Here is a 140,305-nt window from a genome sequence, read left to right on the forward strand (position 1 = left end):
TTCTTACACCTATAGAGAAACAATTTCATGTGATTACAGTTCATTATGAGACTCATTATAAGTGTTTGCTAGCGAGTCGCTGCTCTAATGGGCCTGGAGTTAGAATTCTTCTGCTTCTCCCAGCTGCAGAAATCTGTCCCCTAGGAACTAGACTGAGGCACCAACTCCCACCTCCCCAGCTCATTCCACACAGGTCTCCAAACGGTCCTCAGGCGGGAGAGACTCTTGACCTCTGCTGGCCTGGGCTGAATGGTAACCAGGGCCCCAGCAGTAACAGGCAGTAACAGGCCCATTTTCCATCTCCACTATCCTGAGGAGGCCAGTCCCCCAGGGAGGTGACATCTCTGGGAAATACTTGAGGTCAGTCCTTCCCACTGACTGGAGAATCTGCAAGGGTGAGAACCTCCGGATGAAGTTGATCAGAGAGATTTGTATCTAGAATGTGACCTTCCCCACACATTTTGCTGTACAGCCCTGGGGAGATGCAGTGCTAACATCACCATTAAGTCCTTTCCCAGTATTTTGAAGTGCGAGAGGGAGTGAGAGTGAGCCACGTACCTGCTCAAGGTGCTTCTGACATACTAGAGGGAAGGGAGAGAGAGAAGAAAGATCGTCAGTTTCATTTGATTCACACAGGGGATCCCAGGGAAGGGATTTTGCAAATATGGGGAAGAGAGGCCCTGCCCTGACCCCAGGGCCATGGATTCCCTGAGCTAATGGGGCTTTTCCATCTCTAAGATCTCTGTCTGTAACTCTGCAAAGAACAATAGTCACTCACATGTCAGCAATGCACACGCCGAGTTACACTCAGATCTCTGACCGCTGGCTCCAGTGCTTATGATTCAGAAGCCCTCCCTTCCCTGTGTGGGGATCTGGGATGTTTCTAACCACAGGTGCTGGCTTCTAATTGTCCCTGGAGGTGCTCAACCCCAGGCCCTGCCCCAACTCCTCCCCTTCCCCAATGCCACACCTCCACCCTCCCTCTTACCACTGAGGCAGGTGGGAAGTGCTGGGAGGGAGGGGGAGGAGTTGATCGGTGGGCATGAGGTGCTGTGGGTAGAGGGGGGAGCTTTCTGCCATAGGGTGCTAAGCACCTACTAATTTTTTTCCATGGGTGCTCTGTCTCACCTGCAGGAATTCACTCGCTGGCTTCTGACACTTCCCCTCCAGCTCACTGATCAGCTCACTGAGATGGGAAATCTGCTCGGAGAGTTTACTGACATTTTCATTCTGGAAACTCACAATCGCCTCATCCAGCTTCTTCAGCTGGGCCAGCAGGAGTCGCTCTTGTTCCTTCAGGAACTGCTGCAGTTGCTGAAATTCAGACATAATCTTCTGCCTCTCGGTTTGTGTTTGTTTCTATACGAAAATAGGGCAAGGGCTGGTCAGGGACATGGATGGAGCCTGGGGTCCTTTCACGGAGAGCTGAGTGCGCAGGAGGGAGAACTTAGTTGAAAATCCTAAGATTTCGGACATTTGACTTTACCCTAGGGAGAGGAATCTCTCACAGCTTCCCCTTCAGCCCCTGTTTCTCTGAAAGGGAGGTTTCCATGTCTGTCATGTTAGTATATTATGTCATTCATGGTCTCTGGGAATTCAGACCCAGAGCAGCAGGAGGCAGGACTCAGCACTACACTGACAGAGACACCAGGGGAGAAAAAAGAAACAAACATGTTAATGCACAAAATGACCAGACCCAGTGGACAGCACTTCACGGGGACATTCAGTTCACTTGGGGGGGATTTCCGGGCAAGTCACAAGATCTAGACATTAACTGACCAGCTGAAATGGAAGCTTAGGGCTTGTCTATGCACCAATCTAACCCAGTAATCCATGGTCATGGAGAAACACACACAAGCCCACATTCACCAAGGCCACACACAGGAATCTGCCTCCAAACAGACGTCCCACTGCCAGTCCCTGCTGGTTCATAACAATAGGCACCTACCAGATACTCCTGGCTTTTCCCCTCTCCAGTCACTTTCAATCCCAGCAGCTTTTCTTGCTCTGCCCTCAGAGTCTTCAATTGGGTCTGGATTTTTTGCTGCAGAAACAGAAATGATTTGGGAACTTGAATTTGAATGGTTGAGAGGGGTGTGGAGCTTTTCGTGTTTTCATCCAAGATGACTGTTGGTCCTAATCACTTTGTGACATTAGGGCCACGAAGGAGATGAAACCTTATCAGTGCAGACTGGGAGTGTGTCATTATCAGACTCGTTACCAATTCAGATTCAGTCTTTTTTAGTAATTAGGGAGAGATCTCAATTATAACCAAGCTTTACTGGTATTTGTGAATTGATGAGTGGTACAGAGCATAACAGGACATTGGAGTCACATGGGGGTGAATCAATAAATCTGTTTTTGAGGTTTTATGAACAAAGTGATACAAATCCCAGAAGCCACCAGGGTTTCAATATGGGCTGGGATTTCAGCTCTGAAGCCCTGGGGACTGCACTGGTTGGGCTGAGCTGGTCTAGGCAACAGGGCAAACCCAATGAGACGTCAGGAGGCCATTCGTCTGGTTGGAAGCTCCACAGTCCCAGTTTTGTGGAGCACTATTCGTGTCTGGTAGGGTCCCAGCACTGGGTGTGGCTTTGTCCGGTGAAAAAGGGGGAAAAGGAGACCGAGGATGCAGGAGGACACCAGTGAGGGTGGGGGCAGGGGTGTGAGTGGCACTTCCATGCAGAATGATGTAGGTGGGGTCGAGCTGACAAAGGCGGGGGAGGGCCCAAGCAGGCTGATCGATTCAGGTGTGGGAGGGCCCCATGCAGGCAGGCGTGGGCATGTCCTATATTCTGGGGATGCTTCAGGGCCCCTCCTAATGAGGCAGATTTGTATAAGGAACTGTTGGGATTTGCCCCAGTGCTGCCCTAAACCCTTTCCGTGGCAATGCCCTCTGGGTAGGTCCCCACTGTCCCATTCCCTGGTAAAGATCCCGGAAGCAGTGCATTCTGGGAGATTTCTAAAGGCTGCCTGGTGGGACTAACAGAACAGCTCTGGCTGGTCCCTGCCCACGTACACAACAGAGCAGGTCAGACTGGCACCGGTCAGCTCCAGCCTGGGGTTGGTTTTGCTACAACCCAGTGTAATCCCAGTGGTACTTGGCATGGACCTGAGCTGTCTAGAGCCCTTTTGTGTGCGGACTGAAGGTGCTCGGGGTCACACACATCGTTTAGCCCAGTGATCTCCTCTAGTCCAGACCAGTAGCATCTGAGTTTAACTCTTCATGGAGTAACACAGGAGTTCAGATTCCCCGCGGGAAACCTGGTCTCCCTGGTGAGCCTGGGGCTTTTCTCAAGGAGTCTTTTCCTCCTACTGTCCACATGTCATCATTGCTCCATGCTCCTGAGGGGACAGTATAGCCTAGTGGTTAGGGCACTGGGCTTGGCCTTGGAAAAATGGGGGTTTATATCCAGCTCTGACACTGACCTACTGAGTCACCTTGGACAAGTCACTTCCCCTCTTTGTGCCTCAGTTTCCCCTTCCATCTTTTGCCTCTCTTGTCCAGTTAGACCAGGGGTGGGACAATATGGGAGCGGGGAGGGGCCAGCCTCCTCAGACAGGAGATCAGAGGACGAGCAGGATGGTCCTGTGGCTGGATGGGTCCCACGGGCCGTAGTTTCCCCACCTCTGAGTTAGACTATGAATGGCTCAGGGCAGGGATTGTCCCTCACTGGGTTTTCTACAGGGCTCCCCCACAATCGAGGTCAGATCTCATCTGGGGGTTGTAGGGGCTGCTGGGATGCCAATAACAATAATAAACACTGTGATACAATCAGAAATAACAGCCACAGCTTGTAACTCCCCCTTCTCCAGCCTGAAGGCAGCGCTCCCACATAGACTGGCCTGCAGCTCTTGTGAATCAAACCTCACTGGGCATTTAATAAATTCTGGTCTGCAGAGAGTTCCTTTAGTTCACTGGTGGGAGCTGGGTTTGAAAAGGTTTCAGCTGCTCAGAGAAAACTTTCCCACATCAGACAATTTTTAAATCGTTCTCTTGCCTTTCTTGCCAGGCTGGAGTATTATTAATTTGTACAGCCTCTTTCATGCAATGAAGGCTAAACACAACTGAGTGACACAGGTACACCAGTCTCAGGAAACTTGTGATGCTATTAAGTTTGCATATCAATTACAGGTTATTATCCATTAGACGGGACAGCAGTTCCCTACCTTGTACTCCTGGGCAGCCTCCTGGATGGGAACCACCGTGTGAGCGCGGTGAGCCCGGGATCTGTCGCACACCACACAGATGGGGGTTTGATCCTCTTCACAGAACAGTTTCAGAGCCTCCTGGTGTTCCTCACACACCCCGTCCCCTCCGCTTCCCTTTGCTGCCTGTAAACTCAGTCGCTTGGCGATTTCTACCATGTTTGCCAGCTGCCTGTTGGGACGGAGGTTTCTCTGTTGCACAGTTTGTCTGCACTGGGGGCAGGAGGCAGCTGTAGCGGATCCCTCCCAGCACTGGCTGATGCAGGCTCGGCAGAAATTGTGCCCACACTCCAGGATGACAGGTTCTGTGAAATACTCCAGACAGACGGGACATGTCGCTTCCTTCTGGAGACTTTCCACGGGGTTCTCTGCAGCCATGGCTCCCTCTGGGCAGTTTGTAACAGGCTTTGTTTCAAATTCCTGAGTTCACACTATGCCCCGCCTGCAGCAGCAAGGGGGTGTTTCCCTTCCTGGAGCTGACTCCTGCTCTTTGTTCAGTTGGAAGGGGCCTACCTGTAAGATCAGAGCCCTGGAGGTTGTGGTGAAAAATTTACCACTAGGGCTGTGGTCTGGCAATCAGCCCCTGTGCTGGTGGGGAGGGTCACTGGGGCTTCACATGGACGTCAGCTCTCCCTGTGAGGTTGAGCCTGCAGGAGCAGGGTCTGTGTGTCTAAGGAGCGATAGTCAGAATTGGGGGGATTCTTTCTTGTTTTATACTATATAATATTGATACATAATGCTCATATTAAACAATTTTTATATTTATTGTAAACTTTCACAGTTGCACAAAAATCCCGGTTTCAGCATTTCATTCCAATTGTTACCAATTTAAATGTTCACAGCTCTAGGAAATTATGGGGGGGATCAGAGAATATTTCTGTCAGACCAGAACTATTGAATGACACTGGACACTGAGATGCAAAAAGTTGAAGCTTTAGAACTATTAAAATAGTCTGTGAGCAGGTAAATCTCCTCCCTCCCCCAGCAGCTCCCCCAAGGCAATATCCCAATTCCTCCCACCCACCACATGGACTGAGGCTGAAAGCAGGGCCGGTGCAACCATTTAGGCCAACTAGGCGGCCACCTAGGGTGCCTAGTGGTTGGGGGTGCGTAAAAGCCTGCTCAGGCGAGGAGGTGGAGTGGAGGTGAGCTGGGGGAGGGGCGCAGGGAGGGCTGCCCGCAGTAATGGGGGAGGGGGGAGGCGTACAGGGGAACCACTCCCCGCCCCAGATCACCTCCACTCTGCCTCCTCCTGAGCACATAACCCAGCTCTAAGTCTCCTCCAATCGGTGCCGCAAGCCTGGGATGGGAGGAGAATTAGAGCGACGCGGCGTGCTCAGCGGAGGAGGCTGAGATGGGGAAGGGCTGTTTCCCCCTTTTTAGAAGAGGGGAAATTCAGGCCCAGACAGAATCAGTGACTTCACACGGAGCAGAGAACAGAACCTGGGTAACTTAGCGCATTCGCTACTGGGCAAACCTTTCTCTCTGCAGCCAGATCCTGGGAGAAGAGGATAAGGAGATGGATGGACACGCTCAGACACAGTTTGTCTGATAATCATCTCACGGACGCTCCCCACCGACCCTAGGCCAGTCTGTGCAGAGCCAGGTGATAATGGTGATGTCACCAGTCCTTGATGTGGCCTTTGTCCTTGGCCCAATACTGACCCCATAATCACTGGGTGGGAACTCCCTTCTCTTCATGATTAATAATGCCTGAATCTGTAATTTTCACTCCATACATCTGAGGAAGTGGGTTTTTTACCCACAAAAGCTTATGACCAAATACATCAAACTCAGGGTTGTGAGTTCAATCCTTGAGGGGGCCATTTAGAGATTTGGGGATTTAGCAGGGAACTGGCCCTGCTTTGAGCAGGGGGTTGGACTAGATGACCTCCTGAGGTCCCTTCCAACCCTGTGATTCTATGATTTCTATGAAATCTGTTAGTCTTTAAGGTGCCACTGGACTCCCCATTGTTTTTGTGGATACAGACTAACACAGCTACCCCCTGTTACTGTCTGGGCTGGTTCTCCTGGGCAGAAATACAAGCCAGGGATCTTCGTTTGGGTTTTGTCTGACTGTGGGCAGAGGCGTGAGTGAGGCCTGAGAGAAGGGACAATGGGGACTGCTCGGCACACAAAGCTGGACACGCTGAAGTCCACAATTAGCAGCAATTGTTCATCTGCACAGGCTCTTTGCTGCTGCAGCTTCCCGCAGCTGTTTCCCATGAATAGATTTGCCTCCACAGGTCTAGATTCTGACTCGGGTTGTACCATTGCTCCTTTGACCTCAGCAGTTAGCCAGGGTTTGGGGCCTTGCAAGGTTCTTCCATTGGCAGGAGAAATGGATTATGGGAGTCAGGTATTTCTGTGATGCAATCTGTATTAGTTACAAACAATGTCCACACATTCCTGTGCCCTGAACACGGTACAAACAAACAGCAGCCGGCAGTTTTCTTACTTAGGACTCCAAGTCTGCCTTTCCAGGGAACCCTGGGCCTGAAGCAAACTCTGTTACTCAGTTTCCTGTTGAGATCACACTTAGGACTGGTTCTCTTGGCTTTCTGCCTCATGCACACCAAGCTGCCAGCCAGTCCCTCAGCCCCTGTGTTTCCAGGCAGCTCCAGGAAACCCCCTCTTAGGCCTGCTCTACACTTAGATCAACCTGGCGACATTATTCAGGGCTGGGAAACTTTGTGTGCTCTGAGTGCCACAGCTAGATCGACCTAACCCCCGGTGCAGACAATGGAATTCTGCCGGTGACCTGGCTACGGCCTCACAGAAAGAGCAATTAACTAGAGCGATAGAAAAACCACTTCTGTCAATGTAGGAAGCATCTACACTAGGGCACTTCAGGGACACAGCTGTAACGTTGTAGCTCTGCCACTCTAGCCCCTGGCCCACCCCTAAACCTTAGGTTAATCTAGCTACATTGCTGTCAAGGTTCCTCCCCCACTCTGAACTTTAGAGTACAGATGTGGAGACCTGCATAAACACTTCTAAGCTTAACTACCAGCTTAGGTCTGGTTTCGCTGCCACCATCCAGATTCCTCAGTCTGGAACACCCCCTTTCCTCCCAAAGCCTTCCCTCCCTGGGTAGCTTTGAGAGACTTTTTCACCAAGTTCCTGGTGAACACCGATCCGACCCCTTGGATCTTAACACAAGGAGAATTTAACCATCCCCCCTCCTTTCCCCCACCAATTCCTGGTGAGTCCAGATTCAATTCCCTTGGATCTTAAAACAAGGAAAAATCAATCAGGTTCTTACAAAGAAAGATTTTAATTAAAAACAAAAAAGTAAAAATAATCTCTGTAAAAACAGGGTGGAAAATACTTTACAGGGTAATCAGATTCATAGAGCCCAGAGGAACCCCCTCTAGCCTTAGGTTCAAAGTTACAGCAAACAGAGGTAAAATCATCTCAGCAAAAAGGAACATTTACAAGTTGAGAAAATAAAAATAAAACTAACACGCCTTGCCTGGCTGTTACTTACAAGTTTGAAAGATGAGAGACTGGTTCAGAAAGATTTGGAGAGCCTGGATTGATGTCTGGTCCCTCTTAGTCCCAAGAGCGAACAACCCCAAAACAAAGAGCACAAACAAAAGACTTCCTCCCACCAAGATTTGAAAGTATCTTGTCCCCTTATTGGTCCTTTAGGTCAGGTGTCAGCCAGGTTACCTGAGCTTCTTAACCCTTTAAAGGTAAAAAAGGATTTTGGTGTCTCTGGCCATGAGGGATTTTATAGTATTGTACACAGGAGGGCTGTTCTCTTCCCTTTATAGTTATGACAATTGCTCAGATCTGTGAAAACTTACATACCCTGTGTGATGTAGTTAGGTCAATCTAATCCCTGATGTAGATGCAGATAGGTCATGGGAAAAATTTTTGTTGCTCTAACTACTGCCTCTCCTGGAGGTGGATTTATTGCATTGATGGTAAAACCTCTTTTCTGCTCCTGCACCCCAAGAAGTTCTTCACCCCTTCCCTTCCCATACCTGGTGCTGCAGGGAGGGAGGGGGAGGAGCTTCCAGGGATCATAGAGCTAAGAGGCCAGAGGTTGGGTGGACAGGAGTCCTCCAGGCCATAGGGGCTAGGATTACTTGGCTAGAGAAACCCATTTTTCCATTCCCAGTGGGCTCTTCCCCCCCATGTCTCAGTGGCACTGTCTGACCCAGCATCCCCAGAGTCCTCCTGGATCATGGAGGACAGCGGCAAAGAGGCTGCACAGTCCCTGGGGCAGTGATGGGATTGGCTTCTGTACCACGCAGAAGCCTCCAGGGTCACAGAGACAAGGGTGTGTGATAGAAAGTCCACAAGGAGAGGTCACAGAGACAAGGGTGTGTGAAGCTAGAGAGGCTGATTTCAGGGCTCCCAGTGATATATTTCCCCTCCCCTGCATGTCTCAGGGACACAGTCTGAGCCAGTATCCCCGCCCCACCCAGAACCAGGGTTGGATTCTCTCCCCAGGGATGGAGCCCGGCGGGAAAGTGAAGATCGGGGCCTCGTTAATTAATAAAAGTTGTTTATGTTGCATCCCACAGACCAGATAACAGAAAATATCACACCCTGAAGACTCAGTATACAGTGAAGAAATCCCCAAGCATCAAGAAAAGAAAAATGAAGTGTTTCATAAATAAGAGACTGGTCAAATACACCTCTACTTAGCATATATGGACAATTAAGTTAACAATCAGCTAAAAACCACTAGCTGGACCAGGATAAGCTGTCATTTAATTTCAACTTGGTTACTGTGTAAAAACAACCGTATTATTGCTGTATGACCATATTATCATTGTACTGCTGTATTATTGCTGTATTGTATGATTGCTGTACAACATGTACAATGTGCATAACCTTGCTAAACTGTTTAACCAACACACAGGTAAAAATCAACAAACAAATGGCAGCAAACAACATGAAGGCAAGGAAAAAACAAATTGGTAAAGAAATTAAGTTACATAGTAGCTATAAATTGGGTAAACAAATTGCCTGTTAGTACCAGTCATAATTTGGGTCAGTGACACTGCATCCTAACTGAGGCACATGTTATTCAAAACAATCTTGTTCAGTATCTGGGTAGTGATATTAAATCCTGACACAACGATATTTGATAAATTGGTTACTGTCCATTCAGTAGGTTATCTGGAAGAAAGCATCCATAACAACTGGATCTACAGCAACCAATGGAACAGAAAAGTTACCCACTTCTGTTTCCTGCCCAGTAAAGCTTACCCAAGGGTGACAACCAGAAGTAAGGGTAACCTACAACATGAATGGACAGTACATGTAGTAACTAATTACAATATAGTTATATATAAAGGCCTCAGTGGTAGGGTCACTACTCCAAATTTCTGTTTTATTTCTCATATACATAGCACTGTGGAAAACGCTTTCATAATCCCTATCCCAGTATTTCAAAACACTCAGCCTACTTCTAAGGATGAGACAGATAACTGGAATTGCCCTAATAGGCGTGTGTTTCTATCTGTGTCACCAAAGTAAAAGGGCCAGAGTACACCAGCAGACTGGAAAAACATGGTTACGCTTGGATATAAGGTGGTGTCATAGGTACACATACATACTATACATACATGCCCATACACACTACAAATATATAGGCCATATCCATAGAATTCATATATATTAATTATTTGGGAGTGCCTCTAAGGCTCAATCATAATACTACATTCCTCAGTCATGGTCCCAGGCCTAACATTCCCAGGCCCACCATAAAGGACTAAAAAATAATTGGATAATAAAATCTGTCTGCCAGTCGTACGAGGGAATGTGCAGACTAAACAGACAGATGGGGTCTGCTGTGTCAGCTATCTGCGCAGAGCCGGGGCAGCACACAAAGGGAACACACACATGCAGCTGACAACATTGAACAGAGCAGAGCACTACACCGGTAGCATCTGACAACACCACGCAGCAGCCTCCAGGGTCACAGAAACAGCATGATAGAAAGTCCACAAGGAGAGGTCACAGAGACAAGGGTGTGTGTGAGGCTAGAGAGGCTGATCTCCGGGCTCCCAGAGAGCTATTTCCCCTGCCCCTCCCCTGTGTGTCTCAGGGACACAGTCTGAGCCGGGATCCTACCCCCACTCGAAGCCAGGGTCGGATTCTCTCCCCAGGGACGGAGCCCAGCGGGAAAGTGAAGATCAGGGCCTCGTCACCAGCATCGATAAATGTCACCTGCCCCCGGTCACAGTCCAGACAAACCTGGATCCTGCTGGGGGCCCGGCTCAGGGGCAGGGGGGTCACAGGGGAGGTGAGAGCCCGGAACAGACCCCCCCACTGCTCCACAGCCCAGATCCCCCCCTCAGGGCTATGGCTGATCCCTCCCTTCCTCCCCACAGACTCTCTGGCCACCCCCACGGCCCAGCCTCCCTCACCCCCCACCTCCACCTCCCAGCAATGTCTCCCCGAGGTGAATCCCTCACAGCCCAGCACACAGGGCCAAGTGTCAAATCTCTCAGGGTTCTTGGGCAGATGCTGCCATGTGTCTCCCCATCTCACATGTTTCCGATGCTCAGACAGGACGAGGCTGGGATGAGCCGTGTCTGGATCCAGAGTCACATTCGCTGGGGAGAGAGAATCAGAGCGTTAGGGGCAGAGCTCGGCCCTGGGGGAGGCTGGGACCATTTCTCACATTCCCCAGCAGCCCCGTCCTGGCTGGGACAGGCCTGGATCCCAGGGAGCTGCCTCTGTCCTGGGCACCTGAGACTGAGCAGGGACGTCACCGCAGCTCATCAGGGTAGTGATCGATCTATCGGGGATAAATTTATAGAGTCTAGTCTAGACATGATGAATCGATCCCCGAGCTCTCTCCCCCACCGCGAGAGGCGGAAGCGGAGTCGATGGGGGAGGGGCAGCATCTTAGCATAGACCAGGGCCTAGTGAGTTTCTCATTTGCTTCCAGAAGCTTCAGCTCCCTGCTCCCTCTGCTGGGGCTGCTCCATTCCCAGGGGCACAGACACAGCCAGGAAGGCGTCAGAAGCTTTTATTGAGCAGGGAGCAGAGGAGGCCGGTACCAGCTTTATACCCCAGAGGGAAACTCCCTCCCCTAATGCAGCCTCCACTCCCAGGCTGGGGACCAGAGAGGAAGGTGCAGCATTGGGGAAGAGCCGTTTAACATCAGAGAGTAGGAGGTGGCATTGGGTGGGGGAGCCCCATCCCCAGCCCAGAGAGAAGGGAGGAGCTGGCAGCATCACAGGGAGAGCATCTCCCCAATCCAGGAAGCAGTGAGCTGCTCCAATGGGAGATCCCAGCCCTGGCCAAAGGAAAGGCAGGATGTTGGAGAAGAGCGATGGGGAGACCTCTCCACTAGGGTAAACCAGAGGGATGTGTCAGCCCTCAGGGCAGAGAGCTCTGTTCAGGTGCTGCTCAGTGAATGTTTCTGTTCAGCAGCCTGGGCATGAACTCAGCACTAAGGTTGGTGTCAGTCTGGGATCTCCCCACGAGTTCTGCAACCTTGGTACAAGTTGCTGTGGGGGGCACGAGGTCTCACCACCTGTGGCCACACCCCCTCCATGCCCTGCCCCACTCCCCCTCATCCTGCTGAGGCCCCGCCCCCTGGCCAGGCTGAGAACTTGGCTGCTGTGGAGAGCTTCTAATCCTCCACCTCTGCTGGGTGGGTTTCTGGGGGGCCGAAGAGCAGCCCCCAGCCCAGGTCCCCGCTCCCTGGAATGCGTGATGTTGGCTTGGGATCTCCCCAGGAGTTCCAGACCCTTGGTAGAAGTTGGGGGTGGGGCACGAGATCCCACCACTGGTGGCCCCGCCGACTCCGTGGCCCTGCCCCATTACTCCTCTTCCCACCAAGCCCTGACCCCTGGCCAGGCTGGGAGTGTTGCCTGCTGGGGAGAGCCCTTGACCTTCCACCTGTCCTGGCTGGGTCTTTGGGGGGCTTGAGAGCAGCCCCCGTCCCATATCCCTGCTCCCCGGGGTGCTCCACCCAGGGCAGGTGGAGGGTGCAGGGCTCCACAGTGCCACTTGGGCTCCCTCGGTGGGAGCCCGGCTCTGGTTTCTGGTCTGGCCAGGGGCAGGGTCTCGGGGGAAGAGGAGCAGGGGTGGGGTCGCTGAGAGGGGCCAGTGCTGGGAAGAGGCTGCAATCTCACCCTGTCTGTGCGCTCCGAGTGGTTCCGCCCTTTTTCTCTCCAGTGCAGACGGCAGAGTGTCTGGAGGGGAAAAGATAAGAGAGGTGAGATTTCAGGCTTCATATTTTTAACAGTATCATCACTCTGATCTCCTAGAACTGTGTTTTCATCATGACACAGAAAGAGACGGAGACACACTCAGGTATTTAATGTGAAAAGGTCTGAAACCTCTTTCCTCTCTCATTCACGCATCTCCCAGCAATGGACCCAACATCCTTGTGAACTCCCAACTTGTCAAAAGACATGAAATTGTAGAAAAGACCCTTGGGTCCTGATTCTGTCATCCCAGATCTGCTTAGGTTTCATCAGGGGAAGTTTGAGTCGCAAGACTGAGTTCCCAGTTATGCTGGGACGCCCTCAAGGTGATATTGGACACTGGACTATGAACTATTTCTGAAAGAACTCTTTACAGCTAGAAAGCTCGCCATCTCCGCTATGAATCTGAACCTCGATGAATCAAACTCATGTCTGTGTGTATACTGATCTTTTAACCATACTCTCTCTCTTTTGTTTTTTAATAAAGTTTAATTTCGTTAACAAGAAATGGCTGTAGCCTGTATTTGGGTAAGATCTGAAACATTTGTTAACCTGAGGCGTAATGTGTCCGATCCTTTGGGATTGGTAGAACCTTTTCTGTTATATAATAAAGTAAGATTTTCAGAAATCATTGTATTTAACATAAGGGAAATGTTTCCTTAAGTGACCTTGTTATTAAGTGATGTGTTCATAAGTTCCCCTGTGGTATAAAGAGATGTTTCGACCACACAATGTGCTTAAAGACACCAGAAACCCACAATGTGCTGCCCAGGAGCAGTTAACAAAGTCCAAAGATCCCATGTGGAGAACAGGGTCAAAGTGACCCATGCATGTCAGTGTGTAATGACCGGTAATGAACAAATCACAAACAAGAATAACTTGAAAATAGCTTGGACAGCAAAAGCCCTGCCAGTTAGAAGATACTTACAATGCATAACACACATGCATGTGTAGTGTATGAGTTATACAAGATATTTCCTATTCATAAAATTCAAAGGTGATTGGAAAAGAACTAATAAATATATACTCTGGATGTGTATAATACGTCAGACATTGTACGGAGCATCATAGGAGAAATGCATCATGACCTGCCTATGCCCCAGGAGAAGATAACTGGGCAGTATTTCTTTCAGTATGTCTGTCATTTCTTACTTTAACAGTAATTGAATGGCAAGACATGCATTTGGAACAAATAACGGGTTGAATTAATCAGTCTGAGTGTCTTGGATCCTAAGTGTGTGGCATTCTCATCCAAACATTAAATGGTAGCATAATGTAATTATGAACCAATTGACCAGCGCCATTCTCTTTGCACAGCCTCAGACACTTATCCCAGTTTCCCCTCCTAGATCCGTTCTAGGTACCTTTGAACTTCCTCAGAGCCTCCAGTAGCGCAATAGTTTTCTGGGAGAAACCACTGACTTGCTCTCCCAGTTCAGGAGAAATCTCCTCTGGCTGCTGCAACTTCCTCTTCTCACACCTGGAGAGAAACAATGTCATGTGATGACAGTTCATTGTGAGACTCATTCTAAGTGGTTGCTAGGGAGTCGCTGCTCCAATGGGCCTGGAGTTAGAATTCTTCTGCTTCTCCCAGCTGCAGAAATCTGTCCCCTAGGAACTAGACTGAGGCACGAACTCCCACCTCCCCAGATCATTCCACACAGGTCTCCAAACGGTCCTCAGGTGGGAAAGACTCTTGACCACTGCTGGCCTGGACTGAATGGTAACCAGTGCCCCAGCAGTGACAGGCATATATTCCATCTCCACTATCCTGAGGAGGCCAGTCCCCCAGGGAGGTGACATCTCTAGGAAATACTTGAGGTCAGTCCTTCACACTGACTGGAGAATCCCAGAGTTTTCTGTGCAAAGGTGAGAACCTCGGGATGAAGTTGATCAGAGAGATTTGTATCTAGAATGTGACCTTCCCCACACATTTTGCTGTACAGCCCGGGGGAGATGCAGTGCTAACATCACCATTAAGCCCTTTCCCAGTATTGTGAAGTGCAAGGGGGAGTGAGAGGGAGCTACGTACCTGCTCAAGGTGCTTCTGACATACTAGAGGAAAAGGAGAGGGAGAGAGAGAGAGAGGAAAGACTGTCAGTTCCATTTGACTCACACAGGGGATCCCAGGGAAAGGATTTTGCAAATATGGGAAAGAGAGGCCCTGCCCTGATCCCAGGGCCATGGATTCACTGACCTAATGGGGCTTTTCCATCTCTAAGATCTCTGTCTGTAACTCTGCAAAGAACAATAGTCACTCACATGTCAGCAACGCACACGCCGACTTACACTCAGATCTCTGACCGCTGGCTCCAGTGCTTATGATTCAGGAGCCCTCCCTTCCCTGTGTGGGGATCTGGGATGTTTCTAACCACAGGTGCTGGCTTCTAATTGTCCCTGGAGGTGCTCAACCCCAGGCCCTGCCCCGACTTCGCCCCTTCCCCAGTGCCACACCTCCACCCTCCCTCTTACCACTGAGGCAGGTGGGAAGTGCTGCGAGGGAGGGGGAGGAGTTGATCGGTGGGCATGAGGCACTGGGGGTAGAGGGCGGAGCTTTCTGCCAATGGGTGCTAAGCACCTACTAATTTTTTTCCATGGGTGCTTTGGCATTTAAGCACCCATGGAACCGGCACCTCTGTTTCTCCCTGTCTCACCTGCAGGAATTCACTCGCTGGCTTCTGACACTTCCCCTCCAGCTCACTGATCAGCTCACTGAGATGGGATATCTGCTTGGAGAGTTTACTGATATTTTCAGTCTGGATCCTCACAATCTCCTTGTCCAGCTTCTTCAGCTGGGCCAGCAGGAGTCGCTCTTGTTCCTCCAGGAACTGCCGCAGTGGCTGAAATTCAGACACAATCCTCTGCTTTTCGGTTTGTGTTTGTTTCTGTATGAAAATAGGGCAAGGGCTGGTCAGGGACATGGATGGAGCCTGGGGTCCTTTCACGGAGAGCTGAGTGTGCAGGAGGGAGAACTTAGTTGAAAATCCTAAGATTTCGGACATTTGACTTTACCCTAGGGAGAGGATTCTCTCACAGCTTCCCCTTCAGCCCCTGTCTCTCTGAAAGGGAGGTTTCCATGTCTGTCATGTTAGTATATTATGTCATTCATGGCCTCTGGGAATTCAGACCCAGAGCAGCAGGAGGCAGGACTCAGCACTACACTGACAGAGACACCAGCGGAGAAAAAAGAAACAAACATGTTAATGCACAAAATGACCAGACCCAGTGGACAGCACTTCACAGGGACATTCAGTTCACTTGGCGGGGATTTCCGGGCAAGTCACAAGAGCTAGACATTAACTGATCAGCTGAAATGGAAACTTAGGGCTTGTCTATGCATCAATCTAACCCAGGAATCCATAGTCAAGGAGAAAGACGCACAAGCCCACGTTCACCAAGGCCACACAGGAATCTGCCTCCAAACAGACCTCCCACTGCCAGGTCAGGCTGGTTCATAACAACAGGCACCTACCAGATACTCCTGGCTTTTCCCCTCTCCAGTCACTTTCAATCCCAGCAGCTTTTCTCGCTCTGCCCTCAGAGTCTTCAATTGGGTCTGGATTTTTGGCTGAAGAAACAGAAAGGATTTGGGAACTTGAATTTGAATGGTTGAGAGGGGTGTGGAGCTTTTCGTTTTTTCATCCAAGATGACCGTTGGTCCTAATCACTTTGTGACATTAGGGCCACCAAGGAGATGAAACCTTATCAGTGCAGACTGGGAGTGTGTCATTATCAGATTCGTTACCAATTCAGAGTCAGTCTTTTTTAGTAATTAGACAGAGATCTCAATTATAACCAAGCTTTATTGGTATTTGTGAATTGATGAGTGGTACAGAGCATAACAGGACATTGGAGTCACATGGGGGTGAATCAATAAATCTGTTTTTGAGGTTTAATGAACAAAGTGATACAAATCCCAGAAGCCACCAGGGTTTCAATATGGGCTGGGATTTCCGCCCTGAAGCCCTGGGGACTTCACTGGTTGGGCAGAGCTGGTCTAAGCACCGGGGCAAACTCCATGAGACGTCGGGAGGCCATTCGTTTGGTTGGAAGCTGCGCAATCCCAGTTTTGTAGACCACTATTCATGTCTGGTGTGTGCACTGGGTGTGGCTTCGTCCGGTGAAACAGAGGGAAGGGGAGACCGAGGATGCAGGGTGGGGGCAGGGGTGTGAGTGGCACTTCAATGCAGAATGATGCAGGTGGGGTCGAGCTGACAAAGGCGGGGGAGGGCCCAAGCAGGCTGATCGATTCAGGTGCGGGAGGGCCCCATGCAGGCAGGCATGGGCATGTCCTATATTCTGGGGATGCCTCAGGGCCCCTCCTAACGAGGCAGATTTGTATAAGGAATTGTTGGGATTTGCCCCAGTGCTGCCCTAAACCCTTTCCGTGGCAATGCCCTCTGGGTAGGTCCCCACTGTCCCATTCCCTGGTAAAGATCCCGGAAGCAGTGCATTGTGGGAGATTTATAAAGGCTGCCTGGTGGGACAAACAGAACAGCTCTGGCTGGTCCTTGCCCACATACACATCAGAGCAGGTCAGACTGGCACCGGTCAGCTCCAGCCTGGGGTTGGTTTTGCTACAATCCAGTGTAATCCCAGTGGTACTTGGCATGGACCTGAGCTGTCTAGAGCCCTTTTGTGTGCGGACTGAAGGTGCTTGGGGTCCCACACAGTGTTTAGCCCAGTGATCTCCTCTCGTGCAGACCGGTAGCATCTAAGTTTAACCCTTCATGGAGAAACACAGGAGTTCAGATTCCCCGCGGGAAACCTCATCTCCCTGGTAAGTCTGGGGCTTTTCTCAAGGAGTCTTTTTCTCCTACTGTCCACGTCATCACTGCTCCGTGCTCCTGAGGGGGACAGTGTCGCCTAGTGGTTAGGGCACTGGTGCTTGGACTTGGAAAAATGGGGGGTTTATACCCAGCTCTGATACTGACCTACTGAGTGACCTTGGATAAGTCACTTCCCCTCTTTGTGCCTCAATTTCCCCTCCCACCTTTTGTCTCTCTTGTCCAGTTAGACCAGGGGTGGGACAACATGGGAGGGGGAGGGTCCAGCCTCCTCAGCCAGGAGATCAGGGGACGAGCAGGATGGGCCTATGGCCGGATGTAGCCCACAGGCTGCAGTTTGCCCAACTCTGAGTTAGACTGTAAATGGCTCAGGGCAGGGATTGTCTCTCACTGGGTTTTCTACAGGACCCCCCACAATTTAGGTCAGATCTCATCTGGGGGCTGTAGGGGCTGCTGGGATGCCAATAACAATAATAAACCCTGTGACACAATCAGTAATAACAGCCACAGCTTGTAACTCCCCCTTCTCCGGTCTGAAGGCAGCACTGCCACATAGACTGGCCTGCAGCTCTTGTGAATCAAACCTCACTAGTCATTTAATGACTTCCGGTCTGCAGAGAGTTCCCTTAATTCACTGGTGGGAGCTGGGTTTGAAAAGGTTTCAGCTGCTCAGAGAAAACTTTCCCACATCAGACAATTTTTAAATCGTTCTCTTGCCTTTCTTGCCAGGCTGGAGTATCATTAATTTGTACAGCCTCTTTCATGCAATGAAGGCTACACACAGCTGAGTGACACAGATACACTAGTCTCAGGAAACTTGTGATGCTATTAATTTTGGATTTGAATTACAGGTTATTATCCATTAGACATGACAGCAGTTCCCTACCTTGTACTCCTGGGCAGCCTTCTGTATGGGAACCACCTTGTGAGAGCGGTGAGCCCGGGATCTGTCGCACACCACACAGATGGGGGTTTGATCCTCTTCACAGAACAGTTCTAGAGCCTCCTGGTGTTTCCCACAAACCCCGTCCCCTCCGCTTCCCTTTGCTGCCTGTAAACTCAGTCGCTTGGCGATTTCTACCATGTTTGCCAGCTGCCTGTTGGGCCTGAGGTTTCCCTGTTGCACAGTTTGTCTGCCCTGAGGGCAGGAGGCGGCTGTATCGTATCCCTCCCAGCACTGGCTGATGCAGGCTCGGCAGAGTTTGTGCCCACACTCCAGGATGACAGGTTCTGTGAAATACTCCAGAAAGACGGGACATGTCGCTTCCTTCTGGAGACTTTCCACAGGGTTCTCTGCAGCCATGGCTCCCTCTGGGCAGTTTGTAACAGGCTTTTTTGTTTCAAATTCCTGGGTTCACACTATGCCCCGCCTGCAGCAGCAAGGGGGTGTTTCCCTTCTTGGAACTGACTCCTGCTCTCTGTTCAGTTGGAAGGGGCCTATCTGTAAAATTACAGCCCTGGAGGTTGTGGTGAAAATTTTACCACTAGGGCTCTCGTCTGGCAATCAGCCTCTGTGCTGGTGGGGAGGGTCACTGGGGCTTCACATGGACGTCAGCTCTCCCTGTGAGGATGAGCCTGCAGGAGCAGGGTCTGTGTGTCTAAGGAGCGATAGTCAGAATTGGTGGGATACTTTCTTGTTTTATACTATATAATTTTGATACATAATGCTCATTTTAAGCAATTTTTATATTTATTGTAAACTTTCACAGTTGCACAAAAATCCCGGTTTCAGCATTTCATCCCAATTGTTACCAGTTTAAATGTTCACAGCTCTGGGAAATTGTGGGGGGATCAGAGAATATTTCTGTCAGACCAGAACTATTTAATGACACTGGACACTGAGATTCAAAAAGTTGAACCTTTAGAACTGTTAAAATTGTTTGTGAGCAGGTAAATCTCCTCCCTCCCCAAGGGCAATAACCCAATTCCTCCCACCCACCACACGGACTGAGGCTGAAAGCAGGGCCGGTGCAACCATTTAGGCCAACTAGGCGGCCGCCTAGGGCACCTAGTGGTTGGGGGTGTGTAAAAGCCTGCTCAGTCGAGGAGGTGGAGTGGAGGTGAGCTGGGTGGGGGAGCGCGCTGGGAGGGCTGCCTGCAGTAATAGGGGAGGGATGCACAGGGGAACCGCTCCCAGCCCCAGATCACCACCACTCTGCCTCCTCCGCTGAGCACATAACCCCCGTTCTAAGTCTCCTCCAATCGGTGCCACAAGCCTGGGAGGGGAGGCGAATTAGAGCGATGCAGCGTGCTCAGCGGAGGAGGCGGAGCCGAGGTGAACTGGAGCAAGCTCCCCTGGCGGGGTTAGCTGCTGCGGGGGGGGCTTCCCAAGGCAGGGTTCGCTTCCATGGCGGGGGGGTCTCCCCAGGCGCGGTTAGCTGCAGAGGGGGGTAGCTGCAGAGGGGGGCACCCTGGGTAGGGGGCTCGGTTAGCTGCAGCGGGGTTAGCGGAGGGTGGGGGCAAGGTGGAAGTTCGCCTAGGGTGCGAAACTTACTTGCACCGGCCCTGGCTGAAAGTCCATCTGATGGGAGCTCAGGGGCCTGTGGAATGTGCTGGGATCTCAGCCTGGGCCCTAGTGGGGCAGCTGACCCTGTAACACAACCACTCCCAGCAAGGCCCTGCCCCCATTTTCTCCCTGTTTGTCAGTCCCAGCAGAGAGGCCAGGGACTCAGTGCTGTACTGAGACCAAGCTCCTCCCCACCAGGTGAGGGCTGGGGCCCAATGGCCGAGGGCAGCGGGTGTGAGGGGAGCTGGCATGAGGGGTCCTGCACTGCACAGGGTGTGGGACAAACAGAGAGCTCTAGGGGTCCCTGGTCCAGTGCAGGGTGCGCTGGCCCAGAGACCAGCCGTCACACCTGTTCTTAGCCTGGCGGCTCCTGCTTCTGTTTCACTGCACAGTCTCTCCAGCTCTCGGGGACTCCTGGCTCTCTGCAGATGGCAGTGTGTGTGAGGGGAGCTGGTGCAGGGGCTCCTGCGCTGTACAGGGGATGGGCTAACCAGAGATCTCCTGTCCCCAAGGCTCTCAGGCCACTTGTCCAGCCTGGCTGCAGGAGGGGATCTGGGGACAGACAGAGGGGGCCTGGGAGAGCCTGCGGGAGAAGCCACCTGGGAGCAGACACTGAAATCCAGCGGTGGTGAGAAAGGCAAAGGGGCAGGTGCTCAGGGCTGTGTCCTTTAGATATTCACAGCTCATGTCAGTGAAGATGCTGATTGGGTGCTCACTGGGGGTTGAGCAATCAAAATTATAATTCAACGTACAATGGATCTTAGTACTTGGTGTCAAACAATGACTGAGAAACCGTCACCAGCCACTTCCCCAGAGATGCCGATAACCTGAGTGTTAATAAACTTCTTTTGCAAGCAGAGACCCCAAGGCACAAGAAGATCTCACACCCTGATCTGGTGCCTCTTGAAAGCAGAGGAAAGATTCCCACTCACATAAAAGGCTTTTGAATCAATCTCTGAGTGACTTGGTCAGTCACCCTGAGTGCCATTCACTGCACCCCCAAACTGGGTTCTCTGCACATGCAGTGCAGGGGGGTTGGGGAGGTGAAATCCGCCCCCATCCTGGGGCCAGGACATAGGGCCCCAGCACAGCACAGCCTGTGCACCCTAAAGTCAGCCCCTCCACCAGCCTGTGCAGGGGTGGGGCCACTGAGAGGGGCTGGCACTGGGAAGAAGCTGGCACGGCGGGCAGGGGCTGTTCCTCATGGGGAGGAGCTGATCAGCTGCCCTGCCTGAAGCACAACCACTGTCTGTGACACTCCGCACGTGCTCAAGGCTTGCAGTGGCCTCCTGCCCCCAAACTGTGCCCATGTTAAAAAATGGGCAGAGCTCAGTGGCCTTACCAGCATGGCCCCTGGATCTCCTCACTGCTACATGGGCTAGTTTTAGGGCTTTGTGTCCTGGCCACTGTCGCTTTGCTTGGTAACTTTAGCTACAATCCCAGGGAGAGGTTTGCACTGGAATTTTCTCATAATTTAAAGACAATCTTCTCCTAAAATCTCACCCTATCTGAATGGTCCTAGGGATTTCCCCTTTTTCTCTCCAGTTCTGACAGCTGGCGATTTCTGTATGGGAAGCTAGACTTGGGGGGAAGCAGCATCCCCGCGGTTATATCCGCGTGCTGTACCCTCCATAATATTTGTGAAGGGAAGGGTGAAAGATTCAGTCAGGCATGGACCTCCGAGGTTCAACGCCTGGAGGCTGAATTTGCACAGCCAGGGAGCAGGGCTACTAGAGAGGCCCAGCACAGGGCTGCAAGGATTAGGGATGCCTTGAGGGAGGAATTTGAGGCTGAAAACCAACAGTAATGTTTGGTGCCTTGCACGGGAGTGAAGTGCAGTGGTTACAATGTTAGTAGGAATGTGTGTTTCCTAAGTTGATTTGCAGTGCCTGTTTCTTTCCTGGGCTAAGGTATCTTTGATTTTCTGCAATAATGACTGTTTTCAAAGCCAAGAATTCATTTATTGAAAAGAAAATCAGTTTATTGACAGACACACAACATTTTGGGATCCTAAAAGGGCAGGGGGGTGGGGTGGGGAACTGTACGGTCACAGGCTTGAATATGTCCTGTCTGGAGTGCTGTGCAATGACTACTGCACTTCTGGATGCCTATACTGCATGGTGATGGGGGTTGAGTGCAGAGGGTAAGGGTCGTAGTTCTCAGGGCTGGTTGGTGAACGTACAGGTGTTGGAGGCAGCTGCTGGTGGTGGTAAGAACCTGGATGCTGGGGAACAGTGATTTCCCTACACCCCCCCTGAATTTCCCCAACACCCCCCCAGTTTTGTGAGCTAGTTACATACCAATTTAGTGAGTGTTTGGAAATCTGAATTTAAACTGAAACATTAATGCACACTTTAAAAGCTTATACAGTGTATGATAAAATATGTGTATCTGAAAAAGTATAATAGATTTGAAAAGTATTAACATAGACTAGCTTCCTTGCTTCCTTATACAGCTGTTGTTTTTTATGATGTCAGTGCATTCATTTCCATGATGTTGGCCAACCTAATAATTTCAAATGATGATTTGTAAGCAAAGTCTAAATGAGCTCTCCCTGAAAGCTAGTGATGAGCTGGGGCTGTGGGGAAAAGCTTCAGGGCCAGATTATATTTACATTCACACCTAATCTACCTAGGTATTCAGCAAACAGAGCTGTGTTGTCCAAGTGATAGATTTTGGCTGGGGTTGGGTTACAAACCACTTGAATGTGGGGGAAATGGGGGATGAAATGTTTTTTTTATTGTATGAGTAAAGGGCAGTAGAACTGTACTTAGCCTGTGATGATTTGAAGGCATCAAGAGAGAGGGCAGGGACCTGTCCCTCTCCATTCTTTAAAATGGGTGCTGATTAGGCTCCATAGATAGTCTTTTGTTCTGTGTAAACGTGGGTGTCCTGGGCTCAACCCTCTCTGGGGAGGAGGGGAGCCACACCGGCCTATTGTTCTTACTCGGGTCCTGCCCTGTTTCTTCAAGGCCGAGCAACAATACAAAAAGACAGTTAGGGCTCAGGCCTTCTGCTGCAAGGCTGAGCACTGGGGTGAGGGGGGAAGACTGCCACCCGCGAGTGGGGTGGCAGGGGGGACGCAGGCCCGCCCACTCCATTGCGTCCTGGCCCGGGGTCCTAGGCAGCGGCTACCACCGCTGACGGTCAGTGGGTATCCTGACCGCAACACACTAACATGGGCGTAGGTTAATCTGCAGCCTGACTGGGGTCGGCTGCCCCCGGGCCATTTCCAATTCCCCCCTCCGGGCCTACCTGGTCCGGGACGTCTGCTCCCGGGAAGTCCAACAGCATGGGCTCCTCGCAGCCCGGCCTGGGGGGTAGATCCGGCAGTTCCTCGGGGAAGTCCGGCCAGTTCTGCTCCGGGGGTTCCTCGGGGTAACAACAAGGGAGAGGTGAAGTCTCCGGCAGGTTCCTCCTCGTAGGTAGCACGGGGAAGCTCCAGCGGGTCCTCCCAGTAGCGAGCGAGGGAAAGCTCCAGCCAGTCCGGGCAACTGCTCTGGGCTCTAGCAGCTTCCCAGTCCCGAGCCCTCTCAGGCAGGTCTGCTCCTGACGGTGGCTGGGCTCCGACTGATCTCTGGAGGCCGGCTTTTATGCTTCTGGGTCGCCGCCTGACCGATGTACATAGCAGAGAGGCATTGCTGGCATATGATGGCGTAAAACCTGTAGGAGAACACTTCAACCTCCCTGGCCACACAATAGCAGATCTTAAGGTGGCCATCCTGCAGCAAAAAAACTTCAGGACCAGACTTCAAAGAGAAACTGCTGAGCTTCAGTTCATCTGCAAATTTGACACCATCAACTCAGGATTAAACAAAGACTGTGAATGGCTTGCCAACTACAAAAGCAGTTTCTCCTCCCTTGGTTTTCACACCTCAACTGCTAGAACAGGGCCTCATCCTCCCTGATTGAACTAACCTCGTTATCTCTAGCTTGCTTCTTGCTTGCATATATATACCTGCCCCTGGAAATTTCCACTGCTTGCATCCGACGAAGTGGGTATTCACCCATGAAAGCTCATGCTGCAAAACGTGTTAGTCTACAAGGGCCACAGGATTCTTTGCTGCTTTTGTAATAAACTTGTCATAAAAACAAATTTTATGTTTCCAAGATCGCTGCTTTTATAATTTATACTCAGGTCAAGAAGAATATCCCTGGAATTATTAATTTTTAGGAGGGGGTTCACAGGATTTGACATTTTAGTGAAAGGTGTTCACGGGTTGTTAAAGTTTGGGACCCACTGCCCTAGATATTGAACCCAGGCCTGGCTGCTGCCAGGTCCCCCCAGCAGAAGGGTTATATTAATACACAGTGAGGGCATCCACAGCCATAAACAGACTTGCACTGAAACAGCAATAGGTGGGAACTAAACCCCCTTGAGTGATTTCAGTGGCAATGTGTGTGCAGAGGAGCCTTCGCTTGGGGGTGTCTTGCTGAACATCTAACCACCCGCCTGGGACCAGCCGGGCTACAGGGGCTCCCTGGGTTAAGGTCAGAGGCAGCTGGTGTGTGTTAGTGACAACGCATGAAAATGGCAACAACTCATTAATCTGGAGCAAACCTGGAGCTGAAGGGTGATTTTATGGTAAATCTTCTATGATTTATGTCATCACAACCTGAAGGTTACAGCTGAGCCCCTTCAGAACACAAGCTAAGAGCTAGAAAGAAGATTTTAGGTTTTAATTGTGTAAAACTCCAAACACAAAAGGGAAAGTAACAATCCAACCCATTCCCCACCCCAATCCCCCACCCTGTTGCAGCTGCCCCAGTCTCTTCCTGTCATTTTGTCTCCTTGGGCCAATACCGAGTTCATTATCACTGTGTTGACTGGGTCTGCTGGGGGGGAAATACAAGCCAGGGATCCACATTTGGGCTTTGTCTGACTCTGGGCAGAGGAGTGTCAGGCCGGAGAAAAGGGACAATGGGGACTGCTCAGCACACAAAGCTGGACGTGCTCAAGTCCACAGTTAGCAGCAATTGCTCCTCTGCTCAGGCTCTTTGCTGCTGGAGCTCCCCGCAAATGTTTTCCACCAACGCATTTGACTCCACAGGTCTAGATTTTGACTGTGGTTGCACCGTTGCTCCTTTGATCTGAGCAGTTAGCCAGTGTTTGGGGCCTTGCTAGGTTCTTCCATTGGCAGGAGAAATTGATTATAGGAGTCAGGTATTTCTTTGGTGCAATCTTTATTATTTACAAACAATATCCACATATTCTTGTGCCCTGAACACAGTACAAACAAACAGCAGCCGGCAGTTTCTTTACTCAGAACTCCGGGGAACCCTGGGCCTGAAGCAAGCTCTGTCACTCAGTTTCCTGCTGGGATCACACTCAGGACTGGTTCTCTTGGCTTTTTGCCTCACGCCCACCAAGCTGCCAGGCAATCCCTCAGTCCCTGTGTTTTCAGCCAGCTCCAGGGAAACCCCTCTTAGGCCTGCTCTACACTTAACACTTAGATCAACCTGGGGATGTTATTCAGGGCTGGGAAACTTTGTGTGCTCTGAGTGCCACAGCCAGATCGATCTAACCCCCGGTGCAGACTATGGAATTCTGCCGGTGACCTGGCTATGGCCTGTGAGAAAGGGGGATAAACTAGAGCGATGGAAAAAACACTTCCGGATGCATCTACACTATGGCACTTCAGTGACAGCTGTTGCTCTGCTGTAGTAGCAATATTCTTCCTGAGACCTTGTCTACACCTAAAACTTAGGTCAGCGTAGCTACATCGCTTAGAGCTGTGAAAATTTTCACACCATGTGTGATGTAGTTAGGTCAATCTAACCCCTGATGTAGACGCAGATAAGTCAAGGGAAGAATTCTTTGTTGCTCTAACTACTGTGTCTTCTGGAGGTGGATTGACTACATTGATGGTAAAATCTCTTTTATCGACCTAGGAAGTGTCTATGCTAGTCACTCATTTCTACTGGATATTGGGATGAATGCACACTCCCCAGTCCCTGGGTCTCCTTCTCCCTGGCTCCTGCTTGGTGCGGAGCTTCCAGCTTCTTCCCCAAATGCCAAATCTCAATTAACTAATTCTGTGTCCCTGCCCAACCCCCCCCCCGATATGCCTGTTCCCAGCCCCACATTAATACTGCCCCACAACCTCAAATCAATTCTGCCCCCAGCCCCTCCACCAATTGTGACTCTGTAGCCCCATCTGCCCCAAGACCCCTTTTCTTCTCCCATACCTGGTGCTGCAGGGAGGGAGGTGGAGGAGTTTCCAGGGGTCATAGAGCTAAGAGGCCAGAGGTTGGGTAGACAGAAGTCCTCCAGGCCATAGGGACTGGGATTACTTGGCTAGAGAAACCCATTTTTCCATTCCCAGTGGGCTGTTGCCTCCCCACCCCCACCCCACATGTCTCAGTGGCACTGTCTGACCCAGGATCCCCAGAGTCCTCCTGGATCATAGAGGACAGTGGCAAACAGGCTGCACAGTCCCTGGGTCAGTGATGGGATTGGCTTCTCTGCCACGCAGCAGCCTCCAGGGTCATAGAGACGGGATGATAGAATGTCCACAGGGAGAGGTCACAGAGAAAAGGGTGTGTGAGTCTGATCTCCGGGCTCCCAGTGAGACATTTCCCCTCCCCTGTGTGTCTCAGGGACACAGGCTGAGCCGGGATCCCCCCACCCAGAACCAGGGTCGGATTCTCTCCCCAGGGACGAAGCCCGACGGGAACGTGAAGATCGGGGCCTTGTCACCAGCATCGATAAATGTCACCTGCCCCTGGTCACAGTCCAGACAAACCCGGATCCTGCAGGGGCCCCGGCTCGGGGGCAGGGGGGTCAGAGGGGAGGTGAGAGTCCGGAACTGATTCCCCAACCGCCCCACAGCCCAGATCCCCCCCTCAGGGCTGAGACTGATCCCTCCCTTCCTCGTCACAGACTCTCTGGCCACCCCCACAGCCCAGTATCGCCCAGCCCCCACCTCCACCTTCCAGCAATGTCTCCCCTAGGTGAATCCCTCACAGCCCAGCACACATTCCCAACAGTCAAATCTCTTGATTATAGGAGTCAGGTATTTCTTTGGTGCAATCTTTATTATTTACAAACAATATCCACACTTTCTTGTGCCCTGAACACGGTACAAACAAACAGCAGCCGGCAGTTTCTTTACTCAGAACTCCACGTCTGCCTTTCCGGGGAACCCCGGCCTGAAGCAAGCTCTGTCACTCAGGGTATGGCTACACTTACAAATCTGCAGCGCTGGTAGTTGCAGCGCTGGTCGTCCAGCTGTGCAGGGCCAGCGCTGGTGTGTGGCCACACTCACAGCTACCAGCGCTGCAGTGTGGCCACATTTGCAGCGCTGTTGGAAGCGATGAATTATGGGCAGCTATCCCAGCATTCAAGTGGCAGCAACGTGCTTTTCAAAACAGGGGGGTGTGGGGCAGTGTGACAGGGACCGGGGGGGGGGGGGAAGTGGATTTTTGGAACCGACACTGTGCAAAATCAGAAAATTTTCCCACCCCCTTACTGTTAACTGCAAACAGCCTGCATCCAACATACTCCCTTTCCCCCCTCTGCCCCCTCCCCCCCGTTTCTCTCAAGCAAAGCTGTCATAAATAGTTAGTTAAGGGTTAAGTTTCTACCTGTAAAGGGTTAAAACATAGTACCTAGGGACTGCCCCCTCCCCCGTTTCTCTCAAGCAAAGCAAACACTCAACCCCCTGCCTGTCTCATTCACAGGGGTTATCTAATTTCATTGTTGACAGTAATTACAGATTGATGACAGCAAACAGGAGCTGTGTTTGAAGCAACTCCGGGTGCATGGAGCCCCTCCGAATTGACAACAAAACAGAGAGGCTGCATAACAAAACAAAGGGAATAATTTAGTTAAAAGCATTCTGGGATATCTCCTTATATCCTGGAGGCCAATAACAGCGCTGGTGAGTGTCCACACTTGATGACCAGCGCTGCAGAACCAGCGCTGCAACCCTTATACCCCAAGCAGACCTGGGTGTACGGCCAGCGCTGCAGCCAGGGAGTTGCAGCGCTGGTTGTGCCCTGTAAGTGTGGACAGGGTGTAATTGCAGCGCTGGTGTAGCCATACCCAGTTTCCTGCTGGGATCACACTCAGGACTGGTTCTCTTGGTTTTTTGCTTCACGCCCACCAAGCTGCCAGGCAATCCCTCAGCCCCTGTGTTTTCAGCCAGCTCCAGGAAAACCTCTCTTAGGCCTGCTCTACACTTAACACTTAGATCAACCTGGGGATGTTATTCAGGGCTGGGAAACTTTGTGTGCTCTGAGTGCCACAGCTAGATCGACCTAACCCCGGTGCAGACAATGGAATTCTGCCGGTGACCTGGCTATGGCCTGTGAGAAAGGGGGATAAACTAGAGCGATGGAAAAAACACTTCCGGATGCATCTACACTATGGTACTTCAGTGACAGCTGTATCTCTGCTGTAGTAGCAATATTCTTCCTGAGACCTGGTCTACACCTAAAACTTAGGTCAGCGTAGCTACATCGCTTAGAGCTGTGAAAACTTTCACACCATGTGTGATGTAGTTAGGTCAATCTAACACCTGATGTAAACGCAGATAAGTCAAGGGAAGAATTCTTTGTTGCTCTAACTACTGTGTCTTCTGGAGGTGGATTTACTGCATTGATGGTAAAATCTCTTTTATCGACCTAGGAAGTGTCTATGCTAGTCACTCATTTCTACTGGATATTGGGATGAATGCACACTCCACAGTCCCTGGGTCTCCTTCTCCCAGGCTCCCGCTTGGTGCGGAGCTTCCAGCTTCTTCCCAAAATGCCAAATCTCAATTAACTAATTCTGTGTCCCTGCACACCCCCCCGATATGCCTGTTCCCAGCCCCACATTAATACTGCCCCACAACCTCAAATCAATTCTGCCCCCAGCCCCTCCACCAGTTGTGACTCTATAGCCCTCACATCTCCCCAAGGCCCCTTTTCATCTCCCATACCTGGTGCTGCAGGGAGGGAAGTGGAGGAGTTTCCAGGGGTCATAGAGCTAAGAGGCCAGAGGTTGGGTAGACAGGAGTCCTCCAGGCCACAGGGGCTAGGATTACTTGGCTAGAGAAACCCATTTTTCCATTCCCAGTGGGCTGTTCCCCCCCTCCCCCCCTGCATGTCTCAGTGGCACTGTCTGACCCAGGATCCCCAGAGTCCTCCTGGATCATAGATGACAGTTGCAAACAGGCTGCACAGTCCCTGGGTCAGTGATGGGATTGGCTTCTCTGCCATGCAGCAGCCTCCAGGGTCATAGAGACGGGATGATAGAAAGTCCACAGGGAGAGGTCACAGAGACAAGGGTGTGTGAGGCTAGAGAGACTGATCTCCGGGCTCCCAGTGAGATATTCCCCCTGCCCCTCCCCTGCGTGTCTCAGGGACACAGGCTGAGCCGGGATCCCCCCACCCAGAGCCAGGGTCGGATTCTCTCCCCAGGGACGGAGCCCGGCGGGAAAGTGAAGATCGGGGCCTCGTCACCAACTTCGATAAATGTCACCTGCCCCCGGTCACAGTCCAGACAAACCCGGATCCTGCTGGGGGCCCAGCTCAGGGGCAGTGGGGTCACAGGGGAGCTGAGAGCCCGGAACTGATTCCCCCACCGCCCCACAGCCCAGATCCCCCCCTCAGGGCTGAAGCTGATCCCTCCCTTCCTCCTCACAGACTCTCTGGCCACCCCCACAGCCCAGTATCCCCCAGCCCCCACCTCCACCTCCCAGCAATGTCTCCCCGAGGTGAATCCCTCACAGCCCAGCACACAGTTCCAAGGGTAAAATCTCTCAGGGTTGTCGGGCAGATCCTGCCGTGTGTCTCCCCATCTCACACTTTTCCAATCCTCAGACAGGACGAGGTTGGGATTTGCCGTGTCTGGATCCAGAGTCACATTCGCTGGGGAGAGAGAATCAGAGCGTTAGGGGCAGAGCTCGGCCCTGGGGGAGGCTGGGACATTTTCTCACACTCCCCAGCAGCCCCGTCCTGGTTGGGACAGGCCTGGATCCCAGGGAGCTGCCTGTGCCCTGGGCACCTGAGACCGAGCAGGGACGTCACTGCAGTTCCTCAGTTAGTGATCAATCTATTGGGGATCAATTTATAGAGTCTAGTCTAGACAAGATGAATAGATCCCCGAGCTCTCTCCCCCATCAACTCCGGTTCTCCCCCGCCAGGAGAGGCGGAAGTGGAGTCGATGGGGGAGCGGCAGCATCTTAGCTTGATCCCCCCCGACCCCTTAGCATAGACCAGGACCTAGTGTGTTTCTCTTTGCTTCCAGACGCTTCAGCTCCCTGCTCCCTCTTCTGGGGCTGCTCCATTCCCAGGGGCACAGAAACAGCCAGGAAGGCGTCAGAAGCTTTTCTTGAGCAGGGAGCAGAGGAGGCCGGTACCAGCTTTATACCCCAGAGGGAAAGTCCCTCCCCTAAGGCAGCCTCCACTCCCAGGCCAGGGAACAGAGAGGAAGGTGCAGCACTGGGGAAGAGCTGCTTAAAACCAGAGAGTAGGAGGTGGCATTGGGTGGGGGAGCCCCAGCCCCAGCCCAGAGAGAAGGGAGGAGCTGCCAGCATCACAGGGAGAGCGTCTCCCCAATCCAGGAAGCAGTGAGCAGCTCCAATGGGAGAGCCCAGCCCTGCCCACAGGAAAGGCAGGATGTTGGAGAAGAGCGATGGGGAGACCTCTCCACTAGGGTAAAGCAGAGGGATGTGTCAGCCCTCAGGGCAGAGAGCTCTGTTCAGGTGCTGCTCAGCGAGTGTTTCTGTTCAGCAGCCTGGGCATGAACTCAGCACTAAGGTTGGTGTCAGACTGGGATCTCCCCACGAGTTCTGGAACCTTGGTACAAGTTGATGTGGGGGGCACGAGGTCTCACCACTTGTGGCCACATCCCCTCCATGGCCCTGCCCCACTCCTCCACTTCCTGCTGAGGCCCCGCCCTCTGGCCAGGCTGAGAACTTGGCTGCTGTGGAGAGCTTCTAATCCTCCACCTCTGCTGGGTGGGTTTCTGGGGGGCCTCAGAGCAGCCCCCAGGCAAGGTCCCCACTCCCTGGAATGCGTGATGTTGGCTTGGGATCTCCCCAGGAGTTCCGGACCCTTGGTAGAAGTTGGGGGTGGGGCATGAAATCCCACCACTGGTGGCCCCGCCCACTCCGTGGCCCTGCCCCATTACTCCTCTTCCCACCAAGCCCTGACCCCTGGCCGGGCTGGGAGCGTTGCCTGCTGTGGAGATCCCTTGACCCTCCACCTGTCCTGGGTGGGTCTCTGGGGGGCCTGAGAGCAGCCCCCATTCCATGTCCCCGCTTCCCGGGGTGCTCCACCCAAGGCAGGTGGAGGGTGCCAGGCTCCATAGTGCCACTTGGGCACCCTGGGTGGAAGCCCGGCTCTGGTTTCTGGCCTGGCAAGGGGCAGAGTCTCGGGGGAAGAGGAGCAGGGGTGGGGCCGCTGAGAGGGGCCAGTGCTGGGAAGAGGCTGCAATCTCACCCTGTCTGTGTGCTCCGAGTGGTTCCCCTCTTTTTCTCTCCAGTGCAGACGGCAGAGTGTCTGGATGGGGAAAGGATAAGAGAGGTGAGATTTCAGGCTTCATATTTATAACAGTATCATCACTCTGATCTCCTAGAACTGTGTTTTCATCATGACACAGAAAGAGAGGGAGACACGCTCAAGTATTTAATGTGAAAAGGTCTGAAACCTCTTTCCTCTCTCATTCAGGCATCTCCCAGCAATGGACCCAACATCCTTGTGAACTCCCAACTTGTCAAAAGACATGAAATTGTAGTAAAGATCCTTGGGTCCTGATTCTGCTTAGGTTTCATCAGGTGAAGTTTGAGTCGCCAGACTGAGGTCCCAGTTATGCTGGTACACCCTCAAGGTGATATTGGACACTGGACTATGAACTATTTCTGAAAGAACTCTTTACAGCTAGAAAGCTCGCCATCTCCGCTATGAATCTGAACCTCGATGAATCAATCTCATGTCTGTGTGTATGCTGATCTTTTAACCATACTCTCTCTCTTGTTTTTTAATAAAGTTTAGTTTCGTTAACAAGAAATGGCTGTAGTGTGTATTTGGGCAAGATCTGAAACATTTGTTAATCTGGGGTATAATGTGTCCGATCCTTTGGGATTGGTAGAACATTTTCTGTTATATAATGAAGTAAGATTTTCAGAAATCATTGTATTTGACATAAGGGAAATGTTTCCTTAAGTGACCTTGTTATTAAGTGATGTGTTCATAAGTTCCCCTGTGGGATACAGAGATATTTCGACCACACAATGTGCTTAAAGACACCAGACACCCACAATGTGCTGCCCAGGAGCAGTTAGCAAAGTTCAAAAAGTCCCATGTGGAGAAAAGGGTCAAAATGACCCGTGCACGTCAGTGTGTAATGACTGGTAATAAACGAATAAAACAGCTTCGACAGCAAAAGCCCTGCCAGTTAGAAGATACTTACAATGATAACACACATGCATGTGTAGTGTATGAGTTATACAAGATACTTCCTATTCATAACATTCAAAGGTGATTGGAAAAGAACTAATAAATATATACTCTGGATGTGTATAATACGTCAGACATTGTAAGGAGCATCATAGGAGAAATGCATCATGACATGCCTATGCCCCAGGAGAAGGTAAGTGGGCAGTATTTCTTTCAGTATGTCTTTCATTTCTTACTTTAACAGTAATTGTAATGGCAAGACATGCTTTTGGAACAAATAACGGGTTGAATTAATCATCCTGAGTGTCTTGGACCCTAAGTGTGTGGCATTCTCATCCAACAATTAAATAGAAGCATAATCTAACTATGAACCAATTGACCAGTGCCATTCTCTTTCCACAGCCTCAGACACTTATCCCTGTTTCCCCTCCTAGATTCCTTCTAGGTACCTGTGAATTTCCTCAGAGCCTCCAGTAGCGCAATAGTTTTCTGGGAGAAACCACTGACTCGCTCATCCAGTCCAGGAGAAATCTCCTCTGGCTGCTGCAACTTCCTCTTCTTACACCTATAGAGAAACAATTTCATGTGATTACAGTTCATTGTGAGACTCATTATAAGTGGTTGCTAGGGAGTCGGTGCTCTAATGGGCCTGGAGTTAGAATTCCTCTGCTTCTCCCAGCTGCAGAAATCTGTCCCCTAGGAACTAGACTGAGGCACCAACTCCCACCTCCCCAGCTCATTCCACACAGGTCTCCAAACAGTCCTCAGGCAGGAAAGACTCTTGACCACTGCTGGCCTGGGCTGAATGGGAACCAGGCCCCAGCAGTGACAGACCCCTATTCCATCTCCACTATCCTGAGGAGGCCAGTCCCCCAGGGAGGTGACATCTCTGGGAAATACTTGAGGTCAGTCCTTCCCACTGAATGGAGAATCCCAGAGTTTTCTGTGCAAGGGTGAGAACCTCCGGATGAAGTTGATCAGAGAGATTTGTATCTAGAATGTGACCTTCCCCGTGCATTTTGCTGTACAGCCCTGGGGAGATGCAGTGCTAACATCACCATTAAGCCCTTTCCCAGTATTGTGAAGTGCCAGGGGGAGTGAGAGGGAGCTACGTACCTGCTCAAGGTGCTTCTGACATCCTAGAGGGAAGGGAGAGAGATAGAGGAAAGACTGTCAGTTCCATTTGATTCACACAGGGGATCCCAGCGAAGGGATTTTGCAAATATGGGGAAGAGAGGCCCTGCCCTGATCCCAGGGCCATGGATTCACTGAGCTAATGGGGCTTTTCCATCTCTGATATCTCTGTCTGTAACTCTGCAAAGAACAATAGTCACTCACATGTCAGCAATGCACACGCCGAGTTACACTCAGGTCTCTGACCGCTGGCTCCAGTGCTTATGATTCAGGAGCCCTCCCTCCCCTGTGTGGGGATCTGGGATGTTTCTAATCAGAGGTGCTGGCTTCTAATTGTCCCTGGAGGTGCTCAACCCCAGGCCCTGCCCCGACTCCACCCCTTCCCCCAATGCCACACCTCCATCCTCCCTCTTACCACTGAGGCAGGTGGGAAGAGCTGGGAGGGAGGGGGAGGAGTTGATCGGTGGGCATGAGGTGCTGGGAGTAAAGGGGGGAGCTTTTTGCCAATGGGTGCTAAGCACCTACTAATTTTTTTCCATGGGTGCTCTGGCCCTTAAGCACCCATGGAATCGGCGCCTCTGTTTCTCCCTGTCTCACCTGCAGGAATTCACTCGCTGGCTTCTGACACTTCCCCTCCAGCTCACTGATCAGCTCACTGAGATGGGAAATCTGCTCGGAGAGTTTACTGACATTTTCATTCCGGATCCTCACAATCTCCTCATCCAGCTTCTTCAGCTGGGCCAGCAGGAGTCGCTCTTGTTCCTTCAGGAACTGCTGCAGTTGCTGAAATTTGGACACAATCTTCTGCCTCTCGGTTTGTGTTTGTTTCTGTATGAAAATAGGGCAAGGGCTGGTCAGGGACATGGATGGAGCCTGGGGTCCTTTCACGGAGAGCTGAGTGTGCAGGAGGGAGAACTTAGTTGAAAATCCTAAGATTTCGGACATTTGACTTTACCCTAGGGAGAGGATTCTCTCACAGCTTCCCCTTCAGCCCCTGTATCTCTGAAAGGGAGGTTTCCATGTCTGTCATGTTAATATATTATGTCATTCATGGTCTCTGGGAATTCAGACCCAGAGCAGCAGGAGGCAGGACTCAGCACTACACTGACAGAGACACCAGGGGAGAAAAAAGAAACAAATATGTTAATGCACGGAATCACCAGACGCAGTGGACAGCACTTCACAGGTGACATTCAGTTCATTTGAGGGGGATTTCTGGGCAAGTCACAAGAGCTAGAAATTCATTGATCAGCTGAAATGGAACTTTAGAGCTTGTCTATGCACAAATCTAACCCAGCAATCCATGGTCATGGAGAAACACACACAACCCCACGTTCACCAAGGCCACACAGGAATCTGCCTCCAAACAGACCTCCCACTGCCAGTCTCTGCTGGTTCATAACAACAGGCACCTACCAGATACTCCTGGCTTTTCCCCTCTCTGGTCACTTTCAATCCCAGCAGCTTTTCTCGCTCTTTCCTCAGAGTCTTCAATTGGGTCTGGATTTTGTGCTGAAGAAACAGAAATGATTTGGGAACTTGAATTTGAATGGTTGAGAGGGGTGTGGAGCTTTTCGTTTTTTCATTCAAGATGACTGTTGGTCCTAATCACTTTGTGACATTAGGGCCACCAAGGAGATGAAACCTTATCAATGCAGACTGGGAGTGTGTCATTATCAGACTCGTTACCAATTCAGATTCAGTCTTTTTAGTAATTAGAGAGAGATCTCAATTATAACCAAGCTTTATTGGTATTTGTGAATTGATGGGCGGTACAGAGCATAACAGGATATTGGAGTCACATGGGGGTGAATCAATAAATCTGTTTTTGAGGTTTAATGAACAAAGTGATACAAATCCCAGAAGCCACCAGGGTTTCATTATGGGCTGGGATTTCAGCTCTGAAGCCCTGGGGACTTCACTGGTTGGGCTGAGCTGGTCTAGGCAAACTCCATGAGACGTCGGGAGGCCCTCCTCTTCCCTTTGCTGCCTGTAAACTCAGTCGCTTGGCGATTTCTACCATGTTTGCCAGCTGCCTGTTGGGCCGGAGGTTTCTCTGTTGCACAGTTTGTCTGCACTGAGGGCAGGAGGCAGCTGTATCGGATCCCTCCCAGCACTGGCTGATGCAGGCTCGGCAGAAATTGTGCCCACACTCCAGACTGACAGGTTCTGTGAAATACTCCAGACAGATGGGACATGTCACTTCCTTCTGGAGACTTTCCACAGGGTTCTCTGCAGCCATGGCTCCCTCTGGGCAGTTTGTAACAGGCTTTGTTTCAAATTCCTGAGTTCACACTATGCCCCGCCTGCAGCAGCAAGGGGGTATTTCCCTTCCTGGAGCTGACTCCTCCTCTTTGTTCAGTTGGAAGGGGCCTACCTGTAAGATCACAGCCCTGGAGGTTGTGGTGAAAAATTTACCAGTAGGGCTGTGGTCTGGCAATCAGCCCCTGTGCTGGAGGAGAGGGTCACTGGGGCTTCACATGGACGCCAGCTCTCCCTGTGAGATTGAGCCTGCAGGGGCAGGGTCTGTGTGTCTAAGGAGCGATAGTCAGAATTGGTGGGATTCTTTCTTGTTTTATACTATATAATTTTGATACATAATGTTCATATTAAACAATTTTTATATTTATTGTAAACTTTCACAGTTGCACAAAAATCCAGGTTTCAGCATTTCATTCCAATTGTTACCAATTTAAATGTTCACAGCTCTGGGAAATTATGGGGGGATCAGAGAATATTTCGGTCAGACCAGAACTATTTAATGACACTGGACACTGAGATGCAAAAAGTTGAAGCTTTAGAACTATTAAAATAGTCTGTGAGCAGGTAAATCTCCTCCCTCCCCCAGCAGCTCCCCCAAGGCAATATCCCAATTCCTCCCCCCCCACCACACGGACTGAGGCTGAAAGCAGGGCCGGTGCAACCATTTAGGCCAACTAGGCGGCCACCTAGAGCGCCTAGTGGTTGGGGGTGTGTAAAAGCCCGCTCAGGCGAGGAGGTGAAGTGGAGGTGAGCTGGGGGAGGGGCGCAGGGAGGGCTGCCCGCAGTAACTGGGTGGGGGGGGGCGTACAGGGGAACCGCTCCCCGCCCCAGATCACCTCCACTCTGCCTCCTCCCCTGAGCACATAACCCAGCTCTAAGTCTCCTCCAATCGGTGCCGCAAGCCTGGGATGGGAGGAGAATTAGAGCGACGCGGCGTGCTCAGCGGAGGAGGCGGAACCGAGCTGAGCTGGGGCAAGCTCCCCAGGCGAGGTCAGCTGCTGCGGGGGGGGCTCCCCAGGGAGGGTTAGCTTCCATGGTGCGGGGTCTCCCCAGGCGGGGTTAGCTGCACAGGGGGGTAGCTGTGCGGGGGGCTCCCTGGGCGGGGGGGGGGGTGGCGGGCTCCCTGGGTAGGGGGCTCGGTTAGCTGCAGCGGGGACGGGGTTAGCGGGGGCAGGGGAGGTGCAAGGTGGAAATTCGCCTAGGGTGCAAAACTTACTTGCACCGGCCCTGGCTGAAAGTCCATCTGATGGGAGCTCAGGGGCCTATGGAATGTGCTGGGATCTCAGCCTGGGCCCTAGTGGGGCAGGTGCCCCTGTAACACAACCACTCCCAGCAAGGCCCTGCCCCCATTTTCTCCCTGTTTGTCAGTCCCAGCAGAGAGGCCAGGGACTCAGTGATGTACTCAGACCAAGCTCCTGTCCCCTGGGTGAGGGCTGGGGCCCAATGGCCAAGGACAGCAGCAGGCGTGAGGGGAGCTGGCAAGAGGGGTCCTGCAGTGCACAGGGTGTGGGACAAACAGAGAGCTCTAGGGGTCCCTGGTTCAGTGCTGGGTGCGCTGGCCAAGACAGCAGCCGTCACACCTGTTCTTAGCCTGGCGGCTCCTGCTTCTGTTTCCCTGCACAGTCTCCCCAGCTCTCCGGGACTCCCGGCTCTCTGCAGATGGCAATGGGTGTGAGGGGAGCTGGCACTGGGGCTCCTGCGCTGTACAGGGGATGGGCTAACCAGAGCTCTCCTGTCCCCAAGGCTCTCAGGTCACTTGTCCAGCCTGGCTGCAGGAGGGGATCTGGGGACAGACAGAGGGGGCCTGGGAGAGTCTGGGGGGGGGGCAGCCACCTGGGAGCAGACACTGAAATCCAGCGGTGGTGAGAAAGGCAAAGGGGCAGGTGCTCTGGGCTGTGTCCTTTAGATATTCACAGCTCATATCAGTGAAGATGCTGATTGGGCGCTCACTGGGGGTTGAACCATCAAAATTATAATTCAACGTACAATGGATCTTAGTAATTGGTGTCAAACAATGACTGAGAAACATTCACCAGCACATGGAGGGAACACACACGCGCAGCCGATTGATATCAACATTGAACAGAGCAGAGCACCACACCGGTAGCATCTGACAACACCACGCAGCAGCCTCCAGGGTCACAGAGACGGCATGATAGAAAGTCCACAGGGAGAGATAATAGAGACTAGAGTGTGTGAGGCTGATCTCCAGGCTCTTACAGAGCTATTCCCCCGCCCCTCCCCTGTGTGTGTCAGGGACACAGTCTGTGCTGAGATCCCCACCTCACCCAGATCCAGGGTCGGATTCTCTCCCCAGGGACGGAGCCCGGTGGGAAAGTGAAGATCGGGGCCTGGTCACCAGCATCGATAAATGTCACCTGCCCCCGGTCACAGTCCAGACAAACCCAGATCCTGCTGGGGGCCCGGTTCAGGGGTAGGGGGGTCACAGGGGAGGTGAGAGCCCGGAACTCACCCTCCCACCGCTCCACAGCCCAGATCCCCCCCTCAGGGCTACGGCTGATCCCTTCCTTACTCCCCACAGACTCTCTGGCCACCCCCACAGAGGCTAGGGACACTTCAGAGCATGGTTTTGCCTGATATTTGGTGTTTGTTAAAGCCCCAGCTCCTGGAAGCATGTGACGAGGTGAGACGCTTGGCTTTTGTTTCCTAAACAAAGGAAGTTTCTAGCTTTCTTGATGGCAGAGAAAAATGTAACAATGTGATCCAAATGCAACCTAAAGGTCTGAGAAGCCAGACAGCAAAGAGAAAGAACCCAGCATTTATTATTAACTATTATTTTTAAGTCTCATGGTTTTTCAGAGTCAACCGAGGCTATTTCTTTTTTCAGAAACCATGGAGGAGATAGAACACACATGCCCTCAGCCTCGGTTGACTCTGATTGCACCTGCTCCATTTGCAGATGAAATAAGCTGTCAGTGCCAAGCCCCACATGAGAAACTAACCATCACTCAGGCCCGCCTGGGAACACCAGAGACTGTCCGGTTTGGCCGATGTGCATAGCAGAGGGGCACACAATAGCAGAGGGGCACACTCCCTGGCCACACAATAGCAGATCTTAAGGTGGCCATCCTGCAGCAAAAAAAAACTTTAGAACCAGACTTCAAAGAGAAACTGCTGAGCTCCAGTTCATCTGCAAATTTGACACCATCAGCTCAGGATTAAACAACGACTGTGAATGGCTTGCTAATTACAGAACCAGTTTCTCCTCTCTTGGTTTTCACACCTCTACTGCTAGAACAGGGCCTCATCCTCCCTGATTGATCTAACCTCGTTACCTCTAGCTTGCTTCTTGCTTGCTTATATATACCTGCCCCAGGAAATTTCCACTACTTGCATCCGAAGAAGTGGGTATTCACCCACGAAAGCTCATGCTGCAAAACGTCTGTTAGTCTATAAGGTGCCACAGGATTCTTTGCTGCTTTTACAGAACCAGACTAACACGGCTACCCCTCTGATAGAGAGGGCAAGGTGTGGGAATGCACATGGAGCCGGGCTGTGGGCTCAAGCAGCAAATGAGCACAGGGGCCCTGGAGTAAGGGTGAAGTAAAGAGAGAAATTAGAATGTTCATTTTTATATTTGGGTCCTTAGAGCCTTTGCTGGAAGCAAGAGGCCTGACAACAAACTGATCACTGCCAACGCACTATTGCCAGCACCGCGTAATCAAAAAATCTTGAGGTTGACTGAAGGAAACATGAGGGGTTTTCTTCTAAAAAATTACATTCTGGAGTTTTTGTTTGTTTCGGAGCATTCATGATTTGCTCTGGTCACGTTCTCAACCCTTTCTACTCAGCCATGAGAGCAAGAAACTGGCCTTTGTTAGAGAGCTGAGATTGTCACATAATCACAGGATTCCAGGAGCTGGGGTGTTAAGAGAAACACCAGCTAGTGAAAGGGTGAGTGTGAAATCAGGCAAGTTTGTGACAACTCCAATGTGATGTTTTTGTGAGTTGATGTGGAGAGGAAACAGCTGCACTTCTAGCAATTGCAGGTCCATATCTGGCCCCCATCCCTGCACTGTCTGAGCACCTCACAAATGCCAATGGGCTCAGCCTCACCATGGTGCTGTGCAGAGACAACCTGCCTGCAGTGTTGGGGGGAGGGGGCAGAGTGAGGGCAGCACCTTCAGCTGATGTTACTGAACATGTTCAGTCTCTGTGAACATGGTCACTACAAGACAGGCAGCAAATCTGGGGGACACATGACCCCATGTGCCCTCTTTCCCCCTCCCCCACATCCATATGATGCCTTTGCAGCTGTGAGATGGGGAAGGGCTGTTTCCCCCTTTTTAGAAGAGGGGAAATTCAGGCCCAGACAGAATCAGTGACTTCACACAGAGCAGAGAACAGAACCTGGGTAACTTAGCGCATTCGCTACTGGGCAAACCTTTCCCTCTGCAGCCGGATCCTGGGAGAAGAGGATAAGGAGCTGGATGGACACGCTCAGACACAGTTTGTCTGATAATCATCTCACGGACCCTCCCCACCGACCCTAGGCCAGTCTGTGCAGAGCCAGGTGATAATGGTGATGTCACCAGTCCTTGATGTGGCCTTTGTCCTTGGCCCAATACTGACCCCATAATCACTGGGTGGGAACTCCCTTCTCTTCATGATTAATAATGCCTGAATCTGTAATTTTCACTCCATACATCTGAGGAAGTGGGTTTTTTACCCACAAAAGCTTATGACCAAATACATCAAACTCAGGGTTGAGAGTTCAATCCTTGAGGGGGCCATTTAGAGATTTGGGAATTTAGCAGGGAATTGGCCCTGCTTTGAGCAGGGGGTTGGACTAGATGACCTCCTGAGGTCCCTTCCAACCCTGTGATTCTATGAAATCTGTTAGTCTTTAAGGTGCCACTGGACTCCCCGTTGTTTTTGTGGATACAGACTAACACAGCTACCCCCTATTACTGTCTGGGCTGGTTCTGCTGGGCAGAAATACGAGCCAGGGATCCTCATTTGGGTTTTGTCTGACTGTGGGCAGAGGAGTGTCAGGCCGGAGAGAAGGGTTTACTGACATTTTTATTCTGCATCCTCACAATCTCCTCGTCAAGCTTCTTCAGCTGGGCCAGCAGGAGTCGCTCTTGTTCCTTCAGGAACTGCCGCAGTTGCTGAAATTCAGACACAATCTTCTGCTTTTCGGTTTGTGTTTGTTTCTGTACCAAAATAGGGCAAGGGCTGGTCAGGGACATGGATGGAGCCTAAGGTCCTTTCACGGAGAGCTGAGTGTGCAGGAGGGAGAACTTAGTTGAAAATCCTAAGATTTCGGACATTTAACTTTACCCAAGGGGAGAGGATTCTCTCACAGCTTCCCCTTCAGCCCCTGTTTCTCTGAAAGGGAGGTTTCCATGTCTGTCATGTTAGCATATTATGTCATTCATGGTCTCTGGGAATTCAGACCCAGAGCAGCAGGAGGCAGGACTCAGCACTACACTGACAGAGACACCAGGGGAGAAAAAAGAAACAAACATGTTAATGCACAAAATGACCAGACCCAGTGGAAAGCACTTCACAGGGACATTCAGTTCACTTGGCGGGGATTTCCGGGCAAGTCACAAGAGCTAGACTTTAACTGATCAGCTGAAATGGAAACTTAGGGCTTGTCTATGCACCAATCTAACCCAGGAATCCATAGTCAAGGAGAAAGACGCACAAGCCCACGTTCACCAAGGCCACACAGGAGTCTGCCGCAAACAGACCTCCCACTGCCAGTCCCTGCTGGTTCATAACAATAGGCACCTACCAGATACTCCTGGCTTTTCCCCTCTCCAGTCACTTTCAATCCCAGCAGCTTTTCTCGCTCTGCCCTCAGAGTGTTCAGTTGGGTCTGGATTTTTTCCTGCAGAAACAGAAAGGATTTGGGAACTTGAATTTGAATGGTTGAGAGGGGTGTGGAGCTTTTCGTTTTTTCATCCAAGATGACTGTTGGTCCTAATCACTTTGTGACATTAGGGCCACGAAGGAGATGAAACCTTATCAGTGCAGACTGGGAGTGTGTCATTATCAGACTCGTTACCAATTCAGATTCAGTCTTTTCAGTAATTAGAGAGAGATCTCAATTATAACCAAGCTTTACTGGTATTTGTGAATTGATGAGTGGTAAAGAGCATAACAGGACATTGGAGTCACATGGGGGTGAATCAATAAATCTGTTTTTGAAGTTTAATGAACAAAGTGATACAAATCCCAGAAGCCACCAGGGTTTCAATATGGGCTGGGATTTCAGCCCTGAAGCCCTGGGGACTTCACTGGTTGGGCTGAGCTGGTCTAGGCCCCAGGGCAAACCCCATGAGACGTCGGGAGGCCGTTCGTCTGGTTGGAAGCTGCGCAGTCCCAGTTTTGTGGAGCACTATTCGTGTCTGGTAGGGACCCAGCACTGGGTGTGGCTTCGTCCGGTGAAAAAGAGGGAAGAGGAGACCGAGGATGCAGGCTGGGGGCAGGGGTGTGAGTGGCACTTCCATGCAGAATGATGCAGGTGGGGTGGAGCTGACAAAGGCGGGGGAGGGCCCAAGCAGGCTGATCGATTCAGGTGCGGGAGGGTCCCATGCAGGCAGGCGTGGGGATGTTGTGTTTTGAGGATGCCTCAGGGCCCCTCCTAATGAGGCAGATTTGTATAAGGAAATGTTGGGATTTGCCCCAGTGCTGCCCTAAACCCTCTCCGTGGCAATGCCCCCTGGGTAGGTCCCCACTGTCCCATTCCCTGGTAAAGATCCCGGAAGCAGTGCATTCTGGGAGATTTCTAAAGGCTGCCTGGTGGGACTAACAGAACAGCTCTGGCTGGTCCTTGCCCACGTACACAACAGAGCAGGTCAGACTGGCACCGGTCAGCTCCAGCCTGGGGTTGGTTTTGCTACAATCCAGTGTAATCCCAGTGGTACTTGGCATGGACCTGAGCTGTCTGGAGCCCTTTTGTGTGCGCAATGAAGGTGCTCGGGGTCCCACACAGTGTTTAGCCCAGTGATCTCCTGTAGTGCAGACTGGTAGCATCTGAGTTTAACCCTTCATGGAGCAACACAGAAGTTCAGGTTCCCCATGGGAAACCTCGTCTCCCTGGTGAGCCTGGAGCTTTTCTCAAGGAGTCTTTTTCTCCTACTGTCTACATGTCATCACTGCTCCGTGCTCCTGAGAGGGACAGTGTAGCCTAGTGGTTAGGGCACTGGGCTTGGCCTTGGAAAAATGGGGGTTTATATCTAGCTCTGACACTGACCTACTGAGTAACCTTGGACAAGTCACTTCCCCTCTTTGCACCTCAATGTCCCCTCCCACCTTTTGTCTCTCTTGTCCAATTAGACAAGGCGTGAGACAATATGGGAGCAGGGAGGGGCCAGCCTCCTCAGCCAGGAGCTCAGAGGACGGGCAGGATGGACCTGTGGCTGGATGTGGCCCGCAGGCCGTAGTCTGCCCACCCCTGAGTTAGACTGTAAATGGCTCAGGGCAGAGATTGTCCCTCACTGGGTTTTCTACAGGGCCCCCCCCACAATCAAGGTCAGATCTCATCTGGGGCCTGTAGGGGGTGCTCGGATGCCAATAACAATAATAAACACTGTGATACAATCAGTAATAACATCCACAGCTTGTAACTCCCCCTTCTCCAGTCTGAAGGTAGCACTCCCACATAGACTGGACTGCAGCTCTTGTGAATCAAACCTCACTGGGCATTTAATAAATTCCGGTCTGCAGAGAGTTCCCTTAGTTCACTGGTGGGAGCTGGGTTTGAAAAGGATTCAGCTGCTCAGAGAAAAGTTTCCAACATCAGACAATTTTTAAATTGTTCTCTTGCCTTTCTTGCCAGGCTGGAGTATCATTAATTTGTACAGCCTCTTTCATGCAATAAAGGCTACACACAGCTGAGTGACACAGATACACCAGTCTCAGGAAACTTGTGATGCTATTAACCTGTAATTCAAATCCAGAGTTATTATCCATTAGACGGGACAGCAGTTCCCTACCTTGTACTCCTGGGCAGCCTCCTGGATGGGAACCACCATGTGAGCGCGGTGAGCCCGGGATCTGTCGCACACCACACAGATGGGGGTTTGATCCTCTTCACAGAACAGTTTCAGAGCCTCCTGGTGTTTCCCACAAACCCCGTCCCCTCCTTTTCCCTTTGCTGCCTGTAAACTCAGTCGCTTGGCGATTTCTACCATGTTTGCCAGCTGCCTGTTGGGCCGGAGGTTTCTCCGTTGCACAGTTTGTCTGCACTGAGGGCAGGAGATGTCTGTATCGGATCCCTCCCAGCACTGGGCGATGCAGGCTCGGCAGAAATTGTGTCCACACTCCAGAGTGACAGGTTCTGTGAAATACTCCAGACAGACGGGACATGTCGCTTTCTCTTGGAAACTTTCCACGGGGTTCTCTGCAGCCATGGCTCCCTCTGGGCAGTTTGTAACAGGCTTTGTTTCAAATTCCTGAATTCACACTATGCCCCGCCTGAAGCAGCGAGGCGGTGTTTCCCTTTCTGGAATTGACTCCTGCTCTTTGTTCAGTCGGAAGGGGCCTACCTGTAAAATCAGAGTCCTGGAGGTTGTGGTGAAAAATTTACCACTAGGGCTCTCGTCTGGCAATCAGCCCCTGTGCTGGTGGGGAGGGTCACTGGTGCTTCACATGGACATCAGCTCTCTCTGTGAGGACGAGCCTGAAGGAGCAGGGTCTGTGTGGCTGAGGAGCGATAGTCAGAATTGGGGGGATTCTTTCTTGTTTTATACTATATAATTTTGATACATAATGCTCATTTTAAGCAATTTTTATATTTATTGTAAACTTTCGCAGTTGCACAAAATTCTGGGTTTCAGCATTTCATTCCAATTGTTACCAATTTAAATGTTCACAGCTCTGGGAAATTATGGGGGGATCAGAGAATATTTCGGTCGGACCAGAACTATTTAATGACACTGGACACTGAGATTCAAAAAGTTGAAGCTTTAGAACTGTTAAAATTGTCTGTGAGCAGGTAAATCTCCCTCCCTCAGGGCAATAACCCAATTCCTCCCCCCCACCACACAGACTGAGGCTGAAAGCAGGGCCGGTGCAACCATTTAAGCCAACTAGGCGGCTGCGTAGGGCGCCTAGTAGTTGGGGATACATAAAAGTCCGCCCTGGCGAGGCTGTGGAATGGAGGTGAGCTGGGGGGGGTGCGGGGAGGGCTGCCCGCAGTAACGGGGGCAGGGTGGTGGCGCACAGGGGAACTGCTCCCCCCTCCAGCTCACCTCCACTCTGCCTCCTCCACTGAGCACACAGCCCAGCTCTAAGTCTCCTCCAATCAGCGCTGCAAGCCTGGGCAGGGAGGAGAATTAGAGCAGTGCTGGCATGCTCAGCGGAGGAGGCGGAGCTGAGGTGAGCTGGGGCGAGCTCCCCAGGCGAGGTTAGCTGCAGAGGTGGGTAGCTGCTGCGGGGGGCTCCCTGGGCGGGGCGGTGGCGGCGGACTCCTAGGGTAGGGGTTAGCTCCTCGGTTAGCTGCAGCGGGGGACGGGGTTCGCAGGGGGCGGGTGCAAGGTGGAAGTTCACCTAGGGTGCGAAACTTACTTGCACCGGCCCTGGCTGAAAGTCCATCTGATGGGAGCTCAGGGGCCTGTGGAATGTGCTGGGATCTCAGCCTGGGGGTAGTGGGGCAGGTGACCCTGTAACACAACCACACCCAGCAAGGCCTGGACTGACTGTTTCTCAGTCCCAGCAGAGAGGCCAGGGACTCAGTGATGTACTGAGACCAATCTCCTCCACACCAGGTGAGGGCTGGGGCCCAATGGCCAAGGGCAGCGGGTGTGAGGGGAGCTGGCACTAGGGGTCCTGCACTGCACAGGGTGTGGGATAAACAGAGAGCTCTAGGGGTCCCTGGTTCAGTGCTGGGTGCGCTGCCCAAGAGAGCAGCTGTCACACCTGTTCTTAGCCTGGCGGCTCCTGCTTCTGTTTCCCTGCACAGTCTCCCCAGCTCTCCGGGACTCCTGGCTCTCTGCAGATGGCAGCGGCTGTGAGGGGAGCTGGCACTGGGGCTCCTGCGCTGTACAGGGGATGGGCTAACCAGAGCTCTCCTGTCCCCAAGGCTCTCAGGCCACTTGTGCAGCCTGGCTGCAGGAGGGGATCTGGGGACAGACAGAGGGGGCCTGGGAGAGTCTGGGGGGGCAGCCACCTGGGAGCAGACACTGAAATCCAGCGGTGGTGAGAAAGGCAAAGGGGCAGGTGCTCAGGGCTGTGTCCCTTAGATATTCACAGCTCATGTCAGTGAAGATGCTGATTGGATGCTCACTGGGGGTTGAACAATCAAAATTATAATTCAACGTACAATGGATCTTAGTACTTGGTGTCAAACAATGACTGAGAAACCGTCACCAGCCACTTCCCCAGAGATGCCGATAACCTGAGTGTTAATAAACTTCTTTCGCAAGCAGAGACCCCAAGGCACAAGAAGATCCCAGGACCTGATCTGGTGCCTCTTGAAAGCAGAGGAAAGATTCCCACTCACATAGAAGGCTTTTGGATCAATCTCTGAGTGACTTGGTCAGTCACCCTGACTGCCATTCACTGCACCCCAAAACTGGGTTCTCTGCACATGCAGTGCAGGGGGGTTGGGCAGGTGAAATCCATCCTCCTTCTGGGGCCAGGACATAGGGCCCCAGCACAGCATAGCCTGTGCACCCTAACGTCAGCCCCTCCCCCAGCCTGTGCAGAGGGGCTGGGACTGGGAAGAAGCTGGCACCATGGGCAGGGGCTGTTCCTCATGGGGAGGAGCTGATCAGCTGCCCTGCCTGAAGCACAACCACTGCCTGTGACACTCCGCACCTGCCCAAGGCTTGCAGTGGCCTCCTCCCCCCAAACTGTGCCCATGTTAAAAAATGGGCAGAGCTCAGTGGCCTTACCACCATGGCCCCTGGTCTTCCCTGCTCCAGTGCCCCTGGATCTCCTCACTGCTACATGGGCTAGTTTTAGGGCTTTGTGTTCTGGCCACTGTCGCTTTGGTTGGTAACTTTAGCTACAATCCCAGGGAGATGTTTGCACTGGAATTTTCTCCCAATTTAAAGATAATCTTCTCCTAAAATCTCACCCTGTCTGAATGGTCCTAGGGATTTCCCCTTTTTCTCTCCAGTTCAGACAGCAGAGTGTCTGGAAGAGGAAAGGAGAAGAGAGGTGAGATTTAAGGCTTTCGTATTAGAACAGTGTCCCCAGTCTGAACAGCTAGAGAAATGGACAGAGACACACTCGGGTATTTAATATAAAAAGGTCTGAAGCCTTCTCTTTTGGTTTTCACTCAGGCATCTCCTAGCAATGGAACCAACATCCATGAAGCCTCACAACCATCCCAGGACAGACAATGTGTAAGTGAGATTTACTTTTCCCTCATCATCCCCTCCCTCCCTTCAGACTCCAGTTGGTTTGTCTCATTCACTTGCTGCCTTTTGTCATAACCTAGACCCAGATCATGCAAAGACTTTGGCATAAAAGTAACTTTACCCACTTGGGTCCCTTTGACACTAACGGGATATTCAGAGCGCCATGGAGCGCTGGCTGCAGCCCCCGTGCACCACTGGGATTCCCCTTCCAGGAGACATTGGAGCTGCTTCTCCTCCAGCAGCTAGTCCAATCCGTCCTCTTGCTGCTGCAGCCTCACTGCTATTGGCAGTGTGCTCACTCCAGCAGTGTCAGCATGTTTACATGCACCCACCTGGGAATCACACCTCCCAGGTGCTGTGTAGACGTGCCCTCACCGAACTAGGACATTCTCAATGTAAATAGGGTCTGAATGAGCTCTCCCCTGACACCTAGTGATGAACTGGGGAACAGGACTCCCACGCTGCCTCCGTGCTCAGCATGATGGGGCTGCTTTGCCCAAATGATCCCTTTTGGCTGGTATTGGATCGCCAGTCAGTTTGTTAGTGGGGGCAGAGGTACTAAAGCAGGGGTAGGCAACCTATGGCACGTGTGCCGAAGGCGGCACGCAAGCTGATTTTCAGTGGCACTCAAACTGCCTGGGTCCTGGCCACTGGTCTGGGGGGCTCTGCATTTTAATTTAATTTTAAATGAAGCTTCTTAAACATTTTAAAAACCTTATTTACTTTACATACAACAATAGTTTAGTTTTATATTATAGACTTATAGAAATAAACCTTCCAAAAAACGTTAAAATGTATTACTGGCACGCGAAACCTTATGTTAGAGTGAATAAATGAAGACTCGGCACAGCACTGCTGAAAGGTTGCCGAGCCCTGTACTAAAGTGTTGTTATCCTTGTTGTGTGAATTAAGGGCAGCAGAACTGTGCTTGGCATGCCCTGATTGAGAGGCTCACCCTCAACTCAACTGCCCTTGCTGGGCAGGAGATGTTGGTGCCAAAGACTAGTGGAGGTGTGAGAGGGGGGTGAGATATCTGTGCTAGATGGTATAAGCCCTGGATGCTCTCCAATCCTTTCTGTGTCCACTGTGTAATCATAGAGCTGGTTAAGATTCAATGGGGAGGTTTGTTACATACCAACAGATCTGCAATCACTGATTGTCAGGTCTAATCATTAGATCTTCGTTAGAAGAGTTGCTCTGATACCATAGACTGCCCTGTCTGTGCTACCAGTGAGGCTCCCCCACTAGCAGCTGAAATCATTGAGAGCTGTGCGAAGTGGTATGAGTTGAAGATGTCCCAGAGAGTGTAGGGTGGCGAGCCAATAACTGGCTGAGCAGCTGGTGCGGTGGTAAGTAGAGTGGCTGGCAAGGCAGCTGGTGCCAGAGCAAATGCCTGGAGAGTGGAGCAAGCAAGATGCAGCCCCTGGGCCCCGCCAGGTTGAGAGGTGAACTCTGCAGATGCACCTCTACGTTCTGGGTCTTCACTGTGAGTGCTGCAGAGGGAGAAGGGGTGGGCACGTTAAAGGAACTTTTGGTTGCTTGAATTAAAACCTGAGACAAAAGGTCACTGTCCAATGTATTCCAGAGTGGTTGTTTCGCTCATGGTTTTATGTTTATTAATCCAGCTTGCAGCGTTTCCCCAAAAGAATGCTGTGCGATTTCCCTCCTTTCATTAACAGTTTCTTTTCTACACTCAGACTCCGTGCTTGTGAGAGGGGAAGTGTGTAATTTGCCTCTAGAGGCGCCCAGGGGTGGTGTTTAATTTTCTCAGGTTACTGGGTGGGGCAGGAGCCGGTTTTGTTGTATTGTTGAAAAGGAACCCCTAGATCAGAGGTTCCCAAACTGGGCTTTGTGAACCCCTGGGGGTTTGCGAAATGGAACAGGGGGTTCTCGAGGAAAAATTCCCTAATGGCAGACAGAGCTGACCCTAGGGACTCTAGGCAGCATGGGTCAGCAGCCCAGATCTCCTGGACTTCGAAGAGCTAAGCAGATCAAAGCCAGCATCTCTATCACACTGAGGAGATTTAAACTTCAAGACTCCTTATAAGAAATGGAAAGGGAGGTGGATATTTTTTGCTGTTTTTAAAATTAAATAGGCAGCTAGGATTGTATTATGAAGAACAAGTTTAAGTTTTGTTGTAACGCGCATTGTTTGCCTGGACTGCTCAAGACCTGAATGCTTGTGTAGGAGGAACTCTGTGAGTTGGCTTCTTAAATACCTTCCTGCTGTTTCACATCTGATGCTCCTTGATGAAACCTAGGAGCCTTGTTTTATAACAGGCTTATTCAAAGTGACACAAGCTACAAAAGTGAGAGCTTGGAAGTGTGCTGCCGTTTTCATAATGTAATAAAAATACTGTCCCGATAAATGCTAATTAATAATAAATAGTGTGTAATAAGCATGTCATAAAAACAAATTTTATGTTTCCAAGATCGCTGCTTTTATAATTTATACTCAGGTCAAGGAGAATATCCCTGGAAATACTCATTTTTAGGAGGGGGTTGACAGGACTTGACATTTTAGTGAAAGGGGTTCACGGGTTGTTAAAGTTTGGGAACCACTGCCCTAGATATTGAACCCAGGCCTGGCTGCTGCCAGGTCCCCCCAGCAGAAGGGTTATATTAATACACAGTGAGGGCATCCACAGCCACACACAGATTTGCACTGAAACAATAAGTGGAAACTAAACCCCCTTGAGTTATTTCAGTGACAATGTGTGCGCAGAGGAGCCTTGGCTTGGCTGTGTCTTGCTGAACATCTAACCACCAGCCTGGGACCAGCCGGGCTACAGGGGCTCCCTGGGTTAAGGTCAGAGGCAGCTGGTGTGTTAGTGACAACACATGAAAATGGCAACAATTCATTAATCTGGAGCAAACCTGGAGCTGAAGGGTGATTTTATGATAAATCATCTAAGATTTATGTCATCGCAATCTAAAGGTCACAGCCGAGCCCCTTCAGAACACGAGCTAAGAGCTAGAAAGAAGAGTTTAGGTTTTAATTTTGTAAAGCTCCAAACACAAAAGGGAAAGTAACAATCCAACCCATTCCCCACCCCAATCCCCCACCCTGTTCCAGCTGCCCCAGTCTCTTCCTGTCATTTCTTCTCCTTGGGCCAACACCGAGTTCATTATCACTGTGCTGACTGGGTCTGCTGGGGGGAAATACAAGCAAGGGATCCATGTTTTGGTTTTGTCTGACTCTGGGCAGAGGAGTGTCAGGCCAGAGAGAAGGGACAATGGGGACTGCTCGGCACACAAAGCTGGACATGCTCAAGTCCACAGTTAGGAGCAATTGCTCCTCTGCACAGGCTCTTTGCTGCTGGAGCTCCCCGCAAATGTTTCCCATCAACGCATTTGCCTCCACAGGTCTAGATTCTGACTCGGGTTGTCCCATTGCTCCTTTGACCTGAGCCGTTAGCCAGTGTTTGAGGCCTTGCTAGGTTCTTCCATTGGCAGGAGAAATTGATTATAGGAGTCAGGTATTTCTCTGGTGCAATCTGTATTATTTACAAACAATGTCCACACATTCCTGTGCGCTGAACACAGTACAAACAAACAGCAACCGGCAGTTTCTTTACTCAGAACTCCACGTCTGCCTTTCCAGGGAACCCTGGGCCTGAAGCAAGCTCTGTCACTCAGTTTCCTGCTGGGATCACACTCAGGACTGATTCTCTTGGCTTTCTGCCTCACGCACACCAAGCTGCCAGGCAATCCCTCAGCCCCTGTGTTTTCTGCCAGCTCCAGGGAAACCCCTCTTAGGCCTGCTCTACACTTAACACTTAGATCAACCTTGTGACATTATTCAGGATTGTAAAACTGTGCTCTGAGTGCCACAGCTAGATCGACCTAACCCCCAGACCAGACAATGGAATTCTCCCGTTGACCTTGCTACAGTCTCTCAGAAAGTGGGATAAACTAGAGCGATGGAAAAAACACTTCCAGATGCATCTACACTATGGCACTTCAGCGACACAGCTGTAGCTCTGCTGTAGTAGCAATATTCTTCCTGAGGGTATGGCTACACTTGAGATTTGCAGCGCTGGTGGAGGCTTTCCAGCACTGCAATTAGTAACTGTCCACACCTGTAGGGCACATCCAGCGCTGCAACTCCCTGGCTGCAGTGCTGGCTGTACACCTGGGTCTGCTTGGGGTGTAACGATTGCAGCGCTGGTGCTGCAGCACTGGTCGTAAAGTGTGGCCACACACCAGCGCTGTTATTGGCCTCCAGGGTATAAGGATATATCCCAGAATGCCTGTTCAGCCACTCTGCTCATCAGCTCGGACTCTACTGCCCTGGCCTCAGGTGACCCGCCCTTTAAAGGCCCCGGGAATTTTAAAAATCCACTTCCAGTTTGCTCAGCCAGGTGTGGAGTGCAATCAGTGAATCTTTCCAGGTGACCATGCCTCCACGTGCCAAACGAGCCCCAGCATGGATCAATGGCGAGCTGATGGACCTCATCAGTGTTTTTGGTGAGGAATCTGTGCAGGCACAGCTGCGCTCTAGCCGTAAGAATTATGATACCTTTGCCCAGGTATCAAAGGCCATGCTGGAAAGGGACCATGACCAGGACGCACTGCAGTGCAGGATTAAAGTAAAGGAGCTGCGGAGTGCCTATTGCAAAGCACGCGAGGGAAACCGCCGCTCCGGCGCTGCCCCCACGACCTGCCATTTTTACAAGGAGCTGGATGCGATTTATGGGGGTGACCCCACTGTAAATCCGAGGACCACGATGTACAGTTCAGAGCAGGGAGAGGAGAGGGAGGTGGAGGGGGGGATGGAAACAGACAGTGAGGGTACTGGGGTGGGGGGAGACACCCTGGAGTCCCAGGAGGCATGCAGTCAGGAGCTCTTCTCAAGCCAGGAGGAAGCTAGCCAGTCACAGCACCTGGAACTTGGTGAAGAAGAATCACAGGAGCAGGTTCCAGGTAAGCAGCTTTTATTGCAATGGAAATGTTTTGGGAGAGGATGTGGGGGCGGGGGGTATGGCTCCATGCATGCATGCCTAGACGTGGAATATCCCATTGATGTGGTCTATCACGTCACGATAATCGGCCTCGGTAATCTCTTCAAAAGTTTCAGCAAGAGTATGGGCAATGCGCTTGAGCAAGTTTAAAGGGAGAGCCAGTGTGGTCCTTGTCCCAGTCAGGCTAACACGTCTGCGCCACTGTTCCAGGAGGGGTGGTGGGACCATTGCTGCACACAGGCAAGCTGCATAGGGGCCAGGGTGGAATCCGCATTGTTGTAGAAGACCCTCCCTTGCTTCCCAGGTAACCTGCAGCAGGGAGATATCTTCAAGGATTAACTCCTGTGGGAAATGGAGGGACAGTGTTCATTGCAGGTCCCACCAGCACCTTTCTGCTTTTCCCAAAGCACAGAAACACCAGTGCAGCCCTGAACCAATCAGCTCCCCTTCCCAGGCAACCCCCGGCAGGGTATTTCAACGTCCCCTACTGTGATCTTCCGGTCTGGGAAAAATGTCCTGTCCTGCAGCTTCCTGAACAGGCCACTGTTCCGAAAGATGCATGCATCATGCACCTTTCCAGGCCAGCCTGTGTAAATGTCAATGAAACGCCCACGGTGATCCACAAGCGCCTGGAGAACCATAGAGAAATACCCCTTGCGATTAATGTACTCGGAAGCTAGGTGGGGTGGTGCCAGAATAGGAATATGCATCCCATCTATCGCCCCTCCACAGTTAGGGAAACCCATTTCTGCAAAGCCATCCACAATGTCCTGCACATTCCCCAGAGTCACGGTTCTCCTTAGCAGGATGCGATTAATGGCCCTGCAAACTTGCATCAAAATGATTCCAACGGTCGACTTTCCCACTCCAAACTGGTTGGCGACCGATCGGTAGCTGTCTGGAGTTGCCAGCTTACAGATTGCAATAGCCACACGCTTCTCCACCGTCAGGGCAGCTCTCAATCTCGTGTCCTTGCGCCGCAGGGTGGGGGCAAGCTCAGCACACAGTCCCATGAAAGTGGCTTTTCTCATGCGAAAGTTCTGCAGCCACTGCTCATCATCCCAGACTTCCCAGATGACGATGTGATCCTACCACTCAGTGCTTGTTTCCCGAGCCCAAAAGCGGCGTTCCACGGTGCTGAGCATTTCTGTTACCGCCACAAGCAATTTCATGTCACATGCGTCAGGCGACTCCAGATCATTGTCGGACTCCTCACTGTCACTTTGGAGCTGAAGGAATAGCTCAACTGCCAAACGTGATGTGCTGGCGACAGTCATCAGCAAAGTCCTCAGCAGCTCAGGCTCCATTTCACACAGAAATCGTGCTGCACAGAGCCTCACAATGGCAAGAAACGTGGACAGGAAAACTGACTGCTGGGATGTGAAGCGATGCACCACGGGGCATTGGGACAGGAAGCGGAATGACTCGCACCCTTCCTTCCCCTTCCCACAATACTCAGCGCCAAAATGGGATGAGGTGCTCTGTGGAATAGCTGCCCACAATGCACCTCTCAATACAGCGCTGCAAATGCTGCAAATGTGGCCACACTGCAGCGCTGTTACCTTTCAGTGTGGCCACACACCAGCGCTTTCCCTACACAGCTGTACGACCAGTGCTGTAACTCTCAGCTCTGCAAATCTCAAGTGTAGCCATACCCTGAGACCTGGTCTTCACCTAAAACTTAGGTCAGTCTAGCAACATCGCTCAGAGCTGTGAAAACTTTCACACCCTGTGTGACATAGTTAGGTCAATCTAACCCCTGCTGTACATGCAGATAGGTCAAGGGAAAAATTCTTTGTTACCCTAACTACTGCCTCTCCTGGAGGTGGATTTACTGCATTGATGGTAAAACCTCTTTTATCGATGTAGGAAGTGTCTGAGCTAGTCACTCATTCCTACTGGCTATTGGGATGAATGCACATTCTCCAGTCCCTGGGTCTCCTTCTCACAGGCTCCCGGCTGGTGCGGAGCTTCCAGCTTCTTCTCAAAATGCCAAATCCCAATTAACTAATTCTGTGTCCCTGCCACTCCACATATGCCTGTTCCCAGCCCCACATTAATACTGCCCCCCAACCCCACATCACTTCTACCCCCAGCCCCTCCACCAGTTGTGACCCCACAGCCCCCACATCTGCCCCCAAGGCCCTTTTTCTTCTCCCATACCTGGTGCTGCAGGGAGGGAGGGGGAGGAGCTTCCAGGGGTCATAGAGCTAAGAGACCAGAGGTTGGGTAGACAGGAGTCCTCCAGGCCATAGGGCTAGGATTACTTGGCTAGAGAAACCCATTTTCCACTCCCAGTGGGCTGTTCTCCCCCCCCCCCCACGCAATGTCTCAGTGGCACTGTCTAACCCAGGATCCCCAGAGTCCTCCTGGATCATAGAGGCCTGAACTAAGGTAATGGTCAAGACTTTGCTAACATAAAGCAAAGTTAAGCTGTGAGCCAGAGGCAGGCCCTGCTCACAGAAGCTGGCAAGGAAAGGGCTGATGCTGCAAAAAGAGACGTACCTAAAAGGTACAGAACACTAGATATCAGACCAGTCGCATACTTGTATACTCCACATCAGGGTCGGCTTTAGGAAGTGCGGGGCCCAATTCGAACAGTTTTGATGGAGCCCTGGCAGGGATGACTAAAACAAAAAAACACTTTAAAAAACCCCTTTCATTTCTTCCATGTATTATTTACTTTCCATGACTATATAAATAATAACAAAATTATATATTACATACATTGCATCATATATTAATTAGCTGATTTGCACTTTCATATTAGGAAAATAATTTGTTTTGATAGTTGTACAACTGATTTTCTTCACTAATGTTTATTTTATTAAAATTTATAAAATATTTCCTTATTAATATAAAATTGCCCCCTCCTTCCCCCCCAGCACCGCTCGGCCCTATGGAAACAAACCCTCCTTCCCCAGTTCTGCCCCGTCGAAACAAGGTTGGGGGGGGGGGAGAAACGGCACACATGGGGTGACCAGATCACAGCAGTAAAATAGGACCTGCCCCCTCCCTGCTCAGCCCCACCATCACACCCCTCTTCACCCCCTAGCCCACCGCTGGCTTGCTGCATCCCTCCTAGTCAGTCCCCCACCCACCATTCACCTCCTTTGACCTTCTCCTTCCCCTGCCAGAAACCCCCATGCCCACCCCTAGAACTCCTGCTGGCTCACTGCTCGCCTCTTTGCCCACCCGCCACTTGCCCCCTCACCCTTCCCCCCAAGTATAAAGCCTCATTCAAAGACCCAGGGGTCACTATATTACTGCACACAGCAGTCAGTCAATGCAGTTGTAGATAAATCTCTGCATTATGCATTTTTGTATAACTTTTATATGACTTTGTATTGAACCTTGGTAATATGTTATAGCAGGCCCCAAAGGTAGTGTAATTAAGGTAAAAGAAAAATGTCTTTTTGCTAGGAGTAGAATAAGATCTTCCCCCCACTTTGTAATCAATTGCCCTCGTGAATGAATGAGGTGTGAATTAGGAAGGTGGGGAAGGTAGCACCTCCAGACAGCTGCAACCCTTGGAGAGGGGCTGGGAGCCAGACCAAGGAGAGCTTTGCCCAGGCTGAGTGGGACGAAGTTTGGGTGCTGGGTGCAGGCTCCGGGCTGGGGCACGGGGTGGGGTGCAGGAAGGGTAGAGGGGTGCAGGCTCTGGGAGGGAGTACGGAGGGGTGGATGCAGGTTCTGGGAGAGAGTTTGGGGGCCAGAGAGGGGGTGGTGGGTGCTTGGGGGGGGAGGGGACTGCCATCACATGTGGCTTCCTTCCTCCTCTGCTGCCCCTCACCATAGCCTCGGTGGGGAATGGGGATGCCCCTTGCCCAGTGTTTGCAGGAGTGGTGGCTGGGGGAAAACCCAGTCAAACTCTGGTTTTACTCTTTCGTTGATGGGTCACTTTAACCCCTTACACACCCTTTCCCGCCTTTCTCACCCCACTTTTCTACTGGGCTTGTTTGATCTTTTCAGTGGAGCCAGATGAAAACCACAAACCCCAGTGAGAGCAACAGGCTGGAAGACTAGACTGAACCCAACACCCAGCCTAGTCCATTCCAGAGCCCAGGACTGAGGGCAAATGTCCCCACACCCCCAGGTCACCTGTTTCCACTCCTGATCTCTCCCAGCGCTGCCAGTGATTCTGTATAGCTGCATCAGGCAGGATTTCAACTGGACCACCCCCCCGCTAAATTCACCCGTTTTGCAACCACTCTGCACCAAGAGCACCTTCCTTCCCTGCCCTAGAGCTGCTGGATGGCTAGAAAGCTGAACTGGGCATTTGATTGATCTGGAATATTATCATGCCCCCCCTCAAAAAAACCTTAATATCCACACAGCTGTGGGGGGGGGAATAGCCCCTGCCCCAAGCCGGTCTAATTTATTGTTGTAGGGCAAACAAAGGAGCCATAGTTTAATGGAAATATTCAGCCCCTACAGCGATCTTGCAGCAGGGAAAGCAGAGTTGATGGGAAGGGAACTGGTTTGGATAGGAGCCCCAGTCCCCTTCCTTTGCAAAATAATTTGGAGAGGGGAATCAGATCACTCCGTGCCTCAGTTTCCCGTGTGTGTGTGTGGGGGGGAGATAAGTCTCAGCCTGCCATGTTGCAGACCTTTCGCATTCTCCACTCTTGATGTATTTGATTTCCTCCTCCAAACCTCCCTCTCTCTCTCACCTGGAGTTCACAGCACTAAGTACCAGCTCGGGGCTTGTTTCCTGGGTTACATTACATGATCCCGACTTTAGTTTTGAAACAGACACAGGCAGGCGCAGACTCACCCTCAAACAGCAACACCACCGAAAACCACAACACCAACCCAATATTACAAACCTACAGGGAATCACAGGGTCAAACACTCACCGCTGGAAGCCCCAGCAGCTGCTCAGGTGAGTGAGGTCCACTGCAGAGATTCCTGTCTCCCACCAGACCAGAAGCTCCCTCGGTGTCTCCTCCAGGTGAGTGCTGGAGGGAGGGGAGGGGAGGAAGGCTGCAAAGCACATGTGCCTTCTCCCTCCTCCCCCCTTCTGACCTGCAACACCCACTCGGCTGCCTCTGCCGGCCAGCGTCTCTCGTTGCCTAGCAACAACAGCTGCTGCTTCCGGGAGACGCAGAGCTTTCCATCCAGGAGAGACGCTGCCGGCGCGGGGCCCTCTCAGGCGCGGGGCCCAATTCGGAGGAATCGGGCAAATGGGCCTAAAGCCGTCCCTGCTCCACACAGATAACAAGGAACAGGCTGACCCATCCCAATGACAGGGCCAAAAGGGTAATATGATGGATAGAGTTGTTTTGTTCGAACCAACATGTACAAGGTGAGAGGCGGCACCTTACTACGTAGAGGGGTTGTACCCTGCTACATAGAAGGGTTGCACCTCAATACGTCAGGAGTGATGTGTAACGTGTTTGTACCTGTGTATAAGAATGGATCCCTGGGGCAGTGTCTTTGTCCAGCCTAGGGGGCAGTGGAAAGTCCCGCCACTGACTGAGCTGAGTCCATTGCCAGGAAGCACATAAGTACTGGCTAGCTGCACCTTAGCAGCACCTTGGACTTCGTTTGCCAGGGAGCTGGAGACTGTGTTTCTCTTCGACAATAAACCTGGCCAACGTGCCTTCGTACCTTACTAGAGCCTGTGGTCATTGGTGGTTCTCTCGGGGTCTGCTGGGTCAGCGATCTGCGCAGAGCCGGGGCAGCACACGGAGGGAACACACACACGCAGCCGATTGATATCAACATTGAACAGAGCAGAGCCCCACACCGGTAGCATCTGACAACACCACGCAGCAGCCTCCAGGGTCACAGAGACGGCATGATAGAAAGTCCACAGGGAGAGGTCATAGAGACTAGAGTGTGTGAGGCTGATCTCCGGGCTCCCAGAGAGCCATTCCCCCGCCCCTCCCCTGCGTGTCTCAGGCACACAGGCTGAGCTGGGATCTCCACACCCAGAGCCAGGGTCGGATTCTCCCCCCAGGGACAGAGCCCGGCGGGAAAGTGAAGATCGGGGGCTCGTCACCAGCATCGATAAATGTCACCTGCCCCCGGTCACAGTCCAGACAAACCCGGATCCTGCTGGGGGCCCGGCTCAGGGGCAGGGGGGTCACAGGGGAGGTGAGAGCCCGGAACTGACCCAGCCACTGCTCCACAGCCCAGATCCCTCCCTCAGGGCTACGGCTGATCCCTCCCTTCCTCCCCACAGACTCTCTGGCCACCCCCACAGCCCAGCCTCCCTCACCCCCCACCTCCACCTCCCAGCAATGTCTCCCCGAGGTGAATCTCTCACAGCCCAGCACACACACCACAGTGTCAAATCTCTCATGGTTCTTGGGCAGATCCTGCCACGTGTCTCCCCATCTCACATATTTCCGATCCTCAGACAGGATGAGGTTGGGATGAGCCGTGTCTGAATCCAGAGTCACATTCACTGGGGAGAGAGAATCAGAGCGTTAGGGGCAGAGCTCGGCCCTAGGGGAGGCTGGGACCATTTCTCACACTCCCCAGCAGCCCCGTTCTGGCTGGGACAGGCCTGGATCCCAGGGAACTGCCTCTGTCCTGGGCACCTGAGACTGAGCAGGGACGTCACTGCAGCTCCTCAGAGTAGTGATCGATCTATTGGGGATCGACATATCTTATCTAGTCTAGACGCGATGAATCGATCCCCGAGCTCTCTCCCCATCAACTCCAGAGGCAGAAGTGGAGTCGATGGGGGAGCGACAGTATCCGGTCCCCCCCACCACCCCTTAGCATAGACCAGGGCCTAGTGTGTTTCTCATTTGCTTCCAGAAGCTTCAGCTCCCTGCTCCCTCTGCTGGGGCTGCTCCATTCCCAGGGGCACAGACACAGCCAGGACGGCATCAGAAGCTTTTATTGAGCAGGGAGCAGAGGAGGCCGGTACCAGCTTTATACCCCAGAGGGAAACTCCCTCCCCTAAGGCAGCCTCCACTCCCAGGCCAGGGAACAGAGAGGAAGGTGCAGCACTGGGGAAGAGCCACTTAAGACCAGAGAGTAGGAGGTGGCATTGGGTGGGGGAGCCCCATCCCCAGCCCAGAGAGAAGGGAGGAGCTGCCGGCATCACAGGGAGAGCATCTCCCCAATCCAGGAAGCAGTGAGCAGCTCCAATGGGAAAGTCCAGCCCTGCCCAAAGAAAAGGCAGGATGTTGGAGAAGAGTGATGGGGAGACCCCCTGCACTAGGGCAGGCCTGCACAACTTGTAAGTCGGGAGGGGGGCCACTTTACTCCAAAGAAAACAGCTGAGGGCCGAAACCCCCTGGCCCCGCGGAAACACTCCCCCCTCCCAGCACCTCCCGGCCCCACAAAAACACCACGCTCCAGCACCGCCCAGCCCTGCAGAAACAAACCCTCCTTCCCCAGCGCCGCCCCACCAAAACAGGTGCGGGCAGCTGAGAGCCCTTTGACTCCCAGCCGTAGCTGGGATTTAATGGGCTCTGGGCTCCCCGCCACTGTGGGCAGTGCAGAGCCCTTTGATTCCTGGCCGTGGCAGGGATTTAAAGGGCTCGGGGCTCCCCGCCGCTGCAGGCAGTGCAGTGCCCTTTGATTCCTGGCCGCGGCTGGGATCTAAAGGGCTCTGGGCTCCCCACAGAGCGCCGTGTGCGGGGGATTTAGAATCACCCCGCGGGCTGCACAGTGAGGCTCCGCGGGCCGCATGTTGTGCAGGCCTGCACTAGAGTAAAGCAGAGGGATGTGTCAGCCCTCAGAGCAGAGAGCTTTGTTCAGGTGCTGCTCAGTGAGAGTTTCTGTTCATCAGTATGGGCATGAACTCAGCACCAAGGTTGGTGTCAGGATTGTTTGTGCGATGTCAGCTTTGGATCTCCCCAGGAGTTCCAGACCCTGGGGAGAAGTTGGGAGTGGGGCACAAGGTCCCACTACCAGTGTCCCTGCCCACTCTGTGGCCCTGCCCCATTACTCCTCTTCCCACCAAGCCCCTGACCCCTGGCCAGGCTGGGAGCCTTGGCTCCTGGGGAGAGCTCTTGACCCTCCACCTTCCCTGGGTGGGTTTCTGGGGGGCCTAAGAGCAGTCCCTGTCCCATGTCCCCACTCCCCGGAGTGCACCATCCAGGGTAGGTGGAGGGTGCAAGGCTCCCCAGTGCTGCTTGGGCTCCCTGGGTGGGAGCCTAGCTCTGGTTTCTGGCCTGGCCAGGGGCCAGGGCCTCAGGGGAAGTGGAGCAGTGGTGGTGCCACAGAGAGGGGCCAGCACTGGGAAGAGGCTCCAATCTCACCCTGTCATAAGAACATAAGAACGGCCGTACCGGGTCAGACCAAAGGTCCATCTAGCCCAGTATCCTGTCTACCAACAGTGGCCAATGCCAGGTGCCCCAGAGGGAGTGAACCTAACAGGCAATGATCAAGTGATCTCTCTTCTGCCATCCATCTCCATCCTCTGACAAACAGAGGCTAGGGACACCATTTCTTACCCATCCTGGCTAATAGCCATTTATGGACTTAGCCACCATGAATTTATCCAGTTCTCTATTACACGCTGTTATAGTCCTAGCCTTCACAACCTCCTCAGGCAAGGGGTTCCACAAGTTGACTGCGCGCTGTGTGAAGAAGATCTTCCTTTTATTTGTTTTAAACCTGCCTATTAATTTCATTTGGTGACCCCTAGTTCTTCTATTATGGGAATAAGTAAATAACTTTTCCTTATTCACTTTCTCCACATCACTCATGATTTTATATACCTCTATCATATGCCCCCTTAGTCTCCTCTTTTCCAAGCTGAAGATTCCTAGCCTCTTTAATATTTCCTCATATGGGACCCTCTCCAAACTCGTAATCATTTTAGTTGCCCTTTTCTGAACCTTTTCTAGTGCCAGTGTATTTTTTTGGCGGTGAGGAGACCACATCTGTACACAGTATTCGAGATGTGGGCATACTGTGGATTTATATAAGGGCAATAATATATTCTCAGTTTTATTCTCTCTCCCCTTTTTAATGATTCCTAACATCCTGTTCGCTTTTTTGACCGCCTCTGCACACTGTGTGGACATCTTCAGAGAACTATCCACGATGACTCCAAGACCTTTTTCCTGACTCGTTATAGCTAAATTAGCCCCCATCATATTGTATGTATAGTTGGGGTTATTTTTTCCAATGTGCATTACTTTACATTTATCCACATTAAATTTCATTTGCCATTTTGTTGTCCAATCACTTAGTTTTGTGAGATCTTTTTGAAGTTCTTCCCAATCTGCTTTGGTCTTAACTATCTTGAGCAGTTTAGTATCATTTGCAAACTTTGCCACCTCACTGTTTACTCCCTTTCTCCAGATCATTTATGAATAAATTGAATAGGATTGGTCTGAGGACTGACCCTTGGGGAACACCACTAGTTACCCCTCTCCATTCTGAGAATTTACCATTAATTCCTACCCTTTATTCCCTGTCTTTTAACCAGTTCTCAATCCATGAAAAGGACCTTCCCTTTTATCCCATGATAGCTTAATTTACGTAACAGCCTTTGGTGAGGGACCTTGTCAAAGACTCTCTGGAAATCTAAGTGCACTATGTCCACTAGATCCCCCTTGTCCACATGTTTGTTGACCCCTTCAAAGAACTCTAATAGATTAGTAAGACACGATTTCCCTTTACAGAAACCATGTTGACTATTGCTCAACAGTTTATGTTTTTCTACGAGTCTGACAATTTTATTCTTAAGTATTGTTTCGACTAATTTGCCCTGTACTGATGTTAGACTTACCGGTCTGTAATTGCCGGGATCACCTCTAGAGCCCTTTTTAAATATTGGCGTTACATTAGCTATATTCCAGTCATTGGGTACCAAAGACGATTTAGAGGACAGGTTACAAACCTTAGTTAATAGTTCTGCAACTTCACATTTGAGTTCTTTCAGAACTCTTGGGTGAATGCCATCTGGTCCCGGTGACTTGTTAATGTTGAGTTTATCAATTAATTCCCAAACCTCCTCTAGTGACACTTCAATCTGTGACAGTTCCTCAGATTTGTCACCTACAATAACCAGCTCAGGTTTGGGAATCTCCCTAACATCCTCAGCCGTGAAGACTGAAGCAAAGAGTCCATTTTAGTTTCTCCGCAATGACTATATCGTCTTTAAGTGCTTCTTTTGTATCTCGATCATCAAGGGGCCCCACTGGTTGTTTAGCAGGCTTCCTGCTTCTGATGTACTTAAAAAACATTTTGTTATTACCTTTGGAGTTTTTGGCTACCCGTTCTTCAAACTCCTCTTTGGCTTTTCTTATTACACTTTTGCACTTAATTTGGCAGTGTTTATGCTCCTTTCTATTTACCTCACTAGGATTTGACTTCCACTTTTTAAAGGAAGTCCTTTTATCTCTCACTGCTTCTTTGACATGGTTGTAAAGCCATGGTGGCTCTTTTTTATTCTTTTACTGTGTTTCTTAATTTGGCGTATACATTGAAGTTGGGCCTCTATTATGGTGTCTTTAAAAAGTGCCCATGCAGCTTGCAGGGATTTTACTTTAGTCACTGTACCTTTTAACTTTTGTTTAACTAACCCCTGCATTTTTGCATAGTTCCTCCTTTTGAAATTAAATGCCACAGTGTTGGGCTGTTGAGATGTTCTTCCCACCACAGGGATGTTGAATGCTATTGTATTATGGTCACTATTTCCAAGCGGTCCTGCTATAGTTACCTCTTGGACCAGCGCCTGCGCTCCACTCAGGATTAAATCTAGAGTTGCCTCTCCCCTTGTGGATTCCCGTACCAGCTGCTCCATGAAGCAGTCAGTTAAAGTATAGAGAAGTTTTATCTCTGCATTTCGTCCTGAAGTGAAATGTTCCCAGTCAATATGGGGATAACTGAAATCCCCCACTATTATTGGGTTCTTAATTTTGATAGCCTCTCTAATTTCCCTTAGCATTTCATCATCACTATTACTGTCCTGGTCAGCTGGTCGATAATAGATCCCTAATGTTATATTTTTATTAGAGCATGAAATTTCTATCCATAGAGATTCTATGGAACATGTGGATTCGCTTAAGATTTTTACTTCATTTGAATCTACATTTTCTTTCACATATAGTGCCACTCCCCCACCTGCACGACCTGTTCTGTCCTTCCGATATATTTTGTACCCCAGAATGTCCCATTGATTGCTCTCAGTCCACCAGGTTTCTGTGATGCCTATTATATCAATATCCTCCTTTATCACAAGGCACTCTAGTTTATAAAGCCTGGCCTGTGTGAATGCCCCGCCCACTGATTAAGGCTCAGCTAATTACCAGAGGCTTCTAGCTTTCAAACCTTCCTCTGAAGCTCACAGCCTCCAACTGCCAGCTACAGCACATGGTCCTTCAAACAAACAACCAGACTGACAAACACAAGCTCAGCACACAGCAAGTAACCCCCAAACACAAACAACTCACACTACAGACAGTCACTTACCCCACAGATGCTGTATTTGCTCCTCCTTCACCTGGAGAACTCCCTTGCGAAACTCTCTGTTAGCAGCCCCTGTTCGTCTGTGTGCTCCGAGTGGTTCCCCTCTTTTTCTCTCCAGTGCAGACGGCAGAGTGTCTGGAGGGGGAAAGGATAAAACAGGTGAGATTTCAGGCTTCATATTTATAACAGCATCACCACTCTAGAACTGTGTTTTCATCATGACACAGAAAGAGACGGAGACACACTCAGGTATTTAATGTGAAAAGGTCTGAAACCTCTTTCCTCTCTCATTCAGGCATCTCCCAGCAATGGAATCAACATCCTTTTGAACTCCCAACTTGTCAAAAGACATGAAATAGTGTAAAAGATCCTTGGGTCCTGATTCTGTCATCTCAGATCTCCTTAGGCTTCATCAGAGGAAGTTTAAGTCACAAGACTGAGGTCCCAGTTATGCTGGTACACCCTGAACGTGATATTAGATATTGGACTATGAACTATTTCTGAAAGAACTCTTTACGACTAGAAAGCTTTTTTTGTTTTTTAATAGAGTTTAGTTTAGTTAATAAGAAATGGCTGTAGCGTGTATTTGGGTAAGATCTGAAACATTCGTTAACCTGGCAGGTAATGTGTCCGATCCTTTGGGAGTGGTAAAACCTTTTTCTTTTATATGATGAAATAAGATTTTCAGAAATCATCGTATTTGACATAAGAGGAATGTTGCCTTAAGTGGCCTTGTAATTAAGTGATTGTTCATAAGTTGCCATAAAGTACAAAGAGATATTTTGACCGCACAATGTGCTTAAAGAAACCAGACACCCAAAATGTGCTGCCAAGGAGCAGTTAGCAAAGTCCAAAAAATCCCATGTGGAGAAAAGGGTCAAAGTGACCCGTGCACATCAGTGTGTAATGACTGGTAATGAACAAATCAGAAACGAGAATAACTTGAAAATAGCTTGGACAGCAAAAGTCCTTCCAGTTAGAAGATACTTACAATGCATAACACACAAAGGTGATTGGAAAAGAACTAATAAATATATAATCTGGATGTGTATAATACGTCAGACATTGTAAGGAGCATCATAGGAGAAATGTATCATGACCTGCCTATGCGCCAGGAGAAGGTAGCTGGGCAGTATTTCTTTCAGTATGTCTGTCATTTCTTACTTTAACAGTAGTTGTAATAGCAAGACATGCTTTTGGAACAAATAAGGGGTTGAATTAATCAGTCTGAGTGTCTTGGACCCCAAGTCTGTGGCATTCACATCCAACAGTTAAATGGAAGCATAATCTAATTATGAGCCAATTAACCAACGCCATTCGCCTCCAACAGTCTCAGACACTGAGCCCCATTTCCCCTCCTCGATCCTTTCTAGGTACCTTTGAACTTCCTCAGAGCCTTCAATATCACAATAGTTTTCTGGGAGAAACCACTGACTCGCTCTTCCAGTTCAGGAGAAATCTTGTCTGGCTGCTGGAACATGTCCTTCTCACACCTGCACAGAAACAATTTTGCATGATTATATTTCATTTAGTGATTCATTGTAAGTGCTTCCTAGTGAGTTGCTGCTCTAATGGGCCTGGAGTTAGAATTCATCGACTTCTCCGAGCCGCAGAAATCTGTCCCCTAGGAACTAGACTGAGGCACCAACTCCCTCCTCCCCAGCTCATTCCACACAGGTCTCCAAACAGTCCTCAGGTGGGAAAGACTTTTGACCACCGGTGCCCTGGGCTGAATGGTAGGTTGAGAACCTCAGGATGAAGTTGATCAAAGAGATTTGTATCCAGAATGTGACCTTCCCCGCACATTTTGCTGTAGAGCCCTGGGGAGATGCAGTGGTAACATCACCATCAAGCTCTTTCACAGTATTGTGAAGTGTGAGGGGGCATGAGAGAGCCACGTACCTGCTCAAGGTGCTTCTAATATCCTAGAGGGGAGGAAGAGGGGGAGAGAGAAAGAGGAAAGAATCTCAGTTCCATTTGATGCACACAGGGGATCCCAGGGCAGGGATTTTTCAAATATGGGAAAGAGAGGCCCTGCCCTGGCCCCAGGGCCCATGGGCGCCAACTTATATGGGCTCCTGGGGCTAAAGCCCCAGGAATATTCACAGTCAGAGGCTCTGCTCCACCAATATTTGGAGCTAGATTTCGCCCCTTTACATCCCAGCGGCGGCCGGGAATTAAAAGGCTCTGGGTTGCCCGCAGCCGCGGGGAGCCCAGAGCCCTTTAAATACCAGCCGCGGCCGGGAATTAAAAGGCTCTGGGTTGCCCGCAACGGCGGGGAGCCCAGAGCCCTTTAAATCTCAGCTGCAGCGGGAATCAGAGGGCTGTGCTTGGCAGCCCTCCCCTCCCCTGCCCCTACCTGGAGGAGACACGAAGGGGATTTCTGGCCAGGAAACGGACATCACTCACCTTAGCAGCTGCTGGGGCTTCCGTGAGTGTTTGACCCTATGATTCCCCCCCTGCCCCAGCCCCAGCCCCCACTCCTGCCCAACGCTGAGGAAGGGGCAGCCCCATGCCATCCCCTCCCACCGTCCCCCAGTGAAGCTATGGTGAGGGGCAGCAGGCAGCCACATGTGAAGGCAATGCCCTCTCCCCCAGCACCCACCAACCCACCCGCCACAGGTGGGATGGGAGAGGGAGGCTTCCTAGACCTGAGCAGCTGGGGCTTGGGTGAATTTTATGACACCCTGCTCCCCCGCCCCATAGCCACCACCCTGCAGACCCCACTTCTGCCCCATGCTGGGCAAGGGGCAGCCCCATCCCCCATGCACAGTGAAGTTATGGTGAGGGGCAGCAACATGGAAGGCCACCTGTGATGGCAACCCCCCCCCACCAGTACCCATGATAGGGGAGGTGAATGAGCTTTCTGGACCTGAGAGGGGCCCTAGGAGCATGTGCAGTGACTGTGGTGCAGAGTGAGTGTGCTCTGGGGGGTAGGGGAGGAGAGAAGGGGTCCCTCCCCTGGAGCTTGCTGCTGCCGGTAACGGGGTGGGGGGAGAGTCCTCTCTGGCCCTAGCCCTGGGGCAGCCTGTCTGCACTCCAAGTTCCTCATACTCAGACCTACCCCACCCCAAAGCCTGCACCCCCAGCACCGAGCACTCTCCTGCACTGTGAACCCCTCATCCCCAACCCCACCCCAGAACCCTCACCTGAGGGGAAAAATGTGCAACTTAAATTTCGTGGTCAGTTTGGAGTATCATTTTGTTTAGCACGATACTTGACTATTTTACACCCCTTTAAAGTATATGACGAGTCGTATACAGGTGTTACAAAGTGGGAATGTTCTTAATGTTTTCTCTGAATACTGTGTGGGTGCCTCAGTTTCCTCTCTGCATTTCTCAAGGATCTAGATGGTGGGATAAGGAGGTGTGATTGTTGTAGAGCCCTAGAGGGACAGTGTGAGCTGTCTGCACAGAGAATGGCTGAAACCCTGTCTCCTGGTAACTGATGGCCTGGGCCACTCTCCTGCAAGGTGCCAACTGAAGGTGTTGGAGAACAGAGAGATCGGGTGGCCTCCTAATGCCTGGAAAAGAGACAAAGGCCAGAGGAGGGAGTGTCAGTGCCTGTGCGGACTTCTGGGAAGTGCATGGTGTGGAAGGGGATGCTGGGATGCTTTGGAACTACTCCATACAAAGCCAGTCAGGACTCTGGGGGAGCCTCCTCTCTCAGAGCATACTGTCTCCAGGGAAAGAAGCTTACACCTTCCTGGGTCTGACCTCGGAGCATTCAGCATGCCCTTCCACACCCTGTGCTTTCCACAGCGAGTGTGCCCAGGCAGGTCTTGGGGCAACCAGAGGTCCCTGCACCCCACCGCTGCAGTCAGACGTGACTCTCAGCCAGCCGGTAAAACAGAAGGTTTATTAGATGACGGGAACACAGTTTAAACAGAGCTTGTTGGTACAGAAAACAGAACCCCTCTGTCAGGTCCATCTTGGGGGGTGGGGAGCCCAGAACCAAGTTCTGGGTCTCTCCCCATTTCCCCAGCCAGCTCCAAACTGACACTCCCTCCTCTGGCCTCTGTGTCTCTTCCGGACAAGGAGGCCACCTGATCTTTGTCCCCAACACCTTCAGTTGGCATCTTGCAGGGGAAACTGAGGCACCCACACAGTATTCAGAGAAAATATTAAGAACATTCCCACTTCATCACAACAGGTGCAACAAAATATAATACCGTATATTGAAGTAGACAAGTGCTGCTTCTGACTTTCCACTTTTAATTGACCCTTGTAATCTTGTGGCACTGACGCGTTGTAGCTTCATTTTATATCGGCTTACAGGGCGGGAGCGGGGGGGCACCATCATTTTGGGCCCCACCAAAAATTATACAAACCTGCCGCCTATGCCAGGGCCATGGATTCCCTGAGCTAATGGGGGCTTTTCCATCTCTAATATCTGTGTCTGTAACTCTGCAGTGACCAATAGTCACTCATATGTCAGGAATGCACACGCCAAGATACACTGAGATCTCTGACTGCTGGTCCCAGTGCTTATGATTCAGGAGCCCTCCCTTCCCTGTGTGGGGATCTCGAATATTTCTAACCACAGGTGCCAGCTTCCAATTGTCCCTGGGGATGCTGAACCCCAGGCCCTGCCCCCACTCCACCCCTTCCCCCAATGCCACAGCCCCGCCCTCCCTCTTCCCACCCCAGCTCCGCCCCTACCCAGCCTCTTTCTGACCCTTCCCTTGTGCGCACTCAATCCCTGCTCCTCTCTCTCCCAGTGCCTCCTGCACACCATGGAACAGCTGATTGAGGCAGGTGGGAAGCACTGGGAGGGGGAGGAGTTGATCGGTGGGCAGGAGGCGCTGGGAGCAGAGGGAGGAGCTGGCTGCCAATGGGTGCTAAGCGCCCACTAATTTTTTTCCGTGGGTGCTCTGGCCCTTAAGCACCCACGGAGTGGGCGCCTCTGTTTCTCCCTGTCTCACCTGTAGGAATTCACTCGCTGGCTTCTGACACTTCCCCTCCAGCTCACTGATCAGCTCACTGAGATGGGCAATCTGCTCAGAGAGTTTACTGACATTTTCATTCTGGATCCTCACAATCTCCTCGTCCAGCTTCTCCAGCTGGGCCAGCAGGAGTCGCTCTTGTTCCTCCATGAACTGCCGCAGTTCTTGAAATTCGGACACAATCTTCTGCCTCTCAATTCGTGTTTGTTTCTGTATGAAAATATGGAAAGGGCTGGTCAGGGATATGAATGGCACCTGGGGTCCTTTTATGGAGAGCTGAGTGTGCAGGAGGGAGAACTTCATTGAAACTCCTAAGATTTCTGACATTTGACTCTACCCTAGGGAGAGGACTTTCTCACAACTTCCCCTTCAGCCCCTGTCTCTCTGAAAGGGAGGTTTCCATGTCTGTCATGTTAGCATATTATGTCATTCATGGTCTCTGGGAATTCAGACCCAGAGCAGCAGGAGGCAGAACTCAGCACTACACTGACAGAGACACCAGAGGAGAAAAAAGAAACAAACATGTTAACGCACGAAATGACCAGACACAGGGGACAGCACTTCACAGGTGACATTCAGTTCACTTGGGGGGGATTTCTGGGAAAGTCACAAGAACTAGACATTAACTCATCAACCGAAATGGAAGCTTAGAGCTTGTCTACACATGAATCTAACCCATCAATCCATGATCATGGAGAAACACACACAGGTCCATGTTCACCAAGGCCACACAGGAGTCTGCCTCCAAACAGACCTCCCACTGCTAGTCCCTGCTGGTTAACAACAACAGGCACCTACCAGATACTCCTGGCTTTTCCCTTCTCCAGTCACTTTCAATCCCAGCATCTTTTCTCTCTCATCCCTCAGAGTCTTCAATTGGGCCTGGATTCTTTCCTGAAGAAACAGAAAGGATTTGGGAGCTTTTATTTGAATGGTTGAGAGGGGTGTGGAGCTTTTTGTTTTTCCATCCAAAACCCAAGATGACTGTTGGTCCTAATTGCTTTGTGACATCAGGGTCACCAAGGAGATGAAACCTTATCAATGCAGACTGGGAATGTGTCATATTCCGACTTATTACCAAATCCGGTTCAGTCTTTTCAGTAATTAGCGAGAGATCTCAATTATAACCAAGCTTTATTGGTATTTGTGAACTGATTAGTAGTACAGCACATAACAGGACACTGGAGTCACATGGGGGTGAATCAACAGGCCTTTTTTAAAAGAAGGTTTAACAAAGAAAGTGATACAAATCCCAGAAGCCACCAGGGTTTCAATATGGGCTGGGATTTCAGCCCTGAAGCCCTTGGGACTGCACTGGTTGGAAAGAGCTGGTCTAAGCACCAGGGCAAACCCCTGAGACATCGGGAGGCCATTCGTCTGGTTGGAAGCTGCACAGTCCCCAGTTTTGTGGAGCACTATCCCTGTCCGGTAGGGACCCAGCACTGGACATGGGTTGGTCCAGTGAAAAAGAAAGAGGAGGAGACTGAGGACGCAGGAGGATACCAGTGAGGGCGGGGGTAGGGGGCAGGGGTAGGGGTGGCACCTCCATGCAGAATGATGAAGGTGGAGGCAAGCTGAAGAAGGCGGGGGAGGGCCTATGCAGGCAGGCATCGGGATGTTCTGTGTTCTGGGGATGCCTCAGTGGCCACACTAATTAGGCAGATTTGTATATAGAATGGTTGGGGGTTGCCCCAGTGCTGCCCTAAATCCTTTCCATGGCAATGCCCCTTGGGCAGGTCCCCACTGTCCCATTCCCTGGTAAAGATCCCGGAAGCAGTGCATTCTGGGATATTACAAAATCTGCCTGGTGGGACTAAAAGAACGGCTCTGGCTGGTCCTTGCCCACGTACACAACAGAACAGGTCAGACTGGCACCGGTCAGCTCCAGCCTGGGGTTAGTTTTGCTACAATCCAGTGTAATCCCAGTGGTACTTGGCATGGACCTGAGCTGTCTGGAGCCCTTTTGTGTGTGGACTCAAGGTGCTTGGGGTCCACACAGTGTTTAGTCCCGTGATCTCCTCTAGTGCAGGCCGGCAGCATCTGAATTTAACCCCTCATGGAGCAATACAGGAGTTCAGAATCCCAGTGGGAAACCTTGTCTCCGTGCTGAGCCTGGGAGTCTTTTCTTCCTACTGTTTACACTTCATCACTGCTCAGTGCTGCTGAGGGGGGCAGCGTTGGCTAGTGGTTAGGGGAATGGGCTTGGCCTTGGATAAGTGGGGGTTTATACCCAGCTCTGCCACTGACCTACTGAGTGACCTTGGACAAGTCACTTCCCCTCTCTGTGCCTCAGTTTCTCCTCCCACCATTTGTCTCGCTTGTCCAGTTAGACCAGGGGTGGGCAAACTTTTTGGCCCATGGGCCACATAGGGGCTGCAAAACTGTATGGAGGGCTGGGTAGTGAAGGCTGTGCCTCCCCAAACAGCCTGGCCCCGCCCACTATCTGCCCCCTCCCACTTCCTGCATCCTGACTGCCCCCCTCAGAATCCCCGACCCATCCAACCCCCCCACACTCCTTGTCTCCTGAGCGCCTCCTCCCAGGACCCCCCATGCCTAACCACCCTCCCGGGGCCCCCTGCATCCAACCCCCCCTGCTCCCTGTCCCCTGACTGCCCCGCTCCTTATCCACACCCCTGCCCCATCAGGCCCCTCAGGACTCCCACGCCCCATCCAACTGCCCCCTGTTCCCAGTCCCCTGACTTCCCCTCAGGACCCTCTGCCCCTTATCCAACCCCCCGGCCCCCTTACCACGCCACTCAGAGCAGCACGTCTGGCAGCCTTGCAGCTCACTCGGAGCCAGACACGCTGCCGGCCAGCCCTGCAGGAGCGTGCAGCCTCACCGCCCAGAGCACTGCCTACACAGCGGTGCGGCTCCTGTGGGGTAGGGGGGACAACGGGGAGGGAGGTTCTAGCCTCCTCAGCTGGGAGCTCAGGGTCTGGGCAGGATGGTCCCGTACGCTGGATGTGGCCCATGGGCCGTAGTTTGCCGACCCGAGTTAGACTGTAAATGGCTCAGGGCAGGGATTGCCCCTCACTGGGTTTTCTACAGGGCCCCCCACAATCGAGGTCAGATCTCATCTGGGGGCTGTAGGTGCTGCTCGGATGCCAATAACAATAATAAACACTGTGACACAGTCAGTAATAACAGCCACAGCTTGTAACTCCCCCTTCTCCAGCCTGAAGGCAGCACTCCCACATAGACTGGCCTGCAGCTCATTTAATAACTTCCGGTCTGCAGAGAGTTCCCTTATTTCACTGGTGGGAGCTGGGTTTGAAAAGGATTCAGCTGCTCAGAGAAAACTTTCCCACATCAGACAATTTTTAAATCTTTCTGTTGCCTTTCTTGCCAGGCTGGAGTATCATTAATTTGTACAGCCTCTTTCATGCAATGAAGGCTACACACAGCTGAGTGACACAGTTACACCTGTCTCAGGCAACTTGTGATGCCAATAACCTGTAACTAAAAGCCTAAGTTATTACCCATTAGACTGGACAGCAAATCTGTACCTTGTACTCCTGGGCAGCTTCCTGTATGGGAACCACCATGTGAGTGCGGTGAGCCCGGGATCTGTCGCACACCACACAGATGGGGGTTTGATCCTCTTCACAGAACAGTTTCAGAGCCTCCTGGTGTTTCCCACACACCCCGTCCCCTCCGCTTCCCTTTGCTCCCTGTAAACTCAGTCGCTTGGCGATTTCTACCATGTTTGCCAGCTGCCTGTTGGGCCTGAGGTTTCTCTGTTGCACAGTTTCTCTGCACTGAGGGCAGGAGATGTCTGTATCGGATCCCTCCCAGCACTGGCTGATGCAGGCTCGGCAGAAATTGTGCCCACACTCCAGAGTGACAGGTTCTGTGAAATACTCCAGACAGACGGGACATGCAGCTTCCTCCTGGAGACTTTCCACAGGGTTCTCTGCAGCCATGGCTCCCTCTGGGCAGTGTAACAGGGGAAGTTTCAATTTCTTGAGTTCACCCTATGCCCCGCCTGCAGCAGCAAGGGGGTGTTTCCCTTCCTGGAACTGACTCCTGCCATTTATTCAGTTGGAAGGGGCCTACTTGTAAAATTACAGCCCTGGAGGTTGTGGTGAAAAATTTACCACTAGGGCTGTGGTCTGGCAATCAGCCCTGTGTGCTGGTGGGGAGGGTCACTGGGGCTTCACGTGGACGTCAGCTCTCCCTGTGAGGATGAGCCTGCAGGGGCAGGGTCTGTGTATCTAAGGAGCGATAGTCAGATTTGGTGGAATTCTTTTTTTTTATACTATATATTTTTGACAGATAATGTTCATTTTAAGCAATTTTAATATTTATTGATTTAAACTTTCATAGTTGCACAAAAATCTGGGTTTCAGCATTTCATTCCAATTGTTACCAATTTAAATGTTCACAGCTCTGGGAAATTATGGGGGGATCAGACAATATTTTGGCAGGCAATAACTATTTATTGACATTGGACACTGAGATTCAAAAAGTTGAAGGTTTAGAACTGTTAAAATTGTCCGTGAGCAGGTAAATCTCCCCCCAGCAGCTTCCCCAGGGCAATAACTCAAATACTCCCCCACCACCACACGGACCGAGGCTGAAAGTCCATCTGATGGCAGCTCAGGGGCCTGTGGAATGTGCTGGGATCTCAGCCTGGGCTCTAGTGGGGCAGGTGCCCCTGTAACACAACCACTCCCAGCAAGGCCCTGCCCCCATTTTCTCCCTGTTTGTCAGTCCCAGCAGAGAGGCCAGGGACTCAGTGATGTACTGAGACCAAGCTCCTCCCCTGGGTGAGGGCTGGGGCCCAATGGCCAAGGGCAGCAGGCGTGAGGGGAGCTGGCACGAGGGGTCCTGCACTGCACAGGGTGTGGGATAAACAGAGAGCTCTAGGGGTCCCTGGTTCAGTGCTGGGTGCGCTGGCCAAGAGAGCAGCCGTCACCCATGTTCTTAGCCTGGCGGCATGGCCGTCTTTAGGCCAATTCAACCAATTCCCCTGAATCAGGCCCCGCCCCTAAGAGGGCCCTGCGTCGAAGCCCCAGTACGGCGTACCAGCAAGAGCCAGTGCGCTGTACTGGGGTGGCCCGGCTTCTCCAGGGGGCAATTTAAAGAGCCTGGGGCTCCGAGCAGGTGCTGGAGCCCCAGGCCCTTTAAATTGCCACCAGAGCCCCACTGCTGGAGCCCTGGGGCAGGGCTGTGGGGCTTTGGGGGCTATTTAAAAAGTCCGAGGCTCCTGTGGCTTCTACCGCCCTGGCCCTTTAAATAGCCCCTGGAGCCCTGGGGTAGCGGGGGGGCTCCAGCTGCCTCTGCCGCGCTGGTCCTTTAAATAGCCGCCGAAGCCCCGCCGCTTCCCCAAGGCTCCCTCGGCTATTTAAAGGGCCGGGGCGGTAGAAGCAGGAGAGCCCCAGGCCCTTTAAATAGCCCCCGAGCCCCGGGCTGCTGCTGCTACCCCAGTGGAGGAGGGGGCACTCAACATACAGGGTGGGCTGTTACCCCTGTACCCACACCCCTTGCCCTGCCTGCTGCCAGATCCTACCTCCAGTCAGCCCCTGCCCTGCCTCCAACCAGCCCCTTGTCCACTGGTGCCCTGCAGTTCCCAGGGCAGTAACCCTGCACACCTGCTTCAATGAGGGGGGCAGGGAGCAGCTGGGACCCACACATGTGCACACCCTAAGGTGACCAAACAGCAAGTGTGAAAAATCGGGATGGAGGTGGGGGGTAATAGGATCCTATATAAGAAAAAGACCCAAAAATCAGGACTGTCCCTATAAAATCGGGACATCTGGCCACCCTAGCACACCCCCATGGAGTGGCAGGGACCCAAGCATGTGAAACGGAGCTCATTTCTAGTTCAGGCCCATCTTTTTAAAAAAGAACTTTAGGCAGGGTTAACATACATCCATATTTTCCCAGACATGTCCAGCTTTTTGGTTCCTAAATCGCCATCCGGGAGGAATTTTTAAAATTTAAAATACGGACGTATGGTAACCCTATTGGTACAAAAAATACATACTGTGGCACATCCCTTAAATCAGAACTTTTTATAGGGAACCGGTTGCTAAGAAATGAAAGGCCTTTTTTTACATTTTTTTTTTGTAGTCATCCCTGCCAGGGCCCCGCCGAAAATGTTCGAATTGGGCCCCGCACTTCCTAAAGTCGGCCCTGCCTGGCGGCTCCTCTTTCTGTTTCCCTGCACAGGCTCCCCAGCTCTCGGGGACTCCTGGCTCTCTGCAGATGGCAGCGGGTGTGAGGGGAGCTGGCGCTGGGGCTCCTGCGCTGTACAGGGGATGGGCTAACCAGAGATCTCCTGTTCCCCAAGGCTCTCAGGCCACTTGTCCAGCCTGGCTGCAGGAGGGGATCTGGGGACAGACAGAGGGGACCTGGGAGAGTCTGGGGGGGCAGCCACCTGGGAACAGACACTGAAATCCAGCGGTGGTGAGAAAGGCAAAGGGGCAGGTGCTCAGGGCTGTGTCCCTTAGATATTCACAGCTCATGTCAGTGAAGATGCTGATTGGGTGGTCACTAGGGGTTGAACCATCAAAATTATAATTCAATGTACAATGGATCTTAGTACTTGGTGTCAAACAATGACTGAGAAACCGTCACCAGCCACTTCCCCAGAGATGCCGATAACCTGAGTGTTAATAAACTTCTTTTGCAAGCAGAGACCCCAAGGCACAAGAAGATCCCACGACCTGATCTGGTGCCTCTTGAAAGCAGAGGAAAGATTCCCAATCACATAAAAGGCTTTTGGCGCAATCCCTGAGTGACTTGGTCAGTCACCCTGAGTGCCAGTCACTGCACCCCCAAAACTAGGTTCTCTGCACATGCAGTGCAGGGGGGTTGGGGAGGTGAAATCCACCCCCATCCTGGAGCCGGGACGTAGGGCTCCAGCACAGCACACCCTGTGCACCCTAAAGTCAGCCCCTCCCCCAGCCTGAGCAGGGGTGGGGCCACTGAGAGGGGCTGGCACTGGGAAGAAGCTGGCACCGCGGGTAGGGGCTGTTCCTCATGGGGAGGAGCTGATCAGCTGCCCTGCCTGAAGCACAACCACTGCCTGTGACACTCCGCACGTGCCCAAGGCTTGCAGTGGCCTCCTGCCACCAAATTGTGCCCATGTTAAAAAATGGGCAGAGCTCAGTGGCCTTACCACCATGGCCCCTGGTCTTCCCTGTTCCAGTGCCCCTGGATCTCCTCACTGCTACATGGGCTAGTTTTGGGGCTTTGTGTCCTGGCCACTGTCGCTTTGGTTGGTAACTTTAGCTACAATCCCATGGAGATGTTTGCACTGGAATTGTCTCATAATTTAAAGACAATCTTCTCCTAAAATCTCACCCGGTCTGAATGGTCCTAGGGATTTCACCTTTTCTCTCCAGTTCAGACAGCAGAGTGTCTGGAAGAGGAAAGGGGAAGAGAGGTGAGATTTAAAGCTTTCATATTATTACAGCGTCCCCAGTCTGAACTCCCAGAACTGTGTTTTAATCATGACAGAGAAATAGAGAGAGACACACTTGGGTATTTAATATAAAAAGGTCTGAAGCCGTCTCTTTTGTCTCTCACTCAGGCATCTCCTAGCAATGGAACCAACATCCATGAAGCCTCACAAGCATCCCAGGACAGACAATCTGTAAGTGAGATTTACTTTTCCCTCATCATCCCCTCCCACCCCTCAGACTCCAGTTGGTTTGTCTCATTCACTTGCTGCCTTTTGTCATAACCAAACCCAGAGCCTGCAAAGACTTTGGCATAAAAGTAACTTTACCCACTTGGGTTCCTTTGACACTAACGGGATGTTCAGAGCGCCCTGGAGCGCTGGCTGCAGCCCCCCTGCGCCACTGGGATTCCCCTTCCAGGAGACACTGGAGCTGCTTCTCCTCCAGCAGCTAATCCAATCCGTCCTCTTGCTGCTGCAGCCTCACTGCTATTGGTAGTGTGCTCGCTCCAGCAGTGTCAGCATGTTTACATGGACCCATCTGGGAATCACCCCTCCCAGGTGCTGTGTAGACGTGCCCTCACCGAACTAGGACATTCGCAATGTAAATAGGGTCTGAATGAGCTCTCCCCTGACACCTAGTGATGAGCTGGGGAAGAGGCCTTCAGGAGCGGCCCGTGTTTGCATGGACACACCCACCCTGCCTCGGTGCTCAGCATGATGGAGCTGCTTTGCCCAAATGATCTCTCTTGGCTGGTATTGGATCACAAGTCAGTTTGTTATTGGGGGCAGAGGTACTAAAGTGTTGTTATCCTTGTTGTGTGAATCAAGGGCAGCAGAACTGTGCTTGGCATGCCCTGATTGAGGGGCTCACCCTCAACTCAAACTGCCCTAGCTGGGCAGATGTTGTTTCCAAAGACTAGTGGAGGTGTGAGAGGGTGTTGAGATATTTGTACTAGAGGTTATAAATCTTGGCTGCAATCTAGTTTTTTCTGGGTCCACTGTGTAATCATAGAGTTGGTTAAAATTCAATGGGGAGTTTTGTTACATACTAACAAATCTGTAATCACTTATTGTCAGGTCTCATCATTAGATCTTTGTTGGGAGAGTTTCTCTGATACCATAGACTGCCCTGTCTGTGCTACCAGTGAGGCTCCCCACTAGCAGCTGAAATCATTGAGAGCTGTGCTAAGTGGTATGAGTTGAAGATGTCCCAGAGAGTGTGGGGTGGCGAGCCAATAACTGGCTGAGCAGCTGGTGCGGTGGTAAGTAGAGCTGTGAGTGGCTGGCAAGGCAGCCGGTGCCAGAGCAAATGCCTGGACAGTGGAGCAAGCAAGATGCATGCCGTAGCCCCCGCCAGGGTGAGAGGTGAACTCTGCAGATGCACCTCTACATTCTGGGTCTTCACTGTGAGTGCTGCAGAAGGAGAAGGGGTGGGCACGTTAAAGGAAATTTTGGTTGCTTGAATTAAGAACCTGAGACAAAAGGTCACTGCCCAATGTATTCCAGGGTGGTTGTTTTGCTCATGGTTTTATGTTTATTAATCCAGCTTGCAGCGTTTCCCCAAATGAATGCTGTGTGATTTCCCTCCTTTCATTCAAAGTTGCTTTTCTACACTCAGACGCCGTGCTTGCGAGAGAGGAAGTGTGTAATTTGCCTCTAGAGGCGCCCAGGGGTGCTGTGTAATTTTCTCAGGAGCCGGTTCTGTTGTATTGTTGAAAAGGACCCCCTAGATCAGTGGTTCCTAAACTGGGGTTCGTGAACCCTTGGGAGTTTGCAAAATGTTACAGGGGGTTCTTGGGGAAAAAATCCCTAATGGCGGACGGAGCTTCCCTAGGGACCCTGGGCAGCACAGGTCAGCAGCCCAGATCTCCTGGACTTCCAAGAGCTAAGCAGATCAAAGTGAGCATTTCTATCACACTGAGGAGATTTCATCTTCAAGACTGCTTGTAAGAAATGGAAAGGGAGGTGGATATTTTTTGCTGTTTTTTAAATTAAATAGGCAGCTAGGATTGTTTTTAAACTTATTATGAAGAACAAGTTTAAGTTTTGTTGTAATGTGCATTGTTTGCCTGGACTGCTCAAGACCTGAATGCTTGTGTAGGAGGAACTCTGTGAGTTGGCTTCTTAAATACCTTCCTGCTGTTTCACATCTGATTCTCCTTGATGAAACCTAGGCAGGGGCGGCTCTAGCCATTTTGCCGCCCGAAGCACAGCGGCACGCCATGGGGGGCGCTCTGATGGTCACCGGTCCCGCAGCTCCGGTGGACCTCCTGCGGAGGGTCCGCTAGTCCCGCGGTTCTGGTGGACCTCCTGTAGGCGTGCCTGCGTATGCTCCACCGAAGCTGCGGGACCAGCGGACCCTCCGCAGGCACGCCTGCGGGAGGTCCGCCGGAACCGCTTGCCACCCTCCCGGCGACCAGCAGAGCGCCCCCAGCAGCATGCCGCCCCAAGCACGTGCTTGGTGTACTGGGGCCTGGAGCCGCCCCTGAACCTAGGACCCTTGTTTTATAAGACTCTTATTCAAAGTGACACAAGCTACGAAAGTGAGAGCTTGGAAGTGTGCTGCCGTTTTCATAATGTAATAAAAATACTGTCCCGATAAATGATAATTAATAATAAATAGCGTGTAATAAGCAGGTCATAAAAACAAATTTTATGTTTCCAAGATCACTGCTTTTATAATTTATACTCAGGTCAAGGAGAATATGCCTGGAATTATTAATTTTTAGGAGGAGGTTCACAGGACTTGACATTTTAGTGAAAGGGGTTCACGGGTTGTTAAAGTTTGGGAACCACTGCCCTAGATATTGAACCCAGGCCTGGTTGCTGCCAGCTCCCCCCAGCAGAAGGGTTATATTAATACACAGTGAGGGCATCCACAGCCACACACAGACTTGCACTGAAACAATAGGTGAGAACTAAACCCCCTTGAGTTATTTCAGTGACAAAGCCTTGGCTTGGCTGTGTCTTGCTGAACATCTAACCACCCAAATGGGACCAGCCGGGCTACAGGAGCTGCCTGGGTTAAGGTCAGAGGCAGCTGGTGTGTGTTAGTGACAATGCATGAAAATGGAAACAACTCATTAATCTGGAGCAAACCTTGAGCTGAAGGGTGATTTTATGATAAATCTTCTAAGATTTATGTCATCGCAATCTAAAGGTTACAGCCGAGCCCCTTCAGAACACGAGCTAAGAGCTAGAAAGAAGATTTTAGGTTTTAATTTTGTAAAACTCCAAACACAAAAGGGAAAGTAACAATCCAACCCATTCCCCACCCCAATCCCCCACCCTGTTCCAGCTGCCCCAGTCTCTTCCTGTCATTTTGTCTCCTTGGGCCAATACCGAGTTCATTATCACTGTGTTGACTGGATCTGCTGGGGGGAAATACAAGCCAGGGATCCATGTTTTGGTTTTGTCTGACTCTGGGCAGAGGAGTATCAGGCCGGAGAGAAGGGACAATGGAGACTGCTCAGCACACAAAGCTGGACGTGCTCACATCCACAGTTAGCAGGAATTGCTCCTCTGCACAGGCTCTTTGCTGCTGGAGCTCCCGGCAAATGTTTCCCATCAACGCATTTGCCTCCACAGGTCTAGACTCTGACTTGGGTTGTCCCATTGCTTCTTTGACCTGAGCAGTTTGCCAGTGTTTGGGGCCTTGCTAGGTTCTTCCATTGGCAGGAGAAATTGATTATAGGAGTCAGGTATTTCTTTGGTGCAATCTGTATTATTTACAAACAATGTCCATTCCTCTGCCCTGAACACGGTACAAACAAACAGCAGCGGCAGTTTCTTTACTCAGAACTCCACATCTGCCTTTCAAGGGAACCCTGGGCCTGAAGCAAGTTCTGTCACTCAGTTTTCTGCTGGGATCACACTCAGGGCTGGTTCTCTTGGCTTTCTGCCTCACGCACACCAAGCTGCCAGGCAATCCCTCAGCCCCTGTGTTTTCAGACGGCTCCAGGGAGCTTAGGCCTGTTCTACACTTAACATTTAGATCAACCTGGTGACGTTATTCAGGGCTGGGAAATATTGTGTGCTCTGAGTGCCACAGCTAGATCAACCTAACCCCTGGTGCAGACAATGGAATTCTGCCGGTAACCTGGCTACTGTCTCTCAGAAAGGAGGATTAACTAGAACGATGGAAAAAACACTTCCGGATGCATCTACACTATGGCATTTCAGTGACACAGGTGTAGCTGTGCTGTAGTAGCAGTATTCTTCCTGAGTATTCTTCCTGAGACCTGGTCTACACCTAAAGCTTAGGTCAGCTTAGCTACATCGCTTAGAGCTGTGAAAACTTTCATACCCTGTGTGATGTAGTTAGGTCAATCTAACCCCTGCTGTACATGCAGATAGGTCAAGGGAAAAATTCTTTGTTACCCTAACTACTGCATCTCTTGGAGGTGGATTTACTGCATTGATGGTAAAACCTCTTTTATCGACATAGGAAGTGTCTACGCTAGTCACTCATTCTTACTGGATATTGGGATGAATGCACATTCTCCAGTCCCTGGGTCTCCTACTCCCAGGCTCCCGGCTGGTGCAGAGCTTCCAGCTTCTTCCCAGAATGCCAAATCCCAATTAACTAATTCTGTGTCCAGGCCACTCCACATATGCCTGTTCCCAGCCCCACATTAATACTGCCCCCAACCCCACATCACTTCTACCCCCAGCCCCTCCACCAGTTGTGACCCCACAGCCCCTTTTCTCCTCCCATACCTGGTGCTGCAGGGAGGGAGGGTGAGGAGCTTTCAGGAGTCATAGAGCTAAGAGGCCAGATGTTGCGTGGACAGGAGTCCTCCAGGCCATAGGGACTAGGATTACTTGGCTAGAGAAACCCATTTTTCCACTTCCAGTGGGCTGTTTCTCCCCCCCCGCCCCCACCAATGTCTCAGTGGCACTGTCTGACCGAGAATCCCAAGACTCCTCCTGGATCATAATGGTCAGTGGCAAACAGGCTGCACAGTCTGTGGGGCAGTGATGAGAGTGGCTTCTCTACCATGTGTAGTAAGAGGAGGCCTTGAGATATAAACCTTGGTATCAGAGGCCTGGTTTGAGGCCTAAGGCCTGAACTAAGGTAATGGTCAAGACTTTGCTAACATAAAGCAAAGTTAAGCTGTGAGCCAGAGGCAGGCCCTGCTCACAGAAGCTGGCAAGGAAAGGGCTGATGCTGCAAAAAGAGACATACCTAAAAGGTACTGGACACCAGATATCAGAACATTCACATACTTGTACACTCCACACAGATAACAAGGAACAGGCTGGCCCATCCCAATGACAGGGCCAAAAGGGTAATATGATGGATAGAGTTGTTTTGTTCGAACCAACTCGTACAAGGTGAGAGGTGGCACCGTACTACGTAGAGGGGTTGTACCTTGCCAAATAGAGGGGTTGCACCTCCATACGTCAGGAGCGATGTGTAACGTGTTTGTACCTGTGTATAAGAATGCATCCCTGGGGCAGTGTCTTTGTCCAGCCTAGGGGGCAGTGGAAAGTCCCGCTACTGACTGAGCTGAGTCCATTGCCAGGAAGCACATAAGTACTGGCTAGCTGCACCTTAGCAGCATCTTGGACTTCATTTGCCAGGGAGCTGGAGACTGTGTTTCTCTTCGACAATAAACCTGGCCAACGTGCCTTCGTACCTTACTAGAGTCTGTGATCATTGGGGGTTCTCTCGGGGTCTGCTGTATCAGCGATCTGTGCAGAGCCGGGGCAGCACATGGAGGGAACACACACACGCAGCCGACTGATATCAACATTGAACAGAGCAGAGCCCCACACTGGTAGCATCTGACAACACCACGCAGAAGCCTCCAGGGTCATAGAGACAAGGGAGTGTGATAGAAACTCCACAGGGAGAGGTCACAGAGACAAGGGTGTGTGAAGCTAGAGAGGCTGATCTCCGGGCTCCCAGAGAACTATTCCCCCTGCCCCTCCCCTGTGTGTCTCAGGGACACAGGCTGAGCTGGGATCCCACCCCCACGCGGAGCCAGGGTCGGATTCTCTCCCCAGGGACGGAGCCCGGCGGGAAAGTGGGATCGGGGCCTCGTCACCAGCATCGATAAATGTCACCTGCCCCCGGTCACAGTCCAGACAAACCCGGATCCTGCTGGGGGCCCGGCTCAGGGGCAGGGGGGTCACAGGGGAGGTGAGAGCCCGGAACAGACCCCCCCACTGCTCCACAGCCCAGATCCCCCCCTCAGGGCTAAGTCTGATCCATCCCTTCCTCCCCACAGACTCTCTGGCCACCCCCATAGCCCAGCCTCCCTCACCCCCCACCTCCACCTCCCAGCAATGTCTCCCCGAGGTGAATCCCTCACAGCCCAGCACACACACCACAGTGTCAAATCTCTCAGGGTTCTTGGGCAGTCGCAGCCATGTGTCTCCCCATCTCACATGTTTCCGATCCTCAGACAGGACGAGGTCGGGATGAGCCGTGTCTGGATCCAAAGTCACATTCACTGGAGAGAGAATCAGAGCGTTAGGGGCAGAGCTCAGCCCTGGCTGGGTCAGACCTGGATCCCATGGAGATGCCTCTGTCCTGGGCACCTGAGACTGAGCAGAGACGTCACTGCAGCTCCTCAGGGTACGTCTACACTGCTCGCATAATTGGCGGGTAGTAATAGATCTATCGGGGATCAATTTATCTTGTCTAGTCTAGACATGATGAATCGATCCCCGAGCTCTCTCCCTGTCAACTCCGGTTCTCCCCCGCAGCGAGAGGCGGAAGCGGAGTCGATGGGGGAGCGACAGTATCTTAGCTTGACCTCCCATCCCCCACCCCTTAGCATAGATCAGGGCCTAGTGTGTTTCTCATTTGCTTCCAGGAGCTGAAGCCTCTGCTGGGGCTGCTCCATTCCCAGGGGCACAGACACCGGCAGGACGGCGTCAGAAGCTTTTATTGAGCAGGGAGCAGAGGAGGCCGGTACCAGCTTTAAACCCCAGAGGGAAACTTCCTCCCCTAAGGCAGCCTCCACTCCCAGGCCAGGGACCAGAGAGGAAGGTGCAGCATTGGGGAAGAGCTGCTTAAAACCAGAGAGTAGGAGGTGGCATTGGGTAGGGGAGCCCCAGCCCCATCCCAGAGAGAAGGGAGGAGCTGGCAGCATCACAGGGAGAGCATCTCCCCAATCCAGAAAGCAGTGAGCAGCTCCAATGGGAGAGCCCAGCCATGCCCACAGGAAAGGCCGGATGTTGGAGAAGAGCGATGGGGAGACCGCTCCACTAGGGTAAACCAGAGGGATGTGTCAGCCCTCAGGGCAGAGAGCTCTGTTCAGGTGCTGTTCAGCGAGTGTTTCTGTTCATCAGAGTGGGCATGAACTCAGCACTAAGGTTGGTGTCAGGAGTGTTTGTGTGATGTCAATCTGGGATCTCCCCAGGAGTTCTGGAACCCTGGTACAAGTTGCTGTGGGGGGCACGAGGTCTCACCACCTGTGGCCACATCCCCTCCATGGCCCTGCCACACTCCCCCTCTTCCTGCTGAGGCCCCGCCCCCTGGCCAGGCTGAGAACTTGGCTGCTGTGGAGAGCTTCTAATCCTCCACCTGCCCTGGGTGGGTTTCTGGGGGGCCTAAGAGCAGCCCCCAGCCCAGGTCCCCACTCCCTGGAATGAGTGATGTTGGCTTGGGATCTCCCCAGGAGTTCCGGACCTTGGTAAAAGTTGGGGGTGGGGCACAAGATCCCACCACTGGTGGCCCCACCCACTCCGTGGACCTGCCCCATTACTCCTCTTCCCACCAAGCCCTGACCCCTGGCCAGGCTGGGAGCGTTGCCTGCTGGGGAGAGCCCTTGACCCTCTATCTGTCCTGGGTGGGTCTCTGAGAGGACTGAGAGCAGCCCCCGTCCCATGTCCCTGCTCCCCAGGGTGCTCCACCCAGGGCAGGTGGAGGGTGCAGAGCTCCACAGTGCCACTTGGGCACCCTGGGTGGAAGCCTGGCTCTGGTTTCTGACCTGGCCAGGGGCAGGGTCTCGGGGGAAGAGGAGCAGGGGTGGGGTCGCTGAGAGGGGCCAGTGCTCGGAAGGGGCTGCAATCTCACCCTGTCTATGTGCTCCGAGTGGTTCCCCTCTTTTTCTCTCCAGTGCAGACGGCAGAGTGTCTGGAGAGGGAAAGGATAAGAGAGGTCAGATTTCAGGCTTCATATTTATAACAGCATCACCATTCTGATCTCCTAGAACTGTGTTTTCATCATGACACAGAAAGAGACGGAGACACACTCAGGTATTAAATTTGAAAAGGTCTCAAACCTCTTTCCTCATTGAGGCATCTCCCAGCAATGGACCCAACATCCTTGTGAACTCCCAACTTGTCAAAAGACATGAAATTGTAGAAAAGACCCTTGGGTCCTGATTCTGTCATCTCAGATCTGCTTAGGCTTCATCAGGGGAAGTTTGAGTCGCAAGACTGAGGTCCCAGTTATGCTGGTACGCCCTGAAGGTGATATTGGACACTGGACTATGAACTATTTCTGAAAGAACTCTTTACAGCTACAAAGCTTCCCATCTCTGCTATGAATCTGAACCTTGATGAATCAAATTCATGTCCGTGTGTATACTGATCTTTTAACCATACTCTCTCTCTTTTGTTTTTTAATAAAGTTTAGTTTCGTTAACAAGAAATGGCTGTAGTGTGTATTTGGGTAAGATCTGAAACATTTGTTAACCTGGGGCGTAATGTGTCCGATCCTTTGGGATTGGTAGAACCTTTTCTGTTATATGATGAAGTAAGATTTTCAGAAATCATTGTATTTGACATAAGGGAAATGTTTCCTTAAGTGACCTTGTTATTAAGTGATGTGTTCATAAATTCCTCTGTGGGATAAAGAGATGTTTCGACCACACAATGTGCTTAAAGACTCCAGACACCCACAATGTGCTGCCCAGGAGCACTTAGCAAAGTCCAAAAAATCCCATGTGGAGAAACGGGTCAAAGTGACCCATACATGTCAGTGTGTAATGACTGGTAATGAACTAATAAAAAACGAGAATAACTTGAAAATAGCTTGGACAGCAAAAGCGCTGCCAGTTAGAAGATACTTACAATGCATAACACACATGCATGTGTAGTGTATGAGTTATACAAGATACTTCCTATTCATAAAATTCAAAGGTGATTGGAAAAGAACTAATAAATATATAATCTGGATGTGTATAATACGTCAGAAATTGTAAGGAGCATCATAGGAGAAAGGCATCATGACCTGCCTGTGCCCCAGGAGAAGGTAAGTGGGCAGTATTTCTTTCAGTATGTCTGTCATTTCTTATTTTAACAGTAATTGTAATGGCAAGCCATGCTTTTGGAACAGTCTGAGTGTCTTGGATCCTAAGTGTGTGGTATTCTCATCCAACAATGAAATAGAAGGATAATGTAATTATGAACCAATTGACCAGCGCCATTCTCTTTCCACAGTCTCAGACACTGATCCCAGTTTCCCCTCCTGGATCCCTTCTAGGTACCTTTGAACTTCCTCAGAGCCTCCTGTAGCGCAATAGTTTTCTGGGAGAAACCACTGACTCGCTCTTCCAGTTCAGGAGAAATCTCCTCTGGCTGCTGCAACTTCCTCTTCTTACACCTGTAGAGAAACAATTTCATGTGATTACAGTTAATTGTGAGACTCAATATAAGTGGTTGCTAGGGAGTCGCTGCTCTAATGGGCCTGGAGTTAGAATTCCTCTGCTTCTCCCAGCTGCAGAAATCTGTCCCCTAGGAATTAGACTGAGGCACCAACTCCCACCTCCCCAGCTCATTCCGCACAGGTCTCCAAACGGTCCTCAGGCGGGAAAGACACTTGACCACTGCTGGCCTGGGCTGAATGGGAACCAGGGCCCCAGCAGTGACAGACCCATATTCCATCTCCACTATCCTGAGGAGGCCAGTCCCCAGGGAGGTGACATCTCTGGGAAATACTTGAGGTCAGTCCTTCCCACTGAATGGAGAATCCCAGAGTTTTCTGTGCAAGGGTGAGAACCTCAGGATGAAGTTGATCAGAGAGATTTGTATCTAGAATGTGACCTTCCCCACACGTTTTGCTGTACAGCCCGGGGGAGATGCAGTGCTAACATCACCATTAAGCCCTTTCCCAGTATTGTGAAGTGCGAGGGGGAGTGAGAGGGAGCTACGTACCTGCTCAAGGTGCTTCTGACATCCTAGAGGGGAAGGAGAGGGAGAGAGAGAGAGGAAAGACTGTCAGTTCCATTTGATTCACACAGGGGATCCCAGGGAAGGGATTTTGCAAATATGCGGAAGAGAGGCCCTGCCTTGATCCCAGGGCCATGGATTCCCTGAGCTAATGGGGCTTTTCCATCTCTAAGATCTCTGTCTGTAACTCTGCAAAGAACAATAGTCACTCACATGTCAGCAATGCACACGCCGAGTTACACTCAGATCTCTGACCGCTGGCTCCAGTGCTTATGATTCAGGAGCCCTCCCTTCCCTGTGTGGGGATCTGGGATGTTTCTAACCACAGGTGCTGGCTTCTAATTGTCCCTGGAGGTGCTCAACCCCAGGCGCTGCCCTGACTCCGCCCCTTCCCCAATGCCACACCTCCACCCTCCCTCTTACCACTGAGGCAGGTGGGAAGTGCTGGGAGGGACGGGGAGGAGTTCATCAGTGGGCATGAGGCACTGCGGGTAGAGGGGGGAGCTTTCTGCCAATGGGTGCTAAGCGCCCACTAATTTTTTTCCGTGGGTGCTCTGGCCCTTAAGCACCCACGGAGTGGGCGCCTCTGTTTCTCCCTGTCTCACCTGCAGGAATTCACTGGCTGGCTTCTGACACTTCCCCTCCAGCTCACTGATCAGCTCACTGAGATGGGAAATCTGCTCGGAGAGTTTACTGACATTTTCATTCTGGATCCTCACAATCTCCTCGTCCAGATTTTTCAGCTGGGCCAGCAGGAGTCGCTCTTGTTCCTTCAGGAACTGCTGCAGTTGCTGAAATTCGGACACAATCTTCTGCCTCTCGGTTTGTGTTTGTTTCTGTACAAAAATAGGGCAAGGGCTGGTCAGGGACATGGATGTAGCCTGGGGTCCTTTCACGGAGAGCTGAGTGTGCAGGAGGGAGAACTTAGTTGAAAATTTCTGACATTTGACTTTACCCTAGGGAGAGGATTCTCTCACAGCTTCCCCTTCAGCCCCTATATCTCTGAAAGGGAGGTTTCCATGTCTGTCATGTTCGTATATTATGTCATTCATGGTCTCTGGGAATTCAGACCCAGAGCAGCAGGAGGCAGGACTCAGCACTACACTGACAGAGACACCAGGGGAGAAAAAAGAAACAAACATGTTAATGCACAAAATGACCAGACGCAGTGGACAGCACTTCACAGGTGACATTCAGTTCACTTGGGGGGGATTTCTGGGCAAGTCACAAGAGCTAGACATTAACTGATCAGCTGAAATGGAAACTTAGTGCTTGTCTATGCACCAATCTAAACCAGTAATCCATGGTCATGGAGAAACACACACAAGCCCACGTTCACCAAGGCCACACACAGGAATCTGCCTCCAAACAGACCTCCCACTGCCAGGCCCTGCTGGTTCATAACAACAGGCACCTACCAGATACTCCTGGCTTTTCCCCTCTCCAGTCATTTTCAATCCCAGCAGCTTTTCTCGCTCTACCTTCAGAGTCTTCAATTGGGTCTGGGTTTTTTGCTGCAGAAACAGAAATGATTTGGGAACTTGAATTTGAATGGTTGAAAGGGGTGTGGAGCTTTTCGTGTTTTCATCCAAGATGACTGTTGGTCCTAATCACTTTGTGACATTAGGGCCACGAAGGAGATGAAACCTTATCAGTGCAGACTGGGAGTGTGTCATTATCAGACTCATTACCAATTCAGAGTCAGTCTTTTTTAGTAATTAGAGACAGATCTCAATTATAATTAAGCTTTACTGGTATTTGTGAATTGATGAGTGGTACAGAGCATAACAGGACATTGGAGTCACATGGGGGTGAATCAAAACATCTGTTTTTGAGGTTTAATGAACAAAGTGATACAAATCCCAGAAGCCACCAGGGTTTCAATATGGGCTGGGATTTCAGCCCTGAAGCCCTGGGGACTTCACTGGTTAGGCTGAGCTGGTCTAGGCACCAAGGCAAACCCCATGAGATGTCGGGAGGCCATTCGTCTGGTTGGAAGCTGCACAATCCCAGTTATGTGGAGCACTATCTGTGTCTGGTAGGGAGCCAGCACTGGGTGTGGCTTTGTCCGGTGAAAAAGAGGGAAAAGGAGACCGAGGCTGCAGGAGGACACCAGTGAGGGTGGGGGCAGGGGTGTGAGTGGCACTTCCATGCAGAATGATGCAGGTGAGGTCGAGCTGACAAAGGCGGGGGAGGGCCCAAGCAGGCTGATCGATTCAGGTGCGGGAGGGCCCCATGCAGGCAGGCGTGGGGATGTCCTATATTCTGGGGATGCCTCAGGGCCTCTCCTAATGAGGCAGATTTGTATAAGGAACTGTTGGGATTTCCCCCAGTGCTGCCCTAAACCCTTTCAGTGGCAAAGCGCTCTGGGTAGGTCCCCACTGTCCCATTCCCTGGTAAAGATCCCAGAAGCAGTGCATTCTGGGAGATTTCTAAAGGCTGCCTGGTGGGACTAACAGAACAGCTCTGGCTGGTCCTTGCCCACGTACGCAACAGTGCAGGTCAGACTGGCACTGGTCAGCTCCAGCCTGGGGTTAGTTTTGCTACAACCCAGTGTAATCCCAGTGGTACTTGGCATGGACCTGAGCTGTCTGGAGCCCTTTTGTGTGCGGACTGAAGGTGCTCAGGGTCCCACACAGTGTTTAGCCCAGTGATCTCCTCTAGTGCAGACCGGTAGCATCTGAGTTTAACCCTTCATGGAGCAACACAGGAATTCAGAATCCCCCTGGGAAACCTCATCTCCCTGGTGAGTCTGGGGCTTTTCTCAAGGAGTCTTTTTCTCCTACTGTCCACATGTCATCATTGTTCCATGCTCCTGAGGGGGACAGTGTAACCTAGTGGTTAGGGCACTGGGCTTGGCCATGGAAAAATGGGGTTTTATACCCAGCTCTGACACTGACATACTGAGTGACTTTGGACTAGTCACTTCCCCTCTTTGTGCCTCAGTTTCCCCTCCCACCTTTTGTCTCTCTTGTCCAGTTAGACCAGGGGTGGGACAACATGGCAGCGGGGAGGGGCTAGCCTCCTCAGCCAGGAGATCAGAGGACGGGCAGGATGGGCCTGTGCCTGGATGTGGCCTGCAGGCCGTAGTTTGCCCACTCCTGAGTTAGATTGTAACTGGCTCAGGGCAGGGATTGTCCCTCACTGGGTTTCTACAGGGCCCCCCACAATTGAGGTCAGATCTCATCTGGGGGCTGTAGGGGCTGCTGGGATGCCAATAACAATAATAAACACTGTGACACAGTCAGTAATAACAGCCACAGCTTGTAACTCCCCCTTCTCCAGCCTGAAGGCAGCACTCCCACATAGACTGGCCTGCAGCTCTTGTGAATCAAACCTCACTGGGCATTTAATGACTTCCGGTCTGCAGAGAGTTCCCTTATTTCACTGGTGGGAGCTGGGTTTGAAAAGGATTTAGCTGCTCAGAGAAAACTTTCCCACATCAACAATTTTTAAATCGTTCTCTTGCCTTTCTTGCCAGGCCGGAGTATCATTAATTTGTACAGCCTCTTTCACGCAATGAAGGCCACACACAGCTGAATGACATAGATACACCAGTCTCAGGATACTTGTGATGCTATTAACTTTGGATTTGAATTACGGGTTATTATCCATTAGACGGGACAGCAGTTCCCTACCATGTACTCCTGGGCAGCCTCCTGGATGGGAACCACCGTGTGAGCGCGGTGAGCCCGGGATCTGTCGCACACCACACAGATGGGGGTTTGATCCTCTTCACAGAACAGTTTCAGAGCCTCCTGGTGTTTCCCACAAACCCTGTCCCCTCCGCTTCCCTTTGCTGCCTGTAAACTCAGTCGTTGGCGATTTCTACCATGTTTGCCAGCTGCCGGTTGGGCCTGAGGTTTCTCTGTTGCACAGTTTGTCTGCACTGAGGGCAGGAGGCGGCTGTAGCGCATCCCTCCCAGCACTGGCTGATGCAGGCTCGGCAGAAATTGTGCCCACACTCCAGGATGACAGGTTCTGTGAAATACTCCAGACAGATGGGACATGTCGCTTCCTTCTGGAGACTTTCCATGGGGTTCTCTGCAGCCATGGCTCCCTCTGGGCAGTTTGTAACAGGCTTTGTTTCAAATTCCTGAGTTCACACTATGCCCCGCCTGCAGCAGCAAGGGGGTGTTTCCCTTCCTGGAACTGACTCTTGCTCTTTGTTCAGTTGGAAGGGGCCTACCTGTAAGATCAGAGCCCTGGAGGTTGTGGTGAAAAATTTACCACTAGGGCTGTGGTCTGGCAATCAGCCCCTGTGCTGGTGGGGAGGGTCACTGGGGCTTCACATGGACGTCAGCTCTCCCTGTGAGGTTGAGCCTGCAGGAGCAGGGTCTGTGTGTCTAAGGAGTGATAGTCAGACTTGGTGGGATTCTTTCTTGTTTTATGCTATATAATTTTGATACATAATGCTCATTTTAAGCTATTTTTATATTTATTGTAAACTTTCACAGTTGCACAAAAATCCCGGTTTCAGCATTTCATTCCAATTGTTACCAATTTAAATGTTCACAGCTCTGGGAAATTATAGGGGGGAACAGAGAATATTTCGGTCAGACCAGAACTATTTAATGACACTGGACACTGAGATTCAAAAAGTTGAAGCTTTAGAACTGTTAAAATAGTCTGTGAGCAGGTAAATCTCCCTCCCCCAGCAGCTCCCCCAGGACAATAACCCAATTCCTCCCCGCCACCACACGGACTGAGGCTGAAAGCAGGGCCGGTGCAACCATTTAGTCTAACTAGGCAGCTGCATAGGGTGCCTAGTGGTTGAGGGTGCGTAAAAGCTGCTCAGGCGAGGAGGTCGAGTGGAGGTGAGCTGGGGGAGGGGTGCGGGGAGGGCTGCCCGCAGTAACGGGGTGGGGAGGGGGAGATGCACAGGGGAACCGATCCCCGCCCCAGATCACCACCACTCTGCCTCCTCCGCTGAGCACATAACCCCCACTCCAAGTCTCCTCCAATCGGCGCCGCAAGCCTGGGAGGGGAGGAGAATTAGAGCGACGTGTGGTGCTCAGCGGAGGAGGCGGAGCCGAGGTGAGCTGGGGCAAGCTCCCCAGGCGAGGTCAGCTGCTGCGGGGGGAGGCTCCCCAGGCAGGGTTAGCTGCAGAGGGGGGTAGCTGCTGCAGGGGGCTCCCTGGGCAGGAGGTGGGGGTGGCGGGCTCCCTGGGTAGGGGGCTCGGTTAGCTGCAGCGGGGGACGGAGTTAGCAGGGGGCAGGTGCAAGGTGGAAGTTCGCCTAGGGTGCAAAACTTACTTGCACCGGCCTTGGCTGAAAGTCCATCTGATGGGAGCTCAGGGGCCTGTGGAATGTTCTGGGATCTCAGCCCGGGCCCTAGTGGGGCAGGTAACCCTGTAACATGACCACACCCGGCAAGGCCTGCACTGATTTTTCTCCCTGTTTGTCAGTTCCAGCAGAGAGGCCAGGGACTCAGTGCTGTACTCAGACCAATCTCCTCCCCACCAGGTGAGGGCTGGGGCCCAATGGCCAAGGGCAGCGGGTGTGAGGGGAGCTGGCGCTGGGGCTCCTGCGCTGTACAGAGGATGGGCTAACCAGAGCTCTCCTGTCCCCAAGGCTCTCAGGCCACTTGTCCAGCCTGGCTGCAGGAGGGGATCTGGGGACAGACACAGGGGGCCTGGGAGAGTCTGTGGGGGGCAGCCACCTGGGAGCAGACACTGAAATCCAGTGGTGGTGAGAAAGGCAAAGGGGCTGGTGCTCAGGGCTGTGTCCCTTAGATATTCACAGCTCATGTCAGTGAAGATGCTGATTGGGTGCTCACTGGGGGTTGAACCATCAAAATTATAATTCAACGTACAATGGATCTTAGTACTTGGTGTCAAACAATGACTGAGAAACCTTCACCAGCCACTTCCCCGGAGATGCCGATAACCTGAGTGTTAATAAACTTCTTTTGCAAGCAGAGACCCCAAGGCACAAGAAGATCCCACGACCTGATCTGGTGCCTCTTGAAAGCAGAGGAAAGATTCCCAAATCACATAAAAGGCGTTTGGATCAATCCCTGAGTGACTTGGTCAGTCACCCTGAGTGCCATTCACTGCACCCCAAAACTGGATTCTCTGTACATGCAGTGCAGGGGGGTTGGGGAGGTGAAATCCAGCCCCATCCTGGAGCCAGGACATAGGGCCCCAGCACAGCCTGTGCACCCTAAAGTCAGCCCCTTCCCCAGCCTGTGCAGGGGTGGGGCCACTGAGAGGGGCTGGCACTGGGAAGAAGCTGGCACCGTGGGCAGGGGCTGTTCCTCATGGGGAGGAGCTGATCAGCTGCCCTGCCCTGCCCTGCACTACCACTGACTGTGACACTCCGCACCTGCCCAAGGCTTGCAGTGGCCTCCTGCCCCCAAACTGTGCCCATGTTAAAAAATGGGCAGAGCTCAGTGGTCTTACCATCATGGCCCCTGGTCTTCCCTGTTCCAGTGCCCCTGGATCTTCTCACTGCTAAATGGGCTAGTTTTAGGGCTTCGTGTCCTGGCCACTGTCACTTTGGTTGGTAACTTTAGCTACGATCCCAGGGAGATGTTTGCACTGGAATTTTCTCCTAATTTAAAGACAATCTTCTCCTAAAATCTCACCCTGTCTGAATGGTACTAGGGATTTCCCCTTTTTCTCTCCAGTTCAGACAGCAGAGTGTCTGGAAGAGGAAAGGAGAAGAGAGGTGAGATTTAAGGCTTTCATATTAGAACAGCGTCCCCAGTCTGAACTCCTAGAGCTGTGTTTTCATTATGACAGAGAAATAGACAGAGACACACTCGGGTATTTAATCTGAAACCGTCTCTTTTGTCTCTCACTCAGGCATCTCCCAGCAATGGAACCAACATCCATGAAGCCTCACAAGCATCCCAGGACAGACAATCTGTAAGTGAGATTTACTTTTCCCTCATCATCCCCTCCCACCCCTCAGACTCCAGTTGGTTTCTCTCATTCACTTGCTGCCTTTTGTCATAACCAAACCCAGATCATGCAAAGACTTTGGCATACAAATATCTTTACCCACTTGGGTCCCTTTGACACTAACGGGATGTTCAGAGCGCCCTGGAGCACAGGCTGCAGCCCCCCTGCACCACTGGGATTCCCCTTCCAGGAGACACTGGAGCTGCTTCTCCTCCAGCAGCTAGTCCAATCCGTCCTCTTGCTGCTGCAGCCTCACTGCTATTGGCAGTGTGCTCGCTCCAGCAGTGTCAGCATGTTTACATGCACCCATCTGGGAATCACACCTCCCAGGTGCTGTGTAGATGTGCCCTCAACCCAACTAGGACATTCTTAATGTAGGTACCGTCTGATTGAGCTCTCCCCTGACTCCGAGTGATGAGCTGGGGAAGAGGACTTCAGGAGCTGCCCTTGTTTGCATGGACACACCCACCCTGCCTCGGTGCTCAGCATGATGGGGCTGCTTTGCCCAAACGATCCCTTTTGGCTGGTATTGGATCACCAGTCAGTTTGCTATTGGGGACTCTGGTACCAAAGTAGGGGTAGACAACCTATGGTACGTGTGCCAAAGGCGGCACGCGAGCAGATTTTCAGTGGCACTCACACTGCCTGGGTCCTGGCCATCGGTCCGGGGGGCTCTGTATTTTAATTTAATTTTAAATGAAGCTTCTTAAACATTTTAAAAACCTTATTTACTTTACATACAACAATAGTTTAGTTATATATTATAAATTTATAAAATGTTAAAATGTATTACTGGCACACAAAACCTTACCTTAGAGTGAATAAATGAAGACTCGGCACAGCACTTCTGAAAGGTTGCCGACTCCTGTACTAAAGTGTTGCTATCCTTGTTGTGTGAATCAAGGGCAGCAGAACTGTGCTTTACATACCCTGATTGAGGGGCTCACCCTCAACTAAACAGCCCTTGCTGGGCAGGAGATGTTGGTGCCAAAGACTAGTGGAGGTGTGAGAAGGTGGTGAGATATCTGTGCTAGATGGTATAAGCCCTGGCTGCTCTCCAATGCTTTCTGTGTCCACTGTATAATAATAGAGCTGGTAAGATTCAATGGGATGTTTTGTTACATACCAACAGATCTGCAATCACTGATTGTCAGGTCTAAGGTCTTCGTTGGGAGAGTTTTTCTGATACCATAGACTGCTCTGCTGTTTGTGCTACCAGTGAGGCTCCCTCACTAGCACTGAAATCACTGAAAGCTGTGCTAAGTGGTATGATGTGAAGATGTCCCAGAGAGTATAGGGCAGCGAGCCAATAACTGGCTGAGCAGCTGGTGCGGTGGTAAGTAGAGCTGTGAGTGGCTGGCAAGGCAGCCGGTGCCAGAGCAAATGTCTGGACAGTGGAGCAATCAAGATTCACTGACCACCACCACCACCGCCGCCACCAGGGTAAGAGGTGAACTCTGCAGATGCACCTCTACATTCTGGGTCTTCACTGTGAGTGCTGCAGAGGGAGAAGGGGTGGGCACGTTAAAGGACATTTTGGTTGCTTGAATTAAGAACCTGAGACAAAAGGTCACTGCCCAATGTATTCCAGGGTGATTGTTTTGCTCATGGTTTTATGTTTATTAATCCAGCTTGCAGCGTTTCCCCAAATGAATGCTGTGTGATTTCCCTCCTTTCATTCAAAGTTGCTTTTCTACACTCAGACGCCGTGCTTGCGAGAGAGGAAGTGTGTAATTTGCCTCTAGAGGCGCCCAGGGGTGCTGTGTAATTTTCTCAGGAGCCGGTTCTGTTGTATTGTTGAAAAGGACCCCCTAGATCAGTGGTTCCTAAACTGGGGTTCGTGAACCCTTGGGAGTTTGCAAAATGTTACAGGGGGTTCCCAAACTGGGCTTCGTGAACCCCTGGGGGTTTGCGAAATGGAACAGGGGGTTCTCGAGGAAAAATTCCCTAATGGCGGACAGAGCTGTCCCTAGGGACTCTAGGCAGCATGGGTCAGCAGCCCAGATCTCCTGGACTTCCAAGAGCTAAGGAGATCAAAGCAAGCATCTCTATCACACTGCGGGGATTTAAACTTCAAGATTCCTTATAAGAAATAGAAAGCGAGGTGGATATTTTTGGCTGTTTTTAAAATTAAATAGGCAGCTAGGATTGTTTTTAAACTTATTATGAAGAACAAGTTTAAGTTTTATTGTAATGCGCATTGTTTGCCTGGACTGCTGAAGACCTGAATGCTTGTGTAGGAGGAACTCTTTGAGTCGGCTTCTTAAATACCTTCCTGCTCTTTCACATCTGATGCTCCTTGATGAAACCTAGGAGCCTTGTCTTATAACAGGCTTATTCAAAGTGACACAAGCTACGAAAGTGAGAGCTTGGAAGTGTGCTGCCGTTTACATTATGTAATAAAAATACTGTCCCGATAAGCGATGATTAATAATAAATAGTATTTAATAAGCATGTCATAAAAACAAATTTTATGTTTCCAAGATCACTGCTTTTATAATTTATAGTCAGGTCAAGGAGAATATCCCTGGAAATACTCATTTTTAGGAGGGGGTTCACAGGACTTGACATTTTAGTGAAAAGGGTTCACGGTTTGTTAAAGTTTGGGAACCACTGCCCTAGATATTGAACCCAGGCCTGGTTGCTGCCAGCTCCCCGTAGCAGAAGGGTTATATTAATACACAGTGAGGGTATCCACAGTCACACACAGACTTGGAACAATAAGTGGAAACTAAACCCCCTTGAGTTATTTCAGTGACAGTGTGTTGGCAGAGGAGCCTTGGCTTGGCTGTGTCTTGCTGAACATCTAACCACCCGCCTGGGACCAGCCGGGCTACAGGGGCTCCCTGGGTTAAGGTCAGAGGCAGCTGGTGTGTGCTAGTGACAACACATGAAAATGGCAACAATTCATTAATCTGGAGCAAACCTGGAGCTGAAGGGTGATTTCATGGTAAATCCTCTAAGATTTATGTCATCGCAATCTAAAGGTCACAGCCGAGCCCCTTCAGAACACGAGCTAAGAGCTAGAAAGAAGAGTTTAGGTTTTAATTTTGTAAAATTCCAAACACAAAAGGGAAAGTAACAATCCAACCCATTCCCCACCCCAATCCCCCACCCTGTTCCAGCTGCCCTAGTCTCTTCCTGTCATTTTGTCGCCTTGGGCCAATACCGAGTTCATTATCACTGTGCTGACTGGGTCTGCTGGGGGGAAATACAAGCCAGGGATCCACGTTTGGGCTTTGTCTGACTCTGGGCAGAGGAGTGTCAGGCCAGAGAGAAGGGACAGTGGGGACTGCTCAGCACACAAAGCTGGACAAGCTCAAGTCCACAGTTAGCAGCAATTGCTCCTCTGCACAGGCTCTTTGCTGCTGGAGCTCCCCGCAAATGTTTCCCACCAATGCATTTGCCTCCACAGGTCTAGATTCTGACTGTGGTTGTACCATTGCTCCTTTGACCTCAGCAGTTAGCCAGTGTTTGGGGCCTGCCTAGGTTCTTCCATTGGCTAGACTAGACTGAACCCACCACCCAGCCTAGTCCATCCCAGAGTCCAGGACTGAGGGCAAATGTCCCCACACCCCCAGGCCACCTGTTTCCACTCCTGGTCTCTCCCAGCGCTGCCAGTGATTCTGTGTGGCTGCATCAGGTGGGATTTCAACCGGACCCCCCGCCCCGGTAAATTCACCCCTGTTTTGCAACCGCTCTGCCCCAAGAGCACCTTCCTTCCCTGCCCTAGAGCTGTTGGATGGATAGAAAGCTGAGCTGGGCATTTGATTGATCTGGAATATTATCATGCCCCCACCTTAAAAAAAACTTAATATCCACACAGCTTTGTGGGGGAATAGCCCCCCCCCCCTCCAAGCCGGTCTAATTTATTGTTGTAGGGCAAACGAAGGAGCCATAGTTTAATGGAAATATTCAGCCCCTACAGCGGCCTTACAGCAGGGAAAGCAGAGTTGATGGGAAGGGAACTGGTTTGGATAGGAGCCCCAGTCCCCTTCCTTTGCAAAATAATTTGGAGAGGGGAATCAGATCACTTCGTGCCTCAATTTCCCCTCTTGTGTGTGTGTGTGTGTGTGGGGGAGATATGTCTCAGCCTGCCCTGTTGCAGACCTTTCGCATTCTCCCCTCTTGATGTATTTGATTTCCTCCTCCAAACCTCCCTCTCTCTCTCACCTGGAGTTCACAGCACTAAGTACCTGCTCGGGGCTTTTCTCCTGGGTTACATTACATGATCCCAACTTTAGTTTTGAAACAGACACAGGCAGGCACAGACTCACCCTCAAACAGCAACACCACCGAAAACCACACCACCAACCCAATATTACAAACCTACGGGGAATCACAGGGTCAGACACTCACTGCTGGAAGCCCCAGCAGCTGCTCAGGTGAGTGAGGTGCACTGCAGAGATTCCTGTCTCCCACTGGACCAGCAGCTCCCTCGGTGTCTCCTCCAGGTAAGTGCTGGGGGGAGGGGAGGGGAAGGAAGGCTGCAAAGCACAAGTGCCTTCTCCCTCCTCCCCCCTTCCCCGTACTGACCTGCAACACCCACGCGGCTGCCTCTGCCTCAGCCGGCCAGCGTCTCTCATTGCCTAGCAGCAACAGCTGCTGCTTCTGGGAGAGACGCTGGCGGCGCGGGGCCCTCTCAGGTGCGGGGCCCAATTCGGAGGAATCGGTCAAATGGGCCTAAAGCCGGCCCTGCTCCACACAGATAACAAGGAACAGGCTGACCCATCCCAATGACAGGGCCAAAAGGATAATATGATGGATAGAGTTGTTTTGTTCAAACCAACATGTACAAGATGAGAGGCGGCACCTTACTACATAGAGGGGTTGTACCTTGCTACATAGAAGGGTTGCACCTCAATACGTCAGGAGTGATGTGTAACTTGTTTGTACCTGTGTATAAGAATGCATCCCTGGGGCAGTGTCTTTGTCCAGCCTAGGGGGCAGTAGAAAGTCCCGCCACTGACTTAGCTGAGTCCATTACCAGGGAGCACAGAAGTACTGGTTTCAGAGTAGCAGCCATGTTAGTCTGTATCCGCAAAAAGAACAAGAGTACTGTGGCACCTTAGAGACTAACAAATTTATTTCAGCATGAGCTTTCGTGAGCTACAGCTCACTTCTTCGAATGCATAGAATGGAACACAGAGAGAGGAGATATTTATACATACAGAGAACATGAAATGGTGGAAGTATGCATACCAACAGGAAGAGTCTAATCAATTGAGATGAGCTATCATCAGCAGGAGAAAAAAAAACCTTTTGAAGTGACAATTAAGGTGACCCATAGAAGGTGTGAGGAGAACTTAAGGTACGGAAATAGATTCAATTAGTGTAATGACCCAACCATTCCCAGTCTCTGTTTAGGCCTGAGTTAATTGTGTCTAATTTGCATATTAATTCAATTTCAGGAGTCTCTCGCTCATCACAATTGATTAGACTCTTCCTGTTGGTATGCATACTTCCACCTTTTCATGTTCTCTGTATGTATAAATATCTCCTGTCTGTGTGTTCCATTCTATGCATCCAAAGAAGTGAGCTGTAGCTCACGAAAGCTCATGCTGAAATAAATTTGTTAGTCTCTAAGGTGCCACAGTACTCCTGTTCTTTTTTCATAAGTACTGGCTAGCTGCATCTTAGCAGCACCTTGGACTTCGTTTGCCAGGGAGCTGGAGACTGTGTTTCTCTTCGACAATAAACCTGGCCGACGTGCCTTCGTACCTTACTAGAGTCTGTGGTCGTTGGGGGTTCTCTCGGGGTCTGCTGGGTCAGCTATCTGCGCAGAGCCGGGGCAGCACACGGTGGGAACACACACATGCAGCCGATTGATATCAACATTGAACAGAGCAGAGCACCGCACCGGTAGCATCTGACAACACCACGCAGCAGCCTCCAGGGTCACAGAGACAGCATGATAGAAAGTCCACAGGGAGAGGTCAGAGAGACAAGGGTGCGTGAGGCTAGAGAGGTTGATCTCAGGGCTCCCAGAGAGCTGGGATCCCATCCCCACCCAGAGCCAGGGTCGGATTCTTCCCCCAGGGACGGAGCCCGGCGGAAAAGTGAAGATCGGGGCCTTGTCACCAGCATCAATAAATGTCGCCTGCCCCCGATCACAGGCCAGACAAACCCAGATCCTGCTGGGGGCCCGGCTCAGGGGCGTCACAGGGGAGGTGAGAGCCCAGAACTGACCCTCCCACTGCTCCACAGCCCAGATCCCCCCCTCAGGGCTACGGCTGATCCGTCCCTTCCTCCCCACAGACTCTCTGGCCACCCCCACAGCCCACAGAGGCAAGGGACACTTCAGAGCACGGTTTTGCCTGATATTTGGTGTTTGTTAAAGCCCCAGCTCCTGGAAGCATGTGACGAGGTGAGACACTTGGCTTTTGTTTCCTAAAGAAAGGAAGTTTCTAGCTTTCTTGATGGTAGAGAAAAATGTAACAATGTGATCCGAGTGCAACCTAAAGGTCTGAGAAGCCAGACAGCAAAGAGAAAGAACCCAGCATTTATTAACTATTATTTTTAAGTCTCATGGTTTTTAAGGCAATCTCATCATATCACAGGCCCTGCCTCATGATTTTTAAACATTTGGAATTGGCAATACTGCGAGAATTCAGGCCTTAACTCTATTCACTACCCATGGAAAGTCCCCTAATTTAATGCCATCATTTATCTAAAACAGCAGACTCAACAGAAAGGGAAACAGAGAGGGCGAGGTGTGGGAATGCACATGGAGCCGGGCTGTGGGCCCAAGCAGCAAATGAGCACAGGGGCCCTGGAGTAAGGGTGAAGTAAAGAGAGAAATTAGAATGTTCATTTTTATATTTGGGTCCTTAGAGCCTTTGCTGGAAGCAAGAGGCCTGACAACAAACTGATCACTGCCAACGCACTATTGCCAGCACCGCGTAATCAAAAAATCTTGAGGTTGGCTGAAGGAAACATGAGGGTTTTTCTTCTAAAAAATTACATTCTGGAGTTTTTGTTTGTTTCGGAGCATTCATGATTCGCTCTGGTCACGTTCTCAACCCTTTCTACTCAGCCATGAGAGCAAGAAACTGGCCTTTGTTAGAGAACTGAGATTGTCACATAATTCCAGGATTCCAGGAGCTGGGGAGTTAAAAGAAACACCAGCTAGTGAAAGGGTGAGTGTGAAATCAGGCAAGTTTGTGACAACTCCAATGTGATGTTTTTGTGAGTTGATGTGGAGAGGAAACATCTGCACTTCTAGCAATTGCCCCCCATCCCTGCACTGTCTGAGCACCTCACAAATGCCAATGGGCTCAGCCTCACCATGCTGCTGTGCAGAGACAACCTGCCTGCAGTGTTGGGGGGAGGGGGCAGAGTGAGGGCAGCGCCTTCAGCTGATGTTACTGAACATGCTCAGTCTCTGTGAACATGGTCACTACAAGACAGGCAGCAAATCTGGGGGACACATAACCCCATGTGCCCTCTTTCCCCCTCCCCCACATCCATATGATGCCTTTGCTGCTGTGAGATGGGGAAGGGCTGTTTCCCCCTTTTTAGAAGAGGGGAAATTCAGGCCCAGACAGAATCAGTGACTTCACACAGAGCAGAGAACAGAACCTGGGTAACTTAGCGCATTCGCTACTGGGCAAACCTTTCCCTCTGCAGCCCTCTGGGAGAAGAGGATAAGGAGATGGATGGACACGCTCAGACACAGTTTGTCTGATAATCATCTCACGGACCCTCCCCACCGACCCTAGGCCAGTCTGTGCAGAGTCAGGTGATAATGGTGATGTCACCAGTCCTTGATGTGGCCTTTGTCCTTGGCCCAATACTGACCCCATAATCACTGGGTGGGAACTCCCTTCTCTTCATGATTAATAATGCCTGAATCTGTAATTTTCACTCCATACATCTGAGGAAGTGGTTTTCCTACCCACGAAAGCTTATGACCAAATACATCAAACTCAGGATTGTGAGTTCAATCCTTGAGGGGGCCATTTAGAGATTTGGGGATTTAGCAGGGGATTGGTCCTGCTTTGAGCAGTGGGTTGGACTAGATGACCTCCTGAGGTCCCTTCCAACCCTGTGATTCTATGATTTCTATGAAATCTGTTAGTCTTTAAGGTGCCACTGGACTCCCCGTTGTTTTTGTGGATACAGACTAACACAGCTACCCCCTATTACTGTCTAGGCTGGTTCTGCTGGGCAGAAATACGAGCCAGGGATCCTCATTTGGGTTTTGTCTGACTGTGGGCAGAGGAGTGTCAGGCCGGAGAGAAGGGACAATGGGGACTGCTTGGCACACAAAGCTGGACATGCTGAAGTCCACAATTAGCAGCAATCTGCTCCTCTGCACGGGCTCTTTGCTGCTGGAGCTTCCCGCAGCTGTTTCCCACCAATAGATTTCCCTCCACAGGTCTAGATTCTGACTTGGGTTGTACCATTGCTCCTTTGACCTCAGCAGTTAGCCAGTGTTTGGGGCCTTGCAAGGTTCTTCCATTGGCAGGAGAAATGGATTATAGGAGTCAGGTATTTCTGTGATGCAATCTGTATTAGTTACAAACGATGTCCACACATTCCTGTGCTCTGAACACGGTACAAACAAACAGCAGCCGGCAGTTTTCTTACCTAGGACTCCAAGTCTCCCTTTCCAGGGAACCCAGGGCCTGAAGCAAGCTCTGTCACTCAGTTTCCTGCTGGGATCACACTCAGGACTGGTTCTCTTGGCTTTCTGCCTCACGCCCACCAAGCTGCCAGCCAGTGCCTCAGCCCCTGTGTTTCCAGGCAGCTCCAGGGAAACCCCTCTTAGGCCTGCTCAACACTTAACACTTAGATCAACCTGGTGACATTATTCGGGCCTGTGAAACTTTGTGTGCTCTGAGTGCCAAAGCTAGATCGGCCCAGCCCCCGGTTCAGACAATGGAATTCTGCAGGTGACCTGGCTACGGCCTCACAGAAAGGGGGATTAACTAGAGCGATAGAAAAACCACTTCTGTCAATGTAGAAAACATCTACACTAGGGCACTTCAGGGACACAGCTGTAACGTTGTAGCTCTGCCACTCTAGCCACTGGCCCAGATTCCTCAGTCTGGAACACCCCCTTTCCTCCCAAAACTTTCCCCTCCCCGGGTGGCCTTGAGAGACTTTTTCACCAAGTTCCTGGTGAACACCAATCCAACCCCTTGGATCTTAACACAAGGAGAATTTAACCATGCCCCCTCCTTTCCCCCACCAATTCCTGGTGAGTCCAGATCCAATCCCCTTGGATCTTAAAACAAGGAAAAAATCAATCAGGTTCTTAAAAAGAAAGATTTTAATTAAAGAAAGAAAGGTAAAAATCATCTCTGTAAAATCAAGATGGAAAATACTTTAAAGGGTAATCAGATTCATATAGTCCAGAGGAACCCCCTCCTGCCTTAGGTTGAAAGTTACAGCAAACAGAGGTAAAATCGTCACAGTAAAAAGGAACATTTACAAGTTGAGAAAACAAAAATAAAACTAACACGCCTTGCCTGGCTGTTACTTACAAGTTTGAAACATGAGAGACTGGTTCAGAAAGATTTGGAGAGCCTGGATTGATGTCTGGTCCCTCTTAGTCCCAAGAGCGAACAACCCCAAAAACAAAGAGCACAAACAAAAGACTTCCCCCCACCAAGATTTGAAAGTATCTTGTTCCCTTATTGGTCCTTTGGGTCAGGTGTCAGCCAGGTTTCCTGAGCTTCTTAACCCTTTAAAGGTAAAAAAGGATTTTGGTGTCTCTGGCCATGAGGGATTTTATAGTATTGTACACAGGAGGGCTGTTCTCTTCCCTTTATAGTTATGACAATTGCTCAGAGCTGTGAAAACTTACACACCCTGTGTGATGTAGTTAGGTCAATCTAATCCCTGCTGTAAACGCAGATGGGTCAAGGGAAAAATTTTTGTTGCTCTAACTACTGCCTCTCCTGGAGGTGGATTTATTGCATTGATGGTAAAACCTCTTTTCTCCTCCTGCACCCCCAGAAGTTCTTCACCCCTTCCCCTCCCATACCTGGTGCTACAGGGAGAGAGGGGGAGGAGCTTCCAGGGATCATAGAGCTAAGAGGCCAGAGGTTGGGTGGACAGGAGTCCTCCAGGCCATAGGGGCTAGGATTACTTGGCTAGAGAAACCCATTTTTCCATTCCCAGTGGGCTCTTCCCCCGCATGTCTCAGTGGCACTGTCTGACTCAGGATCCCCAGAGTTCTCCTGGATCATAGAGGACAGCGGCAAAGAGGCTGCACAGAGGGGTGCACAATTACAGTGATGGGATTGGCTTCTCTACCACGCAGGAGCCTCCAGGGTCATAGAGATGGGATGATAGAAAGGCCAAAGGGAGATGTCACAGAGACAAGGGTGTGTGAGGCTAAAGAGGCTGATTTCAGGGCTCCCAGTGAGATATTTCCCCTCCCCTGCATGTCTCAGGGATACAGGCTGAGCCGGGATCCCTGCCACACCCAGAACCAGGGTCGGATTCTCCCCCCAGGGACGGAGCCCGGAGGGAAAGTGAAGATCGGGGCCTCATCACCAGCATCGATAAATGTCACCTGCCCCCGGTCACAGTCCAGACAAACCCAGATCCTGCTGGGGACCCAGCTCTGGGGCAGGAGGGTCACAGAGGAGGTTAGAGCCCAGAACTGATCCAGGCGCTCCACAGCCCAGATCCCCCCCTCAGGGCTACGGCTGATCTTTCCCTTCCTCCCCACAGACTCTATGGCCACCCCCACAGCCCAGCCACCCTCACCCCCCACTTCCACCTTCCAGCAATGTCTCCCCGAGGTGAATCCTTCACAGCCCAGCACACAGAGCTCAGTGTCAAATCTCTCAGGTTTGTTAGGCAGTCGCTGCTGCGTGTCTCCCCATCTCACAGTTTTCCGATCCTCAGACAGGACGAGGATGGGATGGGCCGTGTCTGGATCCAGAGTCACATTCGCTGGGGAGAGAGAATCAGAGCGTTAGGGGCAGAGCTCGGCCCTGGGGGAGGCTGGGACCATTTCTCACATTCCCCAGCAGCCCTGTCCTGGTTGGGTCAGTCCTGGATCCCAGGGAGCTGCCGCTGTCCTGGGCACCTGACACTGAGAAGGGACGTCACTGCAGCTCCTCAGGGTAGTGATCGATCTATCAGGGATCAATTTATAGTCTAGACACGCTTGATCAATCCCTGAGCTCTCTCCCCGTCAACTCCGGTTCTACCCCGCCGCGAGAGGCGGAAGTGCAGTCGATGGGGGAGCGACAGTATCTTAGCTCGACCCCCCGACCCCTTAGCATAGACCAGGGCCTAGTGTGTTTCTCATTTGCTTCCAGAAGCTTCAGCTCCCTGCTCCCCCTGCTGGGGCTGCTCCATTCCCAGGGGCACAGACACAGCCAGGAAGGCGTCAGAAGCTTTTATTGAGCAGGGAGCAGAGGAGGCCGGTACCAGCTTTATACCCCAGAGGGAAGCTCCCTCCCCTAATGCAGCCTCCACTCCCAGGCCAGGGAACAGAGAGGAAGATGCAGCATTGGGGAAGAGCCATTTAACATCAGAGAGTAGGAGGTGGCACTGGGTGGGGGAGCCCCATCCCCATCCCAGAGAGATGGGAGGAGCTGCCAGCATCACAGGGTGAGCATCTCCCCAATCCAGGAAGCAGTGAGTAGCTCCAATGGGAGAGCCCAGCCCTGCCCACAGGAAAGGCCGGATGTTGGAGAAGCAATGGGGAGTCTCTGGGTAAAGCAGAGGGATGTGTCAGCCCTCAGGGCAGAGAGCTCCGTTCAGGTGCTGCTCAGTGAATGTTTCTGTCCAGCAGCCTGGATATGAACTCAGCACTAAGGTTGGTGTCAGGAGTGTTTGTGTGATGTCAATCTGGGATCTCCCCACGAGTTCTGGAACCTTGGTACAAGTTGCTGTGGGGGGCACGAGGTCTCACCACCTGTGGCCACATCCCCTCCATGGTCCTGCCCCACTCCCCTTCTTCCTGCTGAGGCCCCGCCCCCTGGCCAGGCTGAGAACTTGGCTGCTGTGGAGAGCTCTAATCCTCCACCTCTGCTCGGTGGGTTTCTGGGGGGCCTAAGAGCAGCCCCCAGCCCAGGTCCCCGCTCCCTGGAATGCGTGATGTTGGCTTGGGATCTCCCCAGGACTTCCGGACCCTTGGTAGAAGTTGGGGGTGGGGCATGAGATCCCATTCCCAGTGGCCCTGCCCACTTCGTGGCCCTGCCCCATTACTCCTCTTCCCACCAAGCCCTGACCCCTGGCCAGGCTGGGAACGTTGTCTGCTGGGAAGAGCCCTTGACCCTCCATCTGTCCTTCGTGGGTCTCTAGGAGGCCTGAGAGCAGCCCCCGTCGCATGTCCCCGCTTCCCAGGGTGATCCACCCATGGCAGGTGGAGGGTGCAGGGCTCCACAGTGCCACTCGGGCTCTCTGGGTGGGAGCCCGGCTCTGGTTTCTGGCCTGGCCAGGGGCAGGGTCTCGGGTGAAGAGGAGCAGGGGTGGGGTCGTTGAGAGGGGCCAGTGCTGGGAAGAGGCTGCAATCTCACCCTGTCTGTGCGCTCCGAGTGGTTCCCCTCTTTTTCTCTCCAGTGCAGACGGCAGAGTGTCTGAAGGGGGAAAGGATAAGAGAGGTGAGATTTCAGGCTTCATATTTATAACAGTATCATCACTCTGATCTCCTAGAACTGTGTTTTCATGATGACAGATAAAGAGACGGAGACACACTCAGGTATTTAATGTGAAAAGGTCTGAAACCTCTTTCCTCTTTCATTCACGCATCTCCCAGCAATGGACCTAACATCCTTGTGAACTCCCAACTTGTCAAAAGACATGAAATTGTAATAAAGATCCTTGGGTCCTGATTCTGTCATCCCAGATCTGCTTAGGTTTCATCAGGGGAAGTTTGAGTCGCAAGACTGAGGTCCCAGTTATGCTGGTACGCCCTCAAGGTGATATTGGACACTGGACTATGAACTGTTTCTGAAAGAACTCTTTACAGCTAGAAAACTCGCCATCTCCACTGTGAATCTGAACCTCGATGAATCAAACTCATGTCTGTGTGTATACTGATCTTTTAACCATACTCTCTCTCTTTTGTTTTTTAATAAAGTGTAGTTTCGTTAACAAGAAATGGCTGTAGCGTGTATTTGGGTAAGATCTGAAACATTTGTTAACCTGAGGCATAATGTGTCCGATCCTTTGGGATTGGTAGAACCTTTTCTGTTATATGAGGAAGTAAGATTTTCAGAAATCATCGTATTTGACATAAGGGAAATGTTTCCTTAAGTGACCTTGTTATTAAGTGATGTGTTCATAAGTTCCTCTGTGGGATAAAGAGATGTTTCGACCACACAATGTACTTAAAGACACCAGACACCCACAATGTGCTGCCCAGGAGCAGTTAGCAAAGTCCAAAAAATCCCATGTGGAGAAAAGGGTCAAAGTGACCCGTGCACGTCAGTGTGTAATGACTGGTAATGAACGAATCAGAAACCAGAATAACTTGAAAATAGCTTGGACAGCAAAAGCCCTGCCTGTTAGAAGATACTTACAATGCATAACACACATGCGTGTGTAGTGTATGAGTTATACAAGATACTTCCTATTCATAACATTCAAAGGTGATTGGAAAAGAAATAATAAATATATACTCTGGATGTGTATAACACATCAGACATTGTAAGGAGCATCATAGGAGAAATGCATCATGACATGCCTATGCCCCAGGAGACGGTAACTGGGCAGTATTTCTTTCAGTATGTCTGTCATTTCTTACTTGAACAGTAATTGTAATGGCAAGCCATGCTTTTGGAACACATAACGGGTTGAATTAATCAGTTTGAGTGTCTTGGATCCTAAGTATGTGGCATTCTCATCCAAACATTAAATGGAAGCATAATGTAATTATGAACCAATTGACCAGAACCATTCTCTTTCCACAGCCTCAGACACTTATCCCAGTTTCCCCTACTAGATCCCTTCTAGGTACCTTTGAACTTCCTCAGAGCCTCCAGTAGCGCAATAGTTTTCTGGGAGAAACCACTGACTTGCTCTTCCAGTTCAGGAGAAATCTCCTCTGGCTGCTGCAACTTCCTCTTCTTACACCTATAGAGAAACAATGTCATGTGATTACAGTTCATTGTGAGACTCAATATAAGTGGTTGCTAGGGAGTCGCTGCTCTAACGGGCCTGGAGTTAGAATTCTTCTGCTTCTCCCAGCTGCATAAATCTGTCCCCTAGGAACTAGACTGAGGCACCAACTCCCTCTTCCCCAGCTCACTCCACACAGGTCTCCAAACAGTCCTCAGGAGGGAAAGACTCTTGACCACTGCTGGCCTGGGCTGAATGGTAACCAGGGCCCCAGCAGTGACAGACCCATATTCCATCTCCACTATCCTGAGGAGGCCAGTCCCCAGGGAGGTGACATCTCTGGGAAATACTTGAGGTCAGTCCTTCCCACTGAATGGAGAATCCCAGAGTTTTCTGTGCAAGGGTGAGAACCTCCGGATGAAGTTGTTCAGAGAGATTTGTATCTAGACTGTGACCTTCCCCACACATTTTGCTGTAGAGCCCTGGGGAGATGCAGTGCTAACATCACCATTAAGCCCTTTCCAGTATTGTGAAGTGCGAGGGGGAGTGAGAGGGAGCTCCGTACCTGCTCAAGGTGCTACTGACATCCTAGAGGGGAAGGAGAGGGAGAGAGAGAGAGAAGAAAGTCTGTCAGTTCCATTTGACTCACACAGGGGATCCCAGGGAAGGGATTTTGCAAATATGGGGAAGAGAGGCCCTGCCCTGACCCCAGGGCCATGGATTCCCTGAGCTAATGGGGCTTTTCCGTCTCTAAGATCTCTGTCTGTAACTCTGAAAAGAACAATAGTCACTCACACGTCAGCAATGCACACGCCGAGTTACACTCGGATCTCTGACCGCTGGCTCCAGTGCTTATGATTCAGGAGCCCTCCCTTCCCTGTGTGGGGATCTGGGATGGTTCTAACCACAGGTGCTGGCTTCTAATTGTCCCTGGAGGTGCTCAACCCCAGTCCCTGCCCCGACTCCGCCCCTTCCCCAATGCCACACCTCCACCCTCCCTCTTATCACTGAGGCAGATGGGAAGCGCTGGGAGGGAAGGGGAGGAGTTGATTGATGGGCAGGAGGCGCTGGGGACAGAGGGAGGAGCTGGCTGCCAATGGGTGCTAAGCGTCCACTAATTTTTTTCCATGGGTGCTCTAGCCCTTAAGCACCCACGGAATCGGCGCCTCTGTTTCTCCCTGTCTCACCTGCAGGAATTCACTGGCTGGCTTCTGACACTTCCCCTCCAGCTCACTGATCAGCTCACTGAGATGGGATATCTGCTCGGAGAGTTTACTGACATTTTTATTCTGCATCCTCACTATCTCCTCGTCAAGCTTCTTCAGCTGGGCCAGCAGGAGTCGCTCTTGTTCCTTCAGGAACTGCCGCAGTTGCTGAAATTCAGACACAATCTTCTGCTTTTCGGTTTGTGTTTGTTTCTGTATGAAATAGGGCAAGGGCTGGTCAGGGACATGGATGGAGCCTAAGGTCCTTTCACAGAGAGCTGAGTGTGCAGGAGGGAAAACTTAGTTGAAAATCCTAAGATTTCTGACATTTGACTTTACCCTAGGGAGAGGATTCTCTCACAGCTTCCCCTTCAGCCCCTGTATCTCTGAAAGGGAGGTTTCCATGTCTGTCATGTTAGCATATTATGTCATTCATGGTCTCTGGGAATTCAGACCCAGAGCAGCAGGAGGCAGGACTCAGCACTACACTGACAGAGACACCAGGGGAGAAAAAAGAAACAAACATGTTAATGCATGAAATGACCAGACCCGGTGGACAGCACTTCACGGGGACATTCAGTTCACTTGGGGGGGGATTTCTGGGCAAATCACAAGAGCTAGACATTAACTGATCAGCTGAAATGGAACTTTAGGGCTTGTCTATGCACAAATCTAACCCAGTAATCCATGGTCATGGAGAAACACACACAAGCCCACGTTCACCAAGGCCACACAGGAGTCTGCCGCAAACAGATCTCCCACTGCCAGTCTCTGCTGGGTCATAACAACAGGCACCTACCAGATACTCCTGGCTTTTCCCCTCTCCAGTCACTTTCAATCCCAGCAGCTTTTCTCGCTGTTCCCTCAGAGTGTTCAGTTGGGTCTGGATTTTTTCCTGAAGAAACAGAAAGGATTTGGGAACTTGAATTTGAATGGTTGAGAGGGGTGTGGAGCTTTTCGTTTTTTCATCCAAGATGACTGTTGGTCCTAATCACTTTGTGACATTAGGGCCACCAAGGAGATGAAACCTTATCAGTGCAGACTGGGAGTGTGTCATTATCAGACTCGTTACCAATTCAGATTCAGTCTTTTCAGTAATTAGAGAGAGATCTCAATTATAACCAAGCTTTACTGGTATTTGTGAATTGATGAGTGGTAAAGAGCATAACAGGACATTGGAGTCACATGGGGGTGAATCAATAAATCTGTTTTTGAAGTTTAATGAACAAAGTGATACAAATCCCAGAAGCCACCAGGGTTTCAATATGGGCTGGGATTTCAGCCCTGAAGCCCTGGGGACTTCACTGGTTGGGCTGAGCTGGTCTAGGCACTGGGGCAAACCCCATGAGACGTCGGGAGGCCATTCGTCTGGTTGGAAGCTGCGCAGTCCCAGTTTTGTGGAGCACTATCCGTGTCTGGTAGGGTCCCAGCACTGGGTGTGGCTTCGTCCGGTGAGAAAGAGGGAAGAGGAGACCGAGGATGCAGGCTGGGGGTAGGGGTGTGAGTGGCACTTCCATGCAGAATGATGCAGGTGGGGTCGAGGTGACAAAGGCGGGGGAGGGCCCAAGCAGGCTGATCGATTCAGGTGCGGGAGGGCCCCATGCAGGCAGGCGTGGGGATGTTGTGTTTTGAGGATGCCTCAGGGCCCCTCCTAATGAGGCAGATTTGTATAAGGAACTGTTGGGATTTGCCCCAGTGCTGCCCTAAACCCTTTCCGTGGCAAAGCGCTCTGGGTAGGTCCCCACTGTCCCATTCCCTGGTAAAGATCCCAGAAGCAGTGCATTCTGGGAGATTTCTAAAGGCTGCCTGGTGGGACTAACAGAACAGCTCTGGCTGGTCCCTGCCCACGTACACAACAGAGCAGGTCAGACTGGCACCGGTCAGCTCCAGCCTGGGGTTGGTTTTGCTACAACCCAGTGTAATCCCAATGGTACTTGGCATGGACCTGAGCTGTCTGGAGCCCTTTTGTGTGCGCACTGAAGGTGCTCGGGGTCCCACACAGTGTTTAGCCCAGTGATCTCCTCTAGTGCAGACTGGTAGCATCTGAGTTTAACCCTTCATGGAGCAACACAGGAGTTCAGGTTCCCCATGGGAAACCTCGTCTCCCTGGTGAGCCTGGAGCTTTTCTCAAGGAGTCTTTTTCTCCTACTGTCTACATGTCATCATTGCTCCGTGCTCCTGAGGGGACAGTGTAGCCTAGTGGTTAGGGCACTGGGCTTGGCCTTGGCAAAATGGGGGTTTATATCTAGCTCTGACACTGACCTACTGAGTAACCTTGGACAAGTCACTTCCCCTCTTTGCACCTCAATTTCCCGTCCCACCTTTTGTCTCTCTTGTCCAATTAGACAAGGGGTGAGACAATATGGGAGCAGGGAGGGGCAAGCCTCCTCAGCCAGGAGCTCAGAGGACGGGCAGGATGGACCTGTGGCTGTATGTGGCCCGCATGCCGTAGTCTGCCCACCCCTGAGTTAGACTGTAAATGGCTCAGGGCAGGGATTGTCCTTCACTGGGTTTTCTACAGGGCCCCCCCACAATCAAGGTCAGATCTCATCTGGGGGCTGTAGGGGCTGCTGGGATGCCAATAACAATAATAAACACTGTGATACAATCAGTAATAACAGCCGCAGCTTGTAACTCCCCCTTCTCCGGTCTGAAGGCAGCGCTCCCACATAGACTGGCCTGCAGCTCTTGTGAATCAAACCTCACTGGGCATTTAATAAATTCCGGTCTGCAGAGAGTTCCCTTAGTTCACTGGTGGGAGCTGGGTTTGAAAAGGATTCAGCTGCTCAGAGAAAAGTTTCCCACATCAGACAATTTTTAAATCGTTCTCTTGCCTTTCTTGCCAGGCTGGAGTATCATTAATTTGTACAGCCTCTTTCATGCAATAAAGGCTACACACAGCTGAGTGACACAGATACACCAGTCTCAGGAAACTTGTGATGCTATTAACCTGTAATTCAAATCCAGAGTTATTATCCATTAGACGGGACAGCAGTTCCCTACCTTGTACTCCTGGGCAGCCTCCTGGATGGGAACCACCATGTGAGCGCGGTGAGCCCGGGATCTGTCGCACACCACACAGATGGGGGTTTGATCCTCTTCACAGAACAGTTTCAGAGCCTCCTGGTGTTTCCCACAAACCCCGTCCCCTCCTGTTCCCTTTGCTGTCTGTAAACTCATTCGCTTGGCGATTTCTACCATGTTTGCCAGCTGCCTGTTGGGCCGGAGGTTTCTCCGTTGCACAGTTTGTCTGCACTGAGGGCAGGAGATGTCTGTATCGGATCCCTCCCAGCACTGGGCGATGCAGGCTCAGCAGAAATTGTGCCCACACTCCAGAGTGACAGGTTCTGTGAAATACTCCAGACAGATGGGACATGTCGCTTCCTTCTGGAGCCTTTCCACGGGGTTCTCTGCAGCCATGGCTCCCTCTGGGCAGTTTGTAACAGGCTTTGTTTCAAATTCCTGAATTCACACTATGCCCCGCCTGAAGCAGCGAGGGGGTGTTTCCCTTTCTGGAACTGACTCCTGCTCTTTGTTCAGTCGGAAGGGGCCTACCTGTAAAATCAGAGTCCTGGAGGTTGTGGTGAAAAATTTACCACGAGGGCTGTGGTCTGGCAATCAGCCCCTGTGCTGGTGGAGAGGGTCACTGGGTCTTCACATGGACGTCAGCTCTCCCTGTGAGGTTGAGCCTGCAGGAGCAGGGTCTGTGTGTCTAAGGAGCGATAGTCAGAATTGGTGGGATTCTTTTTTGTTTTATACTATATAATTTTGATACATAATGTTCATATTAAGCAATTTTTATATTTATTGTAAACTTTCACAGTTGCACAAAAATCCCGGTTTCAGCATTTCATTCCAATTGTTACCAATTTAAATGTTCACAGCTCTGGGAAATTATGGGGGGGATCAGAGAATATTTAGGTCAGACCAGAACTATTTAATGACACTGGACACTGAGATTCAAAAAGTTGAAGCTTTAGAACTGTTAAAATAGTCTGTGAGCAGGTAAATCTCCTCCCTCCCCCAGCAGCACCCCCAAGGCAATATCCCAATTCCTCCGCCCCACCACATGGACTGAGGCTGAAAGCAGGGCCAGTGCAACCATTTAGGCCAACTAGGCGATCGCCTAGGGTGCCTAGTGGTTGGGGGTGTGTAAAAGCCTACTCAGGTGAGGAGGTGGAGTGGAGGTGAGCTGGGGGAGGGGCGCGGGGAGGGCTGCCCGCAGTAAAGGGGGCGGGGGAGGCGCACAGGGGAACCGCTCCCCGCCCCAGATCACCTCCACTCTGCCTCCTCCGCTGAGCACATAACCCAGCTCTAAGTCTCCTCCAATCGGCGCCGCAAGCCTGGGAGGGGAGGAGAATTAGAGCGATGCAGCGTGCTCAGCGGAGGAGGCGGAGCCGAGGTGAGCTGGGGCAAGCTCCCCAGGCGGGGTTAGCTGCCGCGGGGGGTAGCTGTGCGGGGGGGCTCCCTGGGCGGGGGGGGGGTGGCGGGCTCCCTGGGTAGGGGGCTTGGTTAGCTGCAGCGGGGGACGGGGTTAGCGGGGGGTGGGTGCAAGGTGGAAGTTCGCCTAGGGTGCGAAACTTACTTGCACCGACCCTGGCTGAAAGTCCATCTGATGGCAGCTCAGGGGCCTATGGAATGTGCTGGGATCTCAGCCTGGGCCCTAGTGGGGCAGGTGCCCCTGTAACACAGCCACACCCAGCAAGTCCTGCACTGATTTTCTCCCTGTTTGTCAGTCCCAGCAGAGAGGCCAGGGACTCAGTGATGTACTGAGACCAATCTCCTCCCCACCAGGTGAGGGCTGGGGCCCAATGGCCAAGGGCAGCAGCAGGCACGAGGGGTCCTGCAGTGCACAGGGTGTGGGACAAACAGAGAGCTCTAGGGCAGTGGTCCCCAACCTTTTTGGCACCAGGGACCGGTTTCGTAGAAAAAAAAATTTCTGCGGACCTGTGGGATGGTTTTGGGACGATTCAAGCGCATTACATTTATTTTTGTACTTTTATTTCTATTATTATTGTAATATATAATGAAATAATTATACAACTGACCATAATGCAGAATTAGTGGGAGCCCTGCACCCTATCTGACCCCCACCCACTTCCTGCCCCCCCGACTGCCCGCCCCCCTCAGAATCCCCGACCCATCCTGCTCCTTGTCCTGCTCACCATCCCTCAGAGACCCCCACCACCCTGGGACCCCACCCCTGCTCCTTGTCCCCTGACTGCCCCAACCCCTATCCCCCCCCGCTGAGTCCTGACAGACCCCCCCCGGAACACCCACAATCCAACCCCCCCCCATTCCCTGCCCCCTGACCGCCCCCCCAACCTCTGCCCCCTCTCTGTGCCCTGACTGTCCCCAGGACTCTCTGCCCCTTAGCCAACCCCCCTGGCCCCAGCCTCTTACCCCCGGCTCCCTCCTCACCCAGAGCCTCAGCGCCTTGCCCGACAGCTGCAGCGTGTGGCCGGCGGGGCCTGAGCAGGGCCGGCTCTAGGTTTTTTGCCGCCCCAAGCAAAAAAGATTTTGGCTACCCCAGCCCTTGGTTCTTTTTTCCTCCCTCAACACCCCCCCCGCACACCCTGCTGCCCCAGCCCTGGGCTCCCCCCCAAATGTGACCTCCTCATTCACCACGGCAATCCCCGTTTACACTTGCAGTGAGGATCAAACCGTTTCTCCTATTTTTATTTCACTTTAGTATAAATCTCATCCCCTCATCCCCTGCAACCCCATCTTTAGTGCTCCACATGCACATGGAAGGCACAGGGACTAACCCTCAAACCTTGTACCCGGAAAGGAATGGTGTCAAGGTTCCTTCCCCACTCTGAACTTTAGGGTACAGATGTGGGGGACCTGCATGAGAAGCTCTAAGCTCAATTACCAGCTTAGATCTGGTCTGGCTGCCACCATTCACAAGCACTCCCTTCCTTGGGTAGCCTTGAGAAACGTCACCAATTTCCTGGTGAACACAGATCCAAACCCCTTGGAGCTTAAAACAAGGAGAAATTAACCATCCTCCTTCCTTTCTCCCACCAACTCCTGGTAGATCCAGATCCAACCCACTTGGATCTAAAAACAAGGAAAAAAAATCAATCAGGTATTAAGAAAAAGGCTTTTAATTAAAGAAAAGAAAGGTAAAAGAAAACCCTCTGGGAGAGATTAGCATACCAGCTACTCTCACAGACAACAGATTCAAAACACAGAGGATGTTCCCCTTGGCAAAAATTTAGTACACCAATGAAAATACCCAAATACACAATTTGATTCTACCTCTAATCGCACAAGACAGGTTACAAAGAAATAAACATAAACCTATTTATCCCTTTCTAAAAGTTACTACTCTGATAAGAGGCTGGTTCCTTGATCTTTTTCACTCTGGCTGAAACTGAAAACTAAACAAAGGAAAAAACCCTCCTTCCTTTTGAAACATCTTGTTCCCCCATTGGTTCCTCTGGTCAGGTGTCAGCTAGGCTAGGTGAACTTCTTAACCCTTTGCAGGTAAAAGAGGCATTAACCCATAACTATCTGTTTATGACAGATGGGGATCTAGTAAAGAGGGTTCAGGCAGAGGAGCAGGTGTGGGGGTGCTGGGGGCTCTACACTGGCAGAGAAGCGGCGTGTGATGAACTCACAGAGGAGGGTGGAGGAGAGAGGGTATCGGGAGGGTTGCAGGAGAAGAGGTGCAGGGGAAGGGGGATGTGCAGGAGGAGAAGGCTGGGGGGAAGGTACAAGGGGAGAGGTGCAGGGGAAGAGAGAGTACAAGAGGAAGGGGTGCAGCGAAGGAGTGATGGGGGGAGGTACAAGTGGAGGGGCTGGGAGTGGGATGGGGGGTGCAAGGGCTGAGAGGGGCAGGCACTGACAGCTGCTTCCCCAGCCCCGTGCAGGCAGAGACGAGAGGACGGACGCTGACCTCAGGTGCCCGAGCCAGGGGAGTCCCCTGGCGGGGCAGTATCCCCGGCTGCCCTGCTTGGAGCTGGGCTCTGCCTCTCCCCACCCAGGGCAGGCAGCACAGGACTGAGGCAGGGGAGGTGCACAGCGGGCTGGGTCCAGGGGCAGGAGGGGGCAGCTCCCTGGCAGCTCGAGCTGCCCAACCACTCGCCCTGTCAGCGCGAGCCGGGATCCGTGCCCCCTGCCCAGCCCGGCGGCGCCCTGCACAGCCCACTCGGGCAGGGAAACGCCGCGCCGCCCTGGGGAGACTCAGAGCAGAACAGCAGCGGCAGCAGGACCCCTCCCCCCTCCCTGCATCCTGGGCCCTCCTTCCCTCCCTCCCCTGCTCCTCACCCACAGGCTGGGCTGCAGTTCAGGCTGCCCTGCCGCTGGGGAGCCCGAGCATCATCCCCCGGAGCTGAGCCCCTCCCGCTGCCGCAGCCCAGGCTCAGCTCCAGGGGATGCTGCTCAGGGCAGCCTGAACTGCAGTCCAGCCGGTGCAACTCAGGCTGCCATGAGCGCCATCTAGTGACTGAATTCAGAACTGCAGTGTCAGCTCCAGCTCAGCCTGAAACATGAGCTGAACATCTTGGTTCAGGGCCGGCTCCTGGCTTTTTGTGCCCCAAGCAAAAAAAAAGTGTGTGTGGGGGGGTGGGGGTGGGGCTGGAGTGCCGCCCCTTGGAAAGTGCTGCCCCAAGCATATGCTTGGAGCGCTGGTGCCTAGAGCCGGCCCTGTGCCTGAGCTCTGTCCCGCTCAGAGCCGCGTGGTGAGGGGGCGGGGCTGGGAGCTCCACGCCCAGTGGAGGCAGCTGAGCTCAGCCCGGAGCTCGCAGCCCCGCCCCCTCACCTCTGAGGGGGCAGGGATTAGGGGCCCCGCCGGAGACACGCCGCTTGATGTGCTAGGGGTCAGTTCGCGGCCCGGTTCCTAACAGGCCATGGACTGGTACCGGTCCGCGGCCCAGGGGTTGGGGACCCCTGCTCTAGGGGTCCCTGGTTCAGTGCTGGGTGCGCTGGCCAAGAGAGCAGCCATCACCCCAGTTCTTAGCCTGGCGGCTCCTGCTTCTGTTTCCCTGCACAGTCTCCCCAGCTCTCCGGGACTCCTGGCTCTCTGCAGATGGCAGCGGGTGTGAGGGGAGCTGGCGCTGTACAGGGGATGGGCTAACCAGAGCTCTCCTGTCCCCAAGGCTCTCAGGCCACTTGTCCAGCCTGGCTGCAGGAGGGGATCTGGGGACAGACAGAGGGGGCCTGGGATAGTCTGTAGGGGGCAGCCACCTGGGAGCAGACACTGAAATCCAGCAGTGGTGAGAAAGGCACAGGGACAGGTGCTCTGGGCTGTGTCCTTTAGATATTCACAGCTCATGTCAGTGAAGATGCTGATTGGATACTCACTGGGGGTTGAACCATCAAAATTATAATTCAAAGTACAATGGATCTTAGTACTTGGTGTCAAACAATGACTGAGGAACCGTCACCAGCCACTTCCCCAGAGATGCTGATAACCTGAGTGTTAATAAACTTCTTTCGCAAGCAGAGACCCCAAGGCACAAGAAGATCCCACAACCTGATCTGGTGCCTCTTGAAAGCAGAGGAAAGATTCCCACTCACATCAAAGGCTTTTGGATCAATCTCTGAGTGACTTGGTCAGTCATCCTGAGTGCCAGTCACTGCACCCCAAAACTGGGTTCTCTGCACATGCAGTGCCGGGGGGTTGGGGAGGTGAAATCCACCCCCCTTCTGGGGCAGGACATAGGGCCCCAGCACAGCACAGCCTGTGCACCCTAAAGTCAGCCCCTCCCCCCGCCTGTGTAGGGGGGGGCCACTGAGAGGGGCTGGCACTGGGAAGGAGCTGGCACCGCAGGTAGGGGCTGTTCCTCATGGGGAGGAGCTGATCAGCTGCCCTGCCTGAAGCACAACCACTGCCTGTGACACTCCGCACCTGCTCAAGGCTTGCAGTGGCCTCCTGCCCTCAAACTGTGCCCATGTTAAAAAATGGGCAGAGCTCAGTGGCCTCACCACCATGGCCCCTGGTCTTCCCTGCTCCAGTGCCCCTGGATCTCCTCACTGCTAAATGGGCTAGTTTTAGGGCTTTGTGTCCTGGCCACTGTTGCTTTGGTTGGTAACTTTAGCTACAATCCCAGGGAGATGTTTGCACTGGAATTTTCTCATAATTTAAAGACAATCTTCTCCTAAAATCTCACCCTGTCTGAATGGTCCTAGGGATTTCACCTTTTTCTCTACAGTTCAGACAACTGGTGATCTCTGTATGGGAAGTTAGACTTGGGGGAAAGCAGCATCCCCGCGGTTATATCCGCGTGCTGTACCCTCCATAATATTTGTCAAGGGAAGGGTGAAAGATTCAGTCAGGCAGGGACCTCCGAGGTTCAATGCCTGGAGGCTGAATTTGCACAGCCAGAGAGCAGGGCTACTAGAGAGGCCCAGCACAGGGCTGCAAGGATTAGGGATGCCTTGAGGGAGGAATTTGAGGCTGAAAACCAACAGTAATGTTTGGTACCTTGCACGGGAGTGAAGTGCAGTGGTTACAATGTTAGTAGGAATGTGTGTTTCCTAAGATGATTTGCAGTGCCTGTTTCTTTCCTGGGCTAAGGTATCTTTGACTTTCTGCAATAATAAAGACTGTTTTCAAAGCCAAGAATTCATTTATTGAAAAGAAAATTAGTTTATTGACAGACACACAACATTTTGGGAATCTAAAAGGGCAGAGGGGTGGGGTGGGGAACTGTACGGTCACAGGTTTGAATATGTCCTGTCTGGAGTGCTGTGTAGTGAGTGCTGCACTTCAGGATGCCTATACTGCATGGTGATGGGGGTTGAGTGCAGAGGGTAAGGGTCGTAGTTCTCAGGGCTGGTTGGTGAACGTACAGGTGTTGGAGGCAGCTGCTGCTGGTGGTAAGAACCCGGATGCTGGGGAACAGTGATTTCCCTACACCTCCCCTGAATTTCCCCAACACCCCCCAGTTTTGTGAGCTAGTTACATACCAATTTAGTGACTGTTTGGAAATCTGAATTTAAACTGAAACATTAATGCACACTTTAAAAGCTTATACAGTGCATGATAAAATATGTGTAGCTGAAAAAATATAATAGATTTGAAAAGTATTAACATAGACTAGCTTCCTTGCTTCCTTATACAGCTGTTGTTTTTTATGATGTCAGTGCATTCATTTCCGTGATGTTGGCCAACCTAATAATTTCAAATGATAATTTGTAAGCAAAGTCTAAATGAGCTCTCCCTGAAAGCTAGTGATGAGCTGGGGCTGTGGGGAAAAGCTTCAGGGCCAGATTATATTTACATTCACACCTAATCTACCTAGGTATTCAGCAAACAGAGCTGTGTTGTCCAAGGGCTTGGCTACACTTACAAGTTGCAGCGCTGGGAGTTACAGCGCTGGTCATGCAGCTGTGTAGGGCCAGCGCTGGAGTGTGGCCACACTGACAGCTACCGGCGCTGCAGTGTGGCCACACTTGCAGCACTTTCCAGCGCTGTATTGAGAGGTGCATTGTGGGCAGCTATCCCACAGAGCACCTCGTCCCGTTTTGGCGCCGTTTTGGCGCTGAGTATTGTGGGAAGGGGAAGGAAGTGTGTGGGTCATTCCGCTTCCTGTTCCAACGCCCCGTGGTGCATCGCTTCACATCCCAGCAGTCTGTCTTTCTGGCAACGTTTGGCGCCATTGTGAGTGTCTTTCTGCTCTGTGTGTGAATCGCGATTTCTGTGGGAAATGGAGCCCGAGCTGCTGAGGACTGTGCTGATGAGTGTCGCCAGCACAACACGTTTGGCAGTCGAGCTATTCCTTCAGCTCCAAAGTGACAGTGAGGAGTCTGACGATGATATCGATATCGATTCTCCTGCCGCGTGTGACACTAAAGTGATTGTGGCATTCACGGAAATGCTCAGCACCGTTGAACGCCGCTTTTGGGCTCGGGAAACAAGCACTGAGTGGTGGGATCACATCGTCATGGAAGTCTGGGATGACAAGCAGTGGCTGCAGAACTTTCGTATGAGAAAAGCCACTTTCATGGGACTGTGTGCTGAGCTCGCCCCCACTCTGCGGCGCAAGGACACAAGATTGAGAGCTGCCCTAACGGTGGAAAAGTGGGTGGCTATTGCAATCTGGAAGCTGGCAAATCCAGACAGCTACCGGTCGGTCGGGAACCAGTTTGGAGTGGGAAAGTCGACCGTTGGAATCGTTTTGATGCAAGTTTGCAAGGCAATTAATCGCATCCTGCTAAGAAAGACCGTGACTCTGGGGAGCGTGCAGGACATTGTGGATGGCTTTGCACAAATGGGTTTCCCTAACTGTGGAGGGGCAATAGATGGGACGCATATTCCTATTCTGGCCTCCCCCCACCTGGCATCAGAGTACTTTAATCGTAAGGGGTATTTCTCTATGGTTCTCCAGGCGCTTGTGGATCACCGCGGGCGTTTCATTGACATTTACACAGGCTGGCCTGGAAAGGTGCATGATGCACGCATCTTTCGGAACAGTGGCCTGTTCAGGAAGATGCAGGCAGGGACTTTTTTCCCAGACAGGAAGATCACAGTAGGGGACGTCGAAATGCCCATTGTGATCCTTGGAGACCCCGCTTACCCGTTATTGCCTTGGCTCATGAAACCCTATACAGGGAAGCTTGACAGGAGCAAGGACCGGTTCAACTACAGGCTGAGCCGGTGCCGAATGACTGTGGAGTGTGCTTTTGGCCGTTTAAAGGCACGCTGGCGTTGTTTGTATGGGAAGCTAGACTTGGGGGAAAGCAGCATCCCCGCAGTTATATCCGCTTGCTGTACCCTCCATAATATTTGTGAAGGGAAGGGTGAAACATTCAGTCAGGCATGGACCACCGAGGTTCAAGTCCTGGAGGCTGAATATGCACAGCCAGAGAGCAGGGCTAATAGAGAGGCCCAGCACAGGGCTTCAAGGATTAGGGATGCCTTGAGGGAAGAATTTGAGGCTGAAAGCCAACAGTAATGTTTGCTGCCTTGCATGGGAGTGAATTGCACTGTTTACACTGTTATTCTATTATCCCTAAAATGATTTGCAGTGCCTCTTTCTTTACTGGGCTAAGGTATCTTTCACTATCTGCTATAATAAAGACTGTTTTCAAAGCCAAGAATTGTTTTATTGAAAAGAAAAAAACTTCCTTGACAGACAGACACACAACATTTCATGAACACAAGAGGGCAGGGGTGTGGGTTGGTGAACTGTACAGTCACAAGTTTGCATATGTCCTGTCTGGAGTGCTGTTTAACGAATCCTGCACTTCAGGGTGCATATACTGCATGGTGATGGGGGTTGAGTGCAGAGGGTAAGGGTGCTAGGTATCAGGGCTGGTTGGTGAGCGTACAGGTGTTGGAGGCAGCTGGTGGTGGTAAGAACCTGAATGCTGGGGAAAGGTGGTTTGAGCTGACATTCGGGCACAAGGCAAAAAGCTTTGGGACGGGGGGGGGGAGTAGCACGGTAGTGCTCTGCTTGCATGGCAACGAGTGACTCGATAGAGTCCGCTTGGCGCGACAGGATGCTTAGAAGCTGCTCTGTGCTTTTCCTTTTGGCCACTGCATTTCTCTTGCGGATCCTGCTTTCCTTCTCTCTCCACTCCTTCAATTCCTTTCTCTCTGTAGCAGAGTGATGAAGAACAGTTTTCAGCATGTCCTCTTTGCTCTTTCGGGGATTTTTTCTCAAATTTTGAAACCTCTGTGCAGTGGAACATCTGCTCAGTCCAGTAGTCAAGGTCACTGTAGAAACCCAGAAATGACAATATTTAACAGGGGCAGCATTGTATCCACTATCTCCAGACATGAATTGTTACACTGAGGGAGTTCTCACTTTAGCATTCTTTTACCACACGCATAACACGACAGAAGCCACGAAATGGTGAGTGAGGGGTGCTTATAGAGGGAGAAGTGGGGCTTGATTGATAGAGGGGAGCTGGTTGCTTCGGGTAATCTGGAGTGATAGAGGGGTTGAGTGAAGATGCAGCTGCAGGGGTGATCTTCACTATCTCCCTATCTCTTCACTAAAGAGTCTCCCAACATTTTTCACAGGAGTTAATCCTGGAAGATGTCTCCTTGCTGCGAGTCACTAGGGAACAGCTGGAGGCTCTTTTACAGCAATGTGGATTCCGCCCGGGACCCTATGCGGCTAGCCTGTGTTCAGAAATGGTCCCCCCACCACTCGCGGCACAGTGGCGCGGGCGCGTCAGCGTGACTGGGACAAGAAATACAGTGGCTCTGCCTATAAACCTGCGCAGGCATATTGCCCACGCTCTGGCTGAAACTTTTGCTGAGATAACTGAAGCAGATTACCGCGACGTGATAGACCACATCAACGGGCTATTCTAGTCTGGCATGCATGCAGCCATAACCCCCCTTCCTCTCCAGAAACATTTCCACCCAGAAAATAAAAGCCGCTTACCGGTAACCCGCTCCTCTGCTTGTCCTTCTGCAACTGCTGGCTGCTGCGATTGGGTTCTTTCCTCCTGGCTTGAGAAGAGCTCCTGGCTTGAGAAGAGCTCCTGGCTGCATGCCTCCTGGGACTCTGGGGTGTCTTCCCCCATCCCAGGAGCTTCACTCGCGGTTTCCTCCCCCCCCCGCCGCCGCTGCCGCCTCCGCCTCCTCCTCCTGTCCCCCAGCCTGCTCAGAAGTGTCCATCGTTATCCTGGGATTGGCAGTGGGGTCACCCCCAAGTATCTCGTCCATCTCCCTGTAAAAACGGCAGGTCGTGGGGGCAGCTCCGGATCGGCGATTCCCCTCGCAGGCTTTGTAATAGGCACTCCGCAGCTCTTTAACTTTCACCCTGCATTGCAGCGCGTCCCGATCATGGCCCCTATCCAGCATGGACCTTGATATCTGCTCAAAGATATCGTAATTCCTACTGCCGGAGCGCAGCTGTGCCTGCACAGATTCCTCCCCCCAAACACTGATGAGGTCCATCAGCTCGCCATTGCTCCATGCTGGGGCTCGTTTGCCACGTGGAGGCATGGTCACCTGGAAAGATTAACTGATTGCACTCCACACACACCTGGCTGCAGCAAACAGGAAGGAGATTTTTAAAATTCCCGGGGCATTTAAAGGACGGGTCACCTGAGGCAAGAGCAGTAGAGTGCAAACTGATGAGCAGAGTGGCTGAACAGGAATTCTGGGATAACTCCTTATTCCCTGGAGGACACTTAAAGCGCTGGTGAGTGTCCACACCTGCTGAGCAGCGCTGGATCACCAGCGCTGCACTCCTTATACCCCTGCCGGGATGGGTTTTCAGCCAACGCTGCAGCCAGGGAGTTGCAGCGCTGGTTGTGCCCTGCAAGTGTGGACGGGGTGTAATTGCAGCGCTGGAAAGCCTCCACCAGCGCTGCAACTTGTAAGTGTAGCCAAGCCCCCCGTGATAGATTTTGGCTGGGGTTGGGTTACAAACCACTTGAATGCGGGGGAAATGGGGGATGAAATGTTTTTTTTATTGTATGAGTAAAGGGCAGTAGAACAGTACTTAGCCTGTGATGATTTGAAGGCATCAAGAGAGAGGGTGGGGACCTGTCCCTCTGCTGATTAGGCTCCATAGATAGTCTTTTGTTCTGTGTAAACGTGGGTGTCCGGGGCTCAACCCTCCCTGGGGAGGAGGGGAGCCACACCGGCCTGTTGTTCTTACTCGGGTCCTGCCCTGTTTCTTCAAGGCCGAGCAACAATACAAAAAGACAGTTAGGGCTCAGGCCTTCTGCTGCAAGGCTGAGCACTGGGGTGAGAGGGGAAGACTGCCACCCGCGAGTGGGGTGGCAGGGGGGACGCAGGCCCGCCCACTCCACTGCGTCCCGGCCCGGGGTCCTAGGCAGCGGCTACCACCGCTGACGGTCAGTGGGGATCCTGACCGCAACACACTAACATGGGCGTAGGTTAATCTGCAGCCTGACTGGGGTCAGCTGCCCCCGGGCCATTTCCAATACCCCCCTCCGGGCCTACCTGGTCCGGGACGTCTGCTCCCGGGAAGTCCAACAGCATGGGCTCCTCGCAGCCCGGGCTGGGGGGTAGATCCAGCAGTTCCTCGGGGAAGTCCGGCCAGTTCTGCTCCGGGGGTTCCTCGGGGTAACAACAAGGGAGAGGTGAAGTCTCCGGCAGGTTCCTCCTCGTAGACGGCACGGGGAAGCTTCAGCGGGTCCTCCCAGTAGCGAGCGAGGGAAAGCTCCAGCCAGTTCGGGCAACTGCTGTGGGCTCCAGCAGCTTCCCAGTCCCGAGCCCTCCTGGGCAGGTCTGCTCCCGAGGGTGGCTGGGCTCCGACTGAGCTCTGGTGGCCGGGTTTATGCTTCCGGGTCGCCGCCTGACCCTCTGAGGGGCGGGCTCACTGTTCTGGAGCCCCACCCCTTCCAGTGTCTGGGGCTCAACCCTCCCTGGGGAGGAGGGGAGCCACACCAGCCTGTTACATTCTGTTAAGTGACCACTGCAGCTGAAATCACTGACAATCAGGTCTAAGTGCTTAGTCCTGTTGTGGGGACAGTGTTCCTGTGGGGACAATGTTTTTGTGTAAGAGACAGCCCAGACTGCACTAGAAGTGAGGTTCCCCCACTGAGAGCTCAGCTGAAATCACTGAGAGCTGGTGGAACCTCAAGAGACCAACTCATAGAGGTCAAAGTGGCAGGTGGCAGCAGACGGTGACTGCGCAGGGCCATTGGCAACAGAGCGGTGGAGTGAACGGTGGCATAACGAACAGCCGTGTCCAGAGCGAACAGTGAGCAGCTGGAAGAACAAGTAAAGTGCCTTCTTGTCCTCCACCTGGAAGGTGTACTCACGTGAAAGCACCTCTGAACTCTGAGTCTCCACTGACTAAAGACAACACTGGTGAGCGGGGTGCGGTGGAGGGAAAAGGGAGGGGCATGTTAAGTAAACATTTGTTTCTTGGACTATATTTTAGTCACTTTGCTCCAGAATGCTAGATTTGTGACTGGGAATGGAAGCTTATATAAATATGTTTCCTGGTAGGCCAAGATTTTTAAAATGCATTATTTGCCAAGGTTGTTATCTCACATTGTTGCTATCTTGGGAGGTCATTATGTTGGGGAGTTTCTGTACTAAACATTTTTATTATTATAATTAATTTTTACATAAGAATGGTCATACTGGGTCAGACCAATGGTCCACCTAGCCCAGTACCCTGTCTTCCAACAGTGGTCAAGGCCAGGTGCTTCAGAGGGAATGAACAGAACAAGTAATCATCAAGTGACCATCCCCTGTTGCCCATTCCCAGCTTCTGGCAAACAGGCTAGGGACACTCAGAGCATGGTGTTGCATCCCTCCCATCCTGGCTAATAGCCACAGATGGACCTATTCTCCAGGAATTTATCTAGTTCTTTCTTTAATCCTGTTATAGTTTTGGTCTTCACACCATCCCCTGGCAAAGAGTTCCCTGGGTTGACTTTATATTGTGTGAGGAAGTACTTCCTTTTGTTTTTTTAAACCTGCTGCCTATGAATTTCATTGGGTGACTGCTAGTTCTTGTGTTATGTGAAGGATTAAATAACATTTCCTTATTCACTTTCTTTGCACCAGTCAAGATTTTATAGACCTCTATCATATCCCCATTAGTCATCTCTTTTCAAAGCTGAAAATTCTCAGTCATTTTAATCTCTCCTCCTGTTTCATATCCCTGATCATTTTAGTTGCCCATCTCTGTACCTTTTCCAATTCCAATATATCTGTTTTGGGATGGGGTGACCAGATCTGCACACACCATTCAAGGTGTACACATACCATGGATTTATATAGAGGCAATATGATATTTTCTGTCTTATTATCTATCCCTTTCTTAATGACTCCCAACATGCTGTTTGCTTTTTTGACAGCTGCTGCACATTGAGTGGATGTTTTCAGAGAACTATCCACAATGACTTCAACATCTCTTTCTTAAGTGGTAACAGCTAATTCAGATGCCATCATTTTCTATGTATAGTTGAGATTGTTTCCCAATGTGCATTACTTTGCGTTTATCAACATTGAATTTCATTTGCCATTTTGTTGCCCAGTCACCCTGTTTTGTGAGATCCCTTTGTAATTCTTCACAGTCTGCCTGGGACTTAACTATCTTGAATAGTTTTGTATCATCTGCAAATTTTGCTACCTCACTGTTTACCCATTTTTCCAGATGAATATGTTGAATAGGACTGGTCCCAGTACTGACCCCTCAAGGATACCACTATTTATCTCTCTCCATTCTGAAAACTGATAATTTATTCCTACCCTTTGTTTCCCATCTTTTAACCAGTTATTGATCCATGAGAAAACTTCCCTGTTATCCCACAATGGCTTACTTTTCAAAAGTCAATTTAAATTAATATTTTTTTAATTTATATATTTTTAGAAATCTAGACCTGTTATGCGTTTTGGTGTAACTTGCATTATTCTTATGTTAAATTTGCATCATCCTAACAAAACATTTACTTTATTCATATTGCTTTTATATATCTCATTGGTCCTGACACCCCCCCTGTAAATTCGAACACCCCCCCCTAATTTCAATTCCTGGGGAAAACATTGAGTAGAGCTGTGAGTGGCTGGCAAGGCATCTGGTGCCAGAGCAAATGCCTGGACAGTGGACCAAGCAAGATGCACCCCCTGTCCCCCACCAGGGTGAGAGGCGAACTCTGCAGATGCACCTCTACATTCTGCGTCTTCAATGTGAGTGCTGCAGAGGGAGAAGGGGTGGGCACGTTAAAGGAACTTTTGGTTGCTTGAATTAAAACATGAGACAAAAGGTCACTGCCCAATGTATTTCAGGGTGGTTTTTTGCTCATGGTTTTATGTTTATTAATCCAGCTTGCAGCGTTTCCCCCAAAAGAATGCCGTGTGATTTCTCTCCTTTCATTAAAAGTTTCTTTTCTACACTCAGACTCCGTGGTTGCGAGAGGGGAAGTATTGCCTCTAGAGGTGCCCAGGTGTGTGTAATTTTCTCAGGTTAGTGGGTGGGGCTGGAGCCGGTTCTGTTGTACTGTTGAAAAGGAACTCCTAGATCAGTGGTTCCCAAACTGGGCTTCCTGAACCGCCGGGGCAAACCTTGAGCTGAAGGGTGATTTTATGGTAAATCTTCTAAGATTTATGTCATCGCAATCTAAAGGTCACAGCCAAGCCCCTTCAAAACATGAGCTAAGAGCTAGAAAGAAGAGTTTAGGTTTTAATTGTGTAAAACTCCAACCACAAAAGGTAAAGTAACAATCCAACCCATTCCCCACCCCAGTCCCCCACCCTGTTCCAGCTGCCCCAGTCTCTTCCTGTCATTTTGTCTCCTTGGGCCAATACCGAGTTCATTATCACTGTGTTGACTGGGTCTGCTCGGGGGAAATACAAGGCAGAGATCCATGTTTTGGTTTTGTCTGATTCTGGGCAGAGGAGTGTCAGGCCAGAGAAAAGGGACAATGGGGACTGCTCGGCACACAAAGCTGGACATGCTCAAGTCCACAGTTAGCAGCAATTGCTCCTCTGCACAGGCTCTTTGCTGCTGGAGCTCCCCGCAAATGTTTCCCACCAACGCATTTGCCTCCACAGGTCTAGATTTTGACTGTGGTTGCACCGTTGCTCCTTTGACCTGAGCAGTTAGCCAGTGTTTGGGGCCTTGCTAGGTTCTTCCATTGGCAGGAGAAATTGATTATAGGAGTCAGGTATTTCTTTGGTGCAATCTTTATTATTTACAAACAATATCCACACATTCTTTTCCCCTGAACACGCTACAAACAAACAGCAACCGGCAGTTTCTTTACTCAGAACTCCACGTCTGCCTTTCCAGGGAACCCCGGCCTGAAGCAAGCTCTGTCACTCAGTTTCCTGCTGGGATCACACTCAGGACTGGTTCTCTTGGCTTTTTGTCTCACGCTCACCAAGCTGCCAGGCAATCCCTCAGTCCCTGTGTTTTCAGCCAGCTCCAGGGAAAGCCCTCTTAGGCCTGCTCTACACTTAACACTTAGATCAACCTGGGGATGTTATTCATGGCTGTGAAACTTTGTGTGCTCTGAGTGCCACAGCTAGATCGACCTAACCCCCGGTGCAGCCAATGGAATTCTGCCGGTGATCTGGCTACAGCCTGTGAGAAAGGGGGATAAACTAGAGCGATGGAAAAAACACTTCCGGATGCATCTACACTATGGCACTTCAGTGACAGCTGTAGCTCTGCTGTAGTAGCAATATTCTTCCTGAGACCTGGTCTACACCTAAAACGTACGTCAGCGTAGCTACATCGCTTAGAGCTGTGAAAACTTTCACACCATGTGTGATGTAGTTAGGTAAATCTAACACCTGATGTAGACGCAGATAAGTCAAGGGAAGAATTCTTTATTGCCCTAACTACTGTGTCTTCTGGAGGTGGATTTACTGCATTGATGGTAAAATCTCTTTTATCGACCTAGGAAGTGTCTACGCTTGTCACTCATTTCTACTGGATATTGGGATAAATGCACACTCCACAGTCCCTGGGTCTCCTTCTCCCAGGCTCCCGCTTGGTGCGGAGCTTCCAGCTTTTTCCCAAAATGCCAAATCTCAATTAACTAGTTCTGTATCCCTGCCCACCCCCCGATATGCCTGTTCCCAGCCCCACATTAATACTGCCGCATAACCTCAAATCAATTTTGCCCCCAGCCCCTCCACCAGTTGTGACTCTGTAGCCCCCACATCTGCCCCAAGGCCCCTTTTCTTCTCCCATACCTGGTGCTGCAGGGAGGGAGGTGGAGGAGTTTCCAGGGGTCATAGAGCTAAGAGGCCAGAGGTTGGGTAGACAGGAGTCCTCCAGGCCACAGGGGCTAGGATTACTTGGCTAGAGAAACCCATTTTTCCATTCCCAGTGGGCTGTTCCCCCCCTCCCCCCCTGCATGTCTCAGTGGCACTGTCTGACCCAGGATCCCAAGAGTCCTCCTGGATCATAGAGGACAGTGGCAAACAGGCTGCACAGTCCCTGGGGTAGTGATGGGATTGGCTTCTCTGCCACGCAGCAGCCTTCAGGGTCATAGAGACGGGATGATAGAAAGTCCACAGGGAGAGGTCACAGAGAAAAGGGTGTGTGAGGCTAGAGAGGCTGATCTCCGGGCTCCCAGTGAGATATTCCCCCGCCCCTCCCCTGTGTGTCTCAGGGACACAGTCTGAGCCGGGATCCCCCCACCCAGAGCCAGGGTCGGATTCTCTCCCCAGGGACGGAGCCTGGCGGGAAAGTGAAGATCGGGGCCTCGTCACCAGCATCGATAAATGTCACCTGCCCCCGGTCACAGTCCAGACAAACCCGGATCCTGCTGGGGGCCCGGCTCAGGGGCAGAGGAGTCGCAGGGGAGCTGAGAGCCTGGAACTGACCCCACCACCCCACAGCCCAGATCCCCTCCTCAGGGCTGAGGCTGATCCCGTCCTTCCTCCCCACAGACTCTCTGGCCACCCCCACAGCCCAGCATCCTCCAGCCCCCACCTCCACCTCCCAGCAATGTCTCCCTGAGGTGAATCCCTCACAGCCCAGCACACATTCCCAATAGTCAAATCTCTCAGGGTTCTCGGGCAGATCCTGCCATGTGTCTCCCCCTCTCACACTTTTCCAATCCTCAGACAGGACGAGGTTGGGATGAGCCGTGTCTGGATCTAGAGTCACATTCGCTGGGGAGAGAGAATCAGAGCGTTGGGGCAGAGCTCAGCCCTGCGGGAGGCTGGGACCATTTCTCACACTGCCCAGCAGCCCCGTCCTGGCTGGGACAGGCCTGGATCCCAGGGAGCTGCCTGTGCCCTGGGCACCTGAGACCGAGCAGGGACATCACTGCAGCTCCTTGGGGTAGTGATCGATCTATCGGGGATCAATTTATAGAGTCTAGTCTAGACACGATGAATAGATCCCTGAGCTCTCTCCCCATCAACTCCGGTTCTCCCCTGCCAGGAGAGGCGGAAGCGGAGTCGATGGGGGAGCGACAGTATCTTAGCTCGACCCCATGCCCACCCTTTAGCATAGACCAGGGCCTAGTGAGTTTCTCATTTGCTTCCAGAAGCTTCAGCTCCCTGCTCCCCCTGCTGGGGCTGCTCCATTCCCAGGGGCACAGACACAGCCAGGAAGGCGACAGAAGCTTTTCCTGAGCAGGGAGCAGAGGAGACCGGTACCATCTTTATACCCCAGAGGGAAGCTCCCTCCCCTAATGCAGCCTCCACTCCCAGGCCAGGGAATAGAGATGAAGGTGCAGCATTGGGGAATAGCTGGTTAACACCACAGAGTAGGAGGTGGCATTGGGTGGGGGAGCCCCATCCCCAGCCCAGAGAGAGGGGAGGACCTGCCAGCATCACAGGGAGAGCATCTCCCCAATCCAGGAAGCAGGGAGCAGCTTCAATGGGAGAGCCCAGCCCTGCCCACAGGAAAGGCAGGATGTTGGAGAAGAGTGATGGGGAGACCTCTCCACTAGGGTAAACCAGAGGGATGTGTCAGCCCTCAAGGCACAGAGCTCTGTTCAGCTGCTGCTCAGTGAATGTTTCCGTCCAGCAGCCTGGACATGAACTCAGCACTAAGGTTGGTGTCAGGAGTGTTTGTGTGATGTCAGTCTGGGATCTCCCCACGAGTTCTGGAACCTTGGTACAAGTTGCTGTGGGGGGCACAACGTCTCACCACCTGTGGCCACATCCCCTCCATGGCCCTGCCCCACTCCTCCTCTTCCTGCTGAGGCCCCGCCCCCTGGCCAGGCTGAGAACTTGGCTGCTGTGGAGAGCTTCTAATCCTCCATCTCTGCTGGGTGGGTTTCTGCGGGGCCTAAGAGCAACCCCCAGCCCAGGTCCCCGCTTCCTGGAATGCGTGATGTTGGCTTGGGATCTCCCCAGGAGTTCCAGACCCTTGGTAGAAGTTGGGGGTGGGGCACGAGGTCCCACCACTGGTGGCCCCGCCCACTCCGTGGCCCTGCCTCATTACTCCTCTTCCCACCAAGCCCTGACCCCTGGCCAGGCTGGGAGCGTTGCCTGCTGGGGAGAGCTCATGACCCTTCACCTGTCCTGGGTGGGTCTCTGGGGGGCCTGAGAGCAGGCTCTGTCCCATGTCCCCACTCCCCGGGGTTCTCCACCCAGGGCAGGTGGAGGGTGCAGGGCTCCACAATGCCACTTGGGCTCCCTGGGTGGGAGCCCAGCTCTGGTTTCTGGCCTGGCCAGGGGCAGGGTCTCGGGGGAAGAGGAGCAGGGGTGGGGCCGCTGAGAGGGGCCAGTGCTGGGAAGAGGCTCCAATCTCACCCTGTCTGTGTGCTCCGAGTGGTTCCCCTCTTTTTTTCTCCAGTGCAGACGGCAGAGTGTCTTGAGGGGGAAAGGATAAGAGAGGTGAGATTTCAGGCTTCATATATATAACAGCATCATCACTCTCATCTCCTAGAACTGTGTTTTCATCATGACACAGAAATAGACGGAGACACACTCAGGTATTTAAGGTGAAAAGGTCTGAAACCTCTTTCCTCTCACATTCAGGCATCTCCCAGCAATGGACCCAACATCCTTGTGAACTCCCAACTTGTCAAAAGACATGAAATTGTAGAAAAGATCCTTGGGTCCTGATTCTGTCATCCCAGATCTGCTTAGGTTTCATCAGGGGAAGTTTGAGTCGCAAGACTGAGGTCCCAGTTATGCTGGTACGCCCTCAAGGTGCTATTGGACACTGGACTATCAACTATTTCTGAAGGAACTCTTTACAGCTAGAAAGCTCGCGATCTCCGCTATGAATCTGAACCTCGATGTCTGTGTGTATACTGATCTTTTAACCATAATCTCTCTCTTTTGTTTTTTAATAAAGTGTAGTTTTGTTAACAAGAAATGGCTGTAGCGTGTATTTGGGTAAGATCTGAAACATTTGGTAACCTGGGGCGTAATGTGTCCAATCCTTTGGGATTGGTAGAACCTTTTGTGTTATATGATGAAGTAAGATTTTCAGAAATCATTGTATTTGACATAAGGGAAATATTTCCTTAAGTTACCTTGTTATTAAGTGATGTGTTCATAAATTGCTCTGTGGGACAAAGAGATGTTTCGACCACACAATGTCCTCAGAGACACCAGACACCCACAATGTGCTGCCCAGGAGCAGTTAGCAAAGTCCAAAAAACCGCATGTGGAGAAAAGGGTCAAAGTGACCCGTGCACATCAGTGTGTAATGACTGGTAATGAACGAATCAGAAATGAGAATAACTTGAAAATAGCTTGGATAGCAAAAGCCCTGCCAGTTAGAAGATACTTACAATACATAACACACATGCATGTGTAGTGTTTGAGTTATACAAGATACTTCCTATTCATAACATTCAAAGGTGATTGGAAAAGAACTAAAAAATATATACTCTGGATGTGTAAAATATGTCAGACATTGTAAGGAGCATCATAGGAGAAATACATCATGACCTGCCTATGCCCCAGGAGAAGATAACTGGGCAGTATTTCTTTCAGTATGTCTGTCATTTCTTACTTTAACAGTAACTGTACTGGCAAGCCATGCTTTTGGAACAAATAACGGGTTGAATTAATGAGTCTGAGTGTCCTGGACCCTAAGTGTGTGACATTCTCATCCAACAATTAAATAGAAGCATAATGTATTATGAACCAATTGACCAGAGCCATTCTCTTTCCACAGTCTCAGATACATATACCAGTTTCCCCTCCTAGATCCCTTCCAGGTACCTTTGAAGTTCCTCAGAGCCTCCAGTAGAGCAATAGTTTTCTGGGAGAAACCACTGACTTGCTCTTCCAGTTCAGGAGAAATCTTCTCTGGCTGCTGCAACTTCCTCTTCTCACACCTGGAGAGAAACAATGTCATGTGATTACAGTTCATTGTGAGACTCATTATAAATGGTTGCTAGGCAGTCGCTGCTCTAATGGGCCTGGAGTTAGAATTCCTCTGCTTCTCCCAGCTGCAGAAATCTGTCCCCTAGGAACTAGACTAAGGCACCAACTCCCACCTCCCCAGCTCATTCCACACAGGTCTCCAAAGAGTCTTCAAGTGGGAAAGACTCTTGACCACTGCTGGCCTGGGCTGAATGGGAACCAGGGCCCCAGCAGTGACAGGCCCATATTCCATCCCCACTATTCTGAGGAGGCCAGTCCCCCAGGGAGGTGACAACTCTAGGAAATACTTGAGGTCAGTCCTTCCCACTGAATGGAGAATCCCAGAGTCTCCTATACAAGGATGAGACCCTCAGGATGAAGTTGATCAGAGAGATTTGTATCTAGAATGTGACCTTCCCCACACATTTTTCTGTACAGCCCGGGGGAGATGCAGTGCTAACATCACCATTAAGCTCTTTCCCAGTATTGTGAAGTGCGAGGGGGAGTGAGAGGGAGCTACGTACCTGCTCAAGGTGCTTCTGACATCCTAGAAGGAAGGGAGAGAGAGAGGAAAGATCGTCAGTTCCATTTGATTCACACAGGGGATCCCAGGGAAGGGATTTTGCAAATATGGGGAAGAGAGGCCCTGCCCTGACCCCAGGGCCATGGATTCCCTGAGCTAATGGGGCTTTTCCATCTCTAAGATCTCTGTCTGTAATTCTGCAAAGAACAATAGTCACTCACATGTCAGCAATGCACACGCCGAGTTACACTCAGATCTCTGACCACTGGCTCCAGTGCTTATGATTCAGGAGCCCTCCCTTCCCTGTGTGGGGATCTGGGATGTTTCTAACCACAGGTGCTGGCTTCTAATTGCCCCTGGAGGTGCTCAACCCCAGGCCCTGCCCCAACTCCTCCCCTTCCCCAATGCCACACCTCCACCCTCCCTCTTACCACTGAGGCAGGTGGGAAGTGCTGGGAGGGACGGGGAGGAGTTCATCAGTGGGCATGAGGCACTGAGGGTAGAGGGGGGAGCTTTCTGCCAATGGGTGCTAAGCACCTACTAATTTTTTTCCATGAGTGCTCTGGCCTTTAAGCACCCATGGAATCGGCGCCTCTGTTTCTCCGTGTCTCACCTGCAGGAATTCACTGGCTGGCTTCTGACACTTCCCCTCCAGTTCACTGATCAGCTCTCTGAGATGGGAAATCTGCTCGGAGAGTTTACTGACATTTTCATTCTGGATTCTCACAATCTCCTCATCCAGCTTCTCCAGCTGGGCCAGCAGGAGTCGCTCTTGTTCCTTCAGGAACTGCCCCAGTTGCTGAAATTCAGACACAATCTTTTGCCTCTCGGTTTGTGTTTGTTTCTGTACGAAAATAGGGAAAGGGCTGGTCAGGGACATGGATGGAGCCTGGGGTCCTTTCATGGAGAGTTGAGTGTGCAGCAGGGAGAACTTAGTTGAAAATCCTGATTTCTGACATTTGACTTTACCCTAGGGAGAGGATTCTCTCACAGCTTCCCCTTCAGCCCCTGTATCTCTGAAAGGGAGGTTTCCATGTCTGTCATGTTAGCATATTATGTCATTCATGGTCTCTGGGAATTCAGACCCAGAGCAGCAGGAGGCAGGACTCAGCACTACACTGACAGAGACACCAGGGGAGAAAAAAGAAACAAACGTGTTAATGCACGAAATGACCAGACACAGTGGACAGCACCTCACAGGGACATTCAGTTCACTTGGGGGGGATTTCCGGGCAAGTCACAAGAGCTAGACATTAACTGATCAGCTGAAATGGAACTTTAGCGCTTGTCTATGCACCAATCTAACCCAGCAATCCATGGTCATGGAGAAACACTCACAAGCCCATGTTCACCAAGGCCACACAGGAAACTGGCTCCAAACAGACCTCCCACTACCAGTCCCTGCTGATTCATAACAACAGGCACCTACCAGATACTCCTGGCTTTTCCCCTCTCCAGTCACTTTCAATCCCAGCAGCTTTTCTCGCTCTGCCCTCAGAGTCTTCAATTGGGTCTGGATTTTTTGCTGAAGAAACAGAAAGGATTTGGGAACTTGAATTTGAATGGTTGAGAGGGGTGTGGAGCTTTTCGTTTTTTCATCCAAGATAACTGTTGGTCCTAATCACTTTGTGACATTAGGGCCACCAAGGAGATGAAACCTTATCAATGCAGACTGGGAGTGTGTCATTATCAGACTCGTTACCAATTCAGATTCAGTCTTTTTAGTAATTAGAGACAGATCTCAATTATAACCAAGCTTAACTGGTATTTGTGAATTGATGAGCGGTACAGAGCATAACAGGACATTGGAGTCACATGGGGGTGAATCAATAAATCTGTTTTTGAGGTTTAATGAACAAAGTGATACAAATCCCAGAAGCCACCAGGGTTTCAATATGGGCTGGGATTTCAGCCCTGAAGCCCTGGGGACTTCACTGGTTGGGCTGATCTGGTCTAGGCACCAGGGCAAACCCCATGAGACGTCAGGAGGCCATTCGTCTGGTTGGAAGCTGCACAATCCCAGTTTTGTGGAGCACTATTCGTGTCTGGTAGGGTCCCAGCACTGGGTGTGGCTTCAACCGGTGAAAAAGAGAGAAGAGGAGACCGAGGATGCAGGAGGAAACCAGTGAGGGTGGGGGCAGGGGTGTGAGTGGCACTTCCATGCAGAATGATGCAGGTGGGGTCGAGCTGACAAAGGCGGGGGAGGGCCCAAGCAGGCTGATCGATTCAGGTGCGGGAGGGCCCCATGCTGGCAGGCGTGGGCATGTCCTATATTCTGGAGATGCCTCAGGGTCCCTCCTAATGAGGCAGATTTGTATAAGGAACTGTTGGGATTTCCCCCAGTGCTGCCCTAAACCCTTTCCGTGGCAATGCCCTCTGGGTAGGTCCCCACTGTCCCATTCCCTGGTAAAGATCCCGGAAGCAGTGCATTCTGGGAGATTTCTAAAGGCTGCCTGGTGGGACTAACAGAACAGCTCTGGCTGGTCCCTGCCCACGAACACAACAGAACAGGTCAGACTGGCACTGGTCAGCTCCAGCCTGGGGTTGGTTTTGCTACAACCCAGTGTAATCCCAGTGGTACTTGGCATGGACCTGAGCTGTCTGGAGCCCTTTTGTGTGCGGACTGAAGGTGCTCAGGGTCCCACACAGTGTTTAGCCCAGTGATCTCCTCTAGTGCAGACCGGCAGCATCTGAGTTTAACCCCTCATGGAGCAACACAGGAATTCAGATTCCCCCTGGGAAATCTCGTCTCCCTGGTGAGTCTGGGGCTTTTCTCAAGTCTTTTTCTCCTACTGTCCACATGTCATCATTGCCCCGTGCTCCTGAGAGGACAGTGTAGCCTAGTGGTTAGGGCACTGGGCTTGGCCTTGGAAAAATGGGGGTTTATACCTGGCTCTGACACTGACCTACTGAGTGACCTTGGACAAGTCACTTCCCCTCTTTGTGCCTCAGTTTCCCCTCCCACCTTTTGTCTCTCTTGTCCAGTTAGACCAGGGGTGGGACAATATGGGAGCGGGGAGGGGCCAGCCTCCTCAGCCAGGAGATCAGGGGACGAGCAGGATGGGCCTGTGGCTGGATGTGTCCCGCAGGCCGTAGTTTTCCCACCTCTGAGTTAGATTGTAAATGGCTCAAGGCAGGGATTGTCCATCACTGGGTTTTCTACAGGGCCCCCCACAATCGAGGTCAGATCTCATCTGGGGGCTGTAGGGGCTGCTGGAATGCCAATAACAATAATAAACACTGTGACACAGTCAGTAATAACAGCCACAGCTTGTAACTCCCCCTTCTCCAGCCTGAAGCCAGCACTCCCACATAGACTGGCCTGCAGCTCTTGTGAATCAAACCTCACTGGGCATTTAATCACTTCCGGTCTGCAGAGAGTTCCCTTAGTTCACTGGTGGGAGCTGGGTTTGAAAAGGATTCAGCTGCTCAGAGAAAACTTTCATAAGAACATAAGAACGGCTGTACCGGGTCAGACCAAAGGTCCATCTAGCCCAGTCTCTGTCTACCGACAGCGGCCAATGCCAGGTGCCGCAGAGGGAGTGAACCTAACAGGCAATGATCAAGTGATCTCTCTCCTGCCATCTATCTCCATGCTCTGACGAACAGAGGCTAGAGACACCATTCTTACCCATCTTTGCTACAATCAGACAATTTTTAAATCGCACATCAGACAATCCCACATCAGACAATTTTTAAATCGTTCTCTTGCCTTTCTTGTCAGGCTGGAGTATCATTAATTTGTACAGCCTCTTTCATGCAATGAAGGCTACACACTGCTGAGTGACACAGATACACAAGTCTAAGGAAACTTGTGATGCTATTAACTTTGGATTTGTATTACAGGTTATTATGCATTAGATGGGAGAGCAGTCCCCTACCTTGTACTCCTGGCCAGCCTCCTGGATGGGAACCACCGTGTGAGCGCAGTGAGCCCGGGATCTGTTGCACACCACACAGATGGGGGTTTGATCCTCTTCACAGAACAGTTTCAGTGCCTCCTGGTGTTTCCTGCACACCCCGTCCCCTTCGCTTCCCTTTGCTGCCTGTAAATTCAGTTGCTTGGCGATTTCTACCATGTTCGCCAGCTGCCTGTTGGGCCTGAGGTTTCTCTGTAGCACAGTTTGTCTGCACTGAGGGCAGGAGGCGGCTGTATTGTATCCCTCCCAGCACTGGGCGATGCAGGCTCTGCAGAAATTGTGCCCACACTCCACGATGACAGGTTCTGTGAAATACTCCAGACAGACGGGACATGTCGCTTCCTTCTGGAGCCTTTCCACGGGGTTCTCTGCAGCCATGGCTCCCTCTGGGCAGTTTGTAACAGGCTTTGTTTCAAATTCCTGAATTCAAACTATGCCCCGCCTGCAGCAGCAAGGGGGTGTTTCCCTTCCTGGAGCTGACTCCTCCTCTTTGTTCAGTTGGAAGGGGCCTACCTGTAAGATCAGAGCCCTGGAGGTTGTGGTGAAAAATTTACCACTAGCAGTGGTGAGCCGCAGCCAGTTTGCACCAGATCGCCCGAACCGGTTGTTAAATTTAGAAGCCCCTGCACAGGCTGGGGGAGGGGCCGCTGCCCGGCCCCGACCTTGGCCGGGTGGTTCCCCGCTTCCAGGCAGCACAGTAAGGGAGCAGGGAGGGGGTGTTGGAAGAGGGTAGGGGAGTTGGGGGGGTGGATTAGTGTCAGGGCAGTCAGAGGGCAGGGAACAGGGGGACTGAACGGGGCCAAGGGTCCGGGGGGGCAGTCAGGAAGGCGCAGGGGTTGGATGGGGCGGTGGGGGGCAGTTAGGGGTAAGCATTCCAGGGACAGTCAGGGGACAGAGAGAATGGTGGTTGGATGGGGTAGGGGTCCCCAGGGTTCCATCAGGAATGAGAGAAGGGGTTGGATGGGGTGGCAAGGGGAAGTCAGGGGACAGGGAAGGGAGGTGGATAGGGCATGGAGGGGGGGGCTGTCAAGGAACATGGGGGGGTTGGATGGGACAGGAGTCGGGGGGGCATGACCCCTCATGGGGTGTGGAGGAGGGAACCGGTTGTTAGTATTTTGGCAGCTCATCACTGACCACTAGGGCTCTGGTCTGGCAATCAGCCCCTGTGCTGGTGGGGAGGGTCACTGGGGCTTCACATGGACATCAGCTCTCCCTGTGAGGACGAGCCTGCAGGAGCAGGGTCTGTGTGGCTGAGGAGCGATAGTCAGAATTGGGGGGATTCTTTCTTGTTTTATACTATATAATTTTGATACATAATGCTCATTTTAAGCAATTTTTATATTTATTGTAAACTTTCACAGTTGCACAAAAATCTGGGTTTCAGCATTTCATTCCAATTGTTACCAATTTAAATGTTCACAGCTCTGGGAAATTATGGGGGGATCAGAGAATATTTTGGTCAGACCAGAACTATTTAATGACACTGGACACTGAGATTAAAAAAGTTGAAGCTTTAGAACTGTTAAAATTGTCTGTGAGCAGGTAAATCTCCCTCCCTCAGGGCAATAACCCAATTCCTCCCCCCCACCACACAGACTGAGGTGAAAGCAGGGCCGGTGCAACCATTTAAGCCAACTAGGCGGCTGCGTAGGGCGCCTAGTAGTTGGGGATACATAAAAGTCCGCCCTGGCGAGGCTGTGGAATGGAGGTGAGCTGGGGGAGGTGTGCGGGGAGGGCTGCCCGCAGTAATGGGGGGAGGGTGGTGGCGCACACGGGAACTGCTCCCCCCTCCAGATCACCTCCACTCTGCCTCCTCCACTGAGCACACAGCCCAGCTCTAAGTCTCCTCCAATCAGCGCTGCAAGCCTGGGCAGGGAGGAGAATTAGAGCAGTGCTGGCATGCTCAGCGGAGGAGGCGGAGCTGAGGTGAGCTGGGGCAAGCTCCCCAGGCGAGGTTAGCTGCAGAGGTGGGTAGCTGCTGCGGGGGGCTCCCTGGGCGGGGCGGTGGCGGCGGACTCCTAGGGTAGGGGTTAGCTCCTCGGTTAGCTGCAGCGGGGGACGGGGTTCGCAGGGGGCGGGTGCAAGGTGGAAGTTCACCTAGGGTGCGAAACTTACTTGCACCGGCCCTGGCTGAAAGTCCATCTGATGGGAGCTCAGGGGCCTGTGGAATGTGCTGGGAGCTCAGCCTGGGGGTAGTGGGGCAGGTGACCCTGTAACACGACCACACCCAGCAAGGCCTGGACTGACTGTTTCTCAGTCCCAGCAGAGAGGCCAGGGACTCAGTGATGTACTGAGACTAATCTCCTCCACACCAGGTGAGGGCTGGGGCCCAATGGCCAAGGGCAGCGGGTGTGAGGGCTGCTGGCACAAGGGGTCCTGCACTGCACAGGGTGTGGGATAAACAGAGAGCTCTAGGGGTCCCTGGTTCAGTGCTGGGTGCGCTGCCCAAGAGAGCAGCTGTCACACCTGTTCTTAGCCTGGCGGCTCCTGCTTCTGTTTCCCTGCACAGTCTCCCCAGCTCTCCGGGACTCCTGGCTCTCTGCAGATGGCAGCGGCTGTGAGGGGAGCTGGCACTGGGGCTCCTGCGCTGTACAGAGGATGGGCTAACCAGAGCTCTCCTGTCCCCAAGGCTCTCAGGCCACTTGTGCAGCCTGGCTGCAGGAGGGGATCTGGGGACAGACAGAGGGGGCCTGGGAGAGTCTGGGGGGGCAGACACCTGGGAGCAGACACTGAAATCCAGTGGTGGTGAGAAAGGCAAAGGGACAGGTGCTCAGGGCTGTGTCCCTTAGATATTCACAGCTCATGTCAGTGAAGATGCTGATTGGATGCTCACTGGGGGTTGAACCATCAAAATTATAATTCAACGTACAATGGATCTTAGTAATTGGTGTCAAACAATGACTGAGAAACATTCACCAGCCATTTCCCCAGAGATGCCGATAACCTGAGTGTTAATAAACTTCTTTCGCAAGCAGAGACCCCAAGGCACAAGAAGATCCCAGGACCTGATCTGGTGCCTCTTGAAAGCAGAGGAAAGATTCCCACTCACATCAAAGGCTTTTGGATCAATCTCTGAGTGACTTGGTCAGTCACCCTGACTGCCATTCACTGCACCCCAAAACTGGGTTCTCTGCACATGCAGTGCAGGGGGGTTGGGCAGGTGAAATCCATCCTCCTTCTGGGGCCAGGACATAGGGCCCCAGCACAGCACAGCCTGTGCACCCTAAAGTCAGCCCCTCCCCCAGCCTGTGCAGAGGGGCTGGGACTGGGAAGAAGCTGGCACCACGGGCAGGGGCTGTTCCTCATGGGGAGGAGCTGATCAGCTGCCCTGCCTGAAGCACAACCACTGCCTGTGACACTCCACACCTGCCCAAGGCTTGCAGTGGCCTCCTCCCCCCAAACTGTGCCCATGTTAAAAAATGGGCAGAGCTCAGTGGCCTTACCACCATGGCCCCTGGTCTACCCTGCTCCAGTGCCCCTGGATCTCCTCACTGCTACATGGGCTAGTTTTAGGGCTTTGTGTTCTGGCCACTGTCGCTTTGGTTGGTAACTTTAGCTACAATCCCAGGGAGATGTGTGCACTGGAATTTTCTCCCAATTTAAAGATAATCTTCTCCTAAAATCTCACCCTGTCTGAATGGTCCTAGGGATTTCCCCTTTTTCTCTCCAGTTCAGACAGCAGAGTGTCTGGAAGAGGAAAGGAGAAGAGAGGTGAGATTTAAGGCTTTTGTATTAGAACAGCGTCCCCAGTCTGAACAGCTAGAGTTGTGTTTTAATTATGCCAGAGAAATGGACAGAGACACACTTGAGTATTTAATATAAAAAGGTCTGAAGCCGTCTCTTTTGTCTCTCACTCAGGCATCTCCCAGCAATGGAACCAACATCCATGAAGCCTCACAACCATCCCAGGACAGACAATGTGTAAGTGAGATTTACTTTTCCCTCCTCATCCCCTCCCACCCTTCAGACTCCAGTTGGTTTGTCTCATTCACTTGCTGCCTTTTGTCGTAACCTAGACCCAGATCATGCAAAGACTTTGGCATAAAAGTAACTTTACCCACTTGGGTCTGTGTGACACTAACGGGATGTTCAGAGCGCCATGGAGCGCTGGCTGCAGCCCCCCTGCACCACTGGGATTCCCCTTCCAGGAGACACTGAAGCTGCTTCTCCTCCAGCAGCTCGTCCAGTCCGTCTCTTGCTGCTGCAGCCTCACTGCTATTGGCAGTGTGCTCGCTCCAGCAGTGTCAGCATGTTTACATGCACCCATCTGGGAATCACACCTGTCAGGTGCTGTGTAGACGTGCCCTCGCCAAACTAGGACATTTGCAATGTAAGTAGGGTCTGAATGAGCTCTC

General features: G+C 51.6%; 6 protein-coding genes across 6 annotated transcripts in view; all 6 read right to left on the reverse strand.

The window, feature by feature from the left end:
- Nucleotides 1–4,587, reverse strand: part of LOC123345531 (zinc finger protein RFP-like) — an 8,980-nt gene extending 4,393 nt beyond the window's left edge. The window contains exons 1-5 of the mRNA XM_044982505.1: nucleotides 4,171–4,587; nucleotides 1,949–2,044; nucleotides 1,129–1,359; nucleotides 559–581; nucleotides 1–9 (exon numbers count right to left, since the gene is read on the reverse strand). The exon at nucleotides 1–9 is cut by the window's left edge and continues 107 nt beyond it. Of these exons, the coding sequence (XP_044838440.1) occupies nucleotides 1–9; nucleotides 559–581; nucleotides 1,129–1,359; nucleotides 1,949–2,044; nucleotides 4,171–4,587 (776 nt within the window). The remainder of the gene's footprint in view (nucleotides 10–558; nucleotides 582–1,128; nucleotides 1,360–1,948; nucleotides 2,045–4,170) is intronic.
- Nucleotides 4,588–10,020: 5,433 nt separating this feature from the next.
- Nucleotides 10,021–18,488, reverse strand: LOC123345528 (zinc finger protein RFP-like). Its single transcript, XM_044982504.1, has 7 exons — nucleotides 18,072–18,488; nucleotides 15,871–15,966; nucleotides 15,053–15,283; nucleotides 14,431–14,453; nucleotides 13,763–13,878; nucleotides 12,324–12,383; nucleotides 10,021–10,790 (listed from the first exon to the last, which is right to left on the reverse strand). The coding sequence occupies exons 1-7, from the start codon at nucleotides 18,486–18,488 to the stop codon at nucleotides 10,276–10,278; spliced, it is 1,458 nt and encodes a 485-aa protein (XP_044838439.1). The 3' UTR covers nucleotides 10,021–10,275.
- A 10,127-nt stretch (nucleotides 18,489–28,615) lies between these two features.
- On the reverse strand, nucleotides 28,616–57,088 carry LOC123345540 (zinc finger protein RFP-like). Its single transcript, XM_044982516.1, has 8 exons — nucleotides 56,643–57,088; nucleotides 43,448–44,156; nucleotides 34,632–34,727; nucleotides 33,813–34,043; nucleotides 33,198–33,220; nucleotides 32,531–32,646; nucleotides 31,125–31,184; nucleotides 28,616–29,549 (listed from the first exon to the last, which is right to left on the reverse strand). Exons 2-8 carry the CDS (start codon nucleotides 43,862–43,864, stop codon nucleotides 29,038–29,040), a joined length of 1,455 nt encoding a protein of 484 aa, XP_044838451.1. The 5' UTR covers nucleotides 43,865–44,156; nucleotides 56,643–57,088; the 3' UTR covers nucleotides 28,616–29,037.
- Nucleotides 56,605–68,112, reverse strand: LOC123346674 (erythroid membrane-associated protein-like). The gene is made up of 6 exons (XM_044984149.1): nucleotides 68,099–68,112; nucleotides 65,077–65,099; nucleotides 64,552–64,667; nucleotides 63,178–63,309; nucleotides 58,040–58,198; nucleotides 56,605–56,612 (listed from the first exon to the last, which is right to left on the reverse strand). Exons 3-6 carry the CDS (start codon nucleotides 64,652–64,654, stop codon nucleotides 56,605–56,607), a joined length of 402 nt encoding a protein of 133 aa, XP_044840084.1. The 5' UTR covers nucleotides 64,655–64,667; nucleotides 65,077–65,099; nucleotides 68,099–68,112.
- Nucleotides 68,113–74,388: 6,276 nt separating this feature from the next.
- On the reverse strand, nucleotides 74,389–111,228 carry LOC123346675 (zinc finger protein RFP-like). The gene is made up of 4 exons (XM_044984150.1): nucleotides 110,813–111,228; nucleotides 87,104–87,176; nucleotides 75,432–75,489; nucleotides 74,389–74,455 (listed from the first exon to the last, which is right to left on the reverse strand). The coding sequence occupies exons 1-4, from the start codon at nucleotides 111,008–111,010 to the stop codon at nucleotides 74,389–74,391; spliced, it is 396 nt and encodes a 131-aa protein (XP_044840085.1). The 5' UTR covers nucleotides 111,011–111,228.
- Nucleotides 111,229–127,830: 16,602 nt separating this feature from the next.
- LOC123345535 (zinc finger protein RFP-like) lies at nucleotides 127,831–136,438 on the reverse strand. The gene is made up of 7 exons (XM_044982513.1): nucleotides 135,912–136,438; nucleotides 133,460–133,555; nucleotides 132,644–132,874; nucleotides 132,032–132,054; nucleotides 131,364–131,479; nucleotides 129,936–129,995; nucleotides 127,831–128,339 (listed from the first exon to the last, which is right to left on the reverse strand). Exons 1-7 carry the CDS (start codon nucleotides 136,326–136,328, stop codon nucleotides 127,831–127,833), a joined length of 1,452 nt encoding a protein of 483 aa, XP_044838448.1. The 5' UTR covers nucleotides 136,329–136,438.
- Nucleotides 136,439–140,305: the final 3,867 nt, after the last annotated feature.

The sequence above is a fragment of the Mauremys mutica genome, chromosome 12 (assembly GCF_020497125.1).
Source record: "Mauremys mutica isolate MM-2020 ecotype Southern chromosome 12, ASM2049712v1, whole genome shotgun sequence".
Classification (NCBI taxonomy): Eukaryota; Metazoa; Chordata; order Testudines; family Geoemydidae; genus Mauremys; species Mauremys mutica.

Coding starts and splice junctions, on each gene's coding strand:
- LOC123345540 (XM_044982516.1), bottom strand. CDS start 43,864: ATGGCTGCAGAGAACCCCGTGGAAAGTTTCCAAGAGAAAGCGACATGT. Junction 34,728..43,447: donor AGGCTGCCCAGGAGTACAAG/GTAGGGAACTGC, acceptor CTGTTTCTTCAG/CACAAAATCCAGACCCAATT. Junction 32,647..33,197: donor GTCAGAAGCACCTTGAGCAG/GTACGTAGCTCC, acceptor GTTTCTCTATAG/GTGTAAGAAGAGGAAGTTGC.
- LOC123346675 (XM_044984150.1), bottom strand. CDS start 111,010: ATGGTAGAAATCGCCAAGCGAATGAGTTTACAGACAGCAAAGGGAACA. Junction 87,177..110,812: donor AGGCTGCCCAGGAGTACAAG/GTAGGGAACTGC, acceptor CTGTTTCTGCAG/CAAAAAACCCAGACCCAATT. Junction 74,456..75,431: donor CCTAGGACCATTCAGACCGG/GTGAGATTTTAG, acceptor GTCTGTCCCCAG/ATCCCCTCCTGCAGCCAGGC.
- LOC123345528 (XM_044982504.1), bottom strand. CDS start 18,488: ATGGCTGCAGAGAACCCTGTGGAAAGTCTCCAGAAGGAAGCGACATGT. Junction 13,879..14,430: donor GTCAGAAGCACCTTGAGCAG/GTACGTAGCTCC, acceptor GTTTCTCTCCAG/GTGTGAGAAGAGGAAGTTGC. Junction 12,384..13,762: donor GGCTCTGAGGAAGTTCAAAG/GTACCTAGAACG, acceptor TTTCCCCTCCAG/ACACTCTGCCGTCTGCACTG.
- LOC123346674 (XM_044984149.1), bottom strand. CDS start 64,654: ATGTTCCAGCAGCCAGACAAGATTTCTCCTGAACTGGAAGAGCGAGTC. Junction 63,310..64,551: donor GGCTCTGAGGAAGTTCAAAG/GTACCTAGAAAG, acceptor TTCCCCCTCCAG/ACACTCTGCCGTCTGCACTG. Junction 58,199..63,177: donor GCAAATACAGCATCTGTGGG/GTAAGTGACTGT, acceptor CTCTCTCCCCAG/TGAATGTGACTCTGGATTCA.
- LOC123345535 (XM_044982513.1), bottom strand. CDS start 136,328: ATGGCTGCAGAGAACCCCGTGGAAAGGCTCCAGAAGGAAGCGACATGT. Junction 132,875..133,459: donor GGAAAAGCCAGGAGTATCTG/GTAGGTGCCTGT, acceptor ATTTTCGTACAG/AAACAAACACAAACCGAGAG. Junction 128,340..129,935: donor ACTCGGAGCACACAGACAGG/GTGAGATTGGAG, acceptor CTCTCTCCCCAG/CGAATGTGACTCTAGATCCA.